We start from the raw sequence: 133,854 nt of genomic DNA on the forward strand, positions 1-133,854 counted from the left end.
AATTAAAAACAAAAAAAAAAATAATAATAATAATAACACCAACAACAACAACAACATTTGAATTCTGAATACGTTTGTTTTGTGTAAAAAGGTTTTTTTTCGAACGTTTTCGAAAGAGGACAAATATTGCTAGACGCGTGTCCAGTGAATTTCTTACAACGTTTTTAGCTGCCAACAAAGTGTTTTAATATTATTTATATCGAATCGGGTTACTCGATCAACATACAATGCAGATATATCGAAATTGATCTGTTAGGTAGTGAAGAACAAGGAAAAAAAAAAGAAAAAAAAAAACAGGCACCAAGTATTACGATCAATTAATTTCAATCTGAGATTCGAACGTTTTGGATAACTTTTATACAGAAATTCACTGTCACGATTAAATCATTGTATCTAGAATCCTATAAATAGAATATAAATTATCAAATGATTACAAAAAGGTGAGAATAAAAATGGCGAAAAAATTTGAAAAATAAGAAAAAAAAAAAAAAAAAAGAAGAAAGAAAAATTCAAATCGATCACGGATGGTAAATGATTATAAAACGTGAAAATGACAACGGAATTCTAAACCGGAAGTAGATTTCCTTGCCCCCTTCTCTTCCTTATCGCCGTAAACAGTGCAAGATAAGCTCTGGAAAGATTCTTCGAGTCTGAATTTATTTCAACAAGGTTGAGCACCTTTCGCATTATAAGGCCCAGCTGCACCAGCAGCAGCAGCAGCAGCAGCGAATGTCCCTCTACTCGTCTAGCTTCACAATTCACACGACATTGAATAGGACCGTCGACAGTTTGATCCTTAAGTCCGAGCGAAGGCTGACGAAATCACGGCTTAATATTCGCAACCAACGTTCTATACGAACGGGCAATATTACGATTAACCATTGGGCCTCAAATTTCCCTGAAATTTATTTGCGATAACGATGAATCGAATTTTAGACAAGTATTTAGAAGATTATTAAACAATTTTATATATTGACAATTTTTTAACAAATTATTATATTTATGCAGTATAAAAAAAAAAGCGAGGAAAGTCAAAATAATTTAGTTGGATTTTTTTCTGATTTTTGATAAGATAGCAAAATAAAAAAAAAATAAAAAAAATGATACGTTTTTGAAGTAAAAAAAAAGTAGAAAAAAATATACAATTTCTCAGCGTTTTTGCATAACGAAGCAGAGAAACACAAAAATGATATGAATTGTTTTGTATTTTCTTTTAATTTTCGTAGAGAAAGAATGAGAAGAAATTAAAAAATTCATAACAAATGACTATTACGAATTACTACGATTTGCAAAGATTTTTGTTAGATCGAGGGTAGAAAAGAAAGAAAGATAAAGAAAAAAATATGACACAATTAGTTATTCTTGGAGACGGCAAATTTTTTCTCTGCTTTACAACGCTGATGAAGTGAAATTATTATTACTATTATTAATTAATTAATTTATTTATTTTCGTTTCACGTTAAAAGCCGGCTGATCGGAAAATCGGTGAGATTCTGATATTTGATGAGAAACAAAAAAAAAAAAGTTAGAACGTACAATATAAAATATAAAATATTTTCTTTTCCTCATTTTTGCAAAAAAAAAAAAAAAACTGTTTTAAAAAAATTCTCTCACGTTGCCATAATTTGGCATGATCTTAAAATATATAAAAATTGAAGAGCCTGCATTGGTTTATTGTTTCCTTCGACGTCTGTGTAAAACACAATACGTTTAACAATCGTCAATTTGCCAGCTGCTGCTGCTGCCGACCGTTGGCCTATGAATCGCACGTGCCACGTATCTCTGTGTTACAATCATTCACGCACACACATTTTACACTTTACACATTACAAATCCATGTGGTATAATCACGTGGTGTAGCATTTATGAACGACGTGTGGCCTACGAAGAGTGAAAGCAACTTCTAATTAGTTTTATTCGTAGACGTATAGTGCTGCGGCACGAAACTCTGAATAATAATCATTATAAATATATATAAGATTGTATATATGTATATGTAGCCTTTTTCTTCCTCCTTAAATGCGGAAATCTTTTTATAAAATTTATGCAAATTTATTTGCAAATTTATTTTCGGATTATCGTTGCATCGTAAAACTAGTAGGGCTAGTTTTTTTTTTTTTTTTTTTTTTTTATCGACACGTAATAAACGCGATGAGATATATAATATAACTTATCGTTGATATTTTAACAATTTTTCGGATTACTCGATTAACACATATTTTTTCATATTATTATTATTATTTTTTTTTTTCTTATCCAGTTAGTTAGTCCGCGATACTGTCAAGTCAGCGATTCGCTTGGATGGAGTATATATAAGGTGACAAAAAAGAAGAAGAAAGAAAGAGAGAAAAAAAAAAAAAAAAAAAAAAACAGAAAATCATGGGAAAAAAGTTATAAACAAACTGCACGGCCATTTTGTTCAATTATTTTCGGTTGATAATAATTTCTACGCCAAATTAGGATAAAGTGTAGTTTGTTGAAAATTTTATGCAGTATTCGAAAATCGTAGGAAGTTTTCCAAAAGCGTACGGTATTTTGAAAATTCATCGATTGGAAAAAATCTACAATTTTTCGTAAAAGATTGTTATAATTACCAATAACGGACGAAATGGATTTTTTTTTTTTTTTTCGTTGAAACTTGTGAAATTTTGTAAAAAAACTACCAGTTTCTACAAAAAAATTATGAAAATCTACAATTTTCTACGAGAAGTAATAACAATTTCAGACTCAGGCAACGTAAACTTTTTTTATCGTAGTATTCTAAGAATTTCGTTGAAAATGATGACTTTTCTTATTACAAACTCCATGAATTTTTATAAGAGAGTACGAATTTCTAAGAATAATTGCGAGCAATGAAAATTCACTATTTTTAGAATTCAAATAATTATACGGTTGGTAACAAAAATACTAACGAAACGTTAAATTTCTCGGAATTTATCGACGTAACATTTGATTTCGGAATAGATTTTCTTTCTCCATTTCGAAACATGACAATTCCGTTAGAAATTTCAATATATGAAGTCTGGAAAAAAGATTTCCAAACAATTATTCCGAGAGTAGATAAAAATAGATTTTTTTTTTTTTTTTTCAATACAATTGCAATTTTATAATGTAATATTTATTGATTATTTTTCAGACAATTTGTTGTATGAATTTTATAACGAAGAAGAAAATAAAGCATCACTATTCGATCATTTTGATCAAAATTAAAAATCTTAGAATTGAAACAAAAACAAAAAAAAAAAAAAAATGTGAAGTAAAAATTTTTGAGTCTGAAATAATACTCTGACTCTTACATTTTGTGCTGCGTGAATTAAATCGGAAAAACTTTCTTTCCCAGATTGACAGAAAATTGTTGACATTTATCCATGAGCGAAATTTGCAAATTTCATTAAACTCACCGTTTAAAGTAATTCACAGATTTAACAGAAAACTTTAAATATGCAAAATATTCGGGATTGCAAAAACGGTTAATTATCCATTTTCAATTACTAATTACTTGAAGAAAATTGTAATTATCATTAAAAAGATTAATAATTACATAGTAAAAATTGTAACTTTACTCAAAGTAATTAATAATTACGAGGAAAAATTGTAGATATAATTTCGAAACAATTAATAATTAAAAACGTAATTATTATGTAATTATTCATTATTTTGAGGATAATTACAATTTTTACTATATAATTATTAATCATTACGAGTGTAATTACAATTTTTTTTTTTTTGTATATCTGGAAACGAATAAAAAAGTGGAATCAAAAATACCAAAATAATCGCTAACTTAATTCGCGATAAAATATCTAGAAACGGATGTTTCAAATTGAATAATTTTTCAAAATCTTCATTTTCATTATCATTTCATTTAAAAAATCGATTAAATTTCCTCCCGAATTTCTTTCCCCATATTTCGAATTGCCCTGATCGCGGCTGCCTTTTCGGTTAATTCAACAAATTTGCAATTTCACACACGCTGCAGAGAGAAGATTGTTGCTCGCGCCTCCAAGTGGCGATTCTCGGCGAGCGTTTGTACGAAGTACGACGCGGGCTCTCATTCAGCGTCGACCCGTCGAGCGAGTTGTACGGTAGTGCAGTGCAATTATTCGTCCGGGTTGAACGACTCGTATTGGTGCGGTATTTTGAAAATTTGCAAAAAACGACAACAAAAAAAATAAAATAAAAATAAGAAAAACTGAATTCGGTGAAACGACATGTCGGTCTGATCCTCGTTTAAAATCCAAAAAGTGGAACTTGCAGTGAAATTGGTGAATTTTCATCGTTTTTTTTTTTTGTGTGTGAAAAGGTGAGTCGGAATCCAAATTTTATCAAATTTTATGCTCAGCTTTTCGATTATTATAATATTAAATTGAAATTTAAAAAAAAAAAAAAAAAACGTGCTAATTTCGAAAATGAAGAATCTTTCTTTTTCGTTATTTATTTAAAAACTAGCTGATACAAGGTGTCGATTTATTTGTAGGGAAAGAATATGATATCGACGAGCGTAATTTTGCTCTTGGTGAGGAAATTTTTTTTATTTTTTTTATAACGTTTTCTTCGGAATATCCACGCTGTTCAAAAACTTGATTAGTTTTTCGAGATTCTTTTATCTTTTATACCGTGGAGAGAAGAAAACGCTGCCCTTTCAAATCGGCCACCTCTGTCACCACGTGTTGCTATTGATTTTCGCGCGCGCCACGCCGAGAGAGAGAGAGAGAAATCTCTCGTAGCAGCTACGCCTAGGGGATGAAAGTGGGGGTTGTCTGAGCGGTCGTAGAATGCCCGTGTTCTTGTAATACGATGCTTAAATTTTGATGCCTGAACATATATTTACTCGCTCATATCCTTATTCAATTTTCCAACAATCTGAAACAATGTATGGACAGGTGTATAGTATATATATATGTATATATTTTTTTTTTATACTATTTTATTTGCACAAGATTCAAGCAATCCCGCTATTTTAATGAAAAATTATTTTTCATCATCTAGTAATCGATTTTCTGACTTTACTTAAAAATAAATATATACCTTGTCTTGTCATATATATATGTCGCATTTATTCCTGTTCAAAGGATTAAATATTCGTGTTTTTTTTTTTCTTTCTCTTAGAGATTTTAAATCGAATTCCGAATAGGCTCTCGTTTTCAAATAATTTTTCTCACATTTTTCGACGAAATGTATGTATATTTTTTTTTTTTTCACTTACTCCAATTCAAATAAACTTTATTTTACTTCCTTAATAATCATTAAATTTTACCCAGAGATTAGGAAAAAAAAAGAAAAATTCAAAAATTCTTCTCACATTGACAGACTGCGTTTTTTTTTTTTTTCTTATTCTTATTTTCGGCAATTCGATTAGTAATATCGTTGTTTCCTGCAATTTGAAACCGTCTCATCAAGAACTTAGATAATTATTTTCAAAAACGGAGGGGAATAGCTAAAAAGGAATTTAATATGCTTGCTTGCACTTTCCGGAAGTCCCGAAATCAATTTATCGGTTACCTTTATCCTGATATATATATATAAGACTTTTTCATCAAACGATTTCGCAATTTGTCAAGATTTCGTTAAATCTGTTATCGTCCAAATTTTTTTTTTTCAAACGAATTAAATCCTCACTTTTTTTTTATCATCGATGCTACCAAAACTGGCTTTTTTAATTTCTTGTCCTAAAATGTACATGAAAATTGTCACACTTTTGGAGAAAATGAAAACTATTTGAATTGAAGGAAAAGTGACGTTAAAAATAAGAAAATCTATACGATTTCGTCTTTTCTAATGGAAATAAAAATTCAAATTCGTGCCAATATGTAAATTGTCAATTGTTTTTCTAAATCAATAACATCAAGATATTGGCGATAAGTAAACTGTGCTTACAGATCGATTACCGTTTCTGTAAGTAAGCAAGTACAGTCTGTCTGTTGACTTTTTTCTTACGGATTACAGGCAGGAAATAATACTGTGATAACATTTCCGGTCGTGTTTGATAAGTTAGCATAACGTAGCAGCCTGCGTGTTGTCTCAAGATCAATATAAGGGATGATGCAATATTCAAATATCTTGCTGTATAGTTACAGCTAGCAGCGTGTCGTTGTTTTTTTTTATTATTTTTTTTTTTTTTTCATCACGGTTCGTTTCCCACTATTTTATATGGGGTATTCCACGCGAACTCGACCATCGTTGAACCCGGATCATCCCAAAATCATTTTATTTTTTTTCTTTCAAACATTCTACTCTGTAAAAAACGTGACCTGAATTTTATTTAAATTCTTTTTACCATGCCGTTTAAAAATTTTTTCAATTCGAATTAGGTGATAAAAAAATAGAAAAAAATTTGGCCCACGTTTTCCTTAACGGGGAGTGTTTTGTGTCATTCACTGGATTTTTGAGAATTTGCTCACATTTTTAAAAATGGGCATTCGCAATCGACTTCGAATGTTTATAAAAAATAAACGGTTCGATAAAAAAATTTGAAAAACATTCTGGTTTCGTTTTTTACCGAGTAGAATGTGAGAAAAAATTATGAAATGATTTTGAGATGGTCGGGGTTTAACACTGGTCAAATGGAAGTGGAATACTCCATATACAGTCAACGTAACGCCACGTGCCATTCATAAAATATGTCAGTTTGTATTACGACTCGTGTTAAAAATTTACAAAAGTTCGTAGAAACGTGTTCTAGTTTGACTGAAAATTTTTTTTTTCATCGATCTCACACCGTAATAGTCTAGCTTTTCGTTGGTTTTCAAATTTGGCACATTTTGGTTAACGTCTACAGCACATTTATTTTAAAATTTTTCATCAAATCAGAAAGACTAAATCAATTTTTGTCAGGGATTAATAATTACAGGCTCACTGAGAAAAATTTATTCTGTTATTATAAGATACGAATTTTTTTTTTTGTAAAATCGGTACCTTTGTGACATTTGATTGGCTAAAAAATAGGGATTTTCTACAATATTTTTGTGTTTTTTTTGGGGTGGGGGGAGGGGGGGGGGGGGGCGGAATATTCCGTAAAATTTTTTTCGAAAAATTGTTTTCTTATAAAATTATAAATATGCATATTTTCTCATAAAAACTTGCGAATTTTGATGAAAATTTTCATTTTTTATAGTAAGGAATCTAAAATACAATACCATTTTTGAATAAAATCAACAATTCCTCAAAATTTACAATTCTTCGTAAAAGATTGTTATAATTACCAATAACGTACGAAATGGATTTTTTTTTTCCGTTGAAACTTGTGGAATTTTGTAAAAAACTACCAGTTTCTACAAAAAAATTATGAAAATCTACAATTTCCTATGAAAAATAATAACAATTTCAGACTCAGTTAACATAAACTTTTTTTATCGTAGTATTCTAAGAATTTCATTGAAAATCACGACTTTTTACAAACTCCATGAATTTTCATAAAAGAGTACGAATTTCTCGGAAAAATTGCGAGGATCGAAAATTTCAGAATTCGATTTAGATCGATTAGATTACGAATATGTACGAAAATTTTTGAAATACTACTGTCGAACCAACGCTAGATGTCGCATCTTTCTCACAAGGAAAACTTATTGCAGACAAGTTCAATACCGAGCAGAATTTGGATCCACATTTGAAGTTCGATCTTCTCATCTTCTAGGTATTATCCAAACGGATTTAGAGAATATCTCGTATTTGTTTAAACTCACGTCGTTTCAATAGATGATTCCTATGCAAAAACCAACATTTATTACATTTTCAACATTTTATATAAGGAAATAGATCGCGTAGACGCGAGTTACTCTATACATATGTATTAAAAAATACGATAATCTACAAAAGAAAATACAGTAATCTACAAAAAATTTTAAGCCCAGACTAGAAAAGTGTCCGAATTTCTCGACTCAATCATAAGATCAAATTCTTAGTTAGACCTAAAGATTATTTTACAATCATTTTAAAATTTATACTACAATCTGCATATTCTGAAATTATTCAGCCTCAAACTTGAGACGTGAAATGATCGATGACTGTAAAAGCTTCCCTCCAACCAATGGGTGAAGCGAATGTCTATAAGCAAAATCTGCGTCAGCTGAAGCCATAAAATCGCTGCGTGCCAAGTAGGTACATTCACCTCATGGAATTAGGCAGGTTCGATTTTCCTTTCTTATCGGAAATCCGAGAGTCGAATGGCCGAGCTGCTGCGAAAGGCGGTGGATTGCTGTCTGAAAGAAATTCTTCGCTCAATTATTCGTCAAATCGTCAATTAGATGCAACACTGCGAGCCTATTGAACGGCTAACTAACAAACAGCTCAACCCGGCTCACCAACTACAATCTATCTAGTTCGCGTGGCTACCGTGGTTCTCCTCTCAAGCCCCACAACCAGGAACCTGACCGAGAATAAGAAATTTGAGATCCTTCAAGAGGGAGGAAATCCTAGCCCATCATCATCATGCGGGATTGCTGTAATTCGTTCTTGAATTCCTTTTTCCCTTTCGCACCGCAAACAAATCAATATCTTGAGCTTTCGTTGTCAAATAGAACTTTGTGCTTGAATCCTTATTCCTATAATGCATATCGCATAACCTTCAAATCATCGATCATTCCATCGATAAAATTTACCGTAGAACGAAACGAAATTTCACCTCAAGTTGAATTATGAGTTGACGTAACTTTGTCACACCCGTTAGAGAAAAAAAAAAAAAATAAACAAAAAAAAATGAAAATTGACATCCTGAGTCCAATTTTCAATCATTTTTATTCCCCTTTATTGACGCTAACAAACATTCGTACAATTTATATTCAGCTCTCTGCTGTATAACCAGTATTTTTTCGATTTAATTTTTTGACGATTTTTGACATTATTTTAAATTTGGAGCGATCTCTTAAAAATTTTTTTTTGAGCTGTTTTTTGGAGTGGGCTCTTAAAACAGGAAAAACTAATATTTTATCACACGAGACTGAAAAAAAAAAAAAAACAGTCGGATTTTTTGCGCGATCCTAAGGTACAGTAATGTGGATAAATATGCCCCAACCCTTCAGCTAACTTGTTTTCGGTCCGAAACAAAATGCGAGTTCGATTCTACACGTATTATGTGACAATGCAACCCATTTTCTTATAATTCGTGTAGAATCGAACTCGCATTTTGTTTAGGACCGAAAACAAGTTAGCCGTAAGGTTTGATGGATTTAGCCCATTAGAGTCCAGGAAAAAACTGGGTCAGATAGCATCAAACTAATTATTCCATTCATAGTAAAATAGAAAAATAAAATACACGTATTTTTTCTTACGGCATTTACAATTTTTTATAAAGAATTATTTAAACGAATTAGGTTGAGAGTCGTTATTTCGAAAAACTGACTGCGGCAATCGAATCTACGTTTTTTATTCAGAGTTCAATTTGTTAGTGTAATAGTTTATACGATGGACGAAGAATTATAAATTTGTTCAAAACGATTCAATCATTCTTTGGTGCTATTGACATGTTCTTCTGTGTGTCATAAAATTTTAGTTCTTATCAACACGTTAATATTCCAAATTTTTTATTCCTTCCATATTTTGTTTTGTCTTTTTTTGATAAACAATCACTCTGTTTCTGTCGTTTATGAGATAACTTTTCAATGTAATAAACATTACCATGTACATCCACACGACTTCTCAATTTTAACTGTCGTATCGGTTCACCGCTACTCAGGTTATCAAACCCGTATAATAATATTATTATTATTATTCTTCGTTCATGGTAGTAAAATTTTTCTGTTATCTTTAAACGACAATTAAAAATCTGAAATTAGCGTGACAAAATGAACGTTTTTTTCCGTCATTTAATCAAAATTTGTAACCTTTTAGCATGTAGTTTGTCTCATGTTGTTATTGCAACAAAGTTTTATTCATACATACGTCGTACGTGTTTACTCGGATTACCTGCACGGGATCGGTAAGATATAATTTGCAATTCCCAGAAGCTATGCAATATAGCATGGAAAACCCGTTCTACAAAATTATGCAGCAATTTATGAATGACTTTGAAGTTTATATCATCTTATCGCGACGTTGCAACGAGTTTTTTTCCAGCATCCGGAGGTTGAGGAGATTTTGGAAACAAAAATGCGATCGAATCGCACCTTTAAATTGCACTCTATGAAAATCAAGACATGTGTGTAGAATCGGATCAGTTTTAGAGGCAATTGTTGTCTAATCCAATTAGACTCATACATGAACATTGTCGCAAACGTAAGTTAAATCGCGTTGAAGAATCAATTGCCGAGCAATAATGATTGCGTACAAGACTCTGGGTCGATGACGTTTACGCCTTAGTAATTGAATCAAGTGTCTACAATATCACAGCTTAAACGACGGGGATTTTAATCATCCCGGATCATATAGCTCGACCTCTTAGTAATGTTAACGCATTTTCGAGTCTAAGTTGCGCACAACAAGCGCATAAATAATTATCCGAAAACGATTTCTTCTCGGTATTCTCAGCTTGTTGCCTGAATCCAGATCATTTAAACAACTCCCATCACCAGCCAGATCCAATAGGTCCAGAGGAGAACGGAGCTCAGCATCTGCACACAGCATACATGCACTCGTGCAGTATCACAATTATTGTTACTCAACGTTTGTTATCTCAGTACCACACTGTGATAAAAGTGTAATGACCAGTTTACGCGGAGTTACTGCCGGTTGAAATTATCATCTCTGTAATATCGCGTTCGTAATGTTACAGAACAAATTAGCAACGACTGTGTGATTGTTCAAGGGGCGTCTAATCAATGCTTCAGAGTGCTAATTGCAAGACTGCAACGTCAGGCGAAGTTGATGATTGGGGTTGTCTTAGCACCGCAACAGATGTTCTTTGCTTCGGACATTTGGGGACATTAAGGTGCTTGTAAAGACCCGTTCTACACCTCGAAAACGCGGGGATGCAGAACTCCTATACCGCTTAAGCGATCGGAGTGAAACTTGGGCAGTTAATGCCTTATTTTGGCAAAAAGTGGAGCATCTTTTTACTTTTTCAAAATTTTTAGAAAAAATTTACAGATTGGTTACCACCCACAGAAATTGGCCAAACTTTTACAGTTGCACTGAATGGATCGAACTATCCGGTATGATGCCACGCGGCGGTGATGAAACACACATTTTGAGCCCAGTTCCATGAGATTTGATGATGAAATGACGAGATGGCAGCTGATCTGGTTGTCGATTACGAAGTACACCGAAATCTCATTTTGGCAACATTTTTACCGACATTATGCGCTTGCCGGTAATCTATGCGTGTAATGTCGGTAAAAAATTACCGGCCTGCATGAAAGGTCGGTAACAAATGTCGCCAAAATGAGATTTTGGTGTACTTCGTAATCGAAAACCAAATTAGCTGCCATTTCGTCATTTCACCATCAAATCTCATGGGACGGGGCTCAAAATGTGTGTTTCATCACCGCCGAGTGACATCATACCGGATAGTTCGATTCAATCAGTGCAACTGTGAAAATTTGGCCAATTTCTATGGATGGTAACCAATATGTAAATTTTGTTTCAAAATTTTTAAAAAGTAAAAAGACGCTCCACTTTTTGCCAAAATAAGGCGTTAATTGCCCAAGTTTCACTCTGATAACTCAAGCGGTATAGGAGTTTTACTTCCCCGCGTTTTCAAGGTGTACAACGCTTCTTTATAAGTACCTTAAAGACCCATTGAAGAGCGTTTGATTCGCTTTCTTGCAAATTTTGTAAATAACTCCTGATTATCGTAGTTTAAACGGATGCTTCAAAAGACTGTGATGGTAACTTTACTGAAGTGGAACTGTGCTTGCGATTTTCTTGAGTAGCAGATCTTTCTTTGCAACGTATGGGAGAAAAGAATGGAGAACCAGACAAATTTCAGGTCATTAATCAGAGATCGGTACAGTACCGAAGTAAGTCAGTACCTAATGAATCAGGTAATCCAAATAACAAAACTCGAGGGCTTATTGCAGGGTTTTTTGTGTCCAAATCAAGCTCCTTCTTGTAATCTCACCGCGAGTCACTTTGGCGTCCAATTTATTCTTTCCAGGAATCGAGAGACGGCACGCATACCTTGAAGTTAATCAAAGCTTCTTTTGGAGCTGGGGACCATCAGACGTCAACTCTGGTTCTGAGTAGACTGAGAGGATAAAAATGTTGAAAAATCATAGCATAGTTTCATCCTTAGAATTCTTCTTACCGTAGGAATATTCCTGTGTTTAAAGAGACGGAAAGCTTCTGAAAATCATGAGAATTATAGTAACAAACATGGAGGCTTAAATCACAACCATGCCCGTAAAAAAATTCTACAAAATTCGCGATTTATATCCAGCTGATTAAGTCAAGCATTGGAAAACGTAACATCTTCGAGACTCAGGATGATCACCTAGAATGGATCATGTTTCAAAAACGAAATTCCACCACTAAGGTACTAGCGGGTAAAAGTCGTAAATTCCAAGGATAGGTGAGCTTCTTTTTAGCTCGTTGAAAGCTGGCATCGAAAACCAGACAAAAAGGGCTTAAAGGGCAAAGAATCGAGCGCTGGGTAGGTCGGACAAGGAGAAGCTGTTATACTGGCGCTATTCCCGAGATTGCTTTCATTTTATCAACTTCGAGATAAATTGATGTTACTTGTTTTATCTCACGTATAAACGCTCCATCCTTTTTCTTCCGAGAAACCAGAACCTTCGGTAGGTAGGGGATCCATTATTCAGCACCCTGATACTGCAAAGCGAATCCAGGACGCTGGGCAGCACTTACGCAGTCAAATAACGGACAGCGAAGCGTCTGTATTCCAAAAACCAGAGTCGCTGGTTTACTTGTTCTGAAAATGATCTTCGATCATTGTTTCCAAAAAAGGATAAGATGATGGCTCCCGATTCGTTTTAATTCCTGTCCTATATTTATGTCACAAATCAATGACAGAACTGACTATTAACTTGTTTTGAACAGTGGTTGAAAGCAGTTTTGTAACCCACCTTAAACTGGTGCAAGCAAAACTCGAAAACTGTCGTTAATACTCTTTTGGTGATTGAGAAACTTGGTAGATCTGCGTATTCAAGGATCTAGAGATTTCAAGTCAAACAAGTATGTAAATGTCACAGATGTGTTAACGTGTCTTCAGTAACTTTGGATCCATCGACACGGTTTTCAGTTTTATTGAATACCCACCGCCCACTAATGACACTGACTTTAGCGGCTCTTGTTGGGCGATCAATCGCAGAAGCAAGCGGATTATCACGCCATTCTACGAGCTGGGTGATAATTGGATACAGAATCGTTGCTACAGGCTGAAACGCTTGAGTAACTTCTCATAGCGTGAATAGTGTACACAATGCGAGAGCGATGACTCTGATGGTAATTGATTATCTTCTATTCAACTGCTATGCCAGGACGTTCTATCTCTCTACGCGTCAACTTTTGATAGCCACACAAGAAGAAGTTCTTTAACAGGTCCTAAGCGATCACCGACTTACATTAACGAGACTGTAAACTTGGATTACCTGTTTTTTATTTTGAATTTTCTTCCAGGCATGTCGAGACCGGGAAGCATCAAGGATGGGGAAAAGGGACCCTACGACCCAGTTCCCACTTCCGCCGACGGAGGTGGCGATGAGATAAAGCTCGAGGCGAAGATGTCTCTCCTGAACGGAGTCACCGTGATCGTTGGATCGATCATTGGATCTGGCATCTTCGTCAGTCCAGCTGGAGTCCTCAAGTATACTGGAAGCGTGAACGCAAGTTTACTGGTTTGGACTGCTTCCGGTCTTTTCTCCATGGTAGGTGTCTCTTTGGTTAATCTGGATTCTATATATTGTGCGAGCAACAAATCTGCTTTCCACGAAATAGTTCCACGAAAATCGCTATGATCATCAGGCTGGTTAGGAAACGAGGCTTTTGTATTGTTCAAATGATCGCAATGTACGAAGCAATATTGTCGAATTATCGGATAATAATATCTTGTTGACTTAACCAGATACGAACACCGTGAAAGCTTGTGATTTTACACGGGGATAAGATCACATAGTTTTGAAATTCAATCAGATCAAACGATACAACTGCAGACTGGTTAAACATCCGATTACAAATCTTGTTCACTTATCAATTGCTCGATAGCCACTTTTAGCTATCTACCTGAGGCGTTAATCATTCGTGAAATCTGGTGTACACATTTCCAGAAATCTTTGAAATCTCTTAAAATCCTCTAAAATCTTCTGTAATATTTGAAATCTCTTGAAATTTTCTGCAATCTTTGAAATCTTTTATAATCTCTGATATTTTCCTTTAAAAAAATCTATTGAAATCTCATAAAATCTCTTGCAATCTTTTGAAATCTTTCGAAATCTTTTGAAATCCCTGAAATTTTTCAAAATCTTTTGAAATCCCTTGAAATCTTCTAAAATCTTCTGTAATATTTGAAATCTCTTGAAATCTTCTGCAATTTTTGAAATATTTTACAATCTCTGAAATTTTCATTTGAAAAAATCCTTTGAAATTTCATAAAATCTCTTGCAATTTGTTGAAATCTTTTGAAATCCCTGAAATCTTTCAAAATCTTTTGAAATCTCTGAAAATCTTCTGTAATATTTGAAATTTCTTGATATCTTCTACAATCCCTGAAATTTTCCTTTGAAAAAATCCTTTGAAATCTCATAAAATCTCTTGCAATCTTTTGAAATCTTTCGAAATTTTTCGACCTTCGAAAAAATCCATTGAAATCTCATAAATTCTCTTGCAATCTTTTGAAATTATTCGAAATCTTTTGAAATCCCTGAAATCTTTTGAAATCCAAATCGATGAGTGATCAACCCGTACATATAACTTTGGTTTGACTACACGAGTATGCACCATGGCTTGTGAATATGGAGAATTGATAAAGCGTCCCAAATTTTCAGGTTGGTGCATACTGCTACGCTGAGCTGGGATGCATGATAAAAAAATCGGGTGCCGATTACGCCTACATTATGGAGACCTTTGGTCCGTTCTTGGCCTTCGTTAGACTCTGGATCGAGTGCATGATCGTCAGGCCTTGCAGCCAAGCGATAGTGGCCCTGACCTTCAGCACTTACGTCCTGAAGCCCATATTTCCGGACTGTGATGCACCGGCTGATTCAGCTCGCCTGCTTGCAGTATGCTGCATCTGTAAGTATCATGACCAGCATCGAACCTTGGTGTTAATTTCATACACACCAGATCTCAGGTTTCGTTCTTGCAATCTTGTTTGATTCTTTGAGACTCACAGCCTCCGACAGGGGTTCACTGTTTGCTCTTACTAGTGGACACTACCTTGCTGAGTTACGTTCTTGCTTGGCTACGTTCCCTTTAGTATTGATCTGGTCTTTGAATATAACTCCTTGCGTATCTCTGCTTCGACCATTTATCGACATTTCGTATCGTCTCAGGTCACTACGTCACACTTTAAATCTTACCTCGCTGCGTCGTTATCGTGACGTAGTATGTACTCTCATATCACATTCACTTTAGATAAATACAAGTTCCATACGTTCATTGAACTCGGATTACTTGCACGAGTTTAGATCTTATGCCTAAGATGACCCTTTCAATTTTCGAACACTGATATCAAATTTCGAAAGTGATCAGTATTATTTTTATAACATTTATTGAAGTTAAGAAATTGATAGACGTAGGATTTTAAATTCGTATATCAGCGCATGGCTTCGATGCGAATAGTGGTAAGTGCTTTCTGCGGTAAAGAGATTAAGAAATTTATCAGTTTCGAAGCGGTTCTTACCCTTAAGCACTCTTCAAAGAAGCTCTCAGCCTATTGACTGACTTCTAAGCTGACGCAAGAACTGACTACAAATACCGGTTGTATGGTCGAAATCGAGTATTTTACAACGACAAATATCAGGTTCAAAAAATTAACGCTGCACCGTGTTTTCATTTTTTTGTTTCACCCTACTTATGGTCCAGTACTAGGTACCAGCAATCACTCGTTCTTTATCGCCTATATTGAAAAGATTTCCTCAGAAATTCACTCTTCGATATTTTCGAAAACAGTATTCACTAACCTGTGTGCAAAAACATTTGAATTTTGAAAATAATCGACGTCAGACGTGATTCAGAATGCTATCCTGCATGGTTTTCACAGCAACGTCAAACAATGAAACGAGAAAACTGTGCCAAGAAAAAACTTGCCGAATAACAAATATTATCTATACGTATATTCAGCGCGATGAAAGCTTACCGCAGAGCAACGACGAGACAAAAGATCGACGTTAGCTATTCTCTGGAGAAATTAGACCGGTAATCATTTTCTTTCGTAGGTAAATCCATAGTCGTCAGGTTGTTAGCAACCTGGTGGTCGATACAGCCGTACACTCTGGGTTAGCTCGCCGGTGGTTTTCCGCTTTGGCATCGAGCCCACATGTCGTGAAAGAGGCTTTCAGTAATCGAACCCTGCCTGTTCAGGTTCAGTTAGACCTACGTAAGCACTGCTGGAAGCAGGCTATCGAATAGTGGGTGTTTGCCATTGAATGTACCCTAAAATGGTAAATTGGGAAGAACAATGAGGTTCAAAAATACACTTAATGTAGTCGTCAGCGTAGCTCGATCGGTATGAAAGTCCGAAGAAATCGAATTTGGTTAAGTCATGAACGTTACTGTTTGCGAAACGATCTTGCACCTTCATTCGACTCTTTATTGATCGCTTCTTGTCGTGTGACGTGATATTCTGTACTAAGAGATTGCACATGATTTTAAGAATCGACTGAAATGCGAATCCTGGTCGAGTCAATTAGCTGCCAAAAATGATTCGAGAACAAGTTGACGGAGTATTGCTTTATGGAAAGCCGTAAAGGAAGACAAACTTCATTAAACTACAGGATTGACTTCGGAAGTGCCAGTGCAAGGATTTCGAAGACTTATAGAATTGAGCAGCGGATATCCTATTCCGTTTCGGAAATCAGGAACAGAGTGACGATAAGAATATGTTGCCGTTTCCGATGTGGAAGACAAAGTTCGTCGTGATTCATGGTGTTGGCAAACGTTGAACGTCTGTAAACCGGTTACCGTTTTAGGACAATTGAGATCTATTTCGCTATTCAGGTCGATTGAGTTTTCGACACGATCAATTGATTTCCGATCCGTACCAGTGTCTTCGTGCAGAACATGGTTGATTCGTAAACGAGAAAACACGTGGACAGTGTCATTGACTTGAACCAAATATTTGTAATATGAACTGATTGAGGACATTGACAGGTCAAAATGAATTTAATGACTATCGAGACACGATAATTGAATCGGAAGAGAAGATTCCTCGCTTTTGGATTCTGTTTTTAGTTCAAAAGTGTGTCAAGTTTCTTCTAATAGTTACCAGCGATGACTTTCAACTGTGTTTGGGAGAAAATAAAGAACAAGACTATTACAAGGAAGACTTGATCAAATACTTATTTTCCAGTTGAAACAGTTAGGCAATCACATCCGTCGTGAACTTGTGCATTATTACTCCGTAGTCACGTGATTCTGACTTGGTATGATTGCATAACTAATTTTTCAAGGTCTTTGAACTTTCTCATTCACACGCGAATTAAACCACTCCATTAACCCTTTCATACATGCATTTTTCCTTACATGTGATTCTCTTTATATTTTCCATTCACGGGCTTTTGGGGTCGCTGATTACGAATATGAACTCGAAATTCGATAATTCAAAATGGCGGATCCAATATGGCGGACGTAAATTCAAAAAATTATTTGATTTTGATGAAACTTTATGTTACACGGTTTTTGGGGTCGCTGATTACGAATCTGAACTCGAAATTCGATATTTCAAAATGGCGGACGTAAATTCAAAAAGTTATTTGATGCTGATAAAACTTTATGCTCCTTGGTTTTTGGGGTCGCTGATTACGAATCTGAACTCGAAATTCGATATTTCAAAATGGCGGATCCAATATGGCGGACGTAAATTCAAAAAGTTATTTGATTTTGACAAAACTTTATATTACACGGTTTTTGGGGTCACTGATTACGAATCTGAACTCGAACTTCAAAAATTCAAAACAGCTGATCCAACATGACGGACATAAATTCAAAAAGTTATTTGATTCTGATAACACTTCATGTTGCATGGTTTTCAAGGTAGTTTTACTGTAAAAACAGCTGCAAAAAAAAAAAAAAAAAAAAAAAAAAAACGAAGTCGGAACGCTAAGGGTCCCACCGTGCCTTTAAAGGGCTAACCAATAAATGAATGAGAGAACGCGTGGCAGTTTTGTTGAAAAAGTTCACATCGTTCCCATTTGCTGATCAGAGTATTGACACTGTGGAATCAATGACGTCCAGCAGGCTGTCCATTTACGAGCAATCATATTTGGCCTTGATAGCCTTGGCATAAGGCTTCACACCAGCCTGACGCTTCGGTTCTTCGGCGAAAAAGATCGCCACGATCGTCTGACGCAACAACAATGAGAATCTCGCGAGACGGTGTTTCGCGTCTTCGTTGTTCCCCCAGACTCCCTAGCTCTGTGGCCTTTCTTCTTTGCTGCACGCTCAATGCTCGGCGACTCCCTGCAGAGGAGACGCTCGTCTTCTCAGATTATTAAATTACTTTAGATTACACTCGTCCCCAGATTGCCGTCAATAATGATCGCATGATAGTTGACTGTCCGGCGAATTCCATCATCATCCGAGACACGAGGCCAGCCCTCCATCAGTAACTCGAAATTTCTGCAACCAACCAGACACAAGGAATTGGCAAATTGGGATTAACGAAATATTTTCCGGACAGCGAGAGAATCTTCTAGTTCTGGTTGAAATACTTTACGATAAGATGAACATCGGAAGCAAATCAACCGCAATAAAGACGAGAGGAAAATTCAAACAATTGTTTGAAAAAAATATCGTTCGACATATTTTTAGGGAATCTTTTTTTTTTTTTTTCTGTCATGTGAAATGAATTGGTGTGATTTTTCTGAATACACATGAATTTTTTAAAGAATTTTCACATTATTTTCAAATTTACATTTACGAAAATTTTGAATTTTTCAAAATGGAGACGAAAAAATTGTGAATCTTCGATACGTTTTCGTAAAAAAACATTGTACAATACAATTAAGAAGTTTCCAGGACATTGAACGAACAGTTTCGTAAATGCAGTCTTGACAAATTTTCGAAAACTGAAATTTCAAAATAATGAGAATATTCTCTAAAAGTTTATGTGTTTTTAGAAAAATCAACGAAATCATCTCACATGACAATAAAAAAAAACCATTCCCTACAAATTTTTTAAACAATGTTTTATTTAAATTATTGATAACTTTTGGGCATTATTAATGATTCAAATTTCATTTTAACAAAATGACGAAATTTGATAAAGAAGAAGAACAAAAATGTGACTAATGTGAACCAATTTTTTTTCTCTAAGAAATCGTATTGCGTATAAACGTATTCTTTATATGTATAATAAGATTGCGAATGCGTGACGTGCAGCGACCCTGAAACTATTTCGAAATGCTCAATTGTTGCTTCACATGAGAACGTAATATAAAATATAACGTAAAAAGTTTGTCCGCAATATTGTTCACTCGTGGAATCGTGATCAAGAAGTACGTTTGATATTCACAGAACAGCGAATATCGATTTTCCAATCTTCAGTTCAGGCAATATTCCTGCAGAATCCGTGCAGGTAAAGGCTAATGCAGCCAATTCCACGATCGATCAATCAATCGTTAATCAGACTTCTGCAGAATTTCCAATTTTCGTCTATAATCATCGAACATCTTCGCGTATCTCATACAGAATAGGGTTCGTTTTGTATTGTTTGAAAAACTTGCCTTCTTCCATCACCCAAGTTTATAGCAATAGTTTGGTTCATTTCTTGACTTTTTTTTGGGGAATTTTATTACTCAACAACGGATTGGCATATCGTAAAGAGCGATGCATATTTTTGTAGGACATTGAACGATCGACAAAAAACGTCTCGTGCAATTTTTTCGTAAATCTACTGGTTCAAAAGTTATTTAAAGTTAAAAATTAGTTATAAATACATATTAGTTTTTTTTTTTTTTTTTTTTTTTTATCGTGGTACAATTGAATCGTGTGTCATTTTGTGGCGTATAAGTGATGGTTGGGAAACACCAGGGTTTTTGCGGTTTGATAATCTGTAAAGAAAATACTGCAAAACGTCTCGCTGTGAATCAGAACTTTCTTACTATAATCTGGGAATTTCTACGCTTTGCGGAGACGAAACCGCAAAGTTGAACAAATCTCCTTCAGCTCACAAATGTGTATAGAAAGGATCGTTGTTACGATTTTTTGCCAAACTATTACGTATCGGCAGAACTGGTCTCAAGATAATAATCCTCTTATAAACGATGCTAGAGATTTTTGAAAAATTATTATTGTTTGAAACTAATTTTACAATTCACTAAGAAAAACAATCTCGGGATTTCCGATAATCATATCGCACAGCTTGCCACAGATTTCCTTCCTTAATTTTCTGCTAAAGGCATTTGAGAATCTGGCAAATAAAAATAACAATATTACACTCAGAAAAAAATTTGATCCTTTTGACTAAAATTTAGTCCTGGAAACGAGACTTCAGGATTAATATTACATCCGTCCAAACATTATTAACGCTTAACTGAAAAGTTTTGTTGATTTTAAAGTCCACAGAAAACAAAATGTTTTACAATAGTCCAAGAAATCAGCAAAGGTTTGATACCACAATTTCTAAATTTGTTTTACACAGTAAAATCTTTTTCTAAGGATTTTAAAATGATTCAGTGAACTGTATAAAACGCTTTAATTAAATCTACCAGATACTGCTTAATTACTTTAATCAAAATTCAAATTTCTCATCCAACAAGTATACTATATCATGTAAAATTTTTCCAAGTAATCACGTGACTAATTTTGATCTTTCAATAGAGAAATATAATCTCTTCTCCAAAAAATTTCCACACATTGATTTTGTCAAAAGAACAAGAAGTTTTCTCTGTGGTCCTTGCTTCGAAGAGGCGAATACTGGGATCAAAATTCATAAAGACTGTTCCAGGTCTGTTTTACTGAGAGATTGCAAAGAGTAGAGTCAATTACCGTACACATAAACCGTGTTGTCCATAGGCTTCGCAAAGTTTCGGCGAACTTGTGCGGGGCAATCTATAATATACGGGATTGTGTTACACCGTCTAGAAAAAAGCAGCGCATGGAAAAAATTATCGCAGAAGCCAGGTATGTGTGCACATACCAGGCAACTATACTCAACCAGATCCAGAGACGCGTATCAGGTTTTGTGGTGAGCCATATCCCGTATACTGAAAGAGTTTTTTATTCCCTCTGACCAGAGATTATAACGTCGCACGTGGTTTCGAAAAACGTGTAGGTAACAAATTTTTTTTTCCCTAGTATAATGTTTTTTTTATTTATTTTCTCTCTTCATTTGACGTTTAACCAACAGCACGTTTTCAGCATTTTACGAATGACAGGACAATGCATTGATCCAAGCCGAATAAGAAGTAAGAATATGTCTTGAAATTATATTGAATAAAATTTTTTTACTTCAGATTTTGTAGGATGTTATGTATCCTTGTCCCTCTAACCTAACGACGATCATGATCATGATGAAAGTGTACATCATGACCGGATTACGCTTGTCATGGATCATACAACAGCTGTGGATTTAAATTTGTTAATCGATATGGTGAATGGAGATACGAAGGAACCGGTGGTATGCAAACCGGTTTACAAACAGTGCAATAGATTAGAGATTAAACTGCGCTGTCCAAAGATCTTGACACTACCTGTTGGGCGTTGGATCGCTGCAGATCAGGAATCAATGAGATCACGCGTGAGAATCAATTTAAGTCGCGCGACAAGCCTCCGGAGAAAAACCGGAATAACAGCTGAAATGTTGTTTTAGTTGGTATTAAAATCTCAATGTCTACTTGCAAACTCGAGTCAACTTGTTCGCCTACTTGATCGTCGAACGAAACTAACGTAAATGTGATTTTTGCTTTCCAACTTGTTCTGTCTTTTGAAAGAAGTAAGTGTGCAAACAGGCTCTGGTGTATCTTCATGATATTCGGATTCCGCGAATTGGGAATTAAACTTTTCAGAAATCGCGTGTACGACGTGAAGTTGGCGAAGCAGATTAGCTACAGAGTCCAAAGTCGATTTTGTTATGACGTTTCAACCTTCTTAAGACCCGTGGGAAACTCCATCTTGTGCTCCAAATTCCTCACGTATTGCAGAAGAGTCTCAACGTCGACTCCTACGTCAATTTGCGTAAGTCGGAGTTTAGACGAATGGTTTAATTCCGGGTAAAGCGGAGGTTGAAACTGAACTAGGATATTGAAATTGCTTTTCTTCTATAGAGAGAGAGAGAGAGAGAGAGAGAGAGATGAAGGTAATATTCCACAATGTGATAATCAACATGAAAAATTTTCATCAGATGAAGAAACGACCGTCCAATCGTTGGAGAATGAAGTCAATGAATAGCTATTTATGTGGCATGCCCGTAATCCGCCTGTTTTTTTTTGCAAGGAAAAGATTTCAGGACGAGCTGAAGGCGAGCCTGAAATTATCCGAGCCAAAAAACGGTTTACGGGCATGCCACATACAATATTTTTTACGGTAAGGGCACTGAAGAGCAAAACGAAGAGTGAGGTTATGTCGCGATTTGTTCAACGAAACTACTTTATTCGGCAGTTTGGGATGCGCACTTCGAACTGCGCATCAAAACTGCAGAATAAAGACTTTATTCCGCAACTTTGTTCGCTGCCGTATAAAGCGTCACTTTACGGAACGAAAACTGCCACAAAAAGTGGACTTTTCAATGCCCATGCCGTAAAAATAAATGATGAAGTCTGTAAATGGGAATCCATTATTACTACGGACGAAATGGACAAAGAAAATCTCTCCGCAAAAAAAAAAAAAAAAAAAAACTGAACAAACCATTAATTAGCGGTCCAGATCAGAAGGAGGCGGAAAAATATCAAAGAAACAAAAGAATCGAGATCCTATTGACTCGTTGGAAGACACTTCGAAAACCGTACAGCACTTTTTGCGTAGTGATCAAGAGTTTGGAAAGTGGGCTTGTCGATTAGAACTTGTGTCCAAAGTCTTTTCTCGTGATTACGATCATGGTATAGGTTAAACTCTTCATAACCTCAACTGGAATGAACTTCGGATGAACCGAAGAGTCGGAATGTTCATCTTCGTCTGGAATTATCAGTGTTTCTGGTATCTTGTTGATGTCATTTACTTGAATAATTGTGTAACCGGTTCCTAAGTGCATGACGGAAGAGCATATTCAGTTTGAGATCGCCTTTCGATTCTCCTCATTGGATGTAAGCATCTACACTTAACGCCAAGAGTGTTTTTCTCGTCATTTTGCGCAAACCACAACGTTAGACTGCTGTATCTACGGCATGAAATATTCAGGTCGAATCGGTTAAAAAGCGAAAGGTAGAGGTATAACATTGTACCGGGTACATAATTGGAGGTTAAGGAAGAAAAAATTTCCGATCGTTTTTACGACTTAGGGTTATAGTTATCGATATCAGACGTGAGTGAACGTCGAGTTGTAAAATTCAGTAGACTTTCACCCTTTCCACTCCATTCTTGAAACGGACAATTGAAAGGTGCCGCAATTAGTGCTTTGCTCCGGATTACAGCCGACACGAATGTCATTCGTTTATAGCTGGACACGGATACGAGGTTGTGAAAGATTCGATCGGTTGCCTTGAATGGAAGCGTGTTTCTCTCTATCACATGGTCAGCTAGAGTGGATTTGAAATATACTCTTACAAAGGGTGAAATCTCCCGCTTCGCCTCCCCCTTTTGATCTACTAGTCACTATAGATAAAAGCTTTCATGCGTCACAAAACGGATATGGTTTCTACGGTGAACAGTATTTATTGTAAAAACAGTCTTGTTTCAGACTTTAAACTGACGATACGCGTTTCCCAATAATAGCTGTGTGTTATGTGGCATGCCCGTAAACCGCCTGTTTTTTTGACAAGGATAAAGATTTCAGGACGAGCTGAAGGCGAGCCGGAAGCGAGTACTGAAATTATCCGGGCCAAAAAACGGTTTACGAGCATGTCACATACAATATTTTTTACGGTATGGGCATTGAAAAGTAAAACGAAGAGTGAGATTATGTCGCGATCTGTTCGACGAAGCTACTTTATTCAGCAGTTTGGGATGCGCACTTCGAACTGCGCATCAAAACTGCGGAATAAAGACTTTATTCCGCAACTTTATTCGCTGCCGTATAAAGCGTCACTTTACGGAACGAAAACTGCCACAAAAAGTGGACTTTTCAATGCCCATGCCGTAAAAAAGCATTTTTCCCATCCCTTAATTTCGCTGCCTTTTAATTCGCTTCATCATCTATTCCGTAAGGCCTAGGTCGTTACGATATATAGATACGTAGGTACGAGACCTCCAATGCAGTGCATCGATTAGGTATGCTCTCAACGAGAGGTTGGCCGCTCTTGAGGGTGTGCACTTTGCGACAAGTGAGTCCTTTCAAACCTGCACTCGAAGTCATTCAAAGTCATTCCGAGTCACTCCATCTCGAAATGAAATCCAACCCTCGAGGCATCGGAGAGTGTTGAATTATTCGACAAAATCAGATACCGCAATTCAGCAATGAACAACGTGTTCAAGTTCATCGACCGTTAATGAGGCTCGTTATCGACCCAAACGGGTGAAAAATTTAACTGCACGGTTCGTTTCTTACATGATAAAAAATGGTTTTACGATTTCACTGGTTCTGTTCCATCCAAATTTATGATTGTCAAAGTAACTGTTTAAAGAATGGTGTAAAACGTTTTCTCGATGTCAATAGTCAAAAAGCGAAATCATTTATGAATTGACGTTTTGGCCCTAATGGGGGAGACTCTTTAGAACTAAAACTAATATTATATTTTTGCAATGAGTAAATGAAAAAATTTCACTATTTTTTTGGCTTAGAAATATTACAGAGACCACGTGGAACCAAAAAACTTAGCACTTGGTACCAAAAAAGTATTATACTAAATGAAAAGGTGGGACGCTGGGCGTTGAAAAAGAGAAGAAAAAAATTATTTATCTTGTTTTTGAGTCACTATTTCACTATACAATCGTGCTTCAGGTATTGACGTTTTGCTCCAGGTGTCCTGGCCTTCATAAACTGCTGGGACGTGCAATGGGCAACGAGAGTTCAGGATATCTTCACGTACGCGAAACTCTTGGCCTTGTTCATCATCATTGTCACTGGATTCTGGCAGCTGTGCAACGGTAATTATTAAAAATTTTCAGATATTTAATAGATCAGATTCCTCTGAGCGATATGCATGCCTGTAAAAGTGTTTCGATACCCGAGTATGACCAGCGTACACGTGTAATCATTCTAGGCGGTGATTGGCGATATTATAGCGTTTATAATTAATTGATAAATAATCTAATATTAATCATCGAAGTCAAGTGTTACGTATGACAGACCGAAAATGAGGTTGAGGACATTGGCAATGTATCCACCTTAATTTAGAAAGTGCAATATCGTATGATCGACGTTTGTATGTTATTGGAGGAGGATCGATTCTACAGAAATCAGTTCTACAGGGCAAGTGTTTCACAGAATATGTAATATCGTACACTCGTTTCTATAGAATATTTTTCTACAGAATAGAAGTCGAGATTCACATTACAAATAATCGGAAATGCATGAATTATTCTACAGTAGAAAAATTTTCTGTAGAACAATTTTTCTGTGATTAAATCATCGAGGATCATTTCTGATGCAAATCTAGAATTCTTTCCCATAGAAAAATATTCTGTACCAAAATATTTCTGCAGAAACTAGTCTGTAGAAAATATTTTGTAAAACAATTCATGCAGAATTAATTCTGATGTTAATTTCGAATTCATTTCTATAAAAAAAAATATTCTGTAACAAAATATTTCGGCAGAAACGAGTCTGTAAAAAATATTTTGTAGAACAATTCTGCTGTAAAATAATTCATGCCGAATTAATTCTGCTGTTAATCCCCGAATTCATTTCTGCAGAAAAAATATTACTGCAGAAATGAGTCTGTAAAAAATATTCCGTGAAACATTTGCTTCGTAGAACTAATTTCTGTAGAACCTCACGACAATCTTATTATTATAAGCATTTCCTGAGTTTGTACGGACAGTTTAAAACTTGCAGCAAAACCTAGACCCCCAAAATAGGTACTATATTCGTGACCCGAGGTCGGCTGGAAGTCAATTAATCACAACCGGTCAATTGACTCTGCTTCTGCTATTCTTTTGGCTAATTAAGGAGGACTTTGCTTCCGCAGTTCGTTGGCTAGCGTTAAATTCTACGGATTGGTGGCTTTGTGCTGTCTTGCCGGTATCGAATAATTTATAACGCAAAGCTTGCTCGCCTAGCTCTGCAAACAAGTGTTTTTTTGACAATTTGAATCACACTCCGGTTATTCAATAATATCTCAAGTGATTTTAAAACATTCTGTAAATTGATCGAACGATCACGATACACAAATTTTCTAGATACAGATTATAATTATAGATCGACGTAAGCTGCTACTGCTGCGTTTTGGAATTGAAAAAAAAAAAATCATCGGTTACCATTTTTATTATTCGAGCAGAATTTTCGTTGTAATTATTTCTCTCTTTGCAACCTACCAGCGGGTCAAGGATATCTCGAATAAACGTTGCAATGCGTATAGCGTAGACCGGAACACAGTGAATAGTTCAGGATTAGCCTGCGACAGACTGGGACACAATTACTCAACCGTCTGAACTCTCAATGAGATGAAACTTGTCTGAGAATAGCCGTTAAAGATCTAGCTGTTGAAAAACGTGCTGATAGAAAAGGTGAAAATAAAACAAAACAAAAACAATTGCAAATTTTTTAAATTTAAACAGGAGAGTGCAAAGGATGAATTTTCCATAATCTGGAGAGAATTCTTTTTGAAAAAAAAAAAAAAATGAATTTTGAATACAATAAATTAATACAGATGTCAAATAGGTTGGTAAAAAAACAAAAAACAAAAACGTTACTCGATACAGGAGATTAATTTTTTTTTTTTCTCTCTTTTATGTATATCCGTTTTTACGTTTGCGCGTGATCCATTAACAAGTTTTTTTTTATGAAGACGATTAGACAAATTCATTAGACAGATCTGATCTTAATTTTGTTTGAAAAAATTTAGGTCGTACTCAAAATTACCGTATAATTATTAAATTAATGACCAAATTTTGTATCTGCTGAAATGAAACTAAAATTACATAATAATTGTTATCGACAGTTTGGATCCAAAACGATCGGCGTATAAACTAAAATAAGAATATTTTTTTTACCGTCTTTAAAACTATCCTTCGAACAGACTCGCCCTCCATATCCAACAAGAAGGTATTATTATTATTATTATTATTATTACTATTATTATTATTATTATTGTTATAACCTTTTGACGTGATTCGTTATTCGGACTTGTGTTAGTGAATCAGATTTACATCCCGTTTTGGTAATACGTTGAATTCCATGTTACGTTTTTATTACTCAACTGTAAGAGTTAATAAACGAAACCACCTTTGCCAATCGATGGTTTGTTTTTGCTGAGTTCATCGTTCGTTTTGAAAATCATTGCCGGTGGTCAGATTAAAATGGGACACCACTCATTGTCAGCGTTCATTGTGTCTATACTCAACATCAAACAAAGACCGACTGGTCATACGGTGCAAAACATTCAATGTGTGGGCTGAATTGCTATGCTGACGAGTGAAAAAACAAGAAGAAAAAAAATTAAAAAACTAGAAAAAAAAACAACCCGATGAACATCGATCGTCTGATAAAATTGTAATTATTTCTTTTTTGGCTCTTCTATAACTGTAATTTTTTTTTTTTTTTTTTCCCCCTATTATTTCACATCTGGCCGGGCTTGCGTCACGTAATCAGAATCGCCTTTCACCACGAATTACATACGTAGGAAATTCCGTAACGTCGTTGCAGTTTCTTGCCGTGCGATTTTTTTTTTTCGATTAATCGATTAATCGTTGGTTTTGAATTAATCATTTTTTCGATTAATCGATTTTTTGGTTAGTTTTACTTTTGAATTAATCGATCGATCGAACTTGCCTCATAACAATTCTGCAATCGAAGTCGTCGATTGATCGATTGATCTGAAAAACGATTAATCGAAAAACTCGAATAATCGAATAATCGGTGAAAAAATCTTTTCATCATTTTTAAAATTCTTCTTTTATATAATATTTGAATCGAATTGGCGAGGTAACGTCCGCGACTTTCGACCGTGGCTTATAGGAAGCCACAGCGTGTCAAAGGACCTCCTACGCTCATAAGCACAGCTATGAGTGCCGGCAGGACAGACGAGGCATACGAGGTCTCTTCTTCAGTCAGCGCCTCTTGCCGGACGAACCAATTTGCCCAATCAAAAAGGTGGTTAAATATGTATATACACTTATAATACGTGATGTTCGTGAATGAAAAGAATCGTGAAATTGGCCCAATCAGTAACGTACGTAAATGGATGGTTCCGTATAGGCGAAGCTCCTCGTCGTCTCCGTGGTCTTAGACAACTTGGATCTCAGATCGATCTTTTTCGCCGAATTGATCTCCGTATAGAAATCATCGAACATTTTTGAAAAAAAGTTATAGGTACACTCCTATGTTATAAAAGAAAAAAAAAAAAAAAATGATTATTTTTTTTTCGTTAGTCACCGTGAAAATACTGGGTGGAAACCTTTTTTTTTATTCTTGTTGTTGTTTTTTTTTTTTTTTTTTTTTTTAACGATCAATATTTCGACTCTATGCTTAAAAATTCAGCGTTAAAAATATCGAATAGATTACGTTACGAAGATGAAGGAAAAGGCAATCGTACAAATTTGGTGTTGAACTGATTCATTCAACTATTAATAATACGTTAACCAGTCATGAGATAATAATATTCACAGTAAGAAGAACGGAGCCTTCGACCATGAAAGAACGTTAATTTTTTTGATCCGCAAGACATTTTTAATGTTTTTGTAGAAACTAAAATTAGTCTTTGAAACGTTGTGGCTGTTTGCTCGTTAAATTTATTTATTAGTTGGTATTTGACATTTATAGCAATAATAAAATGAATGAAAAATTCAACGTTAAGGAAACACTGATAATGATAGGAAAAAATTTTGATGGAAGGTGATTAAAACATCGAATGAAATATAACGATATTTAGAATAAATCCGTGCGAGATATGCTGGATATTCAAATCCGAAGGCCGGAGAGCGTTGGATACAACAACAATAAAACAAGTGCGAATAAAAGTGAGAAAAAAGAACTTTTAAACATCGGCGTCGAGAGTTACGTCATGGCGCGTCTCAGAGATTATAAAACTATTACCGAACTTATCAGCTGAAAACTAAACCAAAGCACATTAATGAAAACACGATGATACGGTATCTGTTTGTAGATTGAAAAAGGCGTGAAATGTAATGAAAATAGATATTGCTCAAGCTGACACTTGTTATATAGAAACGTTGTTTATTACGACCATAATCTGCATGATGAAACACTGTGCAAAGCTGCGCTGAATGTCTGAATGTTAATTTTTCAGGAAAGACCGAATACTTCACTTTCGAAGATACGAAGATGGAAGTTACGTCGATAGCTCAGAGTTTCTACCAGGGACTCTTCGCTTACAACGGATGGAACTACCTCAACTTCATCATCGAGGAGCTCAAGGATCCGGTGAAGTGAGAAACTTGAATTTCGAACTTTAATCCTAGAACGACAAGCTTATTTTTTTACCTCCATAATGCAAATTGGGGTTGATATTTACCCCACGCGTAAAATCTTGTTCGTAGAATCGTTTCCGGAGCAATAATGAGACTCGAAAGTAGATGAAGCTTCTCGATTTTTCATCACGAAGAAAATGGCACATAGCGACATTAGTTTCATCGAAGTTTAATTGGTCAAAAACCACTCGAAGACAAACAGAATTATGAAAATCAGTAAAAAACACATTTTTTAAGGCTCGCCTGGGGTGCATATCGACCCAAAACTGACGTTCTAGGGTCTGAGTGTCTGTGCAGTGTGTGTATGAATGTTTGGCAGAATTAGAATAGTCGAATGAAGCGTGAGTTTAGAAATTCCATGCGAATATGACCAATGTTTAAAAATTATCGAAAAAAAATTTGATCAAAATCAGAAATGGTGGCAAAAATGAATTTTTTCGAAAAAATCGTCATTTGTTTTTTTTTTTTAGTTTGTTTATTTATAAATCTGATATTACAAACAATTATGCTAATTAGACTGTATTTTCGTGTTCGTTCATTACTAAAGTAACTAAAGAGCTTAGAGTTTCACTGATGTGTCCCCTTAACGCAAGATTTTGAAAAAAAAAATTGTCCTTTATTTTTTTTCATAAAGTTCCACCACTTCAAAAAGAAGGGGAAATTCCTGGGTGTAAGAAAGTGTAAAAGACATTTTCTGATAGAGTTTGGCGTTGGCCACTTTTGAATAACACGGTACGAAAATTATTAAAGTTTCATTTCTGTTCTTAAAAATTGGCTTGCCACATGACATTCGGATTAAGGATATTTTTTTATTTCGTTTACTCCTAAGAATTAGAAAGGAGAATCACCATTCATTAATTTTGAATTTCAATACTGAAGAATAATGAAATCGAAAGAAGGATTTTTTTTCGGAAATCTCGGAAACCATTTGAGATAAGGAGCTAAAGATTTAGCTGAATTATTTTTATTTAATGTCGAATCCATCCTTAAGTGCAAGTCAAAGAAGCCGTGAGAGCAGACTTCCCATACAAACCCGACTATATCCTTTGTCCTTCTGATTTCTCCCTTTGCTAAGAAAATATCAAAGTATAGAATTTGATTTTTTTTTTTTTTTTTTTGGCGTAACGACCTGTCATATTATTGTGTAAGATTATGAGATAGAAATGAAGACAGCACGTGACAAGACACGATTAAGAAACGAAATGGTATGCAATGTGCTAGTAATAGTCAATAAATGAATATCAAGCGGATAAACGTTTTGATTGTGGCTTATTAATGAATTATGATTCATTGTGTATGCTTGATTTTGCAAATGTCTGACAGTGAGGGCTATACGATCTGTAGTATTGCCAACGATTATTGCGACAGTACGACAGTACGACAATATTGCTGCGTTCTGAACGTTCGTTCCTGAGTCTCAACCAGGAGGAACTGCGGATTGACCGACCGAACATAAGAACCAGGAAAAAAACACGATAGAAAATAATCCGAGTTTCAACATCAAATTGATGATATTTTGGAGAAGAACATTGCGTATAGCATATCAAGAAATAGGGGTTATAGGCTAACAAAATTAAACGGTACATTGTTCGTATATTCCATCTACATTATCCACTGTTGATCTTACGCATTTTAATCGAGATGGCCGGATAAACGTGGATTTTCCTCGTGTTTTCTCTGCTGTTGGTCCTACGCTCTTTTTGCTGTGTTTTCTGGGTTCCTGGGCGTCCAATAATTCCAATAAGGGTCATACGAATCAATTCCGAAACGAAAGGATTTCGGCTCCAAAAATCACTAGAAAAAAACCCCTTTGGATTTTTGGCGAAAATTTCGACGATTCCGAAAAGTGCTGCAATAAAATCTTTGAGGCACTATTCCGACGTAATTTTGCGAGAGGAATCGATTAAGGGCAGTCCCAATACGCTGCGAGTAACACCTGCAGAGTTACAGCCGAAAAACAGCAGATTTTCATCGTCATTTCTCTGCTGCTGGTACTAGGCTATTTTTCTTGTGTTTTCTGAGTTCCTGGGCGTCGAATTAGTCTAAAAAGCGTCATACGGATCGATTCCCAGACAAAAGATTTTTCGGCCAAAAAAAATCCAAGGCTAACCCCTTTGCATTTTTGGCGAAAATTTCGACGACTTTGAAAAGTGCTGCAATTAATTCTTTAGGGTACTGTTCCGACGTGATTTTGCGAGAGGAATCGATTGATCGCAATCCCGATACGCTGCGAGCAACGGATCAAAAGTTACAGCCGAAAAACTGCAGATTTTCATCGTCATTTCTCTGCTGCTGGTCCTAGGCTATTTTTCTTGTGTTTTCTGAGTTCCTGGGCGTCGAATTAGTCTGAAAAGCGTCATACGGATCGATTCCCAGACAAAAGATTTTTCGGCCAAAAAAAATCCAAGGCTAACCCCTTTGCATTTTTGGCGAAAATTTCGACGACTTTGAAAAGTGCTGCAATTAATTCTTTAGGGTACTGTTCCGACGTGATTTTGCGAGAGGAATCGATTGATCGCAATCCCGATACGCTGCGAGCAACGGATCAAAAGTTACAGCCGAAAAACTGCAGATTTTCATCGTCATTTCTCTGCTGCTGGTCCTAGGCTATTTTTCATGTGTTTTCTGAGTTCCTGGGCGTCGAAGTAGTCCAAAAAGCGTCATACGGATCGATTCCCAGACAAAAGATTTTTCGGCCAAAAAAAATCCAAGGCTAACCCCTTTGCATTTTTGGCGAAAATTTCGACGACTTTGAAAAGTGCTGCAATTAATTCTTTAGGGTACTGTTCCGACGTGATTTTGCGAGAGGAATCGATTTATCGCAGTCTCGATACGCTACGAGCAACGGATCAGAAGTTACAGCCGAAAAACTGCAGATTTTCATCGTCATTTCTCTGCTGCTGGTCCTAGGCTATTTTTCTTGTGTTTTCTGAGTTCCTGGGCGTCGAATTAGTCTAAAAAGCGTCATACGGATCGATTCCCAGACAAAAGATTTTTCGGCCAAAAAAAATCCAAGGCTAACCCCTTTGCATTTTTGGCGAAAATTTCGACGACTTTGAAAAGTGCTGCAATTAATTCTTTAGGGTACTGTTCCGACGTGATTTTGCGAGAGGAATCGATTTATCGCAGTCTCGATACGCTGCGAGCAACGGATCAAAAGTTACAGCCGAAAAACTGCAGATTTTCATCGTCATTTCTCTGCTGCTGGTCCTAGGCTATTTTTCATGAGTTTTCTGAGTTCCTGGGCGTCGAATTAGTCTAAAAAGCGTCATACGGATCGATTCCCAGACAAAAGATTTTTCGGCCAAAAAAAATCCAAGGCTAACCCCTTTGCATTTTTGGCGAAAATTTCGACGACTTTGAAAAGTGCTGCAATTAATTCTTTAGGGTACTGTTCCGACGTGATTTTGCGAGAGGAATCGATTTATCGCAGTCTCGATACGCTGCTAGCAACGGATCAAAAGTTACAGCCGAAAAACTGCAGATTTTCATCGTCATTTCTCTGCTGCTGGTCCTAGGCTATTTTTCATGAGTTTTCTGAGTTCCTGGGCGTTGAATTAGTCTAAAAAGCGTCATACGGATCGATTCCCAGACAAAAGATTTTTCGGCCAAAAAAAATCCAAGGCTAACCCCTTTGCATTTTTGGCGAAAATTTCGACGACTTTGAAAAGTGCTGCGATTATTTCTTTAGGGTACTGTTCCGACGTGATTTTGCGAGAGGAATCGATTTATCGCAGTCTCGATACGCTGCGAGCAACGGATCAAAAGTTACAGCCGAAAAACTGCAGATTTTCATCGTCATTTCTCTGCTGCTGGTCCTAGGCTTTTTTTCATGAGTTTTCTGAGTTCCTGGGCGTCGAATTAGTCTAAAAAGCGTCATACGGATCGATTCCCAGACAAAAGATTTTTCGGCCAAAAAAAATCCAAGGCTAACCCCTTTGCATTTTTGGCGAAAATTTCGACGACTTTGAAAAGTGCTGCAATTAATTCTTTAGGGTACTGTTCCGACGTGATTTTGCGAGAGGAATCGATTTATCGCAGTCTCGATACGCTGCGAGCAACGGATCAAAAGTTACAGCCGAAAAACTGCAGATTTCCATCGTCATTTCTCTGCTGCTGGTCCTAGGCTATTTTTCATGAGTTTTCTGAGTTCCTGGGCGTCGAATTAGTCTAAAAAGCGTCATACGGATCGATTCCCAGACAAAAGATTTTTCGGCCAAAAAAAATCCAAGGCTAACCCCTTTGCATTTTTGGCGAAAATTTCGACGACTTTGAAAAGTGCTGCAATTAATTCTTTGGGGTACTGTTCCGACGTGATTTTGCGAGAGGACTCGATTTATCGCAGTCTCGATACGCTGCGAGCAACGGATCAAAAGTTACAGCCGAAAAACTGCAGATTTTCATCGTCATTTCTCTGCTGCTGGTCCTAGGCTTTTTTTCATGAGTTTTCTGAGTTCCTGGGCGTCGAATTAGTCTAAAAAGCGTCATACGGATCGATTCCCAGACAAAAGATTTTTCGGCCAAAAAAAATCCAAGGCTAACCCCTTTGCATTTTTGGCGAAAATTTCGACGACTCTGAAAAGTGCTGCAATTAATTCTTTAGGGTACTGTTCCGACGTGATTTTGCGAGAGGAATCGATTTATCGCAGTCTCGATACGCTGCGAGCAACGGATCAAAAGTTACAGCCGAAAAACTGCAGATTTTCTTCGTCATTTCTCCGCTGCTGGTCCTAGGCTATTTTTCATGAGTTTTCTGAGTTCCTGGGCGTCGAATTAGTCTAAAAAGCGTCATACGGATCGATTCCCAGACAAAAGATTCTTCGGCCAAAAAAAATCCAAGGCTAACCCCTTTGCATTTTTGGCGAAAATTTCGACGACTTTGAAAAGTGCTGCGATTATTTCTTTAGGGTACTGTTCCGACGTGATTTTGCGAGAGGAATCGATTTATCGCAGTCTCGATACGCTGCGAGCAACGGATCAAAAGTTACAGCCGAAAAACTGCAGATTTTCATCGTCATTTCTCTGCTGCTGGTCCTAGGCTATTTTTCATGAGTTTTCTGAGTTCCTGGGCGTCGAATTAGTCTAAAAAGCGTCATACGGATCGATTCCCAGACAAAAGATTTTTCGGCCAAAAAAAATCCAAGGCTAACCCCTTTGCATTTTTGGCGAAAATTTCGACGACTTTGAAAAGTGCTGCAATTAATTCTTTGGGGTACTGTTCCGACGTGATTTTGCGAGAGGACTCGATTTATCGCAGTCTCGATACGCTGCGAGCAACGGATCAAAAGTTACAGCCGAAAAACTGCAGATTTTCATCGTCATTTCTCTGCTGCTGGTCCTAGGCTTTTTTTCATGAGTTTTCTGAATTCCTGGGCGTCGAATTAGTCTAAAAAGCGTCATACGGATCGATTCCCAGACAAAAGATTTTTCGGCCAAAAAAAATCCAAGGCTAACCCCTTTGCATTTTTGGCGAAAATTTCGACGACTCTGAAAAGTGCTGCAATTAATTCTTTAGGGTACTGTTCCGACGTGATTTTGCGAGAGGAATCGATTTATCGCAGTCTCGATACGCTGCGAGCAACGGATCAAAAGTTACAGCCGAAAAACTGCAGATTTTCTTCGTCATTTCTCCGCTGCTGGTCCTAGGCTATTTTTCATGAGTTTTCTGAGTTCCTGGGCGTCGAATTAGTCTAAAAAGCGTCATACGGATCGATTCCCAGACAAAAGATTCTTCGGCCAAAAAAAATCCAAGGCTAACCCCTTTGCATTTTTGGCGAAAATTTCGACGACTTTGAAAAGTGCTGCAATTAATTCTTTGGGGTACTGTTCCGACGTGATTTTGCGAGAGGACTCGATTTATCGCAGTCTCGATACGCTGCGAGCAACGGATCAAAAGTTACAGCCGAAAAACTGCAGATTTTCATCGTCATTTCTCTGCTGCTGGTCCTAGGCTTTTTTTCATGAGTTTTCTGAATTCCTGGGCGTCGAATTAGTCTAAAAAGCGTCATACGGATCGATTCCCAGACAAAAGATTTTTCGGCCAAAAAAAATCCAAGGCTAACCCCTTTGCATTTTTGGCGAAAATTTCGACGACTCTGAAAAGTGCTGCAATTAATTCTTAAGGGTACTGTTCCGACGTGATTTTGCGAGAGGAATCGATTTATCGCAGTCTCGATACGCTGCGAGCAACGGATCAAAAGTTACAGCCGAAAAACTGCAGATTTTCTTCGTCATTTCTCCGCTGCTGGTCCTAGGCTATTTTTCATGAGTTTTCTGAGTTCCTGGGCGTCGAATTAGTCTAAAAAGCGTCATACGGATCGATTCCCAGACAAAAGATTCTTCGGCCAAAAAAAATCCAAGGCTAACCCCTTTGCATTTTTGGCGAAAATTTCGACGACTTTGAAAAGTGCTGCAATTAATTCTTTAGGGTACTGTTCCGACGTGATTTTGCGAGAGGAATCGATTTATCGCAGTCTCGATACGCTGCGAGCAACGGATCAAAAGTTACAGCCGAAAAACTGCAGTTTTTCATCGTCATTTCTCTGCTGCTGGTCCTAGGCTATTTTTCATGAGTTTTCTGAGTTCCTGGGCGTTGAATTAGTCTAAAAAGCGTCATACGGATCGATTCCCAGACAAAAGATTTTTCGGCCAAAAAAAATCCAAGGCTAACCCCTTTGCATTTTTGGCGAAAATTTCGACGACTTTGAAAAGTGCTGCGATTATTTCTTTAGGGTACTGTTCCGACGTGATTTTGCGAGAGGAATCGATTTATCGCAGTCTCGATACGCTGCGAGCAACGGATCAAAAGTTACAGCCGAAAAACTGCAGATTTTCATCGTCATTTCTCTGCTGCTGGTCCTAGGCTTTTTTTCATGAGTTTTCTGAGTTCCTGGGCGTCGAATTAGTCTAAAAAGCGTCATACGGATCGATTTCCAGACAAAAGATTTTTCGGCCAAAAAAAATCCAAGGCTAACCCCTTTGCATTTTTGGCGAAAATTTCGACGACTTTGAAAAGTGCTGCAATTAATTCTTTAGGGTACTGTTCCGACGTGATTTTGCGAGAGGAATCGATTTATCGCAGTCTCGATACGCTGCGAGCAACGGATCAAAAGTTACAGCCGAAAAACTGCAGATTTCCATCGTCATTTCTCTGCTGCTGGTCCTAGGCTATTTTTCATGAGTTTTCTGAGTTCCTGGGCGTCGAATTAGTCTAAAAAGCGTCATACGGATCGATTCCCAGACAAAAGATTTTTCGGCCAAAAAAAATCCAAGGCTAACCCCTTTGCATTTTTGGCGAAAATTTCGACGACTTTGAAAAGTGCTGCAATTAATTCTTTGGGGTACTGTTCCGACGTGATTTTGCGAGAGGACTCGATTTATCGCAGTCTCGATACGCTGCGAGCAACGGATCAAAAGTTACAGCCGAAAAACTGCAGATTTTCTTCGTCATTTCTCTGCTGCTGGTCCTAGGCTATTTTTCATGAGTTTTCTGAGTTCCTGGGCGTCGAATTAGTCTAAAAAGCGTCATACGGATCGATTCCCAGACAAAAGATTTTTCGGCCAAAAAAAATCCAAGGCTAACCCCTTTGCATTTTTGGCGAAAATTTCGACGACTTTGAAAAGTGCTGCAATTAATTCTTTAGGGTACTGTTCCGACGTGATTTTGCGAGAGGAATCGATTTATCGCAGTCTCGATACGCTGCGAGCAACGGATCAAAAGTTACAGCCGAAAAACTGCAGATTTTCTTTGTCATTTCTCTGCTGCTGGTCCTAGGCTATTTTTCATAAGTTTTCTGAGTTCCTGGGCGTCGAATTAGTCTAAAAAGCGTCATACGGATCGATTCCCAGACAAAAGATTTTTCGGCCAAAAAAAATCCAAGGCTAACCCCTTTGCATTTTTGGCGAAAATTTCGACGACTTTGAAAAGTGCTGCAATTAATTCTTTAGGGTACTGTTCCGACGTGATTTTGCGAGAGAAATCGATTTATCGCAGTCTCGATACGCTGCGAGCAACGGATCAAAAGTTACAGCCGAAAAACTGCAGATTTTCATCGTCATTTCTCTGCGGCTGGTCCTAGGCTATTTTTCATGAGTTTTCTGAGTTCCTGGGCGTCTAATTAGTCTAAAAAGCGTCATACGGATCGATTCCCAGACAAAAGATTTTTCGGCCGAAAAAATTCCAAGGCTAACCCCTTTGCATTTTTGGCGAAAATTTCGACGACTTTGAAAAGTGCTGCAATTAATTCCTTAGGGTACTGTTCCGACGTGATTTTGCGAGAGGAATCGATTTATCGCAGTCTCGATACGCTGCGAGCAACGGATCAAAAGTTACAGCCGAAAAACTGCAGATTTTCATCGTCATTTCTCTGCTGCTGGTCCTAGGCTATTTTTCATGAGTTTTCTGAGTTCCTGGGCGTTGAATTAGTCTAAAAAGCGTCATACGGATCGATTCCCAGACAAAAGATTTTTCGGCCAAAAAAAATCCAAGGCTAACCCCTTTGCATTTTTGGCGAAAATTTCGACGACTTTGAAAAGTGCTGCGATTATTTCTTTAGGGTACTGTTCCGACGTGATTTTGCGAGAGGAATCGATTTATCGCAGTCTCGATACGCTGCGAGCAACGGATCAAAAGTTACAGCCGAAAAACTGCAGATTTTCATCGTCATTTCTCTGCTGCTGGTCCTAGGCTTTTTTTCATGAGTTTTCTGAGTTCCTGGGCGTCGAATTAGTCTAAAAAGCGTCATACGGATCGATTCCCAGACAAAAGATTTTTCGGCCAAAAAAAATCCAAGGCTAACCCCTTTGCATTTTTGGCGAAAATTTCGACGACTTTGAAAAGTGCTGCAATTAATTCTTTAGGGTACTGTTCCGACGTGATTTTGCGAGAGGAATCGATTTATCGCAGTCTCGATACGCTGCGAGCAACGGATCAAAAGTTACAGCCAAAAAACTGCAGATTTTCTTCGTCATTTCTCTGCTGCTGGTCCTAGGCTATTTTTCATAAGTTTTCTGAGTTCCTGGGCGTCGAATTAGTCTAAAAAGCGTCATACGGATCGATTCCCAGACAAAAGATTTTTCGGCCAAAAAAAATCCAAGGCTAACCCCTTTGCATTTTTGGCGAAAATTTCGACGACTTTGAAAAGTGCTGCAATTAATTCTTTAGGGTACTGTTCCGACGTGATTTTGCGAGAGAAATCGATTTATCGCAGTCTCGATACGCTGCGAGCAACGGATCAAAAGTTACAGCCGAAAAACTGCAGATTTTCATCGTCATTTCTCTGCGGCTGGTCCTAGGCTATTTTTCATGAGTTTTCTGAGTTCCTGGGCGTCTAATTAGTCTAAAAAGCGTCATACGGATCGATTCCCAGACAAAAGATTTTTCGGCCGAAAAAAATCCAAGGCTAACCCCTTTGCATTTTTGGCGAAAATTTCGACGACTTTGAAAAGTGCTGCAATTAATTCCTTAGGGTACTGTTCCGACGTGATTTTGCGAGAGGAATCGATTTATCGCAGTCTCGATACGCTGCGAGCAACGGATCAAAAGTTACAGCCGAAAAACTGCAGATTTTCTTCGTCATTTCTCTGCTGCTGGTCCTAGGCTATTTTTCATGAGTTTTCTGAGTTCCTGGGCGTCGAATTAGTCTAAAAAGCGTCATACGGATCGATTCCCAGACAAAAGATTTTTCGGCCAAAAAAAATCCAAGGCTAACCCCTTTGCATTTTTGGCGAAAATTTCGACGACTTTGAAAAGTGCTGCAATTAATTCTTTAGGGTACTGTTCCGACGTGATTTTGCGAGAGGAATCGATTTATCGCAGTCTCGATACGCTGCGAGCAACGGATCAAAAGTTACAGCCGAAAAACTGCAGATTTTCATCGTCATTTCTCTGCTGCTGGTCCTAGGCTATTTTTCATGAGTTTTCTGAGTTCCTGGGCGTCGAATTAGTCTAAAAAGCGTCATACGGATCGATTCCCAGACAAAAGATTTTTCGGCCAAAAAAAATCCAAGGCTAACCCCTTTGCATTTTTGGCGAAAATTTCGACGACTTTGAAAAGTGCTGCAATTAATTCTTTAGAGTACTGTTCCGACGTGATTTTGCGAGAGGAATCGATTTATCGCAGTCTCGATACGCTGCGAGCAACGGATCAAAAGTTACAGCCGAAAAACTGCAGATTTTCTTCGTCATTTCTCCGCTGCTGGTCCTAGGCTATTTTTCATGAGTTTTCTGAGTTCCTGGGCGTCGAATTAGTCTAAAAAGCGTCATACGGATCGATTCCCAGACAAAAGATTTTCCGGCCAAAAAAAATCCAAGGCTAACCCCTTTGCATTTTTGGCGAAAATTTCGACGACTTTGAAAAGTGCTGCGATTATTTCTTTAGGGTACTGTTCCGACGTGATTTTGCGAGAGGAATCGATTTATCGCAGTCTCGATACGCTGCGAGCAACGGATCAAAAGTTACAGCCGAAAAACTGCAGATTTTCATCGTCATTTCTCTGCTGCTGGTCCTAGGCTTTTTTTCATGAGTTTTCTGAGTTCCTGGGCGTCGAATTCGTCTAAAAAGCGTCATACGGATCGATTCCCAGACAAAAGATTTTTCGGCCAAAAAAAATCCAAGGCTAACCCCTTTGCATTTTTGGCGAAAATTTCGACGACTTTGAAAAGTGCTGCAATTAATTCTTTAGGGTACTGTTCCGACGTGATTTTGCGAGAGGAATCGATTTATCGCAGTCTCGATACGCTGCGAGCAACGGTTCAAAAGTTACAGCCGAAAAACTGCAGATTTTCATCGTCATTTCTCTGCTGCTGGTCCTAGGCTATTTTTCATGAGTTTTCTGAGTTCCTGGGCGTCGAATTAGTCTAAAAAGCGTCATACGGATCGATTCCCAGACAAAAGATTTTTCAGCCAAAAAAAATCCAAGGCTAACCTTGCATTTTTGGCGAAAATTTCGACGACTTTGAAAAGTGCTGCAATTAATTCTTTAGGGTACTGTTCCGACGTGATTTTGCGAGAGGAATCGATTTATCGCAGTCTCGATACGCTGCGAGCAACGGATCAAAAGTTACAGCCGAAAAACTGCAGATTTTCTTCGTCATTTCTCTGCTGCTGGTCCTAGGCTATTTTTCATAAGTTTTCTGAGTTCCTGGGCGTCGAATTAGTCTAAAAAGCGTCATACGGATCGATTCCCAGACAAAAGATTTTTCGGCCAAAAAAAATCCAAGGCTAACCCCTTTGCATTTTTGGCGAAAATTTCGACGACTTTGAAAAGTGCTGCAATTAATTCTTTAGGGTGCTGTTCCGACGTGATTTTGCGAGAGAAATCGATTTATCGCAGTCTCGATACGCTGCGAGCAACGGATCAAAAGTTACAGCCGAAAAACTGCAGATTTTTATCGTCATTTCTCTGCGGCTGGTCCTAGGCTATTTTTCATGAGTTTTCTGAGTTCCTGGGCGTCTAATTAGTCTAAAAAGCGTCATACGGATCGATTCCCAGACAAAAGATTTTTCGGCCGAAAAAAATCCAAGGCTAACCCCTTTGCATTTTTGGCGAAAATTTCGACGACTTTGAAAAGTGCTGCAATTAATTCCTTAGGGTACTGTTCCGACGTGATTTTGCGAGAGGAATCGATTTATCGCAGTCTCGATACGCTGCGAGCAACGGATCAAAAGTTACAGCCGAAAAACTGCAGATTTTCTTCGTCATTTCTCTGCTGCTGGTCCTAGGCTATTTTTCATGAGTTTTCTGAGTTCCTGGGCGTCGAATTAGTCTAAAAAGCGTCATACGGATCGATTCCCAGACAAAAGATTTTTCGGCCAAAAAAAATCCAAGGCTAACCCCTTTGCATTTTTGGCGAAAATTTCGACGACTTTGAAAAGTGCTGCAATTAATTCTTTAGGGTACTGTTCCGACGTGATTTTGCGAGAGGAATCGATTTATCGCAGTCTCGATACGCTGCGAGCAACGGATCAAAAGTTACAGCCGAAAAACTGCAGATTTTCATCGTCATTTCTCTGCTGCTGGTCCTAGGCTATTTTTCATGAGTTTTCTGAGTTCCTGGGCGTCGAATTAGTCTAAAAAGCGTCATACGGATCGATTCCCAGACAAAAGATTTTTCGGCCAAAAAAAATCCAAGGCTAACCCCTTTGCATTTTTGGCGAAAATTTCGACGACTTTGAAAAGTGCTGCAATTAATTCTTTAGGGTACTGTTCCGACGTGATTTTGCGAGAGGAATCGATTTATCGCAGTCTCGATACGCTGCGAGCAACGGATCAAAAGTTACAGCCAAAAAACTGCAGATTTCCATCGTCATTTCTCTGCTGCTGGTCCTAGGCTATTTTTCATGAGTTTTCTGAGTTCCTGGGCGTCGAATTAGTCTAAAAAGCGTCATACGGATCGATTCCCAGACAAAAGATTTTTCGGCCAAAAAAAATCCAAGGCTAACCCCTTTGCATTTTTGGCGAAAATTTCGACGACTTTGAAAAGTGCTGCAATTAATTCTTTAGGGTACTGTTCCGACGTGATTTTGCGAGAGGAATCGATTTATCGCAGTCTCGATACGCTGCGAGCAACGGATCAAAAGTTACAGCCGAAAAACTGCAGATTTTCATCGTCATTTCTCTGCTGCTGGTCCTAGGCTATTTTTCATAAGTTTTCTGAGTTCCTGGGCGTCGAATTAGTCTAAAAAGCGTCATACGGATCGATTCCCAGACAAAAGATTTTTCGGCCAAAAAAAATCCAAGGCTAACCCCTTTGCATTTTTGGCGAAAATTTCGACGACTTTGAAAAGTGCTGCAATTAATTCTTTAGGGTACTGTTCCGACGTGATTTTGCGAGAGAAATCGATTTATCGCAGTCTCGATACGCTGCGAGCAACGGATCAAAAGTTACAGCCGAAAAACTGCAGATTTTCATCGTCATTTCTCTGCGGCTGGTCCTAGGCTATTTTTCATGAGTTTTCTGAGTTCCTGGGCGTCGAATTAGTCTAAAAAGCGTCATACGGATCGATTCCCAGACAAAAGATTTTTCGGCCGAAAAAAATCCAAGGCTAACCCCTTTGCATTTTTGGCGAAAATTTCGACGACTTTGAAAAGTGCTGCAATTAATTCCTTAGGGTACTGTTCCGACGTGATTTTGCGAGAGGAATCGATTTATCGCAGTCTCGATACGCTGCGAGCAACGGATCAAAAGTTACAGCCGAAAAACTGCAGATTTTCTTCGTCATTTCTCTGCTGCTGGTCCTAGGCTATTTTTCATGAGTTTTCTGAGTTCCTGGGCGTCGAATTAGTCTAAAAAGCGTCATACGGATCGATTCCCAGACAAAAGATTTTTCGGCCAAAAAAAATCCAAGGCTAACCCCTTTGCATTTTTGGCGAAAATTTCGACGACTTTGAAAAGTGCTGCAATTAATTCTTTAGGGTACTGTTCCGACGTGATTTTGCGAGAGGAATCGATTTATCGCAGTCTCGATACGCTGCGAGCAACGGATCAAAAGTTACAGCCGAAAAACTGCAGATTTTCATCGTCATTTCTCTGCTGCTGGTCCTAGGCTATTTTTCATGAGTTTTCTGAGTTCCTGGGCGTCGAATTAGTCTAAAAAGCGTCATACGGATCGATTCCCAGACAAAAGATTTTTCGGCCAAAAAAAATCCAAGGCTAACCCCTTTGCATTTTTGGCGAAAATTTCGACGACTTTGAAAAGTGCTGCAATTAATTCTTTAGGGTACTGTTCCGACGTGATTTTGCGAGAGGAATCGATTTATCGCAGTCTCGATACGCTGCGAGCAACGGATCAAAAGTTACAGCCGAAAAACTGCAGATTTTCTTCGTCATTTCTCCGCTGCTGGTCCTAGGCTATTTTTCATGAGTTTTCTGAGTTCCTGGGCGTCGAATTAGTCTAAAAAGCGTCATACGGATCGATTCCCAGACAAAAGATTTTCCGGCCAAAAAAAATCCAAGGCTAACCCCTTTGCATTTTTGGCGAAAATTTCGACGACTTTGAAAAGTGCTGCGATTATTTCTTTAGGGTACTGTTCCGACGTGATTTTGCGAGAGGAATCGATTTATCGCAGTCTCGATACGCTGCGAGCAACGGATCAAAAGTTACAGCCGAAAAACTGCAGATTTTCATCGTCATTTCTCTGCTGCTGGTCCTAGGCTTTTTTTCATGAGTTTTCTGAGTTCCTGGGCGTCGAATTCGTCTAAAAAGCGTCATACGGATCGATTCCCAGACAAAAGATTTTTCGGCCAAAAAAAATCCAAGGCTAACCCCTTTGCATTTTTGGCGAAAATTTCGACGACTTTGAAAAGTGCTGCAATTAATTCTTTAGGGTACTGTTCCGACGTGATTTTGCGAGAGGAATCGATTTATCGCAGTCTCGATACGCTGCGAGCAACGGTTCAAAAGTTACAGCCGAAAAACTGCAGATTTTCATCGTCATTTCTCTGCTGCTGGTCCTAGGCTATTTTTCATGAGTTTTCTGAGTTCCTGGGCGTCGAATTAGTCTCAAAAGCGTCATACGGATCGATTCCCAGACAAAAGATTTTTCAGCCAAAAAAAATCCAAGGCTAACCTTGCATTTTTGGCGAAAATTTCGACGACTTTGAAAAGTGCTGCAATTAATTCTTTAGGGTACTGTTCCGACGTGATTTTGCGAGAGGAATCGATTTATCGCAGTCTCGATACGCTGCGAGCAACGGATCAAAAGTTACAGCCGAAAAACTGCAGATTTTCTTCGTCATTTCTCTGCTGCTGGTCCTAGGCTATTTTTCATAAGTTTTCTGAGTTCCTGGGCGTCGAATTAGTCTGAAAAGCGTCATACGGATCGATTCCCAGACAAAAGATTTTTCGGCCAAAAAAAATCCAAGGCTAACCCCTTTGCATTTTTGGCGAAAATTTCGACGACTTTGAAAAGTGCTGCAATTAATTCTTTAGGGTGCTGTTCCGACGTGATTTTGCGAGAGAAATCGATTTATCGCAGTCTCGATACGCTGCGAGCAACGGATCAAAAGTTACAGCCGAAAAACTGCAGATTTTTATCGTCATTTCTCTGCGGCTGGTCCTAGGCTATTTTTCATGAGTTTTCTGAGTTCCTGGGCGTCTAATTAGTCTAAAAAGCGTCATACGGATCGATTCCCAGACAAAAGATTTTTCGGCCGAAAAAAATCCAAGGCTAACCCCTTTGCATTTTTGGCGAAAATTTCGACGACTTTGAAAAGTGCTGCAATTAATTCCTTAGGGTACTGTTCCGACGTGATTTTGCGAGAGGAATCGATTTATCGCAGTCTCGATACGCTGCGAGCAACGGATCAAAAGTTACAGCCGAAAAACTGCAGATTTTCTTCGTCATTTCTCTGCTGCTGGTCCTAGGCTATTTTTCATGAGTTTTCTGAGTTCCTGGGCGTCGAATTAGTCTAAAAAGCGTCATACGGATCGATTCCCAGACAAAAGATTTTTCGGCCAAAAAAAATCCAAGGCTAACCCCTTTGCATTTTTGGCGAAAATTTCGACGACTTTGAAAAGTGCTGCAATTAATTCTTTAGGGTACTGTTCCGACGTGATTTTGCGAGAGGAATCGATTTATCGCAGTCTCGATACGCTGCGAGCAACGGATCAAAAGTTACAGCCGAAAAACTGCAGATTTTCATCGTCATTTCTCTGCTGCTGGTCCTAGGCTATTTTTCATGAGTTTTCTGAGTTCCTGGGCGTCGAATTAGTCTAAAAAGCGTCATACGGATCGATTCCCAGACAAAAGATTTTTCGGCCAAAAAAAATCCAAGGCTAACCCCTTTGCATTTTTGGCGAAAATTTCGACGACTTTGAAAAGTGCTGCAATTAATTCTTTAGGGTACTGTTCCGACGTGATTTTGCGAGAGGAATCGATTTATCGCAGTCTCGATACGCTGCGAGCAACGGATCAAAAGTTACAGCCAAAAAACTGCAGATTTCCATCGTCATTTCTCTGCTGCTGGTCCTAGGCTATTTTTCATGAGTTTTCTGAGTTCCTGGGCGTCGAATTAGTCTAAAAAGCGTCATACGGATCGATTCCCAGACAAAAGATTTTTCGGCCAAAAAAAATCCAAGGCTAACCCCTTTGCATTTTTGGCGAAAATTTCGACGACTTTGAAAAGTGCTGCAATTAATTCTTTAGGGTACTGTTCCGACGTGATTTTGCGAGAGGAATCGATTTATCGCAGTCTCGATACGCTGCGAGCAACGGATCAAAAGTTACAGCCGAAAAACTGCAGATTTTCATCGTCATTTCTCTGCTGCTGGTCCTAGGCTTTTTTTCATGAGTTTTCTGAATTCCTGGGCGTCGAATTAGTCTAAAAAGCGTCATACGGATCGATTTCCAGACAAAAGATTTTTCGGCCAAAAAAAATCCAAGGCTAACCCCTTTGCATTTTTGGCGAAAATTTCGACGACTTTGAAAAGTGCTGCAATTAATTCTTTAGGGTACTGTTCCGACGTGATTTTGCGAGAGGAATCGATTTATCGCAGTCTCGATACGCTGCGAGCAACGGATCAAAAGTTACAGCCGAAAAACTGCAGATTTTCTTCGTCATTTCTCCGCTGCTGGTCCTAGGCTATTTTTCATGAGTTTTCTGAGTTCCTGGGCGTCGAATTAGTCTAAAAAGCGTCATACGGATCGATTCCCAGACAAAAGATTTTTCGGCCAAAAAAAATCCAAGGCTAACCCCTTTGCATTTTTGGCGAAAATTTCGACGACTTTGAAAAGTGCTGCGATTATTTCTTTAGGGTACTGTTCCGACGTGATTTTGCGAGAGGACTCGATTTATCGCAGTCTCGATACGCTGCGAGCAACGGATCAAAAGTTACAGCCGAAAAACTGCAGATTTTCATCGTCATTTCTCTGCTGCTGGTCCTAGGCTTTTTTTCATGAGTTTTCTGAATTCCTGGGCGTCGAATTAGTCTAAAAAGCGTCATACGGATCGATTCCCAGACAAAAGATTTTTCGGCCAAAAAAAATCCAAGGCTAACCCCTTTGCATTTTTGGCGAAAATTTCGACGACTCTGAAAAGTGCTGCAATTAATTCTTTAGGGTACTGTTCCGACGTGATTTTGCGAGAGGAATCGATTTATCGCAGTCTCGATACGCTGCGAGCAACGGATCAAAAGTTACAGCCGAAAAACTGCAGATTTTCTTCGTCATTTCTCCGCTGCTGGTCCTAGGCTATTTTTCATGAGTTTTCTGAGTTCCTGGGCGTCGAATTAGTCTAAAAAGCGTCATACGGATCGATTCCCAGACAAAAGATTCTTCGGCCAAAAAAAATCCAAGGCTAACCCCTTTGCATTTTTGGCGAAAATTTCGACGACTTTGAAAAGTGCTGCGATTATTTCTTTAGGGTACTGTTCCGACGTGATTTTGCGAGAGGAATCGATTTATCGCAGTCTCGATACGCTGCGAGCAACGGATCAAAAGTTACAGCCGAAAAACTGCAGATTTTCATCGTCATTTCTCTGCTGCTGGTCCTAGGCTATTTTTTATGAGTTTTCTGAGTTCCTGGGCGTCGAATTAGTCTAAAAAGCGTCATACGGATCGATTCCCAGACAAAAGATTTTTCGGCCAAAAAAAATCCAAGGCTAACCCCTTTGCATTTTTGGCGAAAATTTCGACGACTTTGAAAAGTGCTGCAATTAATTCTTTGGGGTACTGTTCCGACGTGATTTTGCGAGAGGACTCGATTTATCGCAGTCTCGATACGCTGCGAGCAACGGATCAAAAGTTACAGCCGAAAAACTGCAGATTTTCATCGTCATTTCTCTGCTGCTGGTCCTAGGCTTTTTTTCATGAGTTTTCTGAATTCCTGGGCGTCGAATTAGTCTAAAAAGCGTCATACGGATCGATTCCCAGACAAAAGATTTTTCGGCCAAAAAAAATCCAAGGCTAACCCCTTTGCATTTTTGGCGAAAATTTCGACGACTCTGAAAAGTGCTGCAATTAATTCTTTAGGGTACTGTTCCGACGTGATTTTGCGAGAGGAATCGATTTATCGCAGTCTCGATACGCTGCGAGCAACGGATCAAAAGTTACAGCCGAAAAACTGCAGATTTTCTTCGTCATTTCTCCGCTGCTGGTCCTAGGCTATTTTTCATGAGTTTTCTGAGTTCCTGGGCGTCGAATTAGTCTAAAAAGCGTCATACGGATCGATTCCCAGACAAAAGATTCTTCGGCCAAAAAAAATCCAAGGCTAACCCCTTTGCATTTTTGGCGAAAATTTCGACGACTTTGAAAAGTGCTGCAATTAATTCTTTAGGGTACTGTTCCGACGTGATTTTGCGAGAGGAATCGATTTATCGCAGTCTCGATACGCTGCGAGCAACGGATCAAAAGTTACAGCCGAAAAACTGCAGTTTTTCATCGTCATTTCTCTGCTGCTGGTCCTAGGCTATTTTTCATGAGTTTTCTGAGTTCCTGGGCGTTGAATTAGTCTAAAAAGCGTCATACGGATCGATTCCCAGACAAAAGATTTTTCGGCCAAAAAAAATCCAAGGCTAACCCCTTTGCATTTTTGGCGAAAATTTCGACGACTTTGAAAAGTGCTGCGATTATTTCTTTAGGGTACTGTTCCGACGTGATTTTGCGAGAGGAATCGATTTATCGCAGTCTCGATACGCTGCGAGCAACGGATCAAAAGTTACAGCCGAAAAACTGCAGATTTTCATCGTCATTTCTCTGCTGCTGGTCCTAGCCTTTTTTTCATGAGTTTTCTGAGTTCCTGGGCGTCGAATTAGTCTAAAAAGCGTCATACGGATCGATTCCCAGACAAAAGATTTTTCGGCCAAAAAAAATCCAAGGCTAACCCCTTTGCATTTTTGGCGAAAATTTCGACGACTTTGAAAAGTGCTGCAATTAATTCTTTAGGGTACTGTTCCGACGTGATTTTGCGAGAGGAATCGATTTATCGCAGTCTCGATACGCTGCGAGCAACGGATCAAAAGTTACAGCCGAAAAACTGCAGATTTCCATCGTCATTTCTCTGCTGCTGGTCCTAGGCTATTTTTCATGAGTTTTCTGAGTTCCTGGGCGTCGAATTAGTCTAAAAAGCGTCATACGGATCGATTCCCAGACAAAAGATTTTTCGGCCAAAAAAAATCCAAGGCTAACCCCTTTGCATTTTTGGCGAAAATTTCGACGACTTTGAAAAGTGCTGCAATTAATTCTTTGGGGTACTGTTCCGACGTGATTTTGCGAGAGGACTCGATTTATCGCAGTCTCGATACGCTGCGAGCAACGGATCAAAAGTTACAGCCGAAAAACTGCAGATTTTCATCGTCATTTCTCTGCTGCTGGTCCTAGGCTTTTTTTCATGAGTTTTCTGAATTCCTGGGCGTCGAATTAGTCTAAAAAGCGTCATACGGATCGATTCCCAGACAAAAGATTTTTCGGCCAAAAAAAATCCAAGGCTAACCCCTTTGCATTTTTGGCGAAAATTTCGACGACTTTGAAAAGTGCTGCAATTAATTCCTTAGGGTACTGTTCCGACGTGATTTTGCGAGAGGAATCGATTTATCGCAGTCTCGATACGCTGCGAGCAACGGATCAAAAGTTACAGCCGAAAAACTGCAGATTTTCTTCGTCATTTCTCTGCTGCTGGTCCTAGGCTATTTTTCATGAGTTTTCTGAGTTCCTGGGCGTCGAATTAGTCTAAAAAGCGTCATACGGATCGATTCCCAGACAAAAGATTCTTCGGCCAAAAAAAATCCAAGGCTAACCCCTTTGCATTTTTGGCGAAAATTTCGACGACTTTGAAAAGTGCTGCAATTAATTCTTTAGGGTACTGTTCCGACGTGATTTTGCGAGAGGAATCGATTTATCGCAGTCTCGATACGCTGCGAGCAACGGATCAAAAGTTACAGCCGAAAAACTGCAGATTTTCTTTGTCATTTCTCTGCTGCTGGTCCTAGGCTATTTTTCATAAGTTTTCTGAGTTCCTGGGCGTCGAATTAGTCTAAAAAGCGTCATACGGATCGATTCCCAGACAAAAGATTTTTCGGCCAAAAAAAATCCAAGGCTAACCCCTTTGCATTTTTGGCGAAAATTTCAACGACTTTGAAAAGTGCTGCAATTAATTCTTTAGGGTACTGTTCCGACGTGATTTTGCGAGAGAAATCGATTTATCGCAGTCTCGATACGCTGCGAGCAACGGATCAAAAGTTACAGCCGAAAAACTGCAGATTTTCATCGTCATTTCTCTGCTGCTGGTCCTAGGCTATTTTTCATGAGTTTTCTGAGTTCCTGGGCGTCGAATTAGTCTAAAAAGCGTCATACGGATCGATTCCCAGACAAAAGATTTTTCGGCCAAAAAAAATCCAAGGCTAACCCCTTTGCATTTTTGGCGAAAATTTCGACGACTTTGAAAAGTGCTGCAATTAATTCTTTAGGGTACTGTTCCGACGTGATTTTGCGAGAGGAATCGATTTATCGCAGTCTCGATACGCTGCTAGCAACGGATCAAAAGTTACAGCCGAAAAACTGCAGATTTTCATCGTCATTTCTCTGCTGCTGGTCCTAGGCTATTTTTCATGAGTTTTCTGAGTTCCTGGGCGTTGAATTAGTCTAAAAAGCGTCATACGGATCGATTCCCAGACAAAAGATTTTTCGGCCAAAAAAAATCCAAGGCTAACCCCTTTGCATTTTTGGCGAAAATTTCGACGACTTTGAAAAGTGCTGCGATTATTTCTTTAGGGTACTGTTCCGACGTGATTTTGCGAGAGGAATCGATTTATCGCAGTCTCGATACGCTGCGAGCAACGGATCAAAAGTTACAGCCGAAAAACTGCAGATTTTCATCGTCATTTCTCTGCTGCTGGTCCTAGGCTTTTTTTCATGAGTTTTCTGAGTTCCTGGGCGTCGAATTAGTCTAAAAAGCGTCATACGGATCGATTCCCAGACAAAAGATTTTTCGGCCAAAAAAAATCCAAGGCTAACCCCTTTGCATTTTTGGCGAAAATTTCGACGACTTTGAAAAGTGCTGCAATAATTTCTTTAGGGTACTGTTCCGACGTGATTTTGCGAGAGGAATCGATTTATCGCAGTCTCGATACGCTGCGAGCAACGGATCAAAAGTTACAGCCGAAAAACTGCAGATTTCCATCGTCATTTCTCTGCTGCTGGTCCTAGGCTATTTTTCATGAGTTTTCTGAGTTCCTGGGCGTCGAATTAGTCTAAAAAGCGTCATACGGATCGATTCCCAGACAAAAGATTTTTCGGCCAAAAAAAATCCAAGGCTAACCCCTTTGCATTTTTGGCGAAAATTTCGACGACTTTGAAAAGTGCTGCAATTAATTCTTTAGGGTACTGTTCCGACGTGATTTTGCGAGAGGACTCGATTTATCGCAGTCTCGATACGCTGCGAGCAACGGATCAAAAGTTACAGCCGAAAAACTGCAGATTTTCATCGTCATTTCTCTGCTGCTGGTCCTAGGCTTTTTTTCATGAGTTTTCTGAATTCCTGGGCGTCGAATTAGTCTAAAAAGCGTCATACGGATCGATTCCCAGACAAAAGATTTTTCGGCCAAAAAAAATCCAAGGCTAACCCCTTTGCATTTTTGGCGAAAATTTCGACGACTTTGAAAAGTGCTGCAATTAATTCCTTAGGGTACTGTTCCGACGTGATTTTGCGAGAGGAATCGATTTATCGCAGTCTCGATACGCTGCGAGCAACGGATCAAAAGTTACAGCCGAAAAACTGCAGATTTTCTTCGTCATTTCTCTGCTGCTGGTCCTAGGCTATTTTTCATGAGTTTTCTGAGTTCCTGGGCGTCGAATCAGTCTAAAAAGCGTCATACGGATCGATTCCCAGACAAAAGATTTTTCGGCCAAAAAAAATCCAAGGCTAACCCCTTTGCATTTTTGGCGAAAATTTCGACGACTTTGAAAAGTGCTGCAATTAATTCTTTAGGGTACTGTTCCGACGTGATTTTGCGAGAGGAATCGATTTATCGCAGTCTCGATACGCTGCGAGCAACGGATCAAAAGTTACAGCCGAAAAACTGCAGATTTTCTTTGTCATTTCTCTGCTGCTGGTCCTAGGCTATTTTTCATAAGTTTTCTGAGTTCCTGGGCGTCGAATTAGTCTAAAAAGCGTCATACGGATCGATTCCCAGACAAAAGATTTTTCGGCCAAAAAAAATCCAAGGCTAACCCCTTTGCATTTTTGGCGAAAATTTCGACGACTTTGAAAAGTGCTGCAATTGATTCTTTAGGGTACTGTTCCGACGTGATTTTGCGAGAGAAATCGATTTATCGCAGTCTCGATACGCTGCGAGCAACGGATCAAAAGTTACAGCCGAAAAACTGCAGATTTTCATCGTCATTTCTCTGCGGCTGGTCCTAGGCTATTTTTCATGAGTTTTCTGAGTTCCTGGGCGTCTAATTAGTCTAAAAAGCGTCATACGGATCGATTCCCAGACAAAAGATTTTTCGGCCGAAAAAATTCCAAGGCTAACCCCTTTGCATTTTTGGCGAAAATTTCGACGACTTTGAAAAGTGCTGCAATTAATTCCTTAGGGTACTGTTCCGACGTGATTTTGCGAGAGGAATCGATTTATCGCAGTCTCGATACGCTGCGAGCAACGGATCAAAAGTTACAGCCGAAAAACTGCAGATTTTCTTCGTCATTTCTCTGCTGCTGGTCCTAGGCTATTTTTCATGAGTTTTCTGAGTTCCTGGGCGTCGAATTAGTCTAAAAAGCGTCATACGGATCGATTCCCAGACAAAAGATTTTTCGGCCAAAAAAAATCCAAGGCTAACCCCTTTGCATTTTTGGCGAAAATTTCGACGACTTTGAAAAGTGCTGCAATTAATTCTTTAGGGTACTGTTCCGACGTGATTTTGCGAGAGGAATCGATTTATCGCAGTCTCGATACGCTGCGAGCAACGGATCAAAAGTTACAGCCGAAAAACTGCAGATTTTCATCGTCATTTCTCTGCTGCTGGTCCTAGGCTATTTTTCATGAGTTTTCTGAGTTCCTGGGCGTCGAATTAGTCTAAAAAGCGTCATACGGATCGATTCCCAGACAAAAGATTTTTCGGCCAAAAAAAATCCAAGGCTAACCCCTTTGCATTTTTGGCGAAAATTTCGACGACTTTGAAAAGTGCTGCAATTAATTCTTTAGGGTACTGTTCCGACGTGATTTTGCGAGAGGAATCGATTTATCGCAGTCTCGATACGCTGCTAGCAACGGATCAAAAGTTACAGCCGAAAAACTGCAGATTTTCATCGTCATTTCTCTGCTGCTGGTCCTAGGCTATTTTTCATGAGTTTTCTGAGTTCCTGGGCGTTGAATTAGTCTAAAAAGCGTCATACGGATCGATTCCCAGACAAAAGATTTTTCGGCCAAAAAAAATCCAAGGCTAACCCCTTTGCATTTTTGGCGAAAATTTCGACGACTTTGAAAAGTGCTGCGATTATTTCTTTAGGGTACTGTTCCGACGTGATTTTGCGAGAGGAATCGATTTATCGCAGTCTCGATACGCTGCGAGCAACGGATCAAAAGTTACAGCCGAAAAACTGCAGATTTTCATCGTCATTTCTCTGCTGCTGGTCCTAGGCTTTTTTTCATGAGTTTTCTGAGTTCCTGGGCGTCGAATTAGTCTAAAAAGCGTCATACGGATCGATTCCCAGACAAAAGATTTTTCGGCCAAAAAAAATCCAAGGCTAACCCCTTTGCATTTTTGGCGAAAATTTCGACGACTTTGAAAAGTGCTGCAATTAATTCTTTAGGGTACTGTTCCGACGTGATTTTGCGAGAGGAATCGATTTATCGCAGTCTCGATACGCTGCGAGCAACGGATCAAAAGTTACAGCCAAAAAACTGCAGATTTTCTTCGTCATTTCTCTGCTGCTGGTCCTAGGCTATTTTTCATAAGTTTTCTGAGTTCCTGGGCGTCGAATTAGTCTAAAAAGCGTCATACGGATCGATTCCCAGACAAAAGATTTTTCGGCCAAAAAAAATCCAAGGCTAACCCCTTTGCATTTTTGGCGAAAATTTCGACGACTTTGAAAAGTGCTGCAATTAATTCTTTAGGGTACTGTTCCGACGTGATTTTGCGAGAGAAATCGATTTATCGCAGTCTCGATACGCTGCGAGCAACGGATCAAAAGTTACAGCCGAAAAACTGCAGATTTTCATCGTCATTTCTCTGCGGCTGGTCCTAGGCTATTTTTCATGAGTTTTCTGAGTTCCTGGGCGTCTAATTAGTCTAAAAAGCGTCATACGGATCGATTCCCAGACAAAAGATTTTTCGGCCGAAAAAAATCCAAGGCTAACCCCTTTGCATTTTTGGCGAAAATTTCGACGACTTTGAAAAGTGCTGCAATTAATTCCTTAGGGTACTGTTCCGACGTGATTTTGCGAGAGGAATCGATTTATCGCAGTCTCGATACGCTGCGAGCAACGGATCAAAAGTTACAGCCGAAAAACTGCAGATTTTCTTCGTCATTTCTCTGCTGCTGGTCCTAGGCTATTTTTCATGAGTTTTCTGAGTTCCTGGGCGTCGAATTAGTCTAAAAAGCGTCATACGGATCGATTCCCAGACAAAAGATTTTTCGGCCAAAAAAAATCCAAGGCTAACCCCTTTGCATTTTTGGCGAAAATTTCGACGACTTTGTAAAGTGCTGCAATTAATTCTTTAGGGTACTGTTCCGACGTGATTTTGCGAGAGGAATCGATTTATCGCAGTCTCGATACGCTGCGAGCAACGGATCAAAAGTTACAGCCGAAAAACTGCAGATTTTCATCGTCATTTCTCTGCTGCTGGTCCTAGGCTATTTTTCATGAGTTTTCTGAGTTCCTGGGCGTCGAATTAGTCCAAAAAGCGTCATACGGATCGATTCCCAGACAAAAGACTTTTCAGCCAAAAAAAATCCAAGGCTAACCCCTTTGCATTTTTGGCGAAAATTTCGACGACTTTGAAAAGTGCTGCAATTAATTCTTTAGGGTACTGTTCCGACGTGATTTTGCGAGAGGAATCGATTTATCGCAGTCTCGATACGCTGCTAGCAACGGATCAAAAGTTACAGCCGAAAAACTGCAGATTTTCATCGTCATTTCTCTGCTGCTGGTCCTAGGCTATTTTTCATGAGTTTTCTGAGTTCCTGGGCGTTGAATTAGTCTAAAAAGCGTCATACGGATCGATTCCCAGACAAAAGATTTTTCGGCCAAAAAAAATCCAAGGCTAACCCCTTTGCATTTTTGGCGAAAATTTCGACGACTGTGAAAAGTGCTGCGATTATTTCTTTAGGGTACTGTTCCGACGTGATTTTGCGAGAGGAATCGATTTATCGCAGTCTCGATACGCTGCGAGCAACGGATCAAAAGTTACAGCCGAAAAACTGCAGATTTTCATCGTCATTTCTCTGCTGCTGGTCCTAGGCTTTTTTTCATGAGTTTTCTGAGTTCCTGGGCGTCGAATTAGTCTAAAAAGCGTCATACGGATCGATTCCCAGACAAAAGATTTTTCGGCCAAAAAAAATCCAAGGCTAACCCCTTTGCATTTTTGGCGAAAATTTCGACGACTTTGAAAAGTGCTGCAATTAATTCTTTAGGGTACTGTTCCGACGTGATTTTGCGAGAGGAATCGATTTATCGCAGTCTCGATACGCTGCGAGCAACGGATCAAAAGTTACAGCCAAAAAACTGCAGATTTTCTTCGTCATTTCTCTGCTGCTGGTCCTAGGCTATTTTTCATAAGTTTTCTGAGTTCCTGGGCGTCGAATTAGTCTAAAAAGCGTCATACGGATCGATTCCCAGACAAAAGATTTTTCGGCCAAAAAAAATCCAAGGCTAACCCCTTTGCATTTTTGGCGAAAATTTCGACGACTTTGAAAAGTGCTGCAATTAATTCTTTAGGGTACTGTTCCGACGTGATTTTGCGAGAGAAATCGATTTATCGCAGTCTCGATACGCTGCGAGCAACGGATCAAAAGTTACAGCCGAAAAACTGCAGATTTTCATCGTCATTTCTCTGCGGCTGGTCCTAGGCTATTTTTCATGAGTTTTCTGAGTTCCTGGGCGTCTAATTAGTCTAAAAAGCGTCATACGGATCGATTCCCAGACAAAAGATTTTTCGGCCGAAAAAAATCCAAGGCTAACCCCTTTGCATTTTTGGCGAAAATTTCGACGACTTTGAAAAGTGCTGCAATTAATTCCTTAGGGTACTGTTCCGACGTGATTTTGCGAGAGGAATCGATTTATCGCAGTCTCGATACGCTGCGAGCAACGGATCAAAAGTTACAGCCGAAAAACTGCAGATTTTCTTCGTCATTTCTCTGCTGCTGGTCCTAGGCTATTTTTCATGAGTTTTCTGAGTTCCTGGGCGTCGAATTAGTCTAAAAAGCGTCATACGGATCGATTCCCAGACAAAAGATTTTTCGGCCAAAAAAAATCCAAGGCTAACCCCTTTGCATTTTTGGCGAAAATTTCGACGACTTTGAAAAGTGCTGCAATTAATTCTTTAGGGTACTGTTCCGACGTGATTTTGCGAGAGGAATCGATTTATCGCAGTCTCGATACGCTGCGAGCAACGGATCAAAAGTTACAGCCGAAAAACTGCAGATTTTCATCGTCATTTCTCTGCTGCTGGTCCTAGGCTATTTTTCATGAGTTTTCTGAGTTCCTGGGCGTCGAATTAGTCTAAAAAGCGTCATACGGATCGATTCCCAGACAAAAGATTTTTCGGCCAAAAAAAATCCAAGGCTAACCCCTTTGCATTTTTGGCGAAAATTTCGACGACTTTGAAAAGTGCTGCAATTAATTCTTTAGGGTACTGTTCCGACGTGATTTTGCGAGAGGAATCGATTTATCGCAGTCTCGATACGCTGCGAGCAACGGATCAAAAGTTACAGCCGAAAAACTGCAGATTTTCTTCGTCATTTCTCCGCTGCTGGTCCTAGGCTATTTTTCATGAGTTTTCTGAGTTCCTGGGCGTCGAATTAGTCTAAAAAGCGTCATACGGATCGATTCCCAGACAAAAGATTTTTCGGCCAAAAAAAATCCAAGGCTAACCCCTTTGCATTTTTGGCGAAAATTTCGACGACTTTGAAAAGTGCTGCAATTAATTCTTTAGGGTACTGTTCCGACGTGATTTTGCGAGAGGAATCGATTTATCGCAGTCTCGATACGCTGCGAGCAACGGTTCAAAAGTTACAGCCGAAAAACTGCAGATTTTCATCGTCATTTCTCTGCTGCTGGTCCTAGGCTATTTTTCATGAGTTTTCTGAGTTCCTGGGCGTCGAATTAGTCTAAAAAGCGTCATACGGATCGATTCCCAGACAAAAGATTTTTCAGCCAAAAAAAATCCAAGGCTAACCTTGCATTTTTGGCGAAAATTTCGACGACTTTGAAAAGTGCTGCAATTAATTCTTTAGGGTACTGTTCCGACGTGATTTTGCGAGAGGAATCGATTTATCGCAGTCTCGATACGCTGCGAGCAACGGATCAAAAGTTACAGCCGAAAAACTGCAGATTTTCTTCGTCATTTCTCTGCTGCTGGTCCTAGGCTATTTTTCATAAGTTTTCTGAGTTCCTGGGCGTCGAATTAGTCTAAAAAGCGTCATACGGATCGATTCCCAGACAAAAGATTTTTCGGCCAAAAAAAATCCAAGGCTAACCCCTTTGCATTTTTGGCGAAAATTTCGACGACTTTGAAAAGTGCTGCAATTAATTCTTTAGGGTACTGTTCCGACGTGATTTTGCGAGAGAAATCGATTTATCGCAGTCTCGATACGCTGCGAGCAACGGATCAAAAGTTACAGCCGAAAAACTGCAGATTTTTATCGTCATTTCTCTGCGGCTGGTCCTAGGCTATTTTTCATGAGTTTTCTGAGTTCCTGGGCGTCTAATTAGTCTAAAAAGCGTCATACGGATCGATTCCCAGACAAAAGATTTTTCGGCCGAAAAAAATCCAAGGCTAACCCCTTTGCATTTTTGGCGAAAATTTCGACGACTTTGAAAAGTGCTGCAATTAATTCCTTAGGGTACTGTTCCGACGTGATTTTGCGAGAGGAATCGATTTATCGCAGTCTCGATACGCTGCGAGCAACGGATCAAAAGTTACAGCCGAAAAACTGCAGATTTTCTTCGTCATTTCTCTGCTGCTGGTCCTAGGCTATTTTTCATGAGTTTTCTGAGTTCCTGGGCGTCGAATTAGTCTAAAAAGCGTCATACGGATCGATTCCCAGACAAAAGATTTTTCGGCCAAAAAAAATCCAAGGCTAACCCCTTTGCATTTTTGGCGAAAATTTCGACGACTTTGAAAAGTGCTGCAATTAATTCTTTAGGGTACTGTTCCGACGTGATTTTGCGAGAGGAATCGATTTATCGCAGTCTCGATACGCTGCGAGCAACGGATCAAAAGTTACAGCCGAAAAACTGCAGATTTTCATCGTCATTTCTCTGCTGCTGGTCCTAGGCTATTTTTCATGAGTTTTCTGAGTTCCTGGGCGTCGAATTAGTCTAAAAAGCGTCATACGGATCGATTCCCAGACAAAAGATTTTTCGGCCAAAAAAAATCCAAGGCTAACCCCTTTGCATTTTTGGCGAAAATTTCGACGACTTTGAAAAGTGCTGCAATTAATTCTTTAGGGTACTGTTCCGACGTGATTTTGCGAGAGGAATCGATTTATCGCAGTCTCGATACGCTGCGAGCAACGGATCAAAAGTTACAGCCGAAAAACTGCAGATTTCCATCGTCATTTCTCTGCTGCTGGTCCTAGGCTATTTTTCATGAGTTTTCTGAGTTCCTGGGCGTCGAATTAGTCTAAAAAGCGTCATACGGATCGATTCCCAGACAAAAGATTTTTCGGCCAAAAAAAATCCAAGGCTAACCCCTTTGCATTTTTGGCGAAAATTTCGACGACTTTGAAAAGTGCTGCAATTAATTCTTTAGGGTACTGTTCCGACGTGATTTTGCGAGAGGAATCGATTCATCGCAGTCTCGATACGCTGCGAGCAACGGATCAAAAGTTACAGCCGAAAAACTGCAGATTTTCATCGTCATTTCTCTGCTGCTGGTCCTAGGCTTTTTTTCATGAGTTTTCTGAATTCCTGGGCGTCGAATTAGTCTAAAAAGCGTCATACGGATCGATTTCCAGACAAAAGATTTTTCGGCCAAAAAAAATCCAAGGCTAACCCCTTTGCATTTTTGGCGAAAATTTCGACGACTTTGAAAAGTGCTGCAATTAATTCTTTAGGGTACTGTTCCGACGTGATTTTGCGAGAGGAATCGATTTATCGCAGTCTCGATACGCTGCGAGCAACGGATCAAAAGTTACAGCCGAAAAACTGCAGATTTTCTTCGTCATTTCTCCGCTGCTGGTCCTAGGCTATTTTTCATGAGTTTTCTGAGTTCCTGGGCGTCGAATTAGTCTAAAAAGCGTCATACGGATCGATTCCCAGACAAAAGATTTTTCGGCCAAAAAAAATCCAAGGCTAACCCCTTTGCATTTTTGGCGAAAATTTCGACGACTTTGAAAAGTGCTGCGATTATTTCTTTAGGGTACTGTTCCGACGTGATTTTGCGAGAGGAATCGATTTATCGCAGTCTCGATACGCTGCGAGCAACGGATCAAAAGTTACAGCCGAAAAACTGCAGATTTTCATCGTCATTTCTCTGCTGCTGGTCCTAGGCTTTTTTTCATGAGTTTTCTGAGTTCCTGGGCGTCGAATTCGTCTAAAAAGCGTCATACGGATCGATTCCCAGACAAAAGATTTTTCGGCCAAAAAAAATCCAAGGCTAACCCCTTTGCATTTTTGGCGAAAATTTCGACGACTTTGAAAAGTGCTGCAATTAATTCTTTAGGGTACTGTTCCGACGTGATTTTGCGAGAGGAATCGATTTATCGCAGTCTCGATACGCTGCGAGCAACGGATCAAAAGTTACAGCCGAAAAACTGCAGATTTTCATCGTCATTTCTCTGCTGCTGGTCCTAGGCTTTTTTTCATGAGTTTTCTGAATTCCTGGGCGTCGAATTAGTCTAAAAAGCGTCATACGGATCGATTTCCAGACAAAAGATTTTTCGGCCAAAAAAAATCCAAGGCTAACCCCTTTGCATTTTTGGCGAAAATTTCGACGACTTTGAAAAGTGCTGCAATTAATTCTTTAGGGTACTGTTCCGACGTGATTTTGCGAGAGGAATCGATTTATCGCAGTCTCGATACGCTGCGAGCAACGGATCAAAAGTTACAGCCGAAAAACTGCAGATTTTCTTCGTCATTTCTCCGCTGCTGGTCCTAGGCTATTTTTCATGAGTTTTCTGAGTTCCTGGGCGTCGAATTAGTCTAAAAAGCGTCATACGGATCGATTCCCAGACAAAAGATTTTTCAGCCAAAAAAAATCCAAGGCTAACCCCTTTGCATTTTTGGCGAAAATTTCGACGACTTTGAAAAGTGCTGCAATTAATTCTTTAGGGTACTGTTCCGACGTGATTTTGCGAGAGGAATCGATTTATTGCAGTCTCGATACGCTGCGAGCAACGGATCAAGAGTTACAGCCGAAAAACTGCAGATTTTCATCGTCATTTCTCTGCTGCTGGTCCTAGGCTATTTTTCATGAGTTTTCTGAGTTCCTGGGCGTCGAATTAGTCTAAAAAGCGTCATACGGATCGATTCCCAGACAAAAGATTTTTCGGCCAAAAAAAATCCAAGGCTCACCCCTTTGCATTTTTGGCGAAAATTTTGACGACTTTGAAAAGTGCTGCAATTAATTCTTTAGGGTACTGTTCCGACGTGATTTTGCGAGAGGAATCGATTTATCGCAGTCTCGATACGCTGCGAGCAACGGATCAAAAGTTACAGCCGAAAAACTGCAGATTTTCTTCGTCATTTCTCTGCTGCTGGTCCTAGGCTATTTTTCATGAGTTTTCTGAGTTCCTGGGCGTCGAATTAGTCCAAAAAGCGTCATACGGATCGATTCCCAGACAAAAGATTTTTCGGCCAAAAAAAATCCAAGGCTAACCCCTTAGCATTTTTGGCGAAAATTTCGACGACTTTGAAAAGTGCTGCGATTAATTCTTTAGGGTACTGTTCCGACGTGATTTTGCGAGAGAAATCGATTTATCGCAGTCTCGATACGCTGCGAGCAACGGATCAAAAGTTACAGCCGAAAAACTGCAGATTTTCATCGTCATTTCTCTGCTGCTGGTCCTAGGCTTTTTTTCATGAGTTTTCTGAGTTCCTGGGCGTCGAATTAGTCTAAAAAGCGTCATACGGATCGATTCCCAGACAAAAGATTTTTCGGCCAAAAAAAATCCAAGGCTAACCCCTTTGCATTTTTGGCGAAAATTTCGACGACTTTGAAAAGTGCTGCAATTAATTCTTTAGGGTACTGTTCCGACGTGATTTTGCGAGAGGAATCGATTTATCGCAGTCTCGATACGCTGCGAGCAACGGATCAAAAGTTACAGCCGAAAAACTGCAGATTTTCATCGTCATTTCTCTGCTGCTGGTCCTAGGCTTTTTTTCATGAGTTTTCTGAGTTCCTGGGCGTCGAATTAGTCTAAAAAGCGTCATACGGATCGATTCCCAGACAAAAGATTTTTCGGCCAAAAAAAATCCAAGGCTAACCCCTTTGCATTTTTGGCGAAAATTTCGACGACTTTGAAAAGTGCTGCAATTAATTCTTTAGGGTACTGTTCCGACGTGATTTTGCGAGAGGAATCGATTTATCGCAGTCTCGATACGCTGCGAGCAACGGTTCAAAAGTTACAGCCGAAAAACTGCAGATTTTCATCGTCATTTCTCTGCTGCTGGTCCTAGGCTATTTTTCATGAGTTTTCTGAGTTCCTGGGCGTCGAATTAGTCTAAAAAGCGTCATACGGATCGATTCCCAGACAAAAGATTTTTCAGCCAAAAAAAATCCAAGGCTAACCCCTTTGCATTTTTGGCGAAAATTTCGACGACTTTGAAAAGTGCTGCAATTAATTCTTTAGGGTACTGTTCCGACGTGATTTTGCGAGAGGAATCGATTTATCGCAGTCTCGATACGCTGCGAGCAACGGATCAAAAGTTACAGCCGAAAAACTGCAGATTTTCATCGTCATTTCTCTGCTGCTGGTCCTAGGCTTTTTTTCATGAGTTTTCTGAGTTCCTGGGCGTCGAATTAGTCTAAAAAGCGTCATACGGATCGATTCCCAGACAAAAGATTTTTCGGCCAAAAAAAATCCAAGGCTAACCTGTAATGTCCGTTACACTTCATCTTTTATTATATGTCTTTATCTCATAGCGTACATGCCGATCACATGGTTTTATTTAATATATACAGTTTACATAGTTTATATTATGTACATACTAGGTACGGGTATTCTGAACGCGGCGTCTTGCCGGGCGCTCGGGAGACAACTGTCTCTCTCTCATCCGCCGTCCCATGCGTGCCCGAGGCACCTCACACACACTCATACACACCCCCACCCGCCACGCTCTCACACCATATCGGATATACTCCAACTCCCCTCTTCTAGGTTTTGAACTTAGTTGTATATTATATTTTTATTTTTATTTTTATAATTTTGCAATTCTTGTAGAGCGTCGCGGCTGCTCGCCTTGTATTTCATACTTGCGCTTTGAGTATCTGCGCTTCACTGAATCACTTTTTTCTGGTTGGCTTTTGGAATTTTCGTTTAAACACTTATCACTTTTTTCACTAACAATATTTCTCTCCTCGTCATTTAAGGTAGTATTCTTATCTCTACGGTGAGGTTCATCACAATTTACACCTTCCCCTCTTCTAAGATCATGACCTAAGCTGGTCTGAAAAATCTGATTTTTATGACGCTTTGTTACAAATCCGTCGTCAAATCGTACATTATAACTGACAGGTGAACGCTGTTCAACTATAACGGCTTTCGAGTTTTTACTTGTGTCTTTGCGATAATCTTTGGCATAAATTATTTCGTTAACAGAGAATGTGCCTTTTCTATTGCCGTGTTTGAATCGTTTTTGGTCAAATTGATTTTTTTCTACTGTGCCTACTATGTCGGATCTTAATAAATCGAATCTTGTGCGTATTTCCCTTTTGAACATCAATTCTGATGGTGTTTTATTAGTAGTAGCGTGTGGGGTGTTACGGTAATCGATTAAAAATCTGTTTATCGCAGAGTCTAGAGGATATCCGTCTTTGATCATTTTGTCAACTTTCGTTTTTACGGTTTTAACGAAGTTTTCCGCTGCGCCGTTAGTGGCTGGATAGTAGGGCGGAGAAAACGTGTGTTTGATTTTATACATTTTCAAGAACTTTCTGAACTCATCACTTGACAATTGCGGACCGTTGTCTGACACCAAATGCTTTGGGATACCGTATCTAGAAAAAATTTCGTCTAGTACTTTAATCAGCTTATGTGCGGTTGTGTCTTTTTTCATGTTTATCACTTCAGTCCATTTTGAATGCGCATCTACTACTATCAAAAACATGCAATTGTGGAAAGGCCCCATGAAATCGATATGTATTCTTGACCACGGGGTACTCGGCCATTGCCAGGGTGTAAGTGATGTTTTCGTCGGTTCTGGTCTATTCTCTAAGCAGATTTTACAGCTATTTGCTAAATTTTCGATATCTTCATCTAAGTACGGCCACCAGAAATAATTTCTGGCTAGCTGCTTCATTTTAACTACGCCCATGTGTGACGAATGTAATTCTTTCAAAATGTCTTTTCGCAATGACTCTGGTATGACAATTCTATAGCCCCATGTTAAACTGCCATTTTCTATTTCTAATTCGTGGCGTTTTTTAAAGAAATTATTCTCTATGCGAGACAAGTCCGCTGTTTTTGGCCACTCGTTTCTTACGTAATGAACTATTTTCCTCAGAGTTTTATCGTTAGATGTCGCTGTAGCTACTGTCTTAAAATCAATGATTGAACAATTATTTTGAATGTAATTAATGCAGGTATATTCGTTTTCGAAAACATGTGTCTTGTCTTTTATTGGCAGTCTGGATAATGCATCGCAGTTTCCGTTGGATTTTGATTTAATTACCTCGATTGTATATTTATAACCTGATAAGAAATATGCCCAACGTTGAAGTCGGCTGTGAATCATAGTTGACATATTCTTATTACCGAAGATGAACTTCAAGGGTTCGTGATCAGTCTTTAATATAATCTCGTTGCCGTAAATGTACTGATAAAATTTTTTGAAGCCGAATATTATTGCCCCTGCCTCTTTATCTATTATGGCTCTGTGACGTTCATTTTTTGGGATGATTTTTGACGCAAATGCGATTGGTCTTTCCGAACCGTCGTGGAATCTGTGTGATAGGATGGCTGATAAGCCGATATCGCTTGCGTCGCATGCAAGTATCAATTGCACATTAGGGTCGTATAATGTTAGTATCTTATCGGATATTATTTGCTCTTTGACCCAGTCAAAGCCTTTTTGGCACTTATCTGTCCATAACCATTTTTTACTTTTAACCAGTTCGTATAATGGCCATATGTAGTCTGCTCTATCTTGCAGGAATCTCTCATAAAAATTTACTAATCCTAGGAATGCTTCTAATTCTTTAACGTTAGTAGGTGTTGGCGCTTTTTCTATTGCTTCGATTTTTGACGGGCTTGCGTGTAATCCTTTTTCGCTTATCTTGAAACCTAGTATTTCTATTTCGTTTTTAAAAAAATCACATTTTAGCAAATTAACCCGTAATCCGGCTTTTTCTAACCTCGAAAAAATTTCTGTAAGTATGTCAATGTGCTCTTGTTCTGTTCGGCCGGTACAATAAATGTTGTCTATGTAAATTTCTGTGTGCGGAACTCCGTTTAGAATTTCCTCGAGTATATCTTGGCATTCCGCGGGACTTGACGCTACACCTTCACCTAGGCGCGTGTATCGGTGTAATCCCTCGTGTGTTATTATTGTTAGTGCATCTTTCGACTCATCGTCTAACTCAAATTGCATAAACGCGTGTTTTAAATCAATTTGCGACCATTTGTGACCTACTTGCAGCGTGTTGAAAATCTTTTCTTTTAAAGGTATAGGGTGCCTCTTGATAATTAACTGAGGATTTACTGTTAATTTGAAGTTACCGCAAATTCGAACTTCTCCGTTTTTTTTAAGCACCGGAATAATGGGTGTTGCCCGGGCGCTGCATTTTACCGGCTCTAAGTTGCCTAGTTTGACTAGACGTTTGATTTCGTCGGAAATTTTTGAAGTTAACGCAAATGGCGCGTGATGCGGTTTCATTTGTACCGGCTTCACCTCCTCTTTAAATACTAAGTGAATTTTTCTACCTTTGTATGTACCTTGAGTGTTCGAAAACAAAATTGGGAACTTTTCTAGCATTTTTTGCCTGATATCTTCGCTGCAAATGCTCAAAACTTTGTGATTTTGTACTTCTGGAAAGAGTTTGATAGGCCATAAGTCGAATGCGGCTAACCATTGTCTGCCCAGCAATATAGGGCCTTTGCCTTTCATAATGTATAAGTCGAGAGTTTTCGTGTTATCTCTCCATGTGACTTTTAATGAATTTAACTTGCCTATTGGTTGTAAGGGAATGCCCCCGTAGCATGTTAGCATGAGGTCGCATTTCTTGAGTTTAAGATTTGGGAAAAATTTTTTTTGATCAAATTCTGAAATTGCGGAAACGTATGTGCCGGTATCGATTTCCATTCCAATCAAAACATCTTGAACAAAGATTTTCTCACTTAATGGTTCGGCTACGATTTTATTCATGTTACTTGATGTTGGCATGCGTTTAAAGTCTATCATGTGAAAATCGCTATCATTGTCCGAAGTTTCTGCTTCTGACTCGCTATCATTTTGCAACAACTGTACTTTTTTGTCGTTATTATGTGATTTTTTGTTTGAATTGAAAATGTTATTCTTCCCGTGTTTGTTTATGCATGCTTTTTCTAAATGACCAACTTTTTTACAATAATTACATGTTTTGTCTCGATATTTACAGTCTCGTGTGTAGTGATCATTCACTGATCCGCAACAATAGCAACGTTTTATCTTTTTTTCATTCGCATTTTTGTTATATTTACTGCCCGACGGTGAAGATCTCTGTTGATCCCTCATGTGGTTGACTGGTTGATTGTGCTGTGGTCGGCTTGTGGCAGCTGCATTTTTCACTGCTGCCTCTCGTGCTGTGGCAATCTCCATCGCCTTCTCGTACGTCAGATCCGTTTCGCTGTAGAGTGCGATTTTTGTATCGTGGTCCTGGATCCCTGCTGCTATTTGTTCGCACAGATTGTCCTTGAGTGTTGTGCCGAAATCGCATTTTATCGACTTTTCTCGTAATCGTGCTACGAAATCGGCTACCGATTCCCCTGACCTTTGGTATGTTTTTCTGAATAAAGAGCGCTCCACTTTTGCACTCTTTTTTGGACACAGATGATTTTCGACTAGCTTGATGATATCGTCGTATTTTTTGTCCTTTGGCTTGTCAGGCAGTGTTAACTCTCGAATGAGCCTGTATGTATCTGCTCCGGCCATCGTTAGTAAGTGTGCGACCTTCAGATTATCCTCTGTTATTTTCTTCATTATAAAATACAGTTCCATTCGTTCTGTATATTCGTCCCAGCTATCCTTATTTTTGTTGAATTCTAGCGATGTCCCCAGTGATTCCGCCATTTCGTATTGCGTGTCTGATTCTATTTCGCGAATGTTTTCTTTTTGCTTCTTTTTTTCTAGTGGGGTTCTTCGTATGATACGTAAGACAGCTCGTATGTCATCTAACGTTATCAAATTGTATATTGATTCTGGTTCAAATGTACATAAGATTTCAATAGCTTCGATTTTATTTAATTTCTGTATGTCGATGTTTTTCAAATCGTCCATGTGTATACTGGAAATTCGTTGAGGTGTTGATGTTATTGTACGGGTGCCCAGAGTTTACCTTCGCGTGACCGCCCGTGTCGTCGGTTTTATTTACTATTCGACTTGCCGAATTATTCGATGCCACGGCTTCCTCTCGCGATATAGTGCTGCGTAGATTGCTCGTACGAATCCACTTTGATTGCTGCTTCTCGTGTCGTTCAAGATGAGGTGTATTGCTTCACTTTTTATTTGCACTACTTTTTCGCTCCCCGCACTTTTTCCGATTTGTCCTCGTCGCCAAATGTAATGTCCGTTACACTTCATCTTTTATTATATGTCTTTATCTCATAGCGTACATGCCGATCACATGGTTTTATTTAATATATACAGTTTACATAGTTTATATTATGTACATACTAGGTACGGGTATTCTGAACGCGGCGTCTTGCCGGGCGCTCGGGAGACAACTGTCTCTCTCTCATCCGCCGTCCCATGCGTGCCCGAGGCACCTCACACACACTCATACACACCCCCACCCGCCACGCTCTCACACCATATCGGATATACTCCATAACCCCTTTGCATTTTTGGCGAAAATTTCGACGACTTTGAAAAGTGCTGCAATTAATTCTTTAGAGTACTGTTCCGACGTGATTTTGCGAGAGGAATCGATTTATCGCAGTCTCGATACGCTGCGAGCAACGGATCAAAAGTTACAGCCGAAAAACTGCAGATTTTCATCGTCATTTCTCTGCTGCTGGTCCTAGGCTATTTTTCATGAGTTTTCTGAGTTCCTGGGCGTCGAATTAGTCTAAAAAGCGTCATACGGATCGATTTCCAGACAAAAGATTTTTCGGCCAAAAAAAATCCAAGGCTAACCCCTTTGCATTTTTGGCGAAAATTTCGACGACTTTGAAAAGTGCTGCAATTAATTCTTTAGGGTACTGTTCCGACGTGATTTTGCGAGAGGAATCGATTTATCGCAGTCTCGATACGCTGCGAGCAACGGATCAAAAGTTACAGCCGAAAAACTGCAGATTTTCATCGTCATTTCTCTGCTGCTGGTCCTAGGCTATTTTTCATGAGTTTTCTGAGTTCCTGGGCGTCGAATTAGTCTCAAAAGCGTCATACGGATCGATTCCCAGACAAAAGATTTTTCGGCCAAAAAAAATCCAAGGCTAACCCCTTTGCATTTTTGGCGAAAATTTCGACGACTTTGAAAAGTGCTGCAATTAATTCTTTAGGGTACTGTTCCGACGTGATTTTGCGAGAGGAATCGATTTGACGCAGTCTTGATACGCTGCGAGCAACGGATCAAAAGTTACAGCTGAAAAACTGCAGATTTTCATCGTCATTTCTCTGCTGCTGGTCCTAGGCTATTTTTCATGAGTTTTCTGAGTTCCTGGGCGTCGAATTAGTCTAAAAAGCGTCATACGGATCGATTCCCAGACAAAAGATTTTTCGGCCAAAAAAAATCCAAGGCTAACCCCTTTGCATTTTTGGCGAAAATTTCGACGACTTTGAAAAGTGCTGCAATTAATTCTTTAGGGTACTGTTCCGACGTGATTTTGCGAGAGGAATCGATTTATCGCAGTCTCGATACGCTGCGAGCAACGGATCAAAAGTTACAGCCGAAAAACTGCAGATTTTCATCGTCATTTCTCTGCTGCTGGTCCTAGGCTATTTTTCATGAGTTTTCTGAGTTCCTGGGCGTCGAATTAGTCTAAAAAGCGTCATACGGATCGATTCCCAGACAAAAGATTTTTCGGCCAAAAAAAATCCAAGGCTAACCCCTTTGCATTTTTGGCGAAAATTTCGACGACTTTGAAAAGTGCTGCAATTAATTCTTTAGGGTACTGTTCCGACGTGATTTTGCGAGAGGAATCGATTTATCGCAGTCTCGATACGCTGCGAGCAACGGATCAAAAGTTACAGCCGAAAAACTGCAGATTTTCATCGTCATTTCTCTGCTGCTGGTCCTAGGCTATTTTTCATGAGTTTTCTGAGTTCCTGGGCGTCGAATTAGTCTAAAAAGCGTCATACGGATCGATTCCCAGACAAAAGATTTTTCGGCCAAAAAAAATCCAAGGCTAACCCCTTTGCATTTTTGGCAAAAATTTCGACGACTTTGAAAAGTGCTGCAATTAATTCTTTAGGGTACTGTTCCGACGTGATTTTGCGAGAGGAATCGATTTATCGCAGTCTCGATACGCTGCGAGCAACGGATCAAAAGTTACAGCCGAAAAACTGCAGATTTTCATCGTCATTTCTCTGCTGCTGGTCCTAGGCTATTTTTCATGAGTTTTCTGAGTTCCTGGGCGTCGAATTAGTCTCAAAAGCGTCATACGGATCGATTCCCAGACAAAAGATTTTTCGGCCAAAAAAAATCCAAGGCTAACCCCTTTGCATTTTTGGCGAAAATTTCGACGACTTTGAAAAGTGCTGCAATTAATTCTTTAGGGTACTGTTCCGACGTGATTTTGCGAAAGGAATCGATTTGACGCAGTCTTGATACGCTGCGAGCAACGGATCAAAAGTTACAGCTGAAAAACTGCAGATTTTCATCGTCATTTCTCTGCTGCTGGTCCTAGGCTATTTTTCATGAGTTTTCTGAGTTCCTGGGCGTCGAATTAGTCTAAAAAGCGTCATACGGATCGATTCCCAGACAAAAGATTTTTCGGCCAAAAAAAATCCAAGGCTAACCCCTTTGCATTTTTGGCGAAAATTTCGACGACTTTGAAAAGTGCTGCAATTAATTCTTTAGGGTACTGTTCCGACGTGATTTTGCGAGAGGAATCGATTTATCGCAGTCTCGATACGCTGCGAGCAACGGATCAAAAGTTACAGCCGAAAAACTGCAGATTTTCATCGTCATTTCTCTGCTGCTGGTCCTAGGCTATTTTTCATGAGTTTTCTGAGTTCCTGGGCGTCGAATTAGTCTAAAAAGCGTCATACGGATCGATTCCCAGACAAAAGATTTTTCGGCCAAAAAAAATCCAAGGCTAACCCCTTTGCATTTTTGGCGAAAATTTCGACGACTTTGAAAAGTGCTGCAATTAATTCTTTAGGGTACTGTTCCGACGTGATTTTGCGAGAGGAATCGATTTATCGCAGTCTCGATACGCTGCGAGCAACGGATCAAAAGTTACAGCCGAAAAACTGCAGATTTTCATCGTCATTTCTCTGCTGCTGGTCCTAGGCTATTTTTCATGAGTTTTCTGAGTTCCTGGGCGTCGAATTAGTCTCAAAAGCGTCATACGGATCGATTCCCAGACAAAAGATTTTTCGGCCAAAAACAAATCCAAGGCTAACCCCTTTGCATTTTTGGCGAAAATTTCGACGACTTTGAAAAGTGCTGCAATTAATTCTTTAGGGTACTGTTCCGACGTGATTTTGCGAGAGGAATCGATTTGACGCAGTCTTGATACGCTGCGAGCAACGGATCAAAAGTTACAGCCGAAAAACTGCAGATTTTCATCGTCATTTCTCTGCTGCTGGTCCTAGGCTATTTTTCATGAGTTTTCTGAGTTCCTGGGCGTCGAATTAGTCTAAAAAGCGTCATACGGATCGATTCCCAGACAAAAGATTTTTCGGCCAAAAAAAATCCAAGGCTAACCCCTTTGCATTTTTGGCGAAAATTTCGACGACTTTGAAAAGTGCTGCAATTAATTCTTTAGGGTACTGTTCCGACGTGATTTTGCGAGAGGAATCGATTTATCGCAGTCTCGATACGCTGCGAGCAACGGATCAAAAGTTACAGCCGAAAAACTGCAGATTTTCATCGTCATTTCTCTGCTGCTGGTCCTAGGCTATTTTTCATGAGTTTTCTGAGTTCCTGGGCGTCGAATTAGTCTCAAAAGCGTCATACGGATCGATTCCCAGACAAAAGATTTCTCGGCCAAAAAAAATCCAAGGCTAACCCCTTTGCATTTTTGGCGAAAATTTCGACGACTTTGAAAAGTGCTGCAATTAATTCTTTAGGGTACTGTTCCGACGTGATTTTGCGAGAGGAATCGATTTATCGCAGTCTCGATACGCTGCGAGCAACGGATCAAAAGTTACAGCCGAAAAACCGCAGATTTTCATCGTCATTTCTCTGCTGCTGGTCCTAGGCTATTTTTCATGAGTTTTCTGAGTTCCTGGGCGTCGAATTAGTCTCATAAGCGTCATACGGATCGATTCCCAGACAAAAGATTTTTCGGCCAAAAAAAATCCAAGGCTAACCCCTTTGCATTTTTGGCGAAAATTTCGACGACTTTGAAAAGTGCTGCAATTAATTCTTTAGGGTACTGTTCCGACGTGATTTTGCGAGAGGAATCGATTTGACGCAGTCTTGATACGCTGCGAGCAACGGATCAAAAGTTACAGCTGAAAAACTGCAGATTTTCATCGTCATTTCTCTGCTGCTGGTCCTAGGCTATTTTTCATGAGTTTTCTGAGTTCCTGGGCGTCGAATTAGTCTAAAAAGCGTCATACGGATCGATTCCCAGACAAAAGATTTTTCGGCCAAAAAAAATCCAAGGCTAACCCCTTTGCATTTTTGGCGAAAATTTCGACGACTTTGAAAAGTGCTGCAATTAATTCTTTAGGGTACTGTTCCGACGTGATTTTGCGAGAGGAATCGATTTATCGCAGTCTCGATACGCTGCGAGCAACGGATCAAAAGTTACAGCCGAAAAACTGCAGATTTTCATCGTCATTTCTCTGCTGCTGGTCCTAGGCTATTTTTCATGAGTTTTCTGAGTTCCTGGGCGTCGAATTAGTCTAAAAAGCGTCATACGGATCGATTCCCAGACAAAAGATTTTTCGGCCAATAAAAATCCAAGGCTAACCCCTTTGCATTTTTGGCGAAAATTTCGACGACTTTGAAAAGTGCTGCAATTAATTCTTTAGGGTACTGTTCCGACGTGATTTTGCGAGAGGAATCGATTTATCGCAGTCTCGATACGCAGCGAGCAACGGATCAAAAGTTACAGCCGAAAAACCGCAGATTTTCATCGTCATTTCTCTGCTGCTGGTCCTAGGCTATTTTTCATGAGTTTTCTGAGTTCCTGGGCGTCGAATTAGTCTCAAAAGCGTCATACGGATCGATTCCCAGACAAAAGATTTTTCGGCCAAAAAAAATCCAAGGCTAACCCCTTTGCATTTTTGGCGAAAATTTCGACGACTTTGAAAAGTGCTGCAATTAATTCTTTAGGGTACTGTTCCGACGTGATTTTGCGAGAGGAATCGATTTGACGCAGTCTTGATACGCTGCGAGCAACGGATCAAAAGTTACAGCTGAAAAACTGCAGATTTTCATCGTCATTTCTCTGCTGCTGGTCCTAGGCTATTTTTCATGAGTTTTCTGAGTTCCTGGGCGTCGAATTAGTCTAAAAAGCGTCATACGGATCGATTCCCAGACAAAAGATTTTTCGGCCAAAAAAAATCCAAGGCTAACCCCTTTGCATTTTTGGCGAAAATTTCGACGACTTTGAAAAGTGCTGCAATTGATTCTTTAGGGTACTGTTCCGACGTGATTTTGCGAGAGGAATCGATTTATCGCAGTCTCGATACGCTGCGAGCAACGGATCAAAAGTTACAGCCGAAAAACTGCAGATTTTCATCGTCATTTCTCTGCTGCTGGTCCTAGGCTATTTTTCATGAGTTTTCTGAGTTCCTGGGCGTCGAATTAGTCTAAAAAGCGTCATACGGATCGATTCCCTGACAAAAGATTTTTCGGCCAAAAAAAATCCAAGGCTAACCCCTTTGCATTTTTGGCGAAAATTTCGACGACTTTGAAAAGTGCTGCAATTGATTCTTTAGGGTACTGTTCCGACGTGATTTTGCGAGAGGAATCGATTTATCGCAGTCTCGATACGCTGCGAGCAACGGATCAAAAGTTACAGCCGAAAAACTGCAGATTTTCATCGTCATTTCTCTGCTGCTGGTCCTAGGCTATTTTTCATGAGTTTTCTGAGTTCCTGGGCGTCGAATTAGTCTCAAAAGCGTCATACGGATCGATTCCCAGACAAAAGATTTTTCGGCCAAAAAAAATCCAAGGCTAACCCCTTTGCATTTTTGGCGAAAATTTCGACGACTTTGAAAAGTGCTGCAATTAATTCTTTAGGGTACTGTTCCGACGTGATTTTGCGAGAGGAATCGATTTATCGCAGTCTCGATACGCTGCGAGCAACGGATCAAAAGTTACAGCCGAAAAACTGCAGATCTTCATCGTCATTTCTCTGCTGCTGGTCCTAGGCTATTTTTCATGAGTTTCCTGAGTTCCTGGGCGTCGAATTAGTCTAAAAAGCGTCATACGGATCGATTCCCATACAAAAGATTTTTCGGCCAAAAAAAATCCAAGGCTAACCCCTTTGCATTTTTGGCGAAAATTTCGACGACTTTGAAAAGTGCTGCAATTAATTCTTTAGGGTACTGTTCCGACGTGATTTTGCGAGAGGAATCGATTTATCGCAGTCTCGATACGCTGCGAGCAACGGATCAAAAGTTACAGCCGAAAAACTGCAGATTTTCATCGTCATTTCTCTGCTGCTGGTCCTAGGCTATTTTTCATGAGTTTTCTGAGTTCCTGGGCGTCGAATTAGTCTAAAAAGCGTCATACGGATCGATTCCCAGACAAAAGATTTTTCGGCCAAAAAAAATCCAAGGCTAACCCCTTTGCATTTTTGGCGAAAATTTCGACGACTTTGAAAAGTGCTGCAATTAATTCTTTAGGGTACTGTTCCGACGTGATTTTGCGAGAGGAATCGATTTATCGCAGTCTCGATACGCTGCGAGCAACGGATCAAAAGTTACAGCCGAAAAACTGCAGATTTTCATCGTCATTTCTCTGCTGCTGGTCCTAGGCTATTTTTCATGAGTTTTCTGAGTTCCTGGGCGTCAAATTAGTCTGAAGAGCGTCATACGGATCGATTCCCAGACAAAAGATTTTTCGGCCAAAAAAAATCCAAGGCTAACCCCTTTGCATTTTTGGCGAAAATTTCGACGACTTTGAAAAGTGCTGCAATTAATTCTTTAGGGTACTGTTCCGACGTGATTTTGCGAGAGGAATCGATTTATCGCAGTCTCGATACGCTGCGAGCAACGGATCAAAAGTTACAGCCGAAAAACTGCAGATCTTCATCGTCATTTCTCTGCTGCTGGTCCTAGGCTATTTTTCATGAGTTTCCTGAGTTCCTGGGCGTCGAATTAGTCTAAAAAGCGTCATACGGATCGATTCCCATACAAAAGATTTTTCGGCCAAAAAAAATCCAAGGCTAACCCCTTTGCATTTTTGGCGAAAATTTCGACGACTTTGAAAAGTGCTGCAATTAATTCTTTAGGGTACTGTTCCGACGTGATTTTGCGAGAGGAATCGATTTATCGCAGTCTCGATACGCTGCGAGCAACGGATCAAAAGTTACAGCCGAAAAACTGCAGATTTTCATCGTCATTTCTCTGCTGCTGGTCCTAGGCTATTTTTCATGAGTTTTCTGAGTTCCTGGGCGTCGAATTAGTCTAAAAAGCGTCATACGGATCGATTCCCAGACAAAAGATTTTTCGGCCAAAAAAAATCCAAGGCTAACCCCTTTGCATTTTTGGCGAAAATTTCGACGACTTTGAAAAGTGCTGCAATTAATTCTTTAGGGTACTGTTCCGACGTGATTTTGCGAGAGGAATCGATTTATCGCAGTCTCGATACGCTGCGAGCAACGGATCAAAAGTTACAGCCGAAAAACTGCAGATTTTCATCGTCATTTCTCTGCTGCTGGTCCTAGGCTATTTTTCATGAGTTTTCTGAGTTCCTGGGCGTCGAATTAGTCTAAAAAGCGTCATACGGATCGATTCCCAGACAAAAGATTTTTCGGCCAAAAAAAATCCAAGGCTAACCCCTTTGCATTTTTGGCGAAAATTTCGACGACTTTGAAAAGTGCTGCAATTAATTCTTTAGGGTACTGTTCCGACGTGATTTTGCGAGAGGAATCGATTTATCGCAGTCTCGATACGCAGCGAGCAACGGATCAAAAGTTACAGCCGAAAAACTGCAGATTTTCATCGTCATTTCTCTGCTGCTGGTCCTAGGCTATTTTTCATGAGTTTTCTGAGTTCCTGGGCGTCGAATTAGTCTCAAAAGCGTCATACGGATCGATTCCCAGACAAAAGATTTTTCGGCCAAAAAAAATCCAAGGCTAACCCCTTTGCATTTTTGGCGAAAATTTCGACGACTTTGAAAAGTGCTGCAATTAATTCTTTAGGGTACTGTTCCGACGTGATTTTGCGAGAGGAATCGATTTGACGCAGTCTTGATACGCTGCGAGCAACGGATCAAAAGTTACAGCTGAAAAACTGCAGATTTTCATCGTCATTTCTCTGCTGCTGGTCCTAGGCTATTTTTCATGAGTTTTCTGAGTTCCTGGGCGTCGAATTAGTCTAAAAAGCGTCATACGGATCGATTCCCAGACAAAAGATTTTTCGGCCAAAAAAAATCCAAGGCTAACCCCTTTGCATTTTTGGCGAAAATTTCGACGACTTTGAAAAGTGCTGCAATTGATTCTTTAGGGTACTGTTCCGACGTGATTTTGCGAGAGGAATCGATTTATCGCAGTCTCGATACGCTGCGAGCAACGGATCAAAAGTTACAGCCGAAAAACTGCAGATTTTCATCGTCATTTCTCTGCTGCTGGTCCTAGGCTATTTTTCATGAGTTTTCTGAGTTCCTGGGCGTCGAATTAGTCTAAAAAGCGTCATACGGATCGATTCCCAGACAAAAGATTTTTCGGCCAAAAAAAATCCAAGGCTAACCCCTTTGCATTTTTGGCGAAAATTTCGACGACTTTGAAAAGTGCTGCAATTAATTCTTTAGGGTACTGTTCCGACGTGATTTTGCGAGAGGAATCGATTTATCGCAGTCTCGATACGCTGCGAGCAACGGATCAAAAGTTACAGCCGAAAAACTGCAGATTTTCATCGTCATTTCTCTGCTGCTGGTCCTAGGCTATTTTTCATGAGTTTTCTGAGTTCCTGGGCGTCAAATTAGTCTGAAAAGCGTCATACGGATCGATTCCCAGACAAAAGATTTTTCGGCCAAAAAAAATCCAAGGCTAACCCCTTTGCATTTTTGGCGAAAATTTCGACGACTTTGAAAAGTGCTGCAATTAATTCTTTAGGGTACTGTTCCGACGTGATTTTGCGAGAGGAATCGATTTATCGCAGTCTCGATACGCTGCGAGCAACGGATCAAAAGTTACAGCCGAAAAACTGCAGATCTTCATCGTCATTTCTCTGCTGCTGGTCCTAGGCTATTTTTCATGAGTTTCCTGAGTTCCTGGGCGTCGAATTAGTCTAAAAAGCGTCATACGGATCGATTCCCATACAAAAGATTTTTCGGCCAAAAAAAATCCAAGGCTAACCCCTTTGCATTTTTGGCGAAAATTTCGACGACTTTGAAAAGTGCTGCAATTAATTCTTTAGGGTACTGTTCCGACGTGATTTTGCGAGAGGAATCGATTTATCGCAGTCTCGATACGCTGCGAGCAACGGATCAAAAGTTACAGCCGAAAAACTGCAGATTTTCATCGTCATTTCTCTGCTGCTGGTCCTAGGCTATTTTTCATGAGTTTTCTGAGTTCCTGGGCGTCGAATTAGTCTCAAAAGCGTCATACGGATCGATTCCCAGACAAAAGATTTTTCGGCCAAAAAAAATCCAAGGCTAACCCCTTTGCATTTTTGGCGAAAATTTCGACGACTTTGAAAAGTGCTGCAATTAATTCTTTAGGGTACTGTTCCGACGTGATTTTGCGAGAGGAATCGATTTATCGCAGTCTCGATACGCTGCGAGCAACGGATCAAAAGTTACAGCCGAAAAACTGCAGATTTTCATCGTCATTTCTCTGCTGCTGGTCCTAGGCTATTCTTCATGAGTTTTCTGAGTTCCTGGGCGTCGAATTAGTCTAAAAAGCGTCATACGGATCGATTCCCAGACAAAAGATTTTTCGGCCAAAAAAAATCCAAGGCTAACCCCTTTGCATTTTTGGCGAAAATTTCGACGACTTTGAAAAGTGCTGCAATTAATTCTTTAGGGTACTGTTCCGACGTGATTTTGCGAGAGGAATCGATTTATCGCAGTCTCGATACGCTGCGAGGAACGGATCAAAAGTTACAGCCGAAAAACTGCAGATTTTCATCGTCATTTCTCTGCTGCTGGTCCTAGGCTATTTTTCATGAGTTTTCTGAGTTCCTGGGCGTCAAATTAGTCTGAAAAGCGTCATACGGATCGATTCCCAGACAAAAGATTTTTCGGCCAAAAAAAATCCAAGGCTAACCCCTTTGCATTTTTGGCGAAAATTTCGACGACTTTGAAAAGTGCTGCAATTAATTCTTTAGGGTACTGTTCCGACGTGATTTTGCGAGAGGAATCGATTTATCGCAGTCTCGATACGCTGCGAGCAACGGATCAAAAGTTACAGCCGAAAAACTGCAGATCTTCATCGTCATTTCTCTGCTGCTGGTCCTAGGCTATTTTTCATGAGTTTCCTGAGTTCCTGGGCGTCGAATTAGTCTAAAAAGCGTCATACGGATCGATTCCCATACAAAAGATTTTTCGGCCAAAAAAAATCCAAGGCTAACCCCTTTGCATTTTTGGCGAAAATTTCGACGACTTTGAAAAGTGCTGCAATTAATTCTTTAGGGTACTGTTCCGACGTGATTTTGCGAGAGGAATCGATTTATCGCAGTCTCGATACGCTGCGAGCAACGGATCAAAAGTTACAGCCGAAAAACTGCAGATTTTCATCGTCATTTCTCTGCTGCTGGTCCTAGGCTGTTTTTCATGAGTTTTCTGAGTTCCTGGGCGTCGAATTAGTCTAAAAAGCGTCATACGGATCGATTCCCAGACAAAAGATTTTTCGGCCAAAAAAAATCCAAGGCTAACCCCTTTGCATTTTTGGCGAAAATTTCGACGACTTTGAAAAGTGCTGCAATTAATTCTTTAGGGTACTGTTCCGACGTGATTTTGCGAGAGGAATCGATTTATCGCAGTCTCGATACGCTGCGAGCAACGGATCAAAAGTTACAGCCGAAAAACTGCAGATTTTCATCGTCATTTCTCTGCTGCTGGTCCTAGGCTATTTTCCATGAGTTTTCTGAGTTCCTGGGCGTCGAATTAGTCTAAAAAGCGTCATACGGATCGATTCCCAAACAAAAGATTTTTCGGCCAAAAAAAATCCAAGGCTAACCCCTTTGCATTTTTGGCGAAAATTTCGACGACTTTGAAAAGTGCTGCAATTAATTCTTTAGGGTACTGTTCCGACGTGATTTTGCGAGAGGAATCGATTTATCGCAGTCTCGATACGCTGCGAGCAACGGATCAAAAGTTACAGCCGAAAAACTGCAGTTTTTCATCGTCATTTCTCTGCTGCTGGTCCTAGGCTATTTTTCATGAGTTTTCTGAGTTCCTGGGCGTCGAATTAGTCTAAAAAGCGTCATACGGATCGATTCCCAGACAAAAGATTTTTCGGCCAAAAAAAATCCAAGGCTAACCCCTTTGCATTTTTGGCGAAAATTTCGACGACTTTGAAAAGTGCTGCAATTAATTCTTTAGGGTACTGTTCCGACGTGATTTTGCGAGAGGAATCGATTTATCGCAGTCTCGATACGCTGCGAGCAACGGATCAAAAGTTACAGCCGAAAAACTGCAGATTTTCATCGTCATTTCTCTGCTGCTGGTCCTAGGCTATTTTTCATGAGTTTTCTGAGTTCCTGGGCGTCGAATTAGTCTAAAAAGCGTCATACGGATCGATTCCCAGACAAAAGATTTTTCGGCCAAAAAAAATCCAAGGCTAACCCCTTTGCATTTTTGGCGAAAATTTCGACGACTTTGAAAAGTGCTGCAATTAATTCTTGAGGGTACTGTTCCGACGTGATTTTGCGAGAGGAATCGATTTATCGCAGTCTCGATACGCTGCGAGCAACGGATCAAAAGTTACAGCCGAAAAACTGCAGATTTTCATCGTCATTTCTCTGCTGCTGGTCCTAGGCTATTTTTCATGAGTTTTCTGAGTTCCTGGGCGTCGAATTAGTCTAAAAAGCGTCATACGGATCGATTCCCATACAAAAGATTTTTCGGCCAAAAAAAATCCAAGGCTAACCCCTTTGCATTTTTGGCGAAAATTTCGACGACTTTGAAAAGTGCTGCAATTAATTCTTTAGGGTACTGTTCCGACGTGATTTTGCGAGAGGAATCGATTTATCGCAGTCTCGATACGCTGCGAGGAACGGATCAAAAGTTACAGCCGAAAAACTGCAGATTTTCATCGTCATTTCTCTGCTGCTGGTCCTAGGCTATTTTTCATGAGTTTTCTGAGTTCCTGGGCGTCGAATTAGTCTAAAAAGCGTCATACGGATCGATTCCCAGACAAAAGATTTTTCGGCCAAAAAAAATCCAAGGCTAACCCCTTTGCATTTTTGGCGAAAATTTCGAAGACTTTGAAAAGTGCTGCAATTAATTCTTTAGGGTACTGTTCCGACGTGATTTTGCGAGAGGAATCGATTTATCGCAGTCTCGATACGCTGCGAGCAACGGATCAAAAGTTACAGCCGAAAAACTGCAGATTTTCATCGTCATTTCTCTGCTGCTGGTCCTAGGCTATTTTTCATGAGTTTTCTGAGTTCCTGGGCGTCGAATTAGTCTAAAAAGCGTCATACGGATCGATTCCCAGACAAAAGATTTTTCGGCCAAAAAAAATCCAAGGCTAACCCCTTTGCATTTTTGGCGAAAATTTCGACGACTTTGAAAAGTGCTGCAATTAATTCTTTAGGGTACTGTTCCGACGTGATTTTGCGAGAGGAATCGATTTATCGCAGTCTCGATACGCTGCGAGCAACGGATCAAAAGTTACAGCCGAAAAACTGCAGATTTTCATCGTCATTTCTCTGCTGCTGGTCCTAGGCTATTTTTCATGAGTTTTCTGAGTTCCTGGGCGTCGAATTAGTCTAAAAAGCGTCATACGGATCGATTCCCATACAAAAGATTTTTCGGCCAAAAAAAATCCAAGGCTAACCCCTTTGCATTTTTGGCGAAAATTTCGACGACTTTGAAAAGTGCTGCAATTAATTCTTTAGGGTACTGTTCCGACGTGATTTTGCGAGAGGAATCGATTTATCGCAGTCTCGATACGCTGCGAGCAACGGATCAAAAGTTACAGCCGAAAAACTGCAGATTTTCATCGTCATTTCTCTGCTGCTGGTCCTAGGCTATTTTTCATGAGTTTTCTGAGTTCCTGGGCGTCGAATTAGTCTAAAAAGCGTCATACGGATCGATTCCCAGACAAAAGATTTTTCGGCCAAAAAAAATCCAAGGCTAACCCCTTTGCATTTTTGGCGGAAATTTCGACGACTTTGAAAAGTGCTGCAAATAATTCTTCAGGGTACTATTCCGACGTGATTTTGCCAGAGGAATCGATGGATCGCAGTCCCGATACGCTGCGAGCAACGGATCAAAAGTTACAGCCGAAAAACTGCAGATTTTTATCGTCATATCTCTGCTGTTGGTCCTAGGCTATTTTTCATGAGTTTTCTGAGTTCCTGGGCGTCGAATTAGTCTAAAAAGCGTCATACGGATCGATTCCCAGACAAAAGATTTTTCGGCCAAAAAAAATCCAAGGCTAACCCCTTTGCATTTTTGGCGAAAATTTCGACGACTTTGCAAAGTGCTGCAATTAATTCTTTAGGGTACTGTTCCGACGTGATTTTGCGAGAGGAATCGATTTATCGCAGTCTCGATACGCTGCGAGCAACGGATCAAAAGTTACAGCCGAAAAACTGCAGATTTTCATCGTCATTTCTCTGCTGCTGGTCCTAGGCTATTTTTCATGAGTTTTCTGAGTTCCTGGGCGTCGAATTAGTCTAAAAAGCGTCATACGGATCGATTCCCAGACAAAAGATTTTTCGGCCAAAAAAAATCCAAGGCTAACCCCTTTGCATTTTTGGCGAAAATTTCGACGCCTTTGAAAAGTGCTGCAATTAATTCTTTAGGGTACTGTTCCGACGTGATTTTGCGAGAGGAATCGATTTATCGCAGTCTCGATACGCTGCGAGCAACGGATCAAAAGTTACAGCCGAAAAACTGCAGATTTTCATCGTCATTTCTCTGCTGCTGGTCCTAGGCTATTTTTCATGAGTTTTCTGAGTTCCTGGGCGTCGAATTAGTCTAAAAAGCGTCATACGGATCGATTCCCATACAAAAGATTTTTCGGCCAAAAAAAATCCAAGGCTAACCCCTTTGCATTTTTGGCGAAAATTTCGACGACTTTGAAAAGTGCTGCAATTAATTCTTTAGGGTACTGTTCCGACGTGATTTTGCGAGAGGAATCGATTTATCGCAGTCTCGATACGCTGCGAGCAACGGATCAAAAGTTACAGCCGAAAAACTGCAGATTTTCATCGTCATTTCTCTGCTGCTGGTCCTAGGCTATTTTTCATGAGTTTTCTGAGTTCCTGGGCGTCGAATTAGTCTAAAAAGCGTCATACGGATCGATTCCCAGACAAAAGATTTTTCGGCCAAAAAAAATCCAAGGCTAACCCCTTTGCATTTTTGGCGGAAATTTCGACGACTTTGAAAAGTGCTGCAAATAATTCTTCAGGGTACTATTCCGACGTGATTTTGCCAGAGGAATCGATGGATCGCAGTCCCGATACGCTGCGAGCAACGGATCAAAAGTTACAGCCGAAAAACTGCAGATTTTTATCGTCATATCTCTGCTGTTGGTCCTAGGCTATTTTTGAGGTGTTTTCTGAGTTCCTGGGGGTTTAATTACTCTAGAGATGGTCATACAAATCGATTCCGAGACCAGAAATTTCCAGCTCCGAAAATGATTAAAAAATCAAGGCTAACCCCACTGGACTTCCGGCGAAAATTTTGACGATATCGTAAAGCGCTGCAATTAAACCTCAATCCAGATATTTCACGCGTGCAATAGATCGCATGTCCTCGAAAGAACGCAGACATTGATACAGATACCCAGCATTGATATGCCAGTCACTCAATCTTTCAGCCTATACTTTCTCAATGACTTAGTCTGTCATCTTTTCAATCGCAATACCTGACTCTTCGAGACCTTATCCTCGGCCAACACCTATGGTCCGTCAGTTTCGGAATCGTAACTCTGCGTCCCGAAAAACTAAACACCTTCGGTTTCTTACAGATAAAACATAACAATCAATAAACAATGATATTTACAAATGATTTCGTTTATTGTTACAACTAGTATTGAGATACATTTACATTTTTTTTTCTTTTCACACTCATAGACAATTCAAAAGCCCTATAAAATATTATTTATAATCATTATTATACTCCAGGTCTAAACATCGTATTTCACTGATACAGTGTGTAGCGCAAGATTCACAGCACTTTCTTAGCTTAATAAACTGTCATGCGTACAGAAGCTTGCAATCATGATCATGATAGTTCTCCAAATGCATTAAAAATCGTTCTCATAGCGCTGAATCCTGATCAGCGCGGCTGATTCAGCCTCAAGCTGACCATTGGAGAGTAATTTTCACTTTGCGAAGGTCTGATTCGCCAAGCTACCATGAATAATGCCGTATCTGATATGACGTCGAGTTTCGGAAACCTCTGGAATGCTTCCCGATGACTTGAGCCAAGCGTCAAGCCTTGGTCAGCGCTATAGCACAGAATTAAATTTATTCAGTTTTATTACCATATAAGTGAAACCTGTTGTATTATTTTTTCCATCATACTAAAAGATTGGATATATCCTCAATTCCCCCCCTCACTCCTAAACTTTGACCACAATGCTACACATACTCTGGCTGAAATAAAACTAGTCAGAAGCTACTAGAAGAGTACTTAACAGTCACTAATTATCTAAGGTGAAAGCGCAGGAATAATTCAGAATGGGACAAATTTGTTTGTGATTGATGTCAATCATCCACAAGCAAACCCAAAAATTGAACTATTCATCGCGTGCTTAATCGTACAAGTTCGCCACTAAACTAGTCCAAGGTGAAATATTACATGTCCATAATCACACTTCGAATTCACGATTATTTTTGGTACTAGCCAGTTAGAGAGAACAAATTCACAGACCAAGGCACAAAAGGTTTTGTGACCATATCATCGCTCGAAATTAAACCATCCTCCGACTGTCACGTAAAGTGTTCAAGTATGATTTATGAGTGGGAAAAAGTCTTCCAATACTATGTGTAATGAATTTTGTCACGTTGAAACGTGATGCAGGACTGAGATAAAATCTCACCATCATTTTTCTTACCTTGCAGAAATCTACCCAGAGCTATTGGCATTTCCTGCGCTTTAGTCACAATCGTCTACGTTTTCGCCAATGTTGCTTTCTACACCACTCTTAGTCCCGACGAAGTTCTTGGCAGCGGAGCTGTAGCAGTTGTAAGTATAAACCAACGTCACCTACGTCTTTCATCTACGAGTTGATGCCTTTAAGTTGCTTATAAAGAAGCGCTGTACACCTCGAAAACGCGGGGAAGTAAAACTCCTATACCGCTCAAGCAATCAGAGTAAAACTTGGGCAATTAGTGCCTTATTTTGGCAAAAAGTGGAGCGTCTTTTTACGTTTGCAAAATTTTGAAAAACAATTTACAGATTGGTTACCACCCACAGAAATTGGCCAAATTTTCACAGTTGCACTGAATGGATCGAACTATCCGGTATGATCCCACTCGGCGGTGATGAAACACACATTTTGAGCCCAGTCCCATGAGATTTGATGGTGAAATGACGAAATGGCAGCTGATCTAGTTTTCGATTACGAAGTACACCGAAATTTCATTTTGGCGACATTTGTTACCGACCTTTCATGCATGCTGGTAATTTTTTACCGACATTACACGCATACATTACCGGCATGCGCGTAATGTCGGTAACAAATGTCGCCAAAATGAGATTTCGGTGTTCTTCGTAATCGAAAACCAGATCATCTGCCATTTCGTCATTTCACCATCAAATCTCATGGGACTGGGCTCAAAATGTGTGTTTCATCAGTGCCGAGTGGCATCATACCGGATAGTTCGATCCATTCAGTGCAACTGTGAAAATTTGGCCAATTTCTGTGGGTGGTAACCAATCTGTAAATTTTTTTTCAAAATTTTGAAAAAGTAAAAAGACGCTCCACTTTTTGTCAAAATAAGGCATTAATTGCCCAAGTTTCACTCTGATCGCTTGAGCGGTATAGGAGTTCTGCATCCTTACTTTTTCGAGGTGTAGAACGGGTCTTCATAAACACCTTAATATGGAAAATTGGTCAGTGTAACGACTTTTGAAAAGGGAATGGAGCAATGCACCTGCTATTGGAGTGAACTACCAGTTATTTATTTCGTACAAACCATTCATGCTCTGTCCAGACGTATGCCAATCGGCTCTTTGGCGTGATGGCATGGACCATACCGGTCTTCGTCGCTTTATCCACCTTCGGAGCTGTCAATGGTATACTCCTAACATCCTCGAGGTTGTTCTACGCCGGTGCCTGCGAAGGACAGATGCCGGAGGTTCTGACAATGATACAAATATCCAGGTTGACTCCCACCCCAGCTGTTTTGTGCATGGTGAGATACACAACTCGCGGTTACCAAGACTGACTCTGCATTGGACACGCTGAATAGTTACAAAATTTTACTCATTTCAGGCCCTATTGTCGATGGTATATCTCTCCTCATCCAATATCTTCAAACTTATAAGTTACGTGGGATTCGCAACCTGGGTAAGCATCGTGATAATGATTATTTGGAAATATTTTTCATTATGTTGATGTATCCGAGCAAGCAGTTCTGACTCAAATACTCCAGTGTATTCAACTAACCTTTCTATAATGGCCTAGAGTTCATTCAAATCACCTGCACATATACGTAACTTCTTATCTCGAATCCATTATTCTTCAACTCTTGAAGATTTGGAAATCCTGAATCAATCTAAAAATGATCAAACAATTCTGGGACCTCAGCCAGATGCTTTTGAAATTTATATCGTTTGAACGTACCATTGGCCAACTTACGAATGAACACTAAACGATGGTTTCCATCCTCAGATGAGTATAGGTGCGTCGGTTCTTTGCGTGCCTTGGCTTAGGTGGGCGCAGCCCAATCTTCCGAGGCCGATAAAGGTCAACCTCATCTTCCCTGTTGTGTACATAATCGCCACGCTCTTCATCACCCTTGTTCCTATGTATGCTGAGCCAATGGAAACAGGTGAGAGATGTTTCTTGTTGAACCTGATTTCTGAGTATTTTTCATGTTGACTTATAACAAATTAGTAACTTCGAATACCGATAACTCGCCAACAATACTTTTAGCTATCGATATTGTGCCATAAACGAGTTCATTCGGTCAGCAACGTAACTCAAGAGTCCAAAGTTGCGATTTCATTGCACAACTTCGAAAGATTGAGAAGCATAGAAGTATTAATAAATACACAATCACAAGTAATAATCACACGCGGACTTGAATTAAATGTGATATCAGCTTTTATTTATTTATTCGTCTTTTGAATTTATTCTTATTCTGTTCGCCGTATAATGGACTTGATAAGCCGCACTAATTGACTTGACATCAATCGTGTAGGCGCTATATTCACGTAATGATTACAGTTGCACATTTGAAATTATAATTATAATGAGTCTTCAATTGTAACTTCGGAATATATATGTTTACTGACGAAACTTTGTAACCGTGTTTTCAGCGTACGGTTGTTTGATGATCTTGTCATCAGTACCCGTTTACTTTCTGTTTATCGCCTGGAAAAACAAACCCAAGTCATTCACGAAGACAGTAGGTGAGTACTGAAAGATAAAGTTGAAAAAACAGGTTAAAAGTAATGATAAATATAGATATCAAGACGAGATAAATAGCCGCACACCCTTCTTAAAGATTTCTTCTGAGTGTCCCGAGGTAGTCTCAAATACCGTTCGAAGCTTTTCGACTTGAATGCCTGTCACATATTAAAAATGCGAAGCTGTACCGTCTGGTGAAAAGAAAAAAAAAGAAGAATTACATTTACTATTATTAATTTTGGAGGAAAAAAGTTACACATCTACTCTCTTATTCAATACTATATTTAAGCTAAAACTAATTTGAGGTTATAAGGAAACGCGTTGAAGATACCCGACAAGTATGGTGGACGCTACGCCACTTGAAATTCTATTTTGGCTGTAATACCATTCCTAGAGTATATCAGGAATTCAGCGTCACTCTAGGCCAAAAAGAATGATGGCAAGAATAAATTAGCCGTAATTCCAATTTCGGGAAATGCCTGAGATCTGAAAATTTCACTTGCGAAATTCACTCGCTCATGGCCGTTTTTTTAACAAAATCGCGTCACGGGTAGATCCCTTGAGACACTGACAGAACTTGTCTTCTTAAGGGTTGTAGTCTTGCACAGAGAGCAGCGACGATCATTTATCATAAAAAATCGAAAAAACACTTGTTTTATCGTGTGACTATTTTTATATCTATTTTATACATCTTTTATAATTATATTATCAAATAATGTTACTGATTAGGTTCATTATTTCAACACACGGTTATACATGCACGAGAAAACACTTGTTACACATATTCTGTAGTTATAATTTTCACTCATATTTTATTTTCTGGTCGTTAACACTTTTTTTCATATAGGAGCCTTCACCCAAAGTGTGCAGAAGCTGATGATGGTTGTCCGACCAAAGACAAATTAAGGTTCATAATACACGATACATAATTATTACTATTATTAACAATTATTTATATACTTCTTCCAATATCATACCTATCATTCTATCGCCTCACATGCATGCATCTGCAATTCACATAAAAGTTATCGTCGCTTTGAAAAAACGATTAATCGAAGCTGCCGATTAATCGGTTAATCGCACAGCACTAATTATACACACTCTTGGCCACGTTTTTCCACGCTTTTAATAATACGTAACCGTTACAAGCCTATTAATAATAATTATTCACTAGTAAACATTTTTCCACTTGCTTATTGCACTGCCAAATTAATTATAATTCAAATTTTCAATAACAACTATAACTACGTAAAAGTAATAACAACTACAGTATTAATACGTGTACTAAAAAAATTTTTCATAAATTGCAACATATGTATTAATCATTTTTTATTTCTTAAATTCAATCATATAAAAATTCCCTGATAGCTGATGTATCTTTTTTATCATGATAGTTACATCTTTTGTTATTATTTATTTATTTATTTATTTATTACTCCAATATTATCTTGCCTGCTTTATTATAACACACGCGCCAAAGCACACCTTCACAAATCGATTTCTATAATATACGCACTTTTTATTATAAGGGTGCTTGAACCGAGCATTTCATATCTATGACGACTAAATGATAATAAGAAAAAAAAAATATTATTTTTTAATAATAATAAAGCCAAATCGTTCTGTTCAAAATTATCTGCAGACTCTGGTACGAATTTTGCTGACTTGTAACGATTTTAAAAAAGAAAATTCGAACAGGACGATTTGAGGTGAAAATCACGGTTCAAAAGTTTTTGCTGAATCGTATCCGCATTAAAAATGTTCACGATCTCTTCTACTCGTATACTAACAAAAAAAAATTAATTAAACGTGTTTCAGTAAGCACAACGAGGTTCCTGCAGAAGATAATGCTGGTTGTTGGAAAATCGAAACCCGCTCAGGTTTAACTGCCTCAATTGAAATGAGATTAAAAAAAAGTTCATTTATAGTATTTCTAGCATACCATGTCAGCAACGATAACGAGTGAGGTAAAAAAGGAGAAAAAGAGAAGAAAAACAAGAAAAAAAAAAAAAAAAAAAACGGCGCCCAAGTGCAACGAACAGCCACATTGAAATTGGGTGCCTGACGAATCGCACGGTCAACCATTGCAATAATGATCTGAACAGTGTAATTATTTATCCATTCCAAGTGACGTATTTTTCATTGTTTATACAAATGTTCCATTATACTTCTTTTAGATTTGTTTTTTTTTTTTAATTTTTTTCCATTTTCTATTTTATAATCTGTATTTTACGATCTACTTTCACACGTAATTTTACCTTTATATAACTATAACTAATTTATATGCAAACATTCATTTAGTTGTTTAGTATTATTTTATAATATATTATATGATATTACATGTATAAAAAATGGACTACTCCCGCTATGCGCTACGTTATTATTATTATTATTATATATTATCACACTATAAGGTATTTCGGTTGACCCGGTGAATATCATATATATAATACATTAGTCTGTATAGAAAAAAAAAAAAAATTTTTGACAATTTGGACAATTTTTTTTTTTTTTTTTTTTCCCAAGTTATACTGAAAATATTCTTCCAAATGACGAAAGAAAAATTCTCTCTAAATTTTAGAGCTTAATATTAATATTTAGAGGTACCTCATCGCGATTTTCTATTTTCCATTAGAATAATACGATGAAAATGGTTTTTGCTTTCTTCTGATTTTTATAACTAGCTAACGGCGTCTAGTATAGAAAATTCACAGACACTTTTTCGTTGGGAATTGAACGCTCTACAAAACAGGTATTTTTGTTCATTTTACGATAAATATAATCTTTCAAAAGTTATTTGAGGTATTTTGTTAATTTTTGACGTAAAATAACTTTTGAAAGCGTAAATTTATCGTAAAATGTCAAAAGACCTTTTTCATAGAGCGTTCGATCTTCCACGAAAGCGTGTCTCCTAATTTTCTGCACGACGCGTCGTTAGATAGTTATAAAAAATCAGAAGGAGCAAAAAATATTTTTCCCCTGTTATTCTTACGGAAAATAGAAAATCGAAAATAGAAACCTCTAAATATTGATATTAAAAGCTAAAAATTGGACGGCATTATTTTTTCATCATTTGGAACAATATTTTCAGTAAAACTTAAAAAATAAAAAATAGTCCATTTTTTTTTTTTTTTTTTTTTATACAGTCTAATATACATACATATGACGAATACGCGTATATATACATATTATGCATAGTGCTACGTGTTGAATGATATTTGTTGTTCATGTGAATTCTGTACAATTGATTGACGTCATGGGATTTTGATGAATTGTTAAGTGAAAAATGTTCATACCATAAATCTATTTATCAAATTTATCGAGGCGGTATCATTCGCGCACAATTGCGGAATCATTTTTCATCTTTGACTGTATGCATCCGTATAAAGTCAGAAATTATCATCGTTCGAAAGGTTCATGCAATTGTCAATATATTCGAAACGGGAGATGATTGGTTTTTTTTTTTTTTTTTTTTCTATTGTTATTACAAAAATTTTCAGAACAATTGCCTCGGAAATCGGATTTAATAATAATTAAACATTTATTAAATCCGATTTGTTATTTTGCATTAACAATTGGCCAAATGCAACATTGAAATAACACAAGTATCTGCTTACAGCTTAAACTAGGTGAATTATTATTATTATTATTCACATTAAGATTGAGTCATATTTGCCCGAATAAATACTCGAACCAATCATTGGAAATATTATTTTAAATAAAAAATATAACAAAGAATTATTACATCTAAGTACCTCGAATTGTCTGAAGAAAAATAAGCAACGATTCGATTACTGCATAATGTTGTTAATATTATTGTCCAAGGAATGTGAAATATATCCTGCGCCTATTTATTTTCCAATGTATGTATATTTAAAATATTTTTCATTATTATGATATTGTATAATATTTCGTCGATTTTCCCTCGGTAGACTCTATTGCTCAACAACAAATTCACAACATTATTATTTGTAAGCTTTTTTTTTTACGTTGTATCTCAGATCGAAAATTGAATGATTGAATTCAACTTGACGATAATAATCAGGCGTGTAAAAATGGCACTTTATTTAGCAAAAAAAAAAAAAAAAAAACCGGAAATTTATTTACTATAGAAACAATGTTTGAACAAAAGCCTCCGAAGGAAACCGATCATTGTAATAAAACGTCACCGATCTGATATGCACCAAAGAAATGCTTGATGGATTAACAATAAGTTGAATAAAGTCAGGAAAACTGTTCCCTTTTTTTTTTATTCATATACAGGGTATTCCACAGTAAGTCGACCAGTGTGTCAAACCCCGACCGTCTCAAAATAATTTTTTTTTTCTATTTTTTTTTTTTTTTATCACCTAACTCGGAATTTTTAAATTTTGAAACCAAAAATTATCTTTACTAATTAGAATGACACATAGTCGAATTGGCGAAACCGAACATTTACAAGTAAATTGACTTTATTTGAAGCTATGCGATTTGATTCTGTGTTAATTTTGGGTTTGAAAATTTCAAAATTTCGAATTAGGTGATAAAAGAAATAGAAAAAAAAATGTTGTCCAAGTTTTCTTTAACGGGTGGTGTTTTGTATGATTTACTGAATTATTGAGAATTTTTTCAGATTCAAAAAAATGAACATTCGCAATAGACTTCAAATATTTATAAAAAATAAACGGTATGATAAAAAAATTTGAAAAAATTTCAAGTCACGTTTTTTACCGAGTGGAATATCAGAAAAAACATAAATGGATTTTGAGATGGTCGGGGTTTAAAACTGGTCGAATTGGCGTGGAATACCCCGTATTTATCTTCCACCTTCAATCTCATACATTCCTGGGTGTTTATTGTGATTGTATAAGTATATTAATGAAATAAGAAAAAGAGAAAGGAAAATAATAGCGGTTAAAATATACACAAATGAATGAAAAAAAATCCTGCAATTTGATTTCGCATCAATTCAAAATGACACAAAAAATCAACGGAGTGGTTGAAAAATATTTATGTATAAATACAATTAAATTTAAACATTTAATATTATGTAAAGAATCAAGTACAAGGGTGTATAAATCGTTGTTAACTCATAGTCAAGAAAAAAAAAAAAAAAAAAAATCAGACAAAGATGAAAAGTAGAAAAACTATTATAATAATGATAATATATTTATACGGGGAATTTTAATTTTCGCGGTTTCGATGCGGAGGTCACGATATCGTGTTCTACCTACACATATCTTACGTAGATGAATCAATTAGGACCAAAAATTTGTACACAGAGTCAGATATAAAAAAAAAAACGTGACACTTTTGCTGTCCCAGTGATATTATTACAAACATACGGAGTCCTTGTACTACTATTATTATTATTATTATTATTATTATTATTATTACTATTGTTGTTGTTGTTATTATTATTAATATTATTTACGAAAAATTTCATTAGATGACAGACGAAGATTTTAATTTATCATTATATATTATTATTATTATCATTATTATTATTACTACGTGTAGTTCATCGTTTTTAAGGATATAGATTTTTCAAAGTAATCGAGCAATCTCGACTGTTGATTAATACGGTTGTAGGAATGATGTAGGCGTAGGAAAAAAAAAAAAAAAAAACTTACATCGATTGTCACTGATTCGTAGTGTGCAGTACTTCACACCGAATGTGTAGTATCATTGAATAATAAGGTAAATTTGTTTTGTGTAGAAAGTAAGATTTATTAACGGTAAGAAGTGTGACTTTTTGAAGAAATTGAAAAAAAAAACGACTCATTTTAAGTATAATAATATCCTTTGAAGATCATATATCAGTTAAACAATTGACGATTGTTTACTCGATTGAAAAGAAATTTAAAAAAAATATGTCGACGAAAATTGACGAACAACAATCGATGTAATTTTTCACTATTATATTATACGCCAACGAATTTGTTATACAATCTGCAAATCGTTGGTCAAATATACAAACTACCTATTTTTAATTATAGGTAATGATAATTATCGTATACCCTTTGATTAACACAAAAAAGTGACAATAAGACGTAATTGACTGACTATAAATGAAGTAGAGAAAAGAGAGATAGGGAGAGAGAGACGACGAAAAAAAAAACGAAAAAAAAAAAAGAAACATTAGATGCAGCATTTTATATGAGTACTAATTAATTGATTAATTATTTAATTTACTTTTCATTTTCGCAGATATTTTCATTACCGTGTACGTATTCGAATAAACATTGTAAATAAGTGTCTCAATGCGGTATGTATCGAAGTTAATATTGTACTATTTCAGTGTTTATGCGGTACGAAACAGCTTAGGATCTGAACAATAAAACTTGTGAGAGTATTTCAAGCAAATTTAATCTCGTCTTTTTATTACCATGTGCATGATTAAAGGAGTTACGGATTCGTTTGATATCAAAAAACAACCTTCGATGAGACTCGAGATATTCTCGAGGCAATACGAAATCCGAAAATTACACAACCACACAAAAAAAATCCAATTTTGGGCCCAGAGGTCAGATCATGTTTTACTGCACGTTTTTGGGTCGCTGAATCCAAATCTGAGATCCATTTAACCCCATCGCTTCAGGATTTTTCATAACCTCAAAAAAAAAAAAACAAAAAAAAAAAAACGATGTTCTCAAGTATTGAACCATATAACCTTAAGAATCAAACTTCCAACGCTAAATCCAACCAACCAAATCCCGTAAACATTTAATCCAATGATGTCCTAACCTAATAGCCTCGTGAACCTAAACCCCATAAACCCTATAACACCATAACCCCGCAACCAAGGGGATAAATCGTAGGCAATTTGTATTATTGCAAAACGTCAGATAGCTGAGGACTCCTTGAAAACCCAAGTACTCGAACATAAAAACTCCCATAACACTATAACCCCATAACCCCGTAACCCCGTAACCCCAGATGTAATAAATCATAGGCAATCTGCATATGGTAAAACGTTAACGTTAACGTGATTGAGGATTTCCTTAAAACTTATGCACCCAAGCTCCAAAACTCCCATGGCCCTACAATTCATAACCCCACGATTCCCCAACCACAACTTCATAACCTTGAACTTTGATCTCATTCACCAAAGAAGCGAGTATTGCAGATTGCCTATAATAAATTCTCTCGGTTATGGGGTTATGGGGTTATGGGGTTATAGGGTTCTGAGAGTTTTTGACTATGAATTATTACCTTGGTTGTGGGGTTATGGGGTATAGGATTATGGGAGTTTGAATTCATGAGCTTATTAGGTTGGGATATCATCGTGTTAAACTTTTATGGGATTTGTTTAATTGGATTTAACATTGAAAGCTGGAGTTTTAAGTCAGGTTCAGAATATCGTTTTTTTTTTTTTTTTTTTTTTTTTTTGAGGTTATGAAAAATTCTGAGGTGATGGGGTTGAATGGACCTTGGATTCGAATTCAGCAACCCAAAAAACGTATCATAAACATGATCTGACCTCTGGGCTCGGAAGTCGATTTTTTTTTGCGTGGCTGTGTTATTTGGGGCCTGATTGTAACTGCCATACCGGTGAAATTGAAACATCCGATTCATGTTTGAAAGTATAAAGAATTACGTTTGCATTTACATCTGCATTCAGGAAGATGTTGTCTGACTTTTGTGAAGTGATTACGAATTTATCTCGATCGCATTTTTTATTGAAGCACATCTTTGGTAGAATTTCTAATCTTATCACAGTCCTGATCGTGATAAATTATTTGGAGTAGATCAAAATTTCCTTAATATTATAAAAATAGATAAGATATTTTGTCTACGATTGTTTTCCTAGAATTATATTACATATCTATTACAGATATACTCACATTTCAACTTTGATGACGGTTTCTTCGCGGCATGGAAATAAGAGTATTAAATCGATTACTTCGTTCCCGATTCACGATTAAATCGATTACTTTGTTCCCGATTAATCGATTACAATCGATTATTTTTCAAACTCGATGAATCGACCTATTCGATTGTTTTTCCTCGCAATCGGTTTTTGTTTTTACTCCCACGATCGATTAGAGTATCAATGGTTACAATTGTTTTAATTTCAAATGATAAGTGAAAGATAAATCAATATATTCGCCTAAAATTCAGAAATATTTTGAATGAAACAATAAATTATCAAAAAAAAACTTATCCCCTACTAACAAGGAACATCAGTTTGGTGTCCCCTCTGATTTCGTTGAGACTTATCTCTGTTCTAGAACATTGAAAACTAAGAGACACGTATTTTTTTTTTATCTGCGGAAAAACGGTTTAGAGGGGTGAAAACGACCCCCAAAATTGTGCACCCAAAGAGGTGATTTCTTGATGCACTTGATGGATTTGAATGAAATTAACGCTGAAGTTTTCCTATTCATTAAAAAAACATTTCAGTGTTGGTTTCATTCATTTTTTGGGGGTCGTTTTCACCCCTTCGAACCGTTTTTTCCGCAGATCAAAAAAAAAATACGTGTCTGTTAGTTTTCAACGTTCTACAACACACATGAGTCTCAACGAAATCATAAAGGGACACCAAACTAATATTTCTTGTAAGACTACACGTTGAAATTTACAAAATTTTGGTTTCACACGCACCGTTTCAAAGAAAAAAAGCAAGAAACACCAAGTAATCGGAGGGGTAAGTGAAAGGATAATGAATACGGAACCGTGTTATAGTTTTCAAACATGTTCATTCATTGAATAGGTACACTGACATGAGTAAAAGGGCGGTAGTTACCGGAATAATTCGGTTCACCGTCACTCTGCATACAAATCATTGCACTTAATGCATTATTTATGTATATTAATAATATATTTCCACCGACATTGTGATATGACCTAGAATTCTATATTACATATCTACGTATATATAATAAACTTACGTACGTGCAAATAACGATATTACACGTATTTACATATATCAGGGTTTTTTTTTTTTTTTTTTATAACGATAGTGAAATAGTTTTAACTCTTTTTTTTTTTTTTTAATGATTATGATACCGGTACTCGTAAAATAAAACCATAAAAAAAAAAATAAAATAAAAAAAGAGTTAGCATCAACGTCTTTCATTTTCGCCATACGTCTTTAATTATGAATCATACTAAAAAACCTAAAGTACTTTTAGAACATTAATTGATTTTTATATTTCAGAACACGTGTGAGAAGCTGGGATCGAAATTTTCTAAGCACTCTGTACTTAAATTGAAAAAATTAATTTTCATTAATTCGCTTTAAAGTAATAAATATATAAAAACTAAAAAGAAGTTGCAAATTTTTTTTTCTTTACCCCTGATATATTATACATATATGTCCATACGTAGGTACGTATATACATATATATGTATATTTATTTACACGAAACTCGCTACGCACACGACGCAGTGTAACTATGAAAATTATTTGGTTTCATCGACGTAAGGAACAAGAAATTTTTATTTTTTCTTCTTCTTTTCTTTTTCTTTTCTTTTTTTTTTTTTTTTTTTTTTTTTTTTAGAATATGACAAACCACAGATAACGGCAAATTGTGATTTAAATTTTCTCTGTTCTACAATTAGATAAACATATGTATATATATATATATATATATGTATAGTATAATTTAGGGTGGCAGTTAATATTAGTAAAAAAAAAAAAAATTTCTCTCACCTCTTAAATTGACTCGAAATATTAAAAAAAAACGATTTTTAAACGTGAAATCCGCTCTTAATTTTGATATTAACCCGTGACCCAAAGTCCCTTTCGAGGAGTCAAAATCGCTAAAAACAAAAAGAAACGACAATGAAAGATTTTTGATATTTGTCTTTTATTTTAATAATTTATGTAACTGTTAATATTCCAATTATATAAAAAAAAAAATTGTAAATCGTTTATTACGTCAGTAAGAATCGTTTAAAAATTTATTGCAATTAATTTACAATTATTCAATATAAAGCAATCGTTTTTAATTAGATAAAATGAAAGTTGATTTGATTAGAATTTGAGAAGCAAAAATAAGAAATGTTTTAAGGAAAATTTTCAATGTAAAAAGAAGGTAAGACCTCTACAAAAATGAGCTGAAAATTAATGTAATATCTCCGAACGTATGTGGTTTTTTTGATCCGATTGTTGTTCCATATTCTCGTATCTATTTCATGTCAAAAAATTAATCCTGTCGATATACAAATAATGAAATTAATTTTCGCAGGAAAGATTGCGTGAAACTTTTTTTCTTTCAAATTTTTAACCTCAATAATCACTCCTAATCAATTTCAACTCTTTGATAGGGTTAATATTAAAATTAAGAGCGGATTTCACGTTTAAAAATAGTTTTTTACTATTTCGAGTCAATTTAAGAGACGAGGGAATTTTTTTTTTTTTTTTTTTTTTTCACCAATATTAACTGCCACCCTAAATTGTACTATATATATATATATACACATATATGTCTACACCAACGAGGATAAAAAATCGTGCGAAAAGAAAAAAAATCGAACAGAAAAAAATAAAATTAATTAAAAATCAAAGGATGCGCGAACGTAATAAATAAATGACAGAAATAATGGATAGAGTAAAAGAGAAGCAGAAAAAATTTAGAAAAATTTGCCGTCAATTTCAATAATTCCTTCGTTTCATCGTTCAATTCTCATTCGTTTAATTTTTCGAGCCCTCGAATTTCTGACAGAGTTTTTTTTTTTTTTTTTGGTTAAAGCTCGAAAGAACGATTCGACCAAAACTGATTGTGAGACCATTTTTAATAACCATTTACGATCGAACACGATTCTCGTGCTATTATAGCGACACGTTGGTGTTGTTTTTTTTTTTTTTTTTTTTTTCTCTTCTTTTTATAAAGTGTCTGTCTTTTAATAATGTTAGATACAATTATTTATAATCAGAAATAAATACCTAAGTAATAAATTCAATATCGCGTGTAATTTTTCACATATTATATTTATATTTTCCGAATAGTTTCAAAGAAGACTTTTCAATCCGTAATGTTATCTATCAAATCTCTACTCTCTCTTCGCTTATTATATATGTACAGTAAAATTATTATTTATTCGTTTATTCTTATTTATTTATTTATTTATTTATTATTATTATTTATTTTTTTTCCATCTTTTTCTTCGATTTTCCAAATTTTTACTTTCTTTCTTTCTTTCTTTCCTTTTTTCATTCCAAATCGTTTGTTCGTTCTCTTTCACATACAACACAATTAATTATATGTATATATGTATAATATGACCTGCACAAAATTCTCGCCATGATTTTCATCGTAATAATACATATACAAATAAAAACGACATCATTGCGTCTAAAATCTATCCAGGAAAGATTCACACGTTAGACAGGCAAAAACACAGACAAAATAGACAGGCGGACAGACAGACACGGAAGTGGAATGATATTTTTTTGACCCGTGAATAATTAATCAGATATATACATATACATATATACATATATAAATATACATATATAGGTATACATATAATTTAGTGTTTTTCGTTTTTTTTTTTTTTTTTGTTTTTTTTTTCCCTTCTCTTCTTGTTTTCAAGTTAGATAACATTTCTTTGTAATTATTCTTAGCGCGTGAAAATCGCGAATTGAATATCGGCCATCTAGTTCTCAATTTTGCAAATAGGATTCCAACTCAGAATTTCTTTTCACGTTTCATCGTTTCTTCTTTTCAATTCCTACTTACAAATCGGCACTGAGAAGTGTAAATAAAATAATATTACAGTACACATCGTATAATCTCTGTTTCGCAACTCCCTCCCCCCCCCCCCCCTAACATTTTTCATTTCCTTTATTTTTCTTCTTGTGCGTTAAGAAATATATATATATATATATATATATATATATATATAAATGTATAATGATACAATGTTGTGACAAAACGTGTAAATATTCCAAAAAAAAAAATTAATAATCCCCGAAACACCGAGAGAAACGGAAAAAAAGAAAACGTGACGCGTAGTTTTAAATATCTTTACGGAGATTCCTACGATTTGTTTTTTTTTTTTTTGTTTTTGTTGTTGTTTTTTTTTTTTTTTTTTTTCTACCCTTCACTAGCGAAACGCCATTGTGTATGTAATTTTTCATACATTGCTCCAATTTCTATTCAATCAATAGTATAAATCATAGTATTTGAGCAAGAGACATACATTGAGTTAATGGTAAATTGTTTTATTTCATTATTGATTATTATGATAATTATGATAATTATTATTATTATTATTATTATTATTATATTCAAAAATTGTTTTTTTTTTTTTTTTTTTACTTTTCTCTTTTACTCGTATCTACTCCTCGCGTCAAACACCAATCTATATCACGCTCATTATTTACAATTTTAAACATAACGCCGATTGAACTCGGGTTTTTACAATTTTCAAATACCATTAGTAACAAATCTCCGGTCCTACATGGGGTTTGGTGAATTTTAGAAAAAAAAAAAAAAAAAAACACACACACACGCCTAATGTAAAATCCAAAGCGATTTTTCCTAGTCGCATATATATATATATATATATATATATACAAAGTATTCAACTAACTATTGTATAATCCTTCTCACGGTCAAAAATAAAATATGTACCTAAATCCTTAATCAGATTTGCGAAAAAAATTAGCACGTATTTTATAGTACTTGTTAAAATATTAACCAATGATAAAAATATACAAAAATTTTTTTTTTTTTTTTTTTTTCTTTCCTTTTATAATTTTAACAGAAATAAAATTAAATAGTTGAAAAAAAAAAAAAACAAAGAAAATATAACGATATTAATAATAATAATAATTACAATTATAATAATAATAATAATAATAGTATAAGAAGTTACGTCGCACGCTTTTTCATTTTGCGATCTTTCCAAGTTTTCATTTCTCTACTTCTTATTCTTATTCTCTCTTTTGAGTTAACAAGTCAATTTTATATTATAATCGTTCATATCTCAGACAAAAGTACACAGTTATTCGATTCTAGCTTAACAGTTAAGTTTTATTCGAATAAAATTAAATTATTGTGTGTGTATGTGTGTCTGTATTATATATGTATGTATATATGTATAATTTATATCACTAGTACACAGTTAGACCTTGTGTGCAGAGTATCTCAATTAGTATTGGAGGCCGGTAGAAGAAACTACAGTAAACAGGGGCAAAAAAAAAAAAAATATTTATAACGTATATATAATATTAAAAATCAAGAAAGCTTTCTAAACCCTAATCACCTTTTGAGATATCCTGCTTTTTGTATAATTCGATTCATTACACTCGTATAATACAATTCTTTAATGAGGTACTAAAGATACTTCTCAAAGTAGATCCCTTCTTGTACGTACGCGAAAATTTTAAAGTACGTTAAACGAAATATTTATTAGTTTTTCGGTGCACGCGACACACATTGTCAAATGTTTCAAACGTTACTTCCTAAGTTTCTTTTTTTATGAAATATTTAACAATTTTTCCACATTTTTATGCCATTCGATGCAAATTTTTAGAACTTCTTAATTCAACTAATGCGTATTAAATAATAATAATAATAATAATAATGATAATGATAGTTTGGCATAGTTCCGTTGATATTTCATATATATAGCAGACAGAAAACGAGGGAAAATTGAATTTTCAATTAAAAAGTTGCCAGCAAAGTATACTAACAGTAGTTAGTAGTCAAACTGATGCTTTAATTAATCATAAATAATAATAACGATATCTGTCATATTTATATTAAATCCTAAAGGATGCGCTAGTCATTAGTTTCGAATAAATAATAAGTTCCTTTCGTTATTAATTTGTACATTGAAATAATTATTTAAAAAATTCTTGAAGATCAAACTGAACTTCAACTTTACAAATCACTCAATATTTTGATTTAATTTTAACGATTTTTTTTCACCACTCAGTTAATGATTAAATGAAAAAAGAAAATTAAACACGAAACATCTTATGTCTCTTGCTTATTTTCTCTGTATATGTTTATATTAATACAACTCAAGACTTATATTCCAAAGTCTCAGGCATAAGAAAATAAACTATGAAATTGTTTTTCATCTGCGATATCGAACATTTCAATCTTCAATTAGAATAGCAATTCTTGGACAACATTATGCGAAATAAAATGATAAATTTTATATTGTCCAATCTTTGAGGTCCGACTGTTCGGTGTGAGAACCAAAATGGCGTTTTGAATGGTGCTTTGGCTTTTTTTTTTTTTACATAATAGAATGCGTTTGATGAATCCAATGTTGAAATTGCTCATTTTCAATAATGAAGTAATCTCAAAATGTGCATTAAACTACTTTATTTACTAACACAAGAACGGCAAAATGAATTGAGAAAGTCACGCAAACGAAAATGTCTGAGATTCAAAACTGTTTTGGTAGTACCGTTGCTTTTAAATCTTAAGGGCTATTGCAATCTCTTGACCATTTAACCTAAGAGAGCTATGTCTTTATAATTATGATTCTCAGCGTACGCACAAGACTCGGTTTTGCCTGCGTCGAACAACCCACTTTTGGGAACTGATCACGAATCTTAGTTTGTCGAATCCAACGTTCAAACGCATCAAAGTTTCGTTTGCAGCGCCAGGCTCAGATTAGACATTTAACTGTGAAAACTGTCTGTCGAAGACGGAAGTTACAGAGATTGAAAAAACTGATCGCTCTTATCTCAGGTTTCTGATATTCGCTGAAACTTTACCTGCGAGATATCACCTTGTATTATTTTGAACGATTCAATCTGTGTTTATAATTCTCATTCACTTCACGACTGTTAAGAGATGAAATTCAGCTACTGGTCAGTTTCAAAAGTCGTTCAACCGACTGGCAGAAACGTATCAGCATGCGACTCTTCAGTACCCGCAAATGGCCTGAGAAATAAGAATATTTTCGTTTAAAAATTACCGCTATTCTATACTTATTATCTAATTGTCTCTCGTGAAGAAAGCCTTAAATGACTAATTTGAGTTTTTCAGACCTTCAATTTTTATACAAACAAATATATTATATATAAGTGCGATTATTACAGCTGGATACTTGATCACATTAAATGGCATTCCGACGTCAGAATTTATCCATATTAACGAGGTGAATGTGCGAAAATACGTTCTGTTTTTAATTGATTGGCTTTATTCGTAGGGCCGTTAAATGCCGTGGTTCAGGCGATGACCATCGTTGATTAGCATAGTAAGTTTTTATCTGGATGAAAAAATGCGCGATCACCGTTTTCGCAGTCTTTGTTAAACCGCGAGCCAACGGTTGTTTAAAAAACGGGAAGTTAGAGAGTGGGAAGGGTTATTGTTGGTGCAAATGCCTGAAAGACAGTGGCGCAACATTGAATATCGTTCATGATCCTCCGAATACACAAATGCGCTCTCAAATCTGAAATCCAAAGAAAAATAGGCGTGGCTAAAACAGTATGGCGTCGCAACTGATTTATCGGCTGTTGGTTTTACTGAATAGCAGAAATACAAAGGGACAGAAATCTCCGTGCACCTGGTTACACATTTCTTTTGTTGCATCAAGTTGACAAAGAAAATAATACACGTTAAAAAGTAACTTTCACAATCAAATACGGCACGGTTAGAAGTAATAAACTTTCTGCCACCAGATGGCGTCTTTTGATGTATAAAAACGAAGAAGAACGGAGTAATATATCTATTCGTCACGTCGTTTTTCTTTGATAACAGAATTTGAGAGCAGCTCTATCGGCCTTGTTACCATTTCATGTTTCCCCTTATGTTTATTCGTTTGTTTTACCGTTAATTAAATGAAATTAATGTCAATGAACTCTACAAGCCCGACTCAATCCGGCCTGAAGATGTTTCGGATCAAAGATGACGGTGTTTGTTTTTTTTTCCTGTTCCATTGGCGCCTGGCATCATTCGTTGTTGTTCGAAGTATCCTTTCGGCAACGTCTCTTATGGTTTTGATGTCGATGTCGATGTCGATGAAGACGTGGAACCGTCTTCGCGGTTGGTATGATGTTCGGATTGCCCAGCATGCACCTCACTGATAGTGCTGTTTTTTCGATTTGCAGCAGCAGGCGCCTTACCACGCCGGTTCCGAGACTTACTATTTCCCTGCCAAGTAAAGTTAGAGGCAGCAACGCGCGTGCCGGCGAGCCGACGTTGTCGATGTTTCCAATAGTCCCGAATTCATCCGGGATCAGCTGGCCGGCATCTCCGAGCTCTGACTCTGCGATAGCTCGAGAAGATAACACTCGGAGACGGGTATCTCACGGGTCCTGGCGCTCTGCTTCTTCTGAAATATAGAATCACACCCTTAGTATCGGCAAACCTAACCTAACGGGTCCTGGCGCTCTGCTTCTTCTGAAATATAGAATCAACACCCTTAGTATCGGCAAACCTAACCTAACCTAACCTAACCTAACCTAACCACGCCTTGGTATCGACAATTGAGCGATATTTGTCCATAACACACAGCTATAAACTGCCAATCAAGCGTCGGTAATCAAGAGATCTGCCGAATGGTACAGAGACCGAGATATGTAAACAGTTTTTGCGACATGCAAACAGCTATTGCCTCGTGATTTTTGTTGCATCCGCTCTGACGTTTTATACCAAGGAAACTAATTCTTCTCTTATCAATATTTGGGACAAGAAAATAATTATCTAACATAACCACATGGACGTGGTTAGGACGATATGGCGTCGGAAGTAATTAGTTCGATAGCTGATTGTTTTTGTTAAATCTAACGCGTATCAAGGCACAGGAAACACCGAGCAGGCGACCGGATTTTCAGATTGTTACACTGAGTGTGTGTGGCATAAAATGTACGATAAAAAACTGCTTTTATAATTAAATACGACGCCATTATTGTGGTATATTTATTACTGCCACCGTATGTAGTCTTCTGAATTCAAGAACCCCAAACTACACAATCTGCGTAGATGTCTATCCGCTATGTTGAAAATCGGTATGCAAGAGCGAAAGTGGAAAAAGTGGAAAAGTCGAGTATGGAAGTACATATTTCCTTTGTTGTAACGTGAGACTTACGAGACTCGAGTGATTCGATTCCCTACCTTTCTTCGAAATGGAAAGCATCCTCTGTTCTCGTTGCTAGGTGGCGAATGGTTGATGAGGAGATCCGGAGTCGGGGTGTTGTCTGGTCCCAGGACATTCAACTCCTTGAAACACTCGGTCTCTATCATCTGCGAAAAGAAAGGATACGGAAATTGGTATTGGCGTAAAGCACAGCGATATCGCTAGACCAAATGGAACAATTGGTCGTCGATTTATTCGTTTGCACAATAGGGATATATTGCAATTAGGTGAAAAGTAACGAATCAATGCGATGTCAACGTCACACATACAGCGCAGCTACAGCTTCTACAGCTTCTGCTTATTGTAAGGCGCAACTTATGTCTCTTATTGTACGTATACAATAAAGGAACCCGATGCGAAGACTTCTGGTTCTGAATTGCGGTACGGATTGAAACTCTACAAAGGACCTCAGCGACAATGGAGGCACATAGAGAAAAAAATCTCTATTCATTGCCATACGTATTCGTTCGCGGTAACACGAATCGTTTCGAAATCTTTTCAAAACCATGCACTCACATTTCCGTGTTAAGATTGTGATAAAATTCAGTTTCCGTTGACGTCAATACGATTATTTTACTCTCCGACTGCGGTTTTGAGGTTATGATTAAACGAGAGAGCAGTTCTCGCCTTTACACGCGCTGCAGTAATCTTTATACACATCCGCTTGACTCGATATTCCATCTTCTTTTCTTGATTATTACATGTACGAAACTGGTTTTAGTTTCGTGTTTTTCTTTATTTTTTTTTTCACGTTGTTTGTTTTTTTGTTTTTTTTTTTCTCTTTAGAATCATACAGTTATAAAAACTTCCCAGACGAGATGTGGTAATAAGTTATAATCGCTTCCGTGCATCGACGAAATACATTATTATAAATCTTCAACTTCGAACATTTTTAAACGCCGTACAGTTTTCGAGAAATTTGCTACTCGTATTCTGCGAATAGACGTTATAACTCTTGCTCTGATGTTGTGAAAATAATATCTCACCCTGCTTTAGTGGCTCGGAAGAACAACACAGTCCATAAGAAATACGCGCTGCACAATAAGTCTACAATTTCAGTTTTACCTAAAGAGACATTGATTGGAGGATAAGTTTTACTTAGAGGTTGAACCATTACATTTCCGAAATTTTTTCAAAATCAGAATTTTTATCACTGTTCCTGACATTTCGAATCTTAAGTAATTCTGATATTATTATTTTTACTCTGGCATCAAATATGTTAATCAGCAAATTTTTATTACCTTATAGACTTTGAAATGAGGACTACGCAAAAAAAAAAAAAAAGAAAGAAAATGGACACAATGCATATTATTTTGAGTTCTTGCTGAGGGAAGCTTTGAAAAATTCACGTAACGATTTTCGATAAAACACTCGGATTATATGGCGAACACTTGAGTTATTCTTTTGATGTCAACTCGTACAAAATTTAGAGTCTACAAAATTATGCCTGTCGAATACACGTACAATGTATTCACCGTTCTTTGAAGTCCCTTGAAATTTACGACGTTTTAATGGAATCCATAAAAACCCGTCGAGTTTCGCGAAATATACCGAAAAACTCTGCAGAATCTAAAAAAAAAGTCTGTGAAAGTCCTGAATTTGGGATAAAATTCCTTTCCTCGGAGAGGAATTTCGTTTCTTGAAAAGAATTTACTGAAATATTTGGTGAAGATTTCAAGGTGATGGGAAACCGTGAAATATGGAACGAAAAATAACTGCATCTTTATTACTTCTGCTTCTTTGTTTCTCATGACCGTGAAGTAATGTCTTTTTACGGCATGGGCATTGAAAAGTCCACTTTTTGTGGTAGTTTTCGTTCCGTAAAGTGACGCTTTATACGGCAGCGAACAAAGTTGCGGAATAAAGTCTTTATTCCGCAGCTTTGATGCGCAGTTCGAAGTGCGCATCCCAAACCGGCGAATAAAGTAGCTTCGTCGAACAGATCGCGACATAACCTCACTCTTCGTTTTGCTTTTCAATGCCCATGCCGTAAAAAATATTGTATGTGGCATGCCCGTAAACCGTTTATTGGCCCGGATAATTTCAGTACTCGCTTCCGGCTCGCCTTCAGCTCGTCCTGAAATCTTTATCTTTGCCAAAAAAAACAGGCGAATTACGGGCATGCCACATGAATAGCAATTCTTACCTCATTCTGCCACGGAATGGAGACGCTCCCGGTGTTAAACTTGCTGTAAAAAGTGTCGTCGGTTGCGTCCAAGTTGACACCCTTGACAGTGGAGAATTGCTCGATGTCCAGAACGTCCTTAGCGTAAACGGCATGCGGCTGCAAAATGACGTTACCGACCGGGTAAATTTTTCAGTACGTCGAGAACAGTTTTTTTTCTCAAAACTGAATTCTTTAGTATACGAAAAATGAGATGGGTGTGTGGATTTTCTTCACACTCCGACATGTTCTAGTCCATCAAAATGGATTAAACGCTTTTTTCTTACGTGCCAATCCGACTGTTTGTGTGGGTAAAAACCACCTCTAAAGTTTACCCCTTTGATCGTGAGAATAAAAAGGCTGCAGATACTATCATCTGTCGATGGTGAATTGGGTTTGTGGAAAAATTTTATATCATTGTCGAAACGTCCTAAACAATGAAAAAAAGTTTTTTATTCCTCCGACGACTTATTTGGCACGTAAAAAAATGAGCATACGATGTTTTTCGATGCAGTAAAACATATCGTAGAACGAAGGGTTAATCACTGATCGATGATTTAATGTATGTATACCTGATTTTGAGATTACAAGGATTTCAAAAGATTTCAAGGAATTTTAAATGATTTCAAATGATTTCAGATTATTTCAAAAGACTTCAAAAGATTTCAAGGAATTTTAAATCATTTCAAATGATTTCAGACTATTTCAAAAGACTTCAGGAGAATTATTTGAAAATATTACGAAGGATTTCAAAAGATTTCAGGGATTTCAAAGGATTTCAAAGGATTTCAAAAGATTACAAGAGACTTCATGGGATTTCAAGGGGTTTTTTCAAAGGAAAACTTCAGAGACTTCAAAAAATTTCAGGGGATTTTAAGTAATTTCAGAAAATTTCAAGAAATTTCTATGATTACAGAAGATTTCAAAAATTTCAAGGGATTTCAAGGGATTTCAAAAGATTTCAAAGATTTCAAAAGCTTTTAAAGATTTCAAGAGTTTTCAGAAGATTTCAAGAAATTTCTATGATTATAAAAGATTTCAAAGAATTTAAGGGATTTCAAAAGATTTCAAAAGTTTTTCAAAATTCCAAGAGCTTTCAGAAGATTTCAAGAAATTTCTATGATTACAGAAGATTTCAAAGAATTCAAGGGATTTCAAAAGATTTCAAGAGCTTTCAGAAGATTTCATGAGATTTCAAAGATTACAGAAGATTTCAAGAGATCGGTCACGATTTCCGGAAAACTGTACACCACATTTCACGAGTGATTAACCCCCCATCGCAGAAGGAATAAGTGGTTAAAGTACACCTCTGGTACTTTCGATGATACTGATTTGTCAGGGATTTCCATAAAACTAAAGTGTTTGAACCAAGATTGACTTGATGATAAACAAAAGAGATTAAGAAAAACTGGGTTCTTCATCCCGTTCTGTAAAGCTGTACTCACGTCAGGCACGAAAGGCGGTTCCCACATCCCAGCTTCAACCCTCTTCCAATTAAGACACTGGAAGAAGTTATGAAGTTTAACCTCTCTGGATCCATGCCTTCCGCATTTCGATCCAAGTCGCGCCTTGGGATTCTTCTTCAGCAACTGCTGACAGAGGCTTTTCGCCTCCTCAGTAAACTTGTGAGAATACTTCTCCTGGTCCTCCTTGACCCTGCGGTCGACCTCCTCGCGTTTGACCTTCTCCTTCCGGGCCCTGAATGGCGCCTGTCCCTCTATCATCTCATAGAGAAGACATCCGAAGCTGAACCAGTCCGGCGAGTAGGTGTACTTCTCGTTGTCGATGACTTCCGGCGCCATGTAGCCAACAGTTCCCACCCTACCCTTGACCATATCACCCTCCATGATTTCCACCGCGAGTCCAAGGTCGGAAATCCTGACGTGCCCGTGGTCGTCGAGGAGTATATTCTCGGGCTTGCAATCGCGGTAGACGATACCCTGAAGGTGAAGGTGATCGAGACCGCAGACAACTTCCGCCGCGTAGAACCTAGCCCGGTTCACATCGAAGCCAGGATCGCCACCCATGTTGTAGATGTGAAACTTCAAGTCCCCGCCGTTCATGATGGTCAGGACGAGGCAGAGAGCGTCCTTGGTCTCGTAGGCGTAAGCCAGTGACACAACAAACTTGGAGTTTATCTTCTGCAGAATGTTCTTCTCGATAAGTACCATCGCTTCGCCCTTCCGTTTCTTGATGCGTTTCTTCTCGAGTTTCTTGCACGCGTACATCTTGCCCGTAGCTCGTACTTGGCAGGCGCAGACCTCGCCAAAACCACCCTTACCCAGGACTCGGTACATCCGGAAGGTCTTGTAAGTGACCGGCTGGTTCTCGAGCCACTTCCACTGGAGGTAACGATAGAAGTAGAAGCTAGTCAGGAACGCGGAGAATGGTTCTCCAGCCAGGAAGTCCTTCACTTTCTGCGATATCTCGTCGAAGAGTTCCCTGTTTCCGAGGCTCAGACGCTCCTCGCATTGCGTTATCAGCGCGTCGTTCAGCACGTCCACGACATCCGAAGCCTCGTGCTTCAGGTAGTGCTCGAACAGCTCTTTTCCAACCTCCGATCGATTCTCGTCCATCTCTATCTCGTACTTTTCGATTTCGTCCAAGAACAGATTGTAACGATGGTACGAGGGCTTCTTGTTCTGACAGAACTGACGAAACAACAGCCTTCCGATCGGCTGCTGATCCACCACGTAGCTGTACTTGATGTCTAGAATTCAGAACGATTTATCTCATTAGGTACCATTCCAAGTCTCCACTCGACCTTCTTACAATACTGAAGTTAGTAACGTTATTGGGCTAACGAGGTTAAGCATCGGTACAATAACCATTGATTTACAATTTTTCTTACAATTCTCAAAGTGTTTAGTCTCCATAACTCATGAGTACGTTTTACATGAATTATGGATTACTGAGTTTCGGTAAATCCTGAAGTTGCAAAGCAACGATTTTCTTTTGAAAATGTATCGTTACAGACTTCAACCCTGTACCTTTTACCTTGCTGCGGATAATAACGTTTCAACTGAATTTTAAACCAAGGGTCAATTCCCCTCTACAGCTGGCCTTACGCTATATCCTATTTTAATGATCAAAAACTCTCTGTTCCAGACCGTAAAATTCTCCATCCGATCGCAAATCCATCCCAGTAATTCCTGTATTATATCAGCTTCTTTCTTCCGATAAAAATGTAAAAATTATTTCATATCAATTCCGATAAAATATTTTCCTTTCTCGTAAAAATATGTAAAACGATAAAATATGTCGTTACACAGACAATGTTGAGGATGATAATTTTTTTTGTTTTTTTGTAATCGTTAACGTGGAAAAGTTATGAATAGTTTGTGTTTTTTTTCTAACGCGAATCTCGACCGTGTGTAAAACTAACTTTTCGTTCAAGCTGTGAAGTTTTTTTTTCTCTTTTTCTTTCTCCAACTTCTCCCTCCCCCCCCCCCCCCCTCCTCTCTGATTTTCTTTGAAATAAATCTTACGAAAATTTGATTACATTTTTTTGTCAATGCTCTTTAATAGTATGCTAATAGGTTTCCAATACTTGAGAGTAATTATTGCGATATAATGTAAATTGTTATTGTTAAGAATAAATTGATTGAAAAATATCGTGAAAATTGAAAGAATAATTCATTTCCAAGAATGTTTTACATAAATTATATGTTTTTGGTGTCGCTGATTGAGAATTTGAAAAATTCAAGATGGCGGATCCAATATGGTGAATGAAAATTTTAAATGCGATCGAATCAGAAGAAAGAACTCTGTCCTGGGGTTTTTGTGATCTCTGATTGCGAATCTGAATTCAGATTTAAAAAATTTAGTATGGCGAATCCAATCAGCGACCCCGAAAACCGCTGCGTAGAATTTTTTGAGCGGATTTTCAAGCTTGAAATTACTGTCCACTATATTGGATCCGCCATCTCGAATGCTTGAAATTGCATTTCAAACTCGTAATCAGTGACGCCGAAAATGACTGCATAGAGTTTTTTGACTGCATTTGATTGAATTTGAAATTTTCGTGCGCTGGTTATTTTTTTCCCCTTTCTCGTATGGAAATATCGATTCGTTTTAATTATCCGTACGCGTGATACGATTGTATAATATATGCACGCAATGTATAAGTATATAAACCGCGTAAATATAAATATGCAGATAATCTATTAGCAAGCGAGACTTGAAGGGGCTTCAACGTAGTTTTAAATCGTTTACTGCTCTCTCTCTCTCTCTCTCTCTCTCTCGCACTCTATAACGTTTCCTCGTCGTTTTGTTAAAGTAGTGAAAAAGCTAGATTTTCCATAGCCAAGAGCCTAACCTTGTCAATGCAAATATCAACTCCAACGTCTGTTGTAACACAGACATTCGATCGTTGTGGAATTCGCCATTTTTTATACGCGTATACCAATGTGATAGTAAATAGAACATCCGGGATGATGAGAAGAAGAGGAGGCAATCAATATGGTATTCCAGCAACGCGTAGATTATACTTCAGCCTAATATCAACGCTTGCAGAATAAACATCATGAGTAGTTGGTCATGACGATCCATAAATTGTACACAGACGATGAAGATTACTCCGAACTTCAAATAGATTCTAAGGCAATTTTCATGTAGCGTATGAATATTATTTACTCATCATCAGTTCATTATCACAAGTCAATATATTTATATTTGACTAAATTTTTTGACATAGCAGGATTTGAAGTGTCCGAGGATGGATTTTTCTAAAGATCTACATCCGCTCGTAGATACTTTCAATGATCTTAAGGTGCTTATAAAGACCCGTTGTACACCTCGAAAACGCGGGGAAGCGAAACTCCTACACCGCTCAAGCGATCAGAGTGAAACTTGGGCAATTAATGCCTTATTTTGGCAAAAAGTGGAGCGTCTTTTGATTTTTTCAAAATTTTGAAAAAAATTTTACAGACTGGTTACCACCCACAGAAATTGGCCAAATTTTTACAGTTGCACTGAATGGATCGAACTATCCGGTATGATACCACTCGGTGGTGATGAAACGCACATTTTGAGCCCAGTCCCATGAGATTTGATGGTGAAATGACGAAATGGCAGCTGATCTGGTTTTCGATTACGAATTACACCGAAATCTCATTTTGGCGACATTTGTTACCGACCTTTCATGCATGTCGGTAATTTTTTACCGACATTACACGCATACATTACCGGCATGCGCGTAATGTCGGTAATAAATGTCACCAAAATGAGATTTCGGTGTACTTCGTAATAAAAAACCAGATCAGCTCCCATTTCGTCATTTCACCATCAAATCTCATGGGACTGGGCTCAGAATGTGTGTTTCATCACCGCCGAGTGACGTCATACCGGATAGTTCGATCCATTCAGTGCAACTGTGAAAATTTGGCCAATTTCTGTGGGTGGTAACCAATCTGTAAAATAATTTTCCAAATTTTGAAAAATTAGAAAGATGCTCCACTTTTTGCCAAAATAAGGCAGTAATTGCCCAAGTTTCACTCTGATCGCTTGAGCGGTATAGGAGTTTTGCATCCCCGCGTTTTCAAGGTGTACAACGCTTCTTTATAAGCACCTTAATTCTCGGAATAGTTTACTGTTAATCGATCTATAAGAAAAAAACGGGGGGGGATCGAAATTTGCTTTCACCAATTCGATGGTTTGTCATATAACCGAAGAATGAAAATACTGCTAGTGTGGTGTGATCGATAGTGATGATCTAGCAGTGATATGTATCATCGGAGTCTGGCCTCAGTTCACTTCTGACCATCGAGTCATTCTCCCGTGGGAATTGAGCGAGTATCTCATCCATGAGAAACGCGAATTGAAATCGAATTGCTAGAACCGGTAGTTCAACCAGCTGGTGAAAATAACGTATAAAAAGTTTCAATTACGAGATTGAAAGTTGAACTTTATATCAGGGACGACGCGGATTCAGAATTTATTTATATACTGTCTTCGCTATCTCTAGCTAATCCATCGACTAAAGATATCCATAAAAAGTCGCGGCGTAAGATAAATTCCCGGTTGCAGTTTAATAAAACAGAGCTTCAATGCTCTCAAGCAAACTCAAAAGCGAATTTATGATTGATGGAAGAATAACGGCAATCTGTGGGTGGTTATTAAACGCCATTTCAAGTCAGGATCTCGATTGCTGATTTCTCTGATCGTGACCTTGTTACAAGAAATTTTATACTACGGTATACCTTGTACCAAAAGTAAGGCAAACCGCGACGAAAAAGAAGAAGAAGAAGCTATGAAAGGCCATAAATGTTCAGATCGTGGAATGGAATCCATTCATACTACAATATGTTACACTCAGAGAAAAGTTTTTGCACTTTTGAAAAAAATCAATTTGTAGACGGTCTTCGTTACATCGTAAATGTAGAAAATTTAATTGTATGAAATGTACTCTTAAATACGAAATCCCGATTTTAATTCAATGAATTTAACTAAATAATAATTTTTTCATGATACTAACAAAATGTTGATTACCCTCTGATAGATTTAAGTAAATCGCTTCATACAGTTCACTAAATCTATACTCGGTGGATAAAGATTAGTCAAATTTACGAAATCACGAGAGCCGCCAATCGATTACCCTCATCAAATAATTCGTTACATCGTAAATGAACAAAATTTTTTTTTTGAAGTGGTAAAATACTTTCGTAACACGTTAAAAATCCTTTCTCGCGAGAGAGAAGTAAGATGAGCAGTTATTAGGAGGGGATCCAGGCATCAGTTTAGTATAATCAGCAGAACTGAATCATTCGTGGTCTGACAGCATTGAATGAGCCAGTCAATTCGCAATGGCATATTTCTTCGTCTTTTTTTTGACGTGGCACTTGATTCATGTAGCGTAAATTACAGTGCAACGATAATTCTTTCAGTTACAAAAATTAAAAAACCATTTTTCAATCCTTACAAAATGATTTCACTGTGCAGATCAGATTTCGCAATCGCAACAAAATCCATGGTATTGCGGTGCCAAATATTTTCTAGGACATTACTAACCATTTTTATTTTCCGCGCACTATGAAATCAACAAAACTTTTTTATTGTATGAAAATAATATTTTCTCCGACGTATATTAACCCTGAAATACCGTTTTCAGGACTAATTTTGGTCATTACGTTCAAATTTTTTTCGATTTGGATTGTTTTTACAGAAAGCTGATTTGGAAGTATAAAGAATCTATCAGTTATCGATTTCACGAACATTGTTAACCGGTTAAAAATTCCAAACAATACTTGTCATCAAATCTAAAAGAAAAATGACCAACTACGATAGCTTGTAAGTACAAGGTAAAAAGCATAGATTTTGTGGCTTAATATACCTAAGTTAGTCCGCTATTGATAATTCAGAGGAAAATCAAAGCAATAACCTCGAGCCGTCTCGAGATGATTCTTCGATAGGCATCACATCCGCTTGAAGTGGGATGCCTGTATTATACGATGAAAAAAAAAAGCTGAAACGTGAAGCTAAATGTTTTATATTAATACGTACGCGGAGAGCTCAGGGTCCATTGTTCGCACAACTTTGAATTCACATGAATAATTGGAAAAACCAGAGACCGGAATGTGTGGTCGTTTCGAACAACACACTAGACGACCTACGCAAATTGCAAATATATAATCAGATACACACGCACGTTGGCATGCTGATGTATCTATAAGGCATTATGTACATATATTAGGTGGCGCAAAAAAACCGACTATTTTTTTTTTTTTGAGTCTCGTGTGACAAAATGTTAGTTTTTGATGTTCTAAGAGGCCACTCCAAAGGACAGTTCGTAAAAAAATTTTAAGAGGTCGCTCGACATTTTTTAAAACGTCAGAAATAGTTAAAAATCGATTTTTTTTTGTTATATTTTTTTTCTCGTTACGGTATAATTTTATAGACAAAAAAAAAAATAAGCATCCGAAAGTTTCAGTTCAAAATTTGAATTCTGAAAGGTCGCTCATAATTTTTTTTCAATTTTTTGGTGCATTTCTTTAGATCTTTTCGATATTCATATTAAAATTTCATAAATTTTTTGTTTTAATTCAGTAAGAAAGAATCGATAACAATACATCACGACATAAATTAAAAATCAAACAAAATACTTGAAAATATAATATTTTTAATAAAATTTTTTGACGATTTTTGACATTTTTAAAAATTTGGAGCGACCTCTTAAAATTTTTTTTTCTGAACTGTCCTTTGGAGTGGGCTCTTAAAACATCAAAAACTAACATTTTGTCAAACGAGACTCGAAAAAAAAAAAAATAGTCGATTTTTTTGCGCCACCCTAATATATATATATATATATATATATATATAGGTACACTGCACGATTCGATTCATCGGTGGTGAATTCCAGTGACAATGAAAAAAGGAAAAAAAAGAGAAAAGAAAAGGAAAGAAATCCATTCATTGGGTACAAATACCGTTTGGTTTCTTTTTCGTCTCTCTCTTTTTTTTGCTGAGGGTGAATATGATGAGATTTTCACCCTTTTTCTATCAACGCCGGCAATCGCGATACAAAAGAGAAAAGAGGAAGAGGGAAACGGAGATTGAAAAAATTCCTCCCCTTTATGTTACCCCAACCTCACGTGAGTATCACGCATTGATTTTCAGCGATAAGAATTTCTTCGCACGAGGAAAAACGAAGCATAATATCACGACTGTAACCGCGTATTGTAAGAAAAATTCGGTGTATATTTCTTGCCTGTAATCGAGGGTTTAATTTCACTATGCGAAAATGGCGTACACTGATTACAATTAAACATATCAAAAATTGATTACAATTGTTAAAGGGATTGCGGAAAGATTGCGAAGATTGTAGCAAGATTACAAAGATTGCAGCATGATTGACAATACGGAAGTAGGATTGAAAAATATTACAAACTATTACAGAGATTGCAATGGTTGGGTAAAAAAAGAAAAAATTGCAAAACTTACAAAATATTACAAGGATTACAAAAAATAGTAAAAATTGCGATTATTACAAAAGATTACAACGATTATGGTTCGATTACAAAGATTACAACAAGGTTGCAAATGATTACAGACAATTACAGAGATTTCAACGATTATGAAAATTGCCAAAATGTTACAGGGATTACAAAGATTACAAACGATTTCAGAGATTGCATGGATTGCAAAAAAATCACAAGAATTGCAATGATTACAAAAGATTGCAACGATTGTGGTTTGATTATGAAGATTACAACAAGGTTGCAAACGATTACAAAGATCGCAAGGATTATAAAAAAATTGAAAAAATTTCAAGAATTGAAAGGGATTATTACAGAGATTGAAAATAATCACAAAGATTACGGAAAATTGTAAAGATCACCGAAGGTTACAGAGATTACTTGAGATTACAAAAAGATAACAGAAAATACAAGAGATTACAAAAAATAAAAAATATTACAAAGAATACAAAACATTGCAAAACTAGATGAGATTACAGTAACCCGTGTAAACGAGATTACAACAGTGATTAACCCCTCGTGTGTAATAGATTTGTAATTTGAAGTGAATCGAACACCGTCTGAAGTTGAATTTTTAAATTGACAACAAAAATGATGGTGTACGGCTGATTTAAATTAATTTCAATATCACCATATTTTACATCGTCTGATGAATATCATTTCACACTGAGTGAGAGGTTGCTGGCGTTGAAATCCTACGCTTTAAAATCTGTCACATCATTTCGTCATTCATAAAACACAGTTTAAGGTGCTTATAAAGAAGCGTTGTACACCTCGAAAACGCGGGGATGCAAAACTCCTATACCGCTCAAGCGATCAGAGTGAAACTTGGGCAATTAATGCCTTATTTTGGCAAAAAGTGGAACGGCTTTTTACTTTTTCAAAATTTTGAAAAAAAATTTACAGATTGTTTACCACCCACAGAAATTGGCCAAATTTTCACAGTTGCACTGAATGGCTCAAACTATCCGGTGTGATGTCACTCGGCGGTGATGAAACACACATTTTGAGCCCAGTCCCATGAGATTTGATGGTGAAATGACGGAATGGCAACTGATCTGGTTTTCGATTACGAAGAACACCGAAATCTCATTTTGGCGACATTTATTACCGACTTTTCATGCATACTGGTAATTTTTTACCGACATTACACGCATACATTACCGGCATGCGCGTAATGTCGGTAACAAATGTCGCCAAAATGAGATTTCGGTGTTCTTCGTAATCGAAAACCAGATCAGCTACCATTTCGTCATTTCACCATCAAATCTCATTGAACTGGGCTCAAAATGTGTGTTTCATCACCACCGAGTGGTATCATACCGGATAGTTCGATCCATTCAGTGCAACTGTAAAAATTTGGCCAATTTCTGTGGGTGGTAACCAATCTGTAAATTTTTTTTCCAAATTTTGAAAAAGTAAAAAGACGCTCCACTTTTTGCCAAAATAAGACATTAATTGCCCAAGTTTCACTCTGATCGCTTGAGCGGTATAGGAGTTTTGCATCCCCGCGTTTCCGAGGTGTACAACGCTTCTTTATAAGCACCTTAAGTCTTAAACGAGAATTGACTCAGCGTACGTTTGTCGTCTGAATGAATTATTTTTCCAAGAGAAAATCAACATTGAGCATGAATCATCCTTAGTGCAAATGAAAGACCAAGTTTTCGGCGAATCCGTTATTAATCGAGTCCTCGAACAAGAAGTCAACCGCGGTGCAAAGACCTGTATGTTATCACTTCCAATTCTTCGGATAACTAAATAAGCTGAAATACTGCGCGTCATTTAATCGAAGAAATTGACGATGGGAAGGCGCAGAAAGACAGGCTCAGAATTGCTCCAACAAAACGGTCGGACAGAGAACGCCTGCTTGAAGCTTCCATTGTGAATGAAAGTTGACTGTTCGTTTCAAGGACTTGGTGAGCGGTGGTAGGAATATACCGTTTGCGAATGTAGAATTTAACTGTCGATTTTACACGCTGGAACGAAAGAGTTCGCGAAAGTCAGGATGGAAATCATAATCGCGTGGGTTCGGTATAAATCCGTCTACATTACTGTGTGCGCCAGAAGGGGGAAGAGGATCTATTCTACACAAATCAGTTTTTTCACAGTTCTAAAAATGTTCAACAGAATTTTTCTACAGACTAGTTTTTGCAGAAATATTTTGCTACGGAATATTTTTATACAGAAATGAATTCGAGATTGACATCAGAAATAATCCTGCGTGAATTATTCTACAGAATATTTTTCTACACAATGGAATTCGAGATTCATATTTCAAATAATGAGAAATAATCAGAAATACATGAATTATTTTACAGTAGAAATATTTTCTGTTGTACAATTCTCATGTAGAATAATTCGTGCAGAATTATTTCTGATGTTAATCTCGAATTCATTTCTGTAGAAAAATATTCAGCAGCAAAATATTTCTGGAAAAACTAGTCTATAGAAAATATTCTGTAGAACAATTTTCCTGTAGAATAATTCATGCAGAATTATTTCTGACTCGAACCTGGAATTCTTTACTGCGGAAAAATATTCTGTCGAAACAAGTCTGTAGAAAATATTGTGAAGAAAATTTTCTCTGTAAAATTGATTTCAGTAGAATCGAAGCGCATCCCGTCGGAAGACCAAGGATTTATATACAAAACTGCTGACACACTGTAACTTTATGCTTATTATAGGTACATACTCTTATACTGTTGAAACAAGAGTTGACAAATATGAATTTCAAATCTACACAAAATGTTTTTTTCAAGTCATCCTGACTCAGAATGACACTTATTGTTGGTCATTTCAGCCTCCCTTGATCAGGGTAAAATAAATTCTTCAATTTTTATCCTCACCATGAAATGCATGCATTCTTTGCACACACAAAAATTGAAATAGATGAAATCGTCTGGTAATTTTGGTAATAGTAGGTAAGAACCTTTTGCAGAAAAGGTATCTTCCTTCACCTTCGAATAAATTCTACTTCTCTATTGAAACAAGAATCTTAATTTAATTTTCATTTATTTCATTTCCCCTTTTCAACAACATTGAAGTAAAAATTTTCTGCAAAGTTTCCTTCGAATCAAAAGAAATAATTTAAAAGTCTAGAACCATGGAGAAAAAAAATTCTTCGTCACTCTTCAAACGACTTTTTCCACTCGTTCTAATGATTAATGAACCCATATTTTTTCCCCACGACAAAAAAGACCTGCCTGGGATTAGATAACGCATCATTTTTGGTAATTGGATCCTGAGAAAATTTGAATACGTATAATTTCGGCCCGAAAGTACGTGACCCTCACTTTTTCCACGTCTCGTCAGTCGAGTCAAGTCAAGGGGATGATCCACGCCCTTGATCTCTCCAATTTCAATTCGCATACCTATACATATATCTTCTCTGTCTGATTCACTTTGCAACCAGGGCAGCCCAACGAAACGAGACGCAGGAATATCGGTTATTCAGGCTAGCCACAAACTTTTGTGAAAAAAATTCAATGACATTTCCAGGTTTTCCATAACCTCAGACCCATTTTTCCCTGAGATTTTCCTCGTTCTAGTAAGTTACTAAAGCCCAAATCCCTCGGCTATCAACTCTTTATTCGTTTCAAATTCCAATCGAATTGACAAAAAATATAATGTACAAAAAAAAGTCTTATTAAGTCAATTTTTTTTCTCGACGTAAAAAAGTAAATTTGATACCTCAAAAAATCATTTCCAATATTCCCACGATAATGCTTTAACGATAATTTAATGCTCTACAAATAAGAACTTTTGTAAAATTTTTGTAAATCTACTATCTAATATTTATCACGTTATTAGGGAAATATTAAAGACACTTTTACACAGAATATTTTGATATTAGATTTACGAAAATTTTACAAGAAATCAGATCTTTGTAGAATATTAAATTCCCTACCAAATAGCCACAGTAATTATTTTTTATAATACTTAGTTTTAAAGTAATCAACAGTTTTCTAAAAAAAAAAAAAAAAAAAAAAAAATTCAACAGCATGCATTTTTTCGTTTAAAAATTCGACTGCTTGGCAAAAGGTGTTAGATTTATGAAAAAATTTTGGAAAAAAATGTACGTACCGACAAATGTGCGAATAATTACCTGCAAGCACGCTTGTTTCGAATGAATGTAAAACGAACTCGAAACGTGAAGCAAACACCTGATCAATATGTAAACTGCCACCGCCCATATCGCCCGACCCACCAATCGCCACATCATATTACGCATGCTACGCGTGTTTCAGCAACAATAACAACAACAACAACTCGTATTACAAAACGCACTGCGGTCGTATATAACAATAATCTGCAACGTGTATAACACCAAGTTTGCTTATCTCGATCGTCATTAATTTTCCCATTTCTCACTGCATAATTACTGCAAGTTTATAACCTGCGCGCGCGCGCGTGTGTGTGTGTGTGTGTGTGAGTGTAATAAAAATCCTGTTTATAAGATTTTAAAGACAATTATATCGCATCCGAATCAGTTTCAGAGCAATTCACTGAAATTCTACATCGAGATCTGATTCAGCTTTTCCTTCCTCTTTCAGGCTTCAAACGGTTTCAGGTGGTCTTGAAATGATTACAAACGGTGTTAAACTAGTTTCAAGGAGTTTTAAAACGTTTCAGGTGATCTTCAAATGATTACAAACAGTGTTAAACTAGTTTCAAAGAGTTTCAAACGGGTTTGAGTGGTGTTGAAATAATGACAAACAGTTTCAAACTAGTTTCACGGAGTTTCAGGTGTTCTTGAAATGATTACAAACGGTTTTAAACTAGTTTCACGGAGTTTCAAACGGTTTCAGGTGGTCTTGAAATGATTACAAACGGTGTTAAACTAGTTTCAAGGAGTTTTAAAACGTTTCAGGTGATCTTCAAATGATTACAAACAGTGTTAAACTAGTTTCAAAGAGTTTCAAACGGGTTTGAGTGGTGTTGAAATAATGACAAACAGTTTCAAACTAGTTTCACGGAGTTTCAGGTGTTCTTGAAATGATTACAAACGGTGTTAAACTAGTTTCACGGAGTTTCAAACGGTTTCAGGTAGTCTTGAAATGATTACAAATTGTTTTAAACTAGTTTCAAGGAGTTTTAAAACGTTTCAGGTGATCTTCAAATGATTACAAACAGTGTTAAACTAGTTTCAAAGAGTTTCAAACGGGTTTGAGTGGTGTTGAAATAATGACAAACAGTTTCAAACTAGTTTCACGGAGTTTCAGGTGTTCTTGAAATGATTACAAACGGTTTCAAACTAGTTTCAAGGAGTTTCAAACAGTTCTGAGTGGTCTCAAAATAATAACAATTGGTTTCAGAGCAATTCGCTAAAATTCTACATCGATATCTCATCGAGCTTTTTATTTCTCTTTCTATTCAAGCAGTTAATAAATCTCCCGAATTACAAAACTCCTGTAGAATCTTATTGAACATAAGTATGAACCACCCGCCACACGTACGACAATATTTGTGCACAAACATTAGCGTTGCACTGGGTTAAACAAATAACGGTATCACGTTTTAGTCACAGAGTCGAAACCCCGATTTGACTCATTGTCTGGTTGTCGTCGGATCGGTTTTTTGTCTGTAACGGAACCTGCAATCGTCGCTTCCTGAATCACAAAAAAATTAGTTCCAATTTCCGCCACCACGATTACATCGAAACTCAAAGCAGTTTTTATTATACAATTATTTTAATCAAACGTTCACAAAAATTCTAACAATTGAACAACCGAGTTTCAAGTTATTTAGTCGAAATGATTTTTTTTTTTTGTTTCTTTACGCCAAATATTGCCACTGAACCTGAGATAGTGTTTTTTTTCTCTAAAATTCTCACAAGTATCTATAACATTATAAGATTTTTTAAATTCCGGTACAAATGGTAAGTAACAAATAAAAATAAAAAAAATTCGCCGTAATCGACGAAATTCGACTTCATAGTTTTTATTCAATTTTCACTGCTGTGTAAAATGGAATTTTTTTTTTTATTCTATAATCGATGCTAATGACGTCAAGAGTCTCAACTGATACGCTGTTGAAAATTTTCGAGTATAATCATATCAAGTATATTTTCAAATTCGCACGACTTAAGATACAAAATTGTACTAAAATTTCATGTATTACAAAGAAATAAGGCAGTATGATTTTACGTTTCCATTATATGCTCGATAAGGGTGCATTATACATATATATGCAAGTAGTGGAGGGGCGGGTAAAATGGGGTACCCTTAAAAGTTTATGAAAAAATTTTGTTTCGCGAAATATTTTTTAAATAGTAAAAAATTACTTTTATAAACATTATTCAGCATTATTTTGAATTTTCCGAAAAAAAAAAAAAAAAATTTCCCTCGACATCTGAAAATCATATTTTTTCTTTGGTTACAATTAAAAGAAAGAAAAAAAAAGATTTAGCATTTTTGAGTCCTCAAGTCCCTCCCCTTCTCGCCCCTCGATTACCTATTCATTATACATTATAAATTATCATACGATGATTATTATATGGCAAAGAATAATAATCATTGACCTGTTTCTTTAGTCTCATTTCTAGTTACCTCATTTAAATTTTCATTATCTCTGTTATTCAATATCAGAAGGCGATATGCACGTGTCGATGTTGTTATTTGAGAGCAAAAACACATGGTCCAAGATAACGTGACGTTGTGATATAACTATACATACATATAATATATATTATATATATATGTATGGTATATTTACGTGTGCGTAATAACGCAATAGATAATGAAGAGCGCGGAGAATAATTTACGCATATAGGTATGATGTTATCGTGAAAAATTTTCGAGATTATTTTCGAGTGTATATTCAAGTGTATTTTCAAGTTCATATAATAAATATATTTATATATATATATATATATGAATATACACGAGTTTGTGCGAATTTAGATCTACTTAAAGATGTTGCGAAATTTCAATCTATATACATATATAAATTAGGGTGGTGCAAAAAAATCGACTATTTTTTTTTTTTTTTTTTTTTTTTTTTTTTTAGTATCGTGTGACAAAATGTTAGTTTTTGATGTTTTAAGAGCCCACTCCAAAGGACAGTTCAAAAAAAAATTTTTAAGAGGTCGCTCCACATTTTTTAAAACATCAGAAATCGTCAAAAATCGTTGTTTTTTTTTTTTAAATTTCTCGTTACGGTATAATTTTATAAACAAGAAAAAAATAAATTTCCGAAAGTTTCAGTTGAAAATTTGAATTTTGAAAGGTCGCTCATAATTTTTTTTTCAATTTTTTTGGTGCATTTCTTTAGATCTTTTCGAGCGACCTTTTAATATTCATATTAAAATTTCATAAATTTTTTTTCTTCAATTTAGTAAGAAAGAATCGATAACAATACACCACGACATGAATTAAAAATCAAACAAAATACTGGAAATATAATTTTTTTCATTTGACAATGATTTTTTGATGATTTTTGACATTTTAAAAAATTTGGAGCGACCTCTTAAAATTTTTTTTTTGAGCTGTCCTTTTGAGTGGGCTCTTAAAACATCAAAAACTAACATTTTGTCACACGAGACTAAAAAAAAAAAAAAAAAAAGAAATAGTCGGTTTTTTTGCGCCATCCTAATATACATATTATATTTGAAATGATTGAACGATTTAAAATTTCATATTCAAACTTGTGTAATAACTTGTGATTTCGCAGTAGATCACGTGGACTTTGACACGATAGATATTAAACAGCGCGATGATGCTGATTACGTCACTGATAAAGCGATAGCTTATATAAATCTCTGGTGATTGATTGGCAATATGAAAAAGCTAGTAGCGTAAACATATAATTTTGTCGAGTGGTCAACATAACGGGCGAATTGCGAATCAAGCTGTTAACTGACTTGGCAAAAGGCTACGCTGACGATTTACGGTTAAATTATTGCAACGAATTTTCAGCGTTAAATCCTTACCTGAAAAATCCAGCAGCGATCACTCGATTCATATATCATTAATCATAAATCTATGTTCAGAATGTACTATACATTAAGAGGATAATAAAATAAAATTTGAATAATAATAATAATGTCCAAAAGTTATCAATAAATTGTTTGAACGATACAGTGTTTAAGAAATTTTTAAGGAATGATTTTTTTTTTCTTTTTCATGTGAAATAAATTCGTTAATTTTTTTTTAATAAACGCAAATTTTTTTAGAATTTTCGTTTTTGAAAATTTGTAAAGGCTGGTATTTACGAAACTATTCGGTCATTGTCTCGATAACTTTTTAATTGTTATGTACAACATTTCTACGAAAACGTATAGAAGATTCACGATTTTTTTCCTCCATTTTTAGAAATTCAAAATTAGAGAATTTTCTCATTATTTGGAAATTTTCGTTTTCGAAAATTTGACAAGACTGTATTTACGAAACTGTTCGTTCAATGGCCTGAAAACTTCCTAATCGTGTTGTACAACGTTTTTACGAAAACGTATAGAAGTTTCGCAATTTTTTTCTCCATTTTTTTTTTTTTCTTTTTTTCAATATTACAATAATCGAAAAATTTAACATGTACGAAACTGTAATTGCACTAAAGACCTAACAGTTACTTGTACGACATTTTCTTGTGGTTCCAACAATATTTCACTAGAATTTTTTTTATTAACTATGGAAAATAAATTTTTTCTCAACGATAGTTTGTTATATATAATATTCTGACAACGCTTCTCAACGGGGATCGTGTGAATGCAAGTCTCGATATTCAAAGCGCGATCGAATAACAGAGGAAATCGGCATCAGCATCACATAATAATGGACGAAGCAATTTCCTTTCTACACTCGGAGACGAGTGATTTCGCACTTTCACTCGAACGTTGTAGAGTATATATATACATATATTATATATATATAGCATACAAACCGCATGAATATCAATTTCGCGTGGTTTGAAAGTACGAAAAGTAAGCATTCTCACATGACTTCTAAGTATAACACCTCAATTCGACATTGATATATCTGATCAATTCATGTCACAACGCAATCTAGTTTGTAGAAATTTTTATCTATAATGAATATATATATATACATGTATAGATATATATACACTTACCCAACGTGTTCTTGAAACCGATGCATTGAGAAATGTGTGGAAACTGCAAGATTTTCCGCCATTTTTTACTTTTCCCCTTGTTGCTGTCACCACCGCCTGAAAATGAAAAAAAAAAAAAAATGAAAATTCATCTCATTGCGCATATATTTCGTAATTTCTGGTGTAGAAAATTTAAAGAACTCGATTTTTTTTTATCCATATTTTCAAAGTTTGGACATTTAAAGAATAAACCATTGAAAGGATTTTTGGAAATGTAAAGTATTTTCGGAGTTACAGTTATTTTCAATATTTATAGAAATTGAATCGAGGTTTTTTAATTCTGTTTTTTATACAAATTAATTGACAAAATTATTGTTGTTATTATGACTAAAACAAAACGACGGTTTACTGGCTGACGAAAGGAAACTTCATTTTTTCCACGGAAAGTAGGATTTTCAAGAAATATTATTTTTCACAAAAATAGCGTCAATTCGAAGGAAAAACTAAAGAAAAAAAAAAAAAAAACAACTTGATGAAATTTTCCCCTTCAAATTGATGCCTGCATTTTTGTCAAAATTAATATTTTTTAAAAAATCTTACGCATTTCGCTAGATCTTAGTATCATCTTTCAAAATATTTTTCTAAAACCAAAAAAAAAAACGTTCCTTTCCATCACCCACTTCAACGAAATTTTATTTAAAAATGATTCTAAAAAAAAAAAAAAAAAAAAATTTCTTGTACTTCAAGACTAATATTATAATGAAGGAAGTTCATCACTTCTGTTTGCATTTCGAAAAATTTCATTTTTATTGGGATTAAAGATTTTGGAACGTGTATCATTGAGGTTTTTTTTTTTTTTTTTTAGGTTTTCACAATCTTTCTCGAAAACATTGAAACGCATGTAACATAAATCGAAATCTGAAGAGTTTGAGTAACGTTATAAAAAAAAAAATTTCTTCAAGTTAAAAACAGAAGGGCTTAGTCGTGATTTTTTTCTCAGTTTTTCTTTTTTTGCAAACGCTCGAAAAAAACTATCGACACGTATTTAAATAAATAAGTTGAAATCTGATATATATATATATATATAAGTTGACTGAATAAATAATTTGAGTGTGACAATTTTTTTTATATATATATATTAATTTTTTTTCTTTCTTTCTCTCTTCCTTCCTTCCTTCCTTACCACTTTAATCATAATAATCGACTCAAATTTTTTTTCTCCCCCCCCCCCCCCACCGACTTGATGGACGAGATTTATGTGAATAAATCGCTACTACTTTAATTCACAATCAGTCAGTCACTGTCCTCCCACACGAGAAATTGTCAAATTATCATATGAGCTCACCCACCACTGTACAACAACCTTCTGCCCATCGTCACATAAACACGATGCGTGTGCGTGTGTGTACGTGAGACATAAAATTGAGCAAGGGATACCCGTAATGTCACACCAGCATAATATTATATGAACACCTTCAGGAGGAGAAGTGTTTAAATCAGAGTTAATTGATTCATCAATTAGCCCCCCCCCCCCCCCCCCCCCCCCTCTCCTCATGAATTATATTATATATCCAACGTTCCTATATCGAACTTTGATTTCTTTTCTAGTTTAGTTCAGTTTTTTTTTTTTTCTTTTTTTTCTTACTTTTTTCAACTCGCGTTTTTATATCTTTCGAAAGGTAGAGGCAGCAGGCCGCCATGCACGTATGGATTATGTCTTGTTGACACGATAGTAGATGTATATATATATATATATATATATATATATATATACCAGGTTTAGTATTATATATAAGCCGAGGGCTTGATCAGGATGACTGGTTTAATGGACCACCACGTCTACTTCAATCAAAACTATAACACCATCGAGTTGAACGAGCAGATATATATTATTATAGAGATACACCCGATGATCGCTCGCTCGGCGATAAGATTATTGCCCGTCAATTTCGAGGTTGATGGTGAAAAATTTTACTTGGCGCATGTTTCGTTGTTATAGTTCTCATTCCTATTTTTTTGATTTGTTTTATTTATTTATTTATTTTTTTTTTTCATTTTTGTTCTTCGTACAAGAAGTTGAAAATCAATTTACGTATTGTAATTTGCATAATTGTTTTACGGATCGAAAAATCCAATATAATTAAGCTTTTCAAGGAAAAAAATGTCAGCTGATTAAATCGATTGAAAAAAATCGAAGATGGCGGATCCAATATGGCTGACGAAAACTTCAGATTCGATCGAATCGGGAGTAAAAACTCTGTTCAGGGGTTTTTGGGATCGATGATTACGAGTCGGAAATCATATTTCGAAAATTCAATGTGGCAAGTTCAATCAGTGACCCATAAAACATAGATTTTTTGCATAAATTTTTTTCAACGGATTCGATCAAGTTTCAAATTTGCAACCGCCATATTGGATCTGCAATGTTGAATTTTTTCAATTAGATTTCAGATTCGAAACTAGCAGTCTGAAAAACCATTTAATACTATCTTGTTATAAAAGTTGACTCAGCAAAATAATTCGCGACTCGTTGGTTTAAGTCATTTAAACCGGTAGAGTTAGTTTATATAAATGCGTAATTTTTGTTAGCAGAATTATCAAACTGAAACTGCGAGATACAGTAAATAATCCTGCTCTAATTCTGTATTAAAATTGTTGTTAAAGTCAACGTTTCGTTAAAGTCACTTTCCGCAATTGTTGTTGTAGGTCTGTATCGAATCGACTACAGCGAAACGCTAAATTCTGTAAAATATCTCAAGTCACGCTCCAAACAGAATAAAAAACAACGTGATTATTAAAGTGTCGCTCAAGACTAGCCTGAGCATATTTCTATCGTCAAATTAATTAAATCTAGCGCATAAAAAAAAAAATTTATTTTTTTCTTAAACCTAATCGATCAAGTCAATTTTGTTTCTTTTTTTCTATCATGGATAAAAAATATTTCTTTTTTATATAAGAACTTTTGAGTTGCATATTTTCGTTTCACCTGTTGTGTAACAACGTGTATAGAGTATAATTATTATAATAATTATTATTATTATTATAGTATTGAACTGGCAATCATGATTAAATTTACATAGGCGTGTAAATGGAAAAAGAAAAAAAAAAAAAAATTTGATGGTAGAATTGATTTGATTAAAAACGACCAACCGCTTACAATGAATGAAGGAAAGAGAGAGAAAGAGAGAAAATCAAAGAAAGAAACAAAGAAAGGAATTTAACCCGCGCGTTACAGTTTCGTGTAACGGCATAATAAACTTGGACATCAGTTAGCGCAGAGCTATTAACGTAGATTACAACGCACGCGTGTGTGTGTGTGTGTGTGTGTGCACACATACAGTACAAGATTTCGCGTTTGCGGTGTTGTAAAACAGCAGCGTTATTATTAATAAAGAGAAAGTAGGGTTAATTAAGTAGAAAAAAAAAAAAAGGAAACCCGACAAGCCACGCTCGTTGTTTACACTCTGTAGGATATGAATCCTGACAGATTAGCAGTTGCAAACTTTCGAACACGCAGGCTAACTTGTGTGTGCGTGTGTGTGTTTGTGTTTTTTTTCTTCCTTTAATTTTTCTTCTCTTCTCTTCTCTTCTCTTCCCTTCTCCCTCTCTCTCTCTCTCTCTCTCTCTCTATCCAGGTGGAAAATTTTCGCGTGTGAAACGTGTCGTTAAATTACAATATAATACCACAGTCGTAACAACGATGTTGTAATCAAAACAAAGAGATAATAAATATACCGAGACAATTTTTTTTTTATATATATATATATACCATTGTACGCTCATTATAAAACTGAAACTTACATTTCTGGTTACAGAATGAAAATTAGTTTTGTAGCTATTGTATATGAGAAAAGAGAAAAAAACAAAAAAAAAAAAAACTTACTAGACTGTGCTTTGATCATAGTCACAGGCAATAAATTATCTTGTAATAAACTAACAGTATTTGCTGAAAGTTCATCGGTTTCATCAACAACAGCAACAACAACAACAACAACGACGACGACGACAACAACAACAACAACGACGACGACGACGACGACGACGACGACGACGAGCAAAATTTCATCGGTTTCAAAAACAACAAAAACAACAGCAACAGGAGCAGCAGCAACAACAGCAACAACGACAACGAAATAACTACAACAATATTGAGAAAAATTTTATCGGTTTCAAAAACAACACGACAACAAAATCTGCAGCAAAAAATAATGAGCAATATTTCATCGGCGAAAGTTCACCGGTTTCAACAACAGCAACAGGAGCAGCAGCAACAATGACAACGACACAACTACAACAATATTGAGAAAAATTTCATCGGTGTCATCGGTCAAAGTTCATCGGTTTCAACAACAGCAAAAGCAACACGACGGTAAAAACAACAATGACAACAACAACAACAACAACAACGACAAGCAAAATTTCATCGGTTTCAAAAACAACACGACAGTAAAAACTACAACAACAATAATGAGTGAAATTTCATCGGTATCATCGGTGAAAGTTCACCGGTTTCAACAACAACAACAAAAACAACAACAAAAATAATAATAATGATGAGCGGAATTTCATCGGTGCAGGGAGTAAAAGAAGACGCCACGAATCGCTCAATCTAGCTTACATGTCGATAAATGTACCGATCTTTTCAGCATGAAAGTTATTTTTGGTGTGACAGATTGTCATAGACATGAAGTGACGGATGGCTGCTGCCTTCTCTTCCGTATACACACACTTTTAAGCCCCTCTTCAACACCCTTGTCACACTTTTAACGCTTTTTTGCCGATGTGACGAGGTGAAGCATCCGATGGTCAAACGTCATTTTGCCTTTGGTACCGGCATCGACATTTCAAATTTTATTTTCATTTTTTTCATTACAGTGAAGGTAAGAACTGATTCGCGAATTTCGTTGACGCTTCGCTCATTTTGATTATAAAAATTGCAAAAACATTTCGGTGTGAACTTCTGACGACTGTAAGGTTTGGTGCGAAATCGATGATATTTCAGGGTTAATATACGTCAGAGCAAATATTATTTTCACACAACAAAAACGTTTTGTTGATTTCATAGTACGCGGAAAACAAAGTGGTTAGTAATGTTCTGGAAAAGATTTGGCACCGCAATACCATGGATTTTGTTGCGATTGCGAAATCAGATCTGCATAGTGAAATCATTTTGTAAGGATTGAAAAATGGTTGTTTAATTTTTGTAACTGAAAAAATTATCGTTGCATTGTAATTTGCGCTACATGAATCAAGTGCCACGTCAAAAAAAGACGAAGAAATATGCCATTGCGAATTGACTGGCTCATTCAATGCTGTCAGACCACGAATGATTCAGTTCTGCTGATTATACTAAACTGATGCCTGGATCCCCTCCTAATAACTGCTCATCTTACTTCTCTCTCGCGAGAAAGGATTTTTAACGTGTTACGAAAGTATTTTACCACTTCAAAAAAAAAATTTTGTTCATTTACGATGTAACGAATTATTTGATGAGGGTAATCGATTGGCGGCTCTCGTGATTTCGTAAATTTGACTAATCTTTATCCACCGAGTATAGATTTAGTGAACTGTATGAAGCGATTTACTTGAATCTACCAGAGGGTAATCAACATTTTGTTAGTATCATGAAAAAAGTATTATTTAGTTAAATTGATTGAATTAAAATCGTGATTTCGTATAATTAAGAGTACACTTCATACAATTAAATTTCTGCACGATTTCGGAACAATAATATTATCAATTTTTGTATTTAAAACAAAATACTGTGTTCCCAGGAGAAAATTTTCTACAAAATGAGTCTAAAATGTTTTTTTTTTTTTTTTTCTTCCAAGAAAAGCAAAAACTTTTCTCCGAGAACGATACACGATATATTTGCGTTTCAATCAATCACAGGAGAGTATATATGGTTCACTTTCACTCTTGTTTTGATATGCGATCGTTTCTTTGATAGGCGATCAATTCCATTTGCCCACTTTCAAAAGAACCTGATACCTACCAAATTTCTTTCAAATTACAGCTGTTTGCTTCCCATAGCAATGAGTATTTAACCTTAAGATTATAAGTACTGTACATGAAAATGACCAATTAGCTGAGTCAAAGGTGATGTTCACCCTTCAATAAACCGTGTAATGAATTTTCAACTTGCGAGAGTGAATTCCGTCTTCTTTGAAGATGCTTGATAGGTATTACCTAAGGCGTCCGAAGGTTCAAAGTGGCTAAGTACATACATAAATTGAGCACTTCAACTAATGCATTTACTCATCTATATGCCTGCATCGTATATACTTGCAAAGTAGGTACTGTGCAGAGTTTCATCGAATTTCGAGACAATGATATATATATATATATATATATATAATACAAAGACTCTCCGTTTTCACATTTACAACGCATTTTCATATCATTATTACATTTCGAAAGCTGTATTCTAACGAGTCTGAAAATAGTTTTGCTACTCTCTCTGTCTCTTTCTTTCTCTGCAAATTACGTTTCAAACATAATTTGGCAATCCAATATCACCGAAATAATATTCGATTCCATGTAAGTGTACAACATTAAGGTTCTTCGTTTGAGACGATTATTTTCCTCTTTTTTTTTCACTCCTAACCTAAAATTTTACCGAACATGAAGACATAAAAATTTCCTGTAAGTTACAGCCCTTAAAAATAAACGTTAACGACTTTCCCTTGGCGTGAAAAGATTTGAAATCTAAAATCTTTCACAAAAACATTTAATTTCTTCTCGAAAATGTAAAGCGAAAAATTTTCACGTCGGTATAAAAAAAAAAAAGAGTTTTTTTTTTCGTCTCTTAAGCAGACCGCCATATTATGGTTCTGAGAGTAAAGGAAAAAAAAGTTTTCTGTTTTCATTGTCAAACATTCGCCTCCCGGCCTGAACGAACAGCTTCTTCGGTTTGCATGATACACACGTCTCTGCTGTATTGCTTCTCCTCCGGCCTGTGTGTATAACTAACCAAATAAACTCAGCCTGTTCTTCGTTTTCTTTCATTCTTTTTCACGTTTCGTCCAACACTCTCGCTACTTATGCGTGCGCGCGCGCGATTTCTGACGATGATAGATCGGCTCTCTCCCCCGTTCTCTCGTCATCTTATTTTCGTAAAGGCCAAATGTCAAGATTCTTCAAGTTCATTCTTACTTTGTCAAGTGAAGACGGAAAAATTCAAGTGAAAATATTATTTGCGAACCCTTTTTTTCTAAATTGACATTATCATTCGAGTCTTTCCTGCGACAAGATTATCATCAGTTCTAATCTTTTCTCTCATCTTCGAAATTGCATATTATTATTGTGTTCATAAATATTAAGTTGAAATTATGTTTATTGGCGATATAAGGAAAGAAAGAAAAAAAATTACGACATGTTAAAAAAAATTCCGCTTCTTTTTTCAACAAACATCTCATCTTTCAGGCGTATTTCTTTCCTTGCATGAGATTCGCTCGAAATTTTGCACACATGGGCTTTTGGGGTCACGGAGATTATGAATCTGAACTCGAAATTCGATAATTCAAAATGGCGGACCCAATATGGCGGACGTAGATTCAAAATGTTCTTTGATTTCGATAAAAATTTATGTTAGACGGTTTTTGGAGTCACTCATTACGAATTTGAACTCGAAATTCGATAATGCAAAATGGCGGACCCAATATGGCGGACGTAGATTCAAAGTCATTTGATTTTGATGAAACATTAGGTTACGAGGTTCTTGGGGTCACTGATTACGAATCTAAAGTCAAAATTCGAATATTCAAAATGGTAGATCCAAAATGACGGACAAAGAAAAATTTTGCAAAAATTCTGTAAAATTTTTTGTTGTACGTGTATTAAATTTGTGTAAAAATTGGTATTCAGATTTTTACAGTAGATTAGCAGAAAAGACTTTTTTTTTTTTTTGGAAAAGTACAAATTTCGCTCATTTCTTTACACGTGCTATTTTTTTCGCAGTAAATAACCAAATAAATTTCATACATATTTCAGGCTTAAAAATGTTTCAGGTACCATATCGTAAACCAAAAAACTCGGCAATTTGTTTCCAAAAAATTAATTCATTAAATAAAAAGCTGTGCAAAAAAATATCTATCAACGTTTCAACATTTCACCGAATTAGGCAAAGTTTCAAGACAAGTTGCCAGCCTACTTTCAACTCGTACCCTACGATTCATCCAATGTTTTTCGTTTTTTCGTTTCTGTATTCTCTAAGTTTTCCTCCTGTTTTTCCTAGCGTAAAAACTGTGATATTTACCTTCTCTGGCTTTGAGGTAAACGGTGTTGGCTACGATGTTCTCCAACTCCATCAATTCCAGCTTGATCGAGGTTACTTGTCCGAATCAGGGGGAACGAAATGTCTTGGTATTTTACTACCCTGTCGGGCCTCTGCAGCCCTGATCCCATCTGCAGGACTGAACACCACGTGCCGTAACCCCTTCCAAGGAAGGCCGACGACGATCCCCTCCTTTGTTGTTGTGTTTCTCTTTGGTAAATCTCTCTCTCTCTCTCTCTCTCTCTCTTTCGCTCGACGATGCAACGGAAAGACTCTTCGTTGTTGAATTATTATTTATACACCAGGCTAACACTTATTCGGAGGGGATCGCTCTTTATTAATCATATATACACACAAGGTGAATATGCAACAGCGATGCCCTTAAACACCGCGTGTGTAAAAAAAACAACTTTTATTAAACCAAATATTTATATGTATATATTTCTTTTTTTATGTATACGTTTCAGTCAAAATTTCGAAATTTTTACCGTTTTTCCGATGTGTCGGTATTAAAATTCATTTGATTTCGTTCTCCCCTCGTTGTTTTTTTTTTTTTTTTTTCTCTCTCTTCCAATTTCTTATTTCTTTAGTATTTTCGTTCCTTTGTTTTTATTTCTCTCGTTATTTTTTAGTTTTTTTTTGGTTTCTCTTCTTTTTCCTACTTTATCCAGAGTAGGCCTTTGGTACGTTTGTTTTTATCGACGTTATGATAATAAGTTTTATGAACGACGTGCACAATTAAAACACAACGAAGGACAAAAGTCAAGGAGTCGGTCTATCGATCCAATCATTCGATCTAATCAAGCACTTCGGTATTATGACGTGTTGCACTGGTCACTCTTCGTTGAATAATACAAACAATTGTTATTATTGTTATTATTATGCGTGGATGGAAAATTGAATAAAACAAAAAGAGACGGAAATTAGTTCATTATAATTTAATAATTCGGATAATTCTTTTCCAACAAACTATAATTCCGACGTTGACGTTTTTTTATATTCCGGATGTATTATAATGAGTTGTAACAGTCAATGAGCCACGATGTGTTGCACGATGTGATAGGTACGTTCGTTCATTCTGTACCTAATAACGTAAGCTTCTTCTCTTCAAAACGAAACTCTTCACAAACGCGACGCACCAGTACCGTCTGAAATGTTAAAAAGAAAAGGAAAATAAATGAAAAGAAAAAAAAATGGCTACCGCGTGTAGGTATACAAGAAGGTATGAAGAACAAAGAACGCGATGATAAGTTAATAAAGATACAAATAAATGAGAGAGGGGAAAAGAGTTAAATTTCTGGGTTAATTATGACGAGGGGACGGTTGAAGTTAGCAACGAAACGTTGAAACGAAAACAACTCAACTGTAAGCAATTTTTCGGTTTTCAAAATATGTTCACCTCGAAAGTTTACGGAAAGTAACGATTTTTTTATATATCGTAAATGCGTTGTAAGTTGGATTAACGACGGTGTTCGAAATTCAAATGCGACTGGATTGAAGTTGGCAACTAAACACTGAACAATAATTCACCATCTTGAAATTTTCTGGCAGGATTACTTCGAATAATGATTCAAGTTTACGAAATATTAAGATATTATGTCAAACTTTGTGTAAAAGTTTCCCAAATTACAGACAACAACAACCCTGAACAGTAGCTGAATAACGATTTTTCCTGTCACTGCATCGTTACGTTGACGTTACGAACTTGAACTTCGTGTACAGAATGTCATAGACCAAACGACTAACAGTTATTTTGCCGTGCAGCCTGAAGTTCGTAGCGTGTTCGTTCGAACGTAGATTCAAAAATGCAATGAAATAAGATGAGATCAATCACTTTTGCACATATTTTAACAAACAAAATTTGACAATCCGTGTTAACTGTTTCGTATCGAATCTTCCTTCTTCACACGATAAAGAGAAACATAAATATTAAGAATCGGGTTCTTGAATGGATAACATAAACGAAAATTCGTAATTTAAAAATCACACACAAGTTATTGGGATTCGAACGGCATGAAGATAGTAGAAAGCAGGCCCGACGATGCTTAGGAGGATGAATATAGAGCAGATTGAAGTCAGTAACGTAAATGTAACGAAATATAGAATCTAAAAAGACTGTTTTGAACCCTTCTACAGACTAAAAAATACTTCACTATCCAAAACCAGAATAAAAATCGTCACATAAAAACACCTATCTACTATATCCGTGACGATCCTGCATTAGTGAACAATAATTTTTATCCCAAAATGAAAAAAATCAATCGTTACACATATATAAACGTTACGAACTTGACTATCTTGAAGTTAGCCGGGATGAAGATATTCTCCTCTGTGACAAGCCTACAAAGGTAAAAAAAAACAAAGAACGAACTCGACCAGAGCGCGATTCGATTTCGGTATATGTCAAAATCAGAACTATCGTATAGAAGCTCAAAGATGAAAATCCGCGACAATTTCTCCGTTCGTTGTTTCTCGACGGTGGTTGGAGGGGGGGGGGGGGGGCTTCGAGACTGGATGGGGGGGGGGGGGAGTAAGAAAAATTGAAAATCGTGCGGGGTTACGTCGTGTAGGCGCGAGTAGCAGGAGGAGGTCGGTTGCTGCTTCTACGTCTAACTGGTCGAACTCGCGAGACACCCTGTGTGTATGAAACTATGCGCACGTATGTACGACGAGGTTGGATTAGAGAAGCACAATGGCCGACTCGGGGCGACTGGCTGCGCTTTTCCACTTATTCACAGTAGCACTGAACTCGCTTCGTTCGCGCGCGATTTTCTCGCCGTCCGAAGGTCCGCGGTGTTTGCTGACCTCCTCGGCGGCGGGGCGGGGCGGGCCTAGCCAGTCGATCGGCACCTTTATCCTCCCTTTTCCTCCTCTTTTAGGCTAATGTTAACGGGGTTGCGCCGACGGCCGATGCGTTCCACTTGCTAGGCCCGTGCTCTGCGCGAGTAGGGGATCAAACCACACTACCACCTCACCGAACCTCGCGGGCATCGTGTCCCGGCGCTCCTGGGTTAGAGAGAGACGCCCGTCGCCTCGCCTCGTTCGACGTTCGACGGCG

The 133,854-nt window shown here is 37.4% G+C and overlaps 2 protein-coding genes and 1 long non-coding RNA gene across 4 annotated transcripts; 1 reads left to right on the forward strand and 2 right to left on the reverse strand.

Moving 5' to 3' along the window:
- The first annotated feature begins 13,509 nt into the window (after positions 1-13,509).
- On the forward strand, positions 13,510-87,435 carry LOC124413788 (Y+L amino acid transporter 2). 2 transcript variants are annotated; one of them, XM_046894561.1, is made up of 11 exons: positions 13,510-13,757; positions 14,874-15,120; positions 25,102-25,227; positions 29,550-29,688; positions 82,788-82,911; positions 83,883-84,083; positions 84,164-84,238; positions 84,563-84,722; positions 85,213-85,305; positions 86,151-86,210; positions 87,122-87,435. In XM_046894561.1, the coding sequence occupies exons 1-10, from the start codon at positions 13,512-13,514 to the stop codon at positions 86,207-86,209; spliced, it is 1,470 nt and encodes a 489-aa protein (XP_046750517.1). In that variant the 5' UTR covers positions 13,510-13,511; the 3' UTR covers position 86,210; positions 87,122-87,435. The 2 variants fall into 2 exon arrangements, with proteins under 2 accessions (XP_046750517.1, XP_046750516.1); XM_046894560.1 differs by lacking the exon at positions 86,151-86,210.
- LOC124413790 lies at positions 82,076-83,889 on the reverse strand. The gene is made up of 3 exons (XR_006929903.1): positions 83,765-83,889; positions 82,766-82,959; positions 82,076-82,171 (listed from the first exon to the last, which is right to left on the reverse strand). It is a non-coding gene; the product is annotated as an uncharacterized LOC124413790 (long non-coding RNA).
- An 11,983-nt stretch (positions 87,436-99,418) lies between the features above and the next one.
- On the reverse strand, positions 99,419-131,137 carry LOC124413955 (G protein-coupled receptor kinase 2). Its single transcript, XM_046894775.1, has 6 exons — positions 130,779-131,137; positions 122,543-122,638; positions 105,950-107,214; positions 104,487-104,624; positions 102,319-102,447; positions 99,419-101,536 (listed from the first exon to the last, which is right to left on the reverse strand). The coding sequence occupies exons 1-6, from the start codon at positions 130,828-130,830 to the stop codon at positions 101,441-101,443; spliced, it is 1,776 nt and encodes a 591-aa protein (XP_046750731.1). The 5' UTR covers positions 130,831-131,137; the 3' UTR covers positions 99,419-101,440.
- Positions 131,138-133,854: the final 2,717 nt, after the last annotated feature.

Source organism: Diprion similis, chromosome 13 (genome assembly GCF_021155765.1).
Source record: "Diprion similis isolate iyDipSimi1 chromosome 13, iyDipSimi1.1, whole genome shotgun sequence".
Lineage (NCBI taxonomy): Eukaryota > Metazoa > Arthropoda > Insecta > Hymenoptera > Diprionidae > Diprion > Diprion similis.

Bases quoted from the DNA above. Each gene is read 5' to 3' on its own strand.
- LOC124413788 (XM_046894560.1), top strand. From the start codon at position 13,512: ATGTCGAGACCGGGAAGCATCAAGGATGGGGAAAAGGGACCCTACGAC. The intron at 13,758-14,873 runs GTAGGTGTCTCT...CCAAATTTTCAG, and splicing joins CTTCCGGTCTTTTCTCCATG to GTTGGTGCATACTGCTACGC. The intron at 82,912-83,882 runs GTAAGTATAAAC...TGCTCTGTCCAG, and splicing joins GCAGCGGAGCTGTAGCAGTT to ACGTATGCCAATCGGCTCTT.
- LOC124413955 (XM_046894775.1), bottom strand. From the start codon at position 130,830: ATGGAGTTGGAGAACATCGTAGCCAACACCGTTTACCTCAAAGCCAGA. The intron at 122,639-130,778 runs GTAAATATCACA...TTTCATTTTCAG, and splicing joins TTACCTCAAAGCCAGAGAAG to GCGGTGGTGACAGCAACAAG. The intron at 101,537-102,318 runs GTAGGGAATCGA...TCTATATTTCAG, and splicing joins GCTTTCCATTTCGAAGAAAG to AAGAAGCAGAGCGCCAGGAC.